At 40.3% G+C, this 144,179-nt stretch overlaps 8 protein-coding genes across 20 annotated transcripts; 5 read left to right on the forward strand and 3 right to left on the reverse strand.

Moving 5' to 3' along the window:
- Nucleotides 1-574: 574 nt before the first annotated feature.
- mtfr2 (mitochondrial fission regulator 2) lies at nucleotides 575-4,968 on the reverse strand. Its single transcript, XM_069158340.1, has 8 exons — nucleotides 4,831-4,968; nucleotides 3,502-3,684; nucleotides 3,305-3,409; nucleotides 2,535-2,659; nucleotides 2,017-2,210; nucleotides 1,606-1,888; nucleotides 1,285-1,468; nucleotides 575-1,160 (listed from the first exon to the last, which is right to left on the reverse strand). The coding sequence occupies exons 2-8, from the start codon at nucleotides 3,571-3,573 to the stop codon at nucleotides 1,116-1,118; spliced, it is 1,008 nt and encodes a 335-aa protein (XP_069014441.1). The 5' UTR covers nucleotides 3,574-3,684; nucleotides 4,831-4,968; the 3' UTR covers nucleotides 575-1,115.
- Nucleotides 4,707-7,607, forward strand: armc1l (armadillo repeat containing 1, like). Of its 3 annotated transcripts, none has more exons than XM_069158345.1 (7): nucleotides 4,707-4,805; nucleotides 5,543-5,710; nucleotides 5,939-6,030; nucleotides 6,262-6,445; nucleotides 6,540-6,656; nucleotides 6,799-6,873; nucleotides 6,976-7,607. In XM_069158345.1, the coding sequence occupies exons 2-7, from the start codon at nucleotides 5,558-5,560 to the stop codon at nucleotides 7,165-7,167; spliced, it is 813 nt and encodes a 270-aa protein (XP_069014446.1). In that variant the 5' UTR covers nucleotides 4,707-4,805; nucleotides 5,543-5,557; the 3' UTR covers nucleotides 7,168-7,607. The 3 variants fall into 3 exon arrangements, with proteins under 3 accessions (XP_069014446.1, XP_069014442.1, XP_069014445.1); XM_069158341.1 differs by lacking the exon at nucleotides 4,707-4,805 and adding an exon at nucleotides 5,141-5,190; XM_069158344.1 differs by lacking the exon at nucleotides 4,707-4,805 and adding an exon at nucleotides 5,242-5,402.
- map7b (microtubule-associated protein 7b) lies at nucleotides 7,601-33,516 on the reverse strand. 8 transcript variants are annotated; one of them, XM_069158338.1, is made up of 21 exons: nucleotides 29,158-29,224; nucleotides 26,158-26,353; nucleotides 20,907-21,077; nucleotides 20,726-20,803; nucleotides 19,905-20,068; nucleotides 18,881-18,998; nucleotides 18,356-18,457; nucleotides 17,819-17,929; nucleotides 17,050-17,145; nucleotides 15,679-15,798; nucleotides 13,941-14,113; nucleotides 12,892-13,028; nucleotides 12,443-12,687; nucleotides 12,192-12,342; nucleotides 11,944-12,103; nucleotides 11,692-11,796; nucleotides 11,559-11,609; nucleotides 11,437-11,461; nucleotides 11,203-11,305; nucleotides 10,346-10,575; nucleotides 7,601-9,529 (listed from the first exon to the last, which is right to left on the reverse strand). In XM_069158338.1, the coding sequence occupies exons 2-21, from the start codon at nucleotides 26,171-26,173 to the stop codon at nucleotides 9,519-9,521; spliced, it is 2,367 nt and encodes a 788-aa protein (XP_069014439.1). In that variant the 5' UTR covers nucleotides 26,174-26,353; nucleotides 29,158-29,224; the 3' UTR covers nucleotides 7,601-9,518. The 8 variants fall into 8 exon arrangements, 7 of the variants coding, with proteins under 7 accessions (XP_069014439.1, XP_069014438.1, XP_069014435.1 ...); XM_069158337.1 differs by lacking the exons at nucleotides 26,158-26,353; nucleotides 29,158-29,224 and adding an exon at nucleotides 33,456-33,516; XM_069158334.1 differs by lacking the exon at nucleotides 26,158-26,353 and having other exon boundaries at nucleotides 13,941-14,089; nucleotides 29,158-30,055.
- Nucleotides 33,517-41,874: 8,358 nt separating this feature from the next.
- On the reverse strand, nucleotides 41,875-65,869 carry ppp1r14c (protein phosphatase 1, regulatory (inhibitor) subunit 14C). The gene is made up of 4 exons (XM_069158347.1): nucleotides 65,536-65,869; nucleotides 47,381-47,464; nucleotides 46,352-46,384; nucleotides 41,875-44,405 (listed from the first exon to the last, which is right to left on the reverse strand). The coding sequence occupies exons 1-4, from the start codon at nucleotides 65,767-65,769 to the stop codon at nucleotides 44,331-44,333; spliced, it is 426 nt and encodes a 141-aa protein (XP_069014448.1). The 5' UTR covers nucleotides 65,770-65,869; the 3' UTR covers nucleotides 41,875-44,330.
- A 1,028-nt stretch (nucleotides 65,870-66,897) lies between these two features.
- On the forward strand, nucleotides 66,898-70,727 carry iyd (iodotyrosine deiodinase). The gene is made up of 6 exons (XM_069158346.1): nucleotides 66,898-67,014; nucleotides 67,779-67,970; nucleotides 68,975-69,172; nucleotides 69,289-69,448; nucleotides 69,594-69,750; nucleotides 69,926-70,727. The coding sequence occupies exons 2-6, from the start codon at nucleotides 67,781-67,783 to the stop codon at nucleotides 70,106-70,108; spliced, it is 888 nt and encodes a 295-aa protein (XP_069014447.1). The 5' UTR covers nucleotides 66,898-67,014; nucleotides 67,779-67,780; the 3' UTR covers nucleotides 70,109-70,727.
- Nucleotides 70,728-70,834: 107 nt separating this feature from the next.
- Nucleotides 70,835-85,653, forward strand: sec63 (SEC63 homolog, protein translocation regulator). 2 transcript variants are annotated; one of them, XM_069158348.1, is made up of 20 exons: nucleotides 70,835-71,190; nucleotides 72,743-72,842; nucleotides 74,071-74,185; nucleotides 74,401-74,513; nucleotides 74,632-74,693; nucleotides 75,171-75,229; nucleotides 75,422-75,472; nucleotides 75,614-75,722; nucleotides 76,012-76,106; nucleotides 76,640-76,772; nucleotides 77,336-77,428; nucleotides 77,624-77,769; nucleotides 77,894-78,041; nucleotides 78,282-78,364; nucleotides 78,559-78,633; nucleotides 78,818-78,973; nucleotides 79,084-79,314; nucleotides 79,492-79,692; nucleotides 81,190-81,294; nucleotides 83,070-85,653. In XM_069158348.1, the coding sequence occupies exons 1-20, from the start codon at nucleotides 71,067-71,069 to the stop codon at nucleotides 83,205-83,207; spliced, it is 2,337 nt and encodes a 778-aa protein (XP_069014449.1). In that variant the 5' UTR covers nucleotides 70,835-71,066; the 3' UTR covers nucleotides 83,208-85,653. The 2 variants fall into 2 exon arrangements, with proteins under 2 accessions (XP_069014449.1, XP_069014450.1); XM_069158349.1 differs by having other exon boundaries at nucleotides 78,559-78,627.
- A 97-nt stretch (nucleotides 85,654-85,750) lies between these two features.
- On the forward strand, nucleotides 85,751-104,992 carry scml4 (Scm polycomb group protein like 4). Of its 3 annotated transcripts, none has more exons than XM_069158350.1 (7): nucleotides 85,751-87,021; nucleotides 92,248-92,500; nucleotides 96,436-96,641; nucleotides 97,976-98,105; nucleotides 100,171-100,383; nucleotides 102,212-102,357; nucleotides 103,039-104,992. In XM_069158350.1, exons 2-7 carry the CDS (start codon nucleotides 92,263-92,265, stop codon nucleotides 103,162-103,164), a joined length of 1,059 nt encoding a protein of 352 aa, XP_069014451.1. In that variant the 5' UTR covers nucleotides 85,751-87,021; nucleotides 92,248-92,262; the 3' UTR covers nucleotides 103,165-104,992. The 3 variants fall into 3 exon arrangements, with proteins under 3 accessions (XP_069014451.1, XP_069014453.1, XP_069014452.1); XM_069158352.1 differs by having other exon boundaries at nucleotides 100,174-100,383; XM_069158351.1 differs by lacking the exon at nucleotides 85,751-87,021 and having other exon boundaries at nucleotides 91,189-92,500.
- Nucleotides 104,993-105,132: 140 nt separating this feature from the next.
- LOC138203470 (mitoregulin) lies at nucleotides 105,133-106,654 on the forward strand. Its single transcript, XM_069158353.1, has 2 exons — nucleotides 105,133-105,370; nucleotides 105,615-106,654. Exon 1 carries the CDS (start codon nucleotides 105,197-105,199, stop codon nucleotides 105,365-105,367), a length of 171 nt encoding a protein of 56 aa, XP_069014454.1. The 5' UTR covers nucleotides 105,133-105,196; the 3' UTR covers nucleotides 105,368-105,370; nucleotides 105,615-106,654.
- The last annotated feature ends 37,525 nt before the right edge of the window (nucleotides 106,655-144,179 follow it).

The following is a 144,179-nucleotide window of genomic DNA, read 5'->3' on the forward strand; positions in this document are numbered from 1 at the left end:
AGATCTTGAAAACGTACGACACCCAGCCTCAATTCACCCTGAAAAGAGCTTGCAGTGAAATGACCCCGAGATATGTGTGATGAAAAACTTCAAATAGAAGATTGGTGAAAGTGACATCATTGTTCCTGGGAAGAATGACATCGAGGATATCTGAAATGTTAATTTTGATTTAAAAGAATGAAATTACAGATATTTAAAATACATATCAAATGTAGCGATTAAATGTTTAAAGGTTTTGCCATATGAGGCAGCCATATACTGCCACATATGGCAATCTAGATTTAATTTTATTTACCAATCCTATGCCAAAACCAAAACCAACAATGTGGTAATCAAAATTGTGCTGCTTTCTGTACCTTCTCTGAGGTTAACAAGCGCATTGGTTCCTATTGAAGACTGAGAGGCAACTGCATAGCTTCACTTAAAAATGGCTTTGAAAGCAACACTGTGACATGACATTACTTATGCATGTTCTGCGCCGCCTTGCAGCAGTCTAAGCATCAGTTCTATTACTTTTCACTGTCATAAGGCAAAAACGTGCACATGTGCACATTTCAACTGGAACAGAACTATTACCAAAAACAAAACAAAAATTGGTCAGTGCACATTAACTCTTTAATCAAATAAAACCTAAAAAAAATAGTTGCATAGAAGAGAGCTGTGTGAATCTCAAATCCCGCTGGTCTGCACTTCATTTGGTTGAGGTAAGACTGAAGAGTGATTTTACAAACAAAAGGCAGATGGTGAAAAGCTACAGTGCATACCTGCTTAAATACATTATTACATTATTTCCTTTACAGGTGTTCTGCACACAAACATAGTAGCACAATAACAAACAATTGAAACAGTAAGACTGTGTACAAACACAAAATGTGTACCAAAACCTTTGTTTACAGCAACTGCGATAACAAAAATCATACATTCAAAATCCAAACAAAGACACTTTGTTCATTGTGAAACAAACACTCTTACAAGAACGAAAGGAAAGACAAGCAAAAATGAAACGTAATTCAAATTCAATAACTGAGTTTGTGAGGCACATCTGTGGGAGCTACGATTGGATGGCGACATGTGGCCTTTGACCTCTTAGTGCCAGAAGTTACCGTTTAACAGGATCAGAGGTGGCGGCGTCCCTGACGGCGTCTGGTGTGCTGAGGAACCTGAAACAGAGCAGCTCAGTTTTTGTACCAAGACATAGGGGTGAACACAATTTCAAAAAGCACATTGTAATGTAATAAATTAAAGAGAATGTGTGAGTGTGGTTTTTGTCTGTGGTAAACAAACCATGGGTGTTTCTGGACTGCTGAAAGGTGATAAATCGAAGGAATTCTCTTTGTCGGAGGAGTTGTTGTGATGATGCTGGGCGAACTTCCTCTTTAGTGCTTCAGTAATAAGAGCGGCTGGATCATTAAGCAATGCTGGACCTCCCTTACTGCATCTGTTCCTGATGGGGGTTCCCCCTGGAGATCTAGAGGAAAAAAATGAAAATGCTTTGTCAAAGGACAGCTGTTGTATACATCAACACAGAAAACCATGAAAAAAGGTAAAGGTAATGAAAATTAGGGGATAAAACGAGCAGAAAATAAAAGAGTGCTGAATGCCTACCTCTCCACTGAGCGCAGTTTAATGTGATTTAAGTCCTTCAGAACGTCCATCATGGACGGGATCCCTTTACTTCCTGAACCCTTACTGAGCCCTGAGTCCTGGGGCCTGCGCTGTCCCTTATCAAGGTTTTTGTCATTCTGCCTGCGCTGTCGGATCAGCTCTATCACAGATAAAGTCTCGGAGGACGAGCTTGGGCAGGGAAGAGGTGGCGGTGGCGGAGCAGCACAGCGAGGTGTGGATGTGAGAAGTGGGGATGTTAAGGCCTTTTGGGACTCAGTCAGACCTAAAAACATGTTGAAAGAAATAAAAAAATAATAATAAAGATCAAGATTATCTTGACGTACTCAGAACATGGGTGTGTCTTTTATGGAAAAAAAAAAAAAAAAAAAAAAAAAAAGTTGTTACAAATACCTGAGGCTGGTGCAGCAGTAACAATCATGGCTATCTGAGCTCGTAGTTTGAGAAGCTCATTCTCCAGCGCCGTGATCTTCTTCAGGGCGTCTGGATCAGATCTTCCTCCTCTCTGGGATGGATTCATGGTCGGTCTCGGGTATCTCATCACCTCTCGATTTACAGTACTTTGCTTCTTTGGAGGTAAATGGTTCCTATGGAGACCACACATTCGTCTTACATTCATTCTCCTATTTGTATTACCAACATCTGGATGTAATGGGAGAAGCTTGTCAGACATGCATAATTATCTCTGTCAGTACCATGTCATTTTGTATATAAAGAAATCCGTTTTTCTCTGTCGTTAAAAAAAAATGATGGTCAATTAAGTGCTTTTTTTCCCTTTTTTGCAGAGGTCAGCGGTCAAATAAGCAGCCTACAAGTTAAGATTTCAGTTTACCTTCTGTTTTCACACAACAGTAAGAAAAAGAGAAAAACTGTCTTCATGGTATTTGTCCTGTGCTCATTTGTGTTTTTACCTGGTTTTGGCAAAGCTGTCGCCCTCATCCTCAAACACCCACATGACGTCAGCGAATGAGGGGATGGCTGGCGTTTCCACGGTGATGTCAACATATCCATGGGGTCTAAAGGTGCCAAGAGGGATCTGAGGACGCAACATGGACAAGGAAAGAGTACACAGACGTTATAAATAATACTTATGAGATTAATTACTCAGTTTATGTACAGCAGTTAGTTGTGTAAATGTCTTGGGTGTAAAGGTGAAAATAACAGTTATTGTTACAATCAATTAATTTGCCTATGATTTTTTTAGATACATTGTTTTATATATTAAATAAAAGTAAACATCAGGTGATGACAGGTGTGTCAAATTTCTTGTTTGGTCTAATAAATAGTCCAAAGATATGTTTCGTTTACTATCACTTGTGACACAAAAAAGAGAAATGATTTGACGTTTTTGCTTATGAAATTACAAAAAAAGATTATTTAATTATAAAAAATAGTCCAGCCATAAATTGTATATTGATCCACTAATCGATTGTTGCATCTCTACATCCATATCTATGTCATACATAGGAAAATTTTATATAAAAAAATACAACTTAACACTTCCGCTGAAGTTAAGATACAGTAATAGATGTGTAACTCAAGTGTCATTTAAATCAGGTTAAATCCTTTCTTTGTCAGCTGTATACCACACACTTTCGGTTAATTTGCAGAGTTGCATTTGACCAGGTAAAGACAAATATGTCATTTAATGACGTGTTTGAAAACACATGTTGTACAATACCTGAAAGTGGACACGTGGGGTAGGCGTCAGTGGGAGATTTGTCCCTATCATCCGTACAAGGCTGCGATACTGACCGCACAGCTGACTGTCCCACACTGGAACCAGCTACAGGCAAGATGACACACACAGAACTCATAAAAACATCCAGTTTGAGAATCGGCATCACAACTATATCAGAGGTGCATCTGTACATTTACCATGTCTGCAGGCATCCCAAAATACTCCAGGACAATGTGCAACACATCCACTATATCCTCTACTAAAGACATTGCAAGGACTTTTTCCAGCACAAGCTGACGCCTGCAAAGCTCCTCTTTCTGCTGACTGACTTGGTGAGATGCTAAAAAAGAAAAGATGCCGCTAAGTCACATGCTTTACACCTGAAAAAAAAAAAAAAAATCATACAACACTTTTAGGTATTATCAAAATCTTTTATGTTAAACCACAAATCAAGCCAGAAATCTGGACAAATACGAAATCAACCAATATCTCCTTGAAACTATTGCAATAATTCAATAACCGCAGTCTGGACTAGGGTGGCAAATAATTATTATTTTCTTTATTACCAATGCTGTCGATTAGGATCTCGGTTATGCGATTAGGTGTTTGTCTTTAAAATGGTGGAAACATCAACCAGTGTTTCCCAAAGCTGAAGGTGCATCCTAAAATGTCTTGTTTTGTCCCAATCTAAGAGTCAACAATCAAAAGATATTTAGTTTATTATCATGGCGGACTAAAGGATCCAGTCAATATTCGATTTTAAGAGCTAGAATCTGGGAAGTTTAGTATTTTTGCATTAAAAAAAAAGAGCCCAAACTATTAATTAATAATCAACATAGTTTTTCTGTCTATCAACTAATCGTTACAAATCAAGCATGAACTACTGTTAGAGGGCCTTTACAAGTCTCTTAAATCATTTTTAATTCTTTTGTTTATTACATTTTTGTGTTATATTTTGTTTCGTCCTTTAACAATCACATTGCTTTTATTTGACCTTGAATTGTTTTATCCCTCATCTGAATGTCTTTTAGGTCTTGTATGGATTGCTTTGCATTGTTATTGATTGGGACTGCACAAAGAAACCTCCCTTGCCTATAAACCAACCGTGGGTACCCGCCGTATCCGGAAATGATCCATGTCAATCAAACTGATCGACAAGGATCGTGACCAACTCTGAACACGACACTCACTGTGGGTTCACCGGGACATTTTCTGAGCCAAAGGTGCTGAAATTATTGGATTTGATTTCAAGCCAAATTCAAAGAGTCCATTACTGACCAATTGCCATAGTGTCACCTGGTGCCATTACAAACTGCTGCTCGGGGAGGCAGTTGTCCCTCCACCGCTGGATGCTCGGTAGGCTGTGAAATCGCACTGTCAGCACAGCGGAGGTTCTTAGTGGACTTTAGTTTTCATTTGAAAAGAGTAACCTTCTTCTGTGAGCAGTGCAGGGATCGAGTCACATGCACCGCAGTGCCAAAAGCTGCACGGATCATCAAAAGTAACGTGAATATGTTTGCACTTACCGTTCAGTTGTTTCCTCGTCGAAATATGGATCTATGTTTATATTTTCCTAAATCGTCTTCACAGGCAATTGCATGAACTATAACTATATATATATACATATATATATAAATTTATATATATGTACACGAAGTACTTGCAGGTTTCCTCCTCGCACGCGTCCAGGCAGCAGATCTTTGAAGTCAAATAAAGCCGCAGCAGCAATACCTCCTCTGATTGGCTGAAAATGCAGAACTTGCACCAGCAGCCAATAGGAGCGGGCGAACTTGCAGCGTTGGCAACGGTTAGTTGACCAATTGCCGATGACGAAAACCAGTCGCCAAATTTGTATTTTCGTGCACGAGTGGTTGGTTTCCTCTTTGGTAAGAAAACGTCGCGAAACTCACGTAAACTACAAGTTCTGCATTTCCAGACCTTAGAAGTCACTTATGGCGACTTTACATTTCTTATTCCAACCGCGGAACTAAACAAACAACATGTATTTTTGTGAATTTGGCCCGCTTCAAACGTGACGAAAGTAGTTGGATAGCTTCTTGTTAGCCACAACCTCACCGCCAGCACAACGACTCGACAGGTCAACTTTATTTATCTTTAATGTGCCCGTTTCGCTCCAAGTTTGATATTATTTTCAGCTTTTTAAAAAAAAAATATCCAACAGAAACAGCAGCGTTACCTCAAACCGCAGATACTCACCTGTACGTTTTCATCTTCCAGTTTAAGTCAACAAAGATGATGGATGCACTGTCGGTGGTGAGTCAGCTGCGAGATCTGGCCTCCGAGCCGCAGAACCGGGATGTGATTGTCCAGGACCAGGGCTGCCTCCCCGGACTGGTTCTCTTCCTGGACCACCAGAACCCAGAAGTGCTGTTCGCGACTCTGCAGGTGAGGAAAGAGGCTGCATGCAGACGTACTGACGGGTCATTGTTTCCTCGTTGGAAGTACTGTTTTCTAAAACAGGATGACGTCACACATTGTTGTAATGCAGAATTGATTTCACTTTGAAATATATAGTAGGTTACACAGAGACGTTGTTGGGAACCTGGACTTTATGAGCAATATGTTGTAGTGACCAAAGTAAATTGCTCCGTCCCGTCTTCCTTTTGTCCTCAGACCCTTCGCTACTTGGCCGAGTTGCCTCCCAACGTCCCCACCATGAAGAATGAGCTGGGTATGATGGTGAGCTTGGAGAATCTTATGGGAAGGTGAGAAGGTCACGTTATTTTCACGTTGTTCATCCCCATGTTTTTCCTGAACTGTCGTATTTTTAAGCACTGTGATGCGGTTTGTTTGTGAAATTTACGACGACGCCGGCAGTTGTTTACGCGGTGAATTAATTACAAGGCCATGTTTTTGTTACGCTGCGTCTTATTATCCATAAAGAGCAGTACATACACCCCGAACCGCTCGGATGAATATAATATTTCTCTGTACAGAGAGGGTCTGTCTGGTGACATCACAGCTTTGGCCCAGGAGGTGTATAATATTCTGAGTGCACCTACTAATCCTCCCACCGGCACACCTGAGAGGGAGAGGGCGAAGAAGTCTCAGTTCTTTATCAACTTCTCCAACAAGAAGGCCAAGTCTATCACTCTGCACATCCAAGGGTTGGACACCATAGTGAGTGGGCTGACTGACGTGCACACGTTTAGACTCGCCAGCAAATGTTATCATTGACAGCAAGTGATCTAACATCATCATCTCTCGTGTCCAGGACCAGCGAGGCTTGTGTGAGGAGGCTCTTCTGAAGGTCAGAGGGGTGATCAGCTTCACTTTCCAAATGGCCTCCAAGAGATGCACCGTTCGCATCCGTTCAGACCTCCCCACTGAGGTAACCAACAAAAACATGTACTGTCAGTGTCTGCTCAGGAAACTAACTGTCCTGCTATTTGTTATAACGCTGTAATTCTGTCATACCTGCTGCACGAATCCTACATAATAAAACTGCATCTCATCTGTCTCTTCATTTGCAGAGTCTGGCGATGGCCATCGCCGCCACTAATGTCCTGTCAGCCCAACAAGTGGTGAAGAATGAGGCAGGAGAAGAGGTGAATCAACTTTTGACTACGCTTTTTAGGATCCGCCGGTGAAAAACAAAAAAAATACGAGGGTGCAAAGTTCACATTTAACTTGTCTCGTAATGTTTTCAGGTTTATATTCCTCTGAGCACGTCTGAGGTAAAAGTGCAGCAAAACTCAGCTCTACCAGATTACCTCCCAGAGGAGGAGAGCCCAGAGAGGGAGGTCGACCGGGCAATTTCTCGCACCACAGCTAAGGAAGACACCAGCGGGAGCTGGCTCAACGCTGCTGCCGGTTTCCTCACAAAAACCTTTTACTGGTGAAAGTGGAGTGCTGTGATTTCCTGGGACCCACAGAGATGGGTTTTTTTTTTTAAGTGGAATGAGACAACAGGACTTCAGTCTGGATCAGTCTGCATAGTCATGACTGGCATTTCTGTGAGTAACTCAATTATCAGCTCAATCTGTTCTGCTGAGAGTTGAATGCAAACCCACGCACTTGAAATGTGAATTTTCACTGGACTGGTTCTTTTCTATCCACTATTCACACAGTGTAAATATTTTTTTAAATTTGTCTTTCACTCTTTACATTTGCTCTTTTTCTTTCTTGCATGGAAACAAAGTTGAAAAGTAGTTTCTCTCCTGTTGTTTGTTGATAGTTGTATTGGTTTACGCTCAAATATGAAACATTACTACAAGCTGTTTTTCCGCTGTTTCCTCAATTATTGACAAGAAAATCATTGCAAGACAACATGAGTATGAGTGGAAGTCTTCAATTCAAAAAGTTTTATTTACTTGCCAAACAGTACAGCTGCAACAGTTGTACAGAGATTTCAGCTTTTCAGTGGTTCAAAGAAGTCATCCCAACGCCTCTGTAGAAAAGGGCCTGTTAGTTTCCAAAGCTCTGTGGTCTTAGTAAAATATCCACTTTTATACATAATTTATAGCATCAAGTTACCATGTTGATAACAGCATGCTACGTACTACTGGCAGCAACCTGCAAGTACATAACCTAGATATCTGAAGTTCATTCCACTTTGGTGGTACTGCAAATATATAAACATAAAGGAAACTCAAGTGCAAAAGTTTAATGCAAACAGAGCGACGTCACTGGGAGCTGAGAGATGAAGACGAAGAGAAGATCACAGAGGTGTAATGGTCAGGTTTCCAGTGTTTGACTTGATTCCTCCCTCTTTGCCTTTACACAAATGAAAAGCTGTATGAAGGACCAATAGTTTGACATAAAAAGCTGTTAAATGGTGACAAAGCATTTAATCATTTTTCAGAAGAAAGAGAAAAAGAAGCTCGTGGAAAGTTTGGAGACGCAGCCAGAACGTCAAAGCTCGCGAGGAATGCTTCCAGTATTTTCATTTTAGTGAGAATGATTGATTGAAAGTCACCTCATTCCTTTTACGATGCAGTAAGGCAAAGGAATGTCAAAATTAGCAGCATTTCTTCACAAATCCTTTATCAAAAAAAAAGATCGAATTATTCAAGTTATTTAACACCTCCAGTAAATTATTTTAGTCCATTTTGTACTCGCTTGGCCAAAACGAAAGTCAACACAAGGTGGCGAAGCCACAACCAAGTTCCTCTTAACGCTGCTCAGTGGAACAGGATGTAGGAAGCAGCTTCAATGTAAAGGGTAAACAAATGAAAAGGGGGCAGCCAGAACACATATTTTTCCTAAATTTGAACAGAAAATGAGGACAAAATTAAGAATCATGTTATATCTGTACAGCAATTAAATAAAACTAAACAAAGATCGGAAGTTTACACTCTAATTCTCAGTCGAGAACAGTATTTTCATTTTGTCATAATTCAACCTAGAGTCTGTAATACTCCGTCAACCCTGTCTCACCCCCGTTAACAAGCTCTAGTTTTAAACACTGTAGTCACAGCAGAATATATTACAGTACAAGACACCTTCCAGTCGTCTCAATATAACTTAATGCACTGATATCATTCCTATGTCCCATCTCTTCTCAAACATTTCAATAGAAATGTTGAATCGTCATAATCACGAGTTTCCAGTTCCAGAGGAGAAATGCATTTTAAGTTTAAGTCTGAGCCTCTTGTACTTGCTCCAGTTCTAAAGTCACACTGCTGATTCTGTCAGTCTGATTACAGTATGTCTGCAGGGGGGGAAAAAACAAAACAAAAAAAACAACAACAACAACATCTCCTAGTATCACGGCTGAAGACTTAACAGCTGATCTCAGTTTATGGTATTTTCAGTTTCTCATTCGCACTCACAATCACACAGTCGCAAGATGGCGTTCGATGTCCTCCTGTGATTTCAGGACATCCACTTCAGGGTCGGGGGGGGCAGCGTGGGCTGTATACGCAGAACAAACCAGGCGTAGTCGTGGTCCGAGACAGAGAGACGAGCTCTCACCCCGAGAGCTCGTCGAGGGAAAAGTAACTTGTCTCGCTGGGGATGCTTTAGGGAGATCTTTGGAGACCACCATCTTTGGGAAATGGCTGCGGTGCTGGAGGGTGAGAAAGAATCCGGCGCTGCGAGTCCTCCCTTTTGATTCAGTCCAACAGCTCCATGTTTCTCTGTCTCCCTCGCTCTCTCTCTCTGTCTGTCTGTCTGTCTGTCTGTCTGTCTGTCTCTCTCTGTCTGTCTCTGTCTCTCTCTGGGTGTGGAGTCATCATGTCGTAACGGGGCATCAGGCAACATCTGAATATCACAGGCACAAACAAGGGGGGAAAAAAATGCCGTTATTATGAAGGCTAATACAGAATCAACACCAGTTTCTTCATGTTTCTGGATACTATTTACTTTATGAATAAAATATGTTGATTAAATTGCTCTTGTAGAAGCTATCAGTTATTTTTTTTTACTGACTGTCTTAAAAGGAAGTGTGTTGCTAGGAAGCATCTGCAAAAGCTTTTCATCCACACCACCAGCGCCGTCATTTCACGACGTAGTTGGTGGGATGGAGAGGGAAGAAGAGACACTCGGAGACACCGGTGATGCTTCTTTTCACCATCACCAGACATAATAAAAGGCTAGATTTCTCTTGCTGCTATCACTTATTTCATTCCTTAGGATACAATCAATAAAGTTGGGGGTCTTGAGAGAGGCAGATTCTTTAAAAACAGTCGAAATCAGAGCCGGAGATTTCATGACTTTTAGTTATTCGTACGGATCACGCGGATCCCACATTTCCTACAATGCAACCGCAATAGCATGTCATTAAATGCCAATTTCTTTCAAATTCCGCGGCGCAACCCTTGTAACGCCGAATTTCAGGCAAAAATGGGACGTCTCGAGCTCGGTCCCAGATAACCCTGATGACATCACCCTGATGACATCACCGTGACAAAATCAGGGTTTCTTTGAAAAGCGCCCTACAGAGACGACCACACCAAGAGCTGTCCCAGAGTGAAGGATGCTCTCTGTTACCGTATCGAGAGAATTCAGTGAGGGTGAATGAAGACAAATGTAAGAACATGGGGTGGAAAAACAAAAAGTGTATTGACGCTTATTGACCTGGTCCCTGCTGCGCTGATATATCTTCTATTCCACTCAGAGGCTTTAGGAGACCGTTCTCCATGAAGGCTACGATAGGAACTCTCCCCCCCTCTTCCTGCTCCTCCTCCTCTTCCTCCTCCTCCTCCTCCTGCTGCTGCTCCTCCTCCTCCTCCTCCTCCTCGCCTTCAGCAGGAGACAACCTGGAATGTGGAGGCAGTACAATCACCTCTTCAAACTCCCCGTTCTCCCTGGAACCAGAAAAAAACAACAACAAAAAACAGAGAATGGGAATTAGAGAGTCCCTCCAGGAAATCAGGATTTTGCGTTCACCAGAATTGATACAAACTCAAACCGATCTTCACAACGTCTGTCGGAGCTTTCAATCTCGGAAAACTTCCCTCGATCTCTCCAGAACAAATGTACTCAATGGAAGCTTTGCAGCCGAAACAGCCTCTCCAAACAAGACGTACAAAAATGTTTCCTTATTTAGAGTCCGCACGGCTCTTCAAGCTCATCATCAAAGCCAACTACACGCTGGTTGAAAAAAACCCCTCATTATTAATGTAATTCATCATTACATAGCCTCATTACACTGACAGATAACATCAATGTGACAAATTCCAAATAAACTTGTGTAGGAGGGAGGATCACAATGTTCAGAGACTGTGAGCTTCTGCTGTGCAGCAGCATGATGTGCACAGTGCAGGGAGACGCTACAACCATTCTAAATAAGTATTCCACGTTGTGTCGCTTGATCAACGTCAGCACCCGAGTTGCACGTATTTTGTGAGCAGCGGTTCGGATGCACCAACGATCTTTCCGATCCGTCCCAATATGGTAAAACACATCTGCTGTAACGCTGCCTACGACTCTACCTCTGGTCAGGATGGCTCGGTGCTGTCGGGCTGGCGTCCGGCTGGCGACCGTTGCCGTTACTGTTGTGTGTCGCTGCAGACGCGGCAGGAGAGGAAGGGGTCACTGACGGCGAAAGAAAATCAACATGGCCGTCAGGAACAGCAGCACGGGAACAACTACAGAGAATACAGATATATTCCTGCAAAGGTAATTGTAAAAAAAAAAAAAAATAAATAAAAGGTGGAATTAATTACCTGCATCTTCTCCATTTCGGACTTTCTGGAGATGGGATGAGAAAAAAAAAAAGAGAATGAACACTTCACGAAGATTATTCTGTTGGATATTTGTTCGATTTTCATCCTATCCTGCTCTCCACCTTTTCTGGCGTGTCTGAACGTCTTGTTCTCTTCATGATCTCCTCAAGACGCTGGTGGTTAGAAAAAGGTAAAAGAGCTTTAAGATCTGCTGCACATCACAAGCAAGGTTTATTCTGTGTGAGTGTGTGTCACCTTTTTTCTCTCTAGGCGCTCAGCCTCCTCTTTCTGGAAGTGTTTCTCTCTCTCCTGCCTCAGTCGCTCCGCCTCCTCCCTCTGTCGGGACTCGTCCTCCTCTTTCTAACGCACACACACACACACACACACACACATACGCACACACACATTTTATAGTGAGATCTCTCACTTCTCTGTTAAATAAAGAATTTAGTTGAAATGTTTTTTTTCTTATTCGAACACAGGTGAAGCACGGAAGTATTCTCGGACCTGTTTCTGCAGTCTCTCCGCCTCCTCTCTCTCCTTCTCTTCCTCCACCTTCCTCTCCTCCTCCTCCTTCCTCCTCCTATCCTCAGCCTGGTGCTGAACCTCCTCCTCTCTCCTCGCCCGCTCCTCCGCCTTACGCCGAGCCATCTCCTCCTTCGCTAATCTGAAAAGACCCAAACAGATCAGTTAGAAGTCCTGAAACGCACACCCTTGAGTACGTTACAGTTTCTCACGCAGCACAGTCAGCGTACCTCCCCTGCTCCTCTTGCTGCCTGCGCTGCTCTTCCTCTCGCTCCCTCTGCTCGCGGGCCAGCCGTCGTTTCTCAGACAGGATACGACTCGCCTCCTCTGGATCTGTGGTGCCGGCTGAGGGCTTGTGGGCTGGAGGACTGCTTACTTTCTCTAGAAGGCATCATAAAAGACACTTATACCGGCGCAACTGCTAAACTGACCAAATGCTTTGTACTGTAGGTGTGAAAAGACTTTGAGAGTGATTACTGACCGCTGGCTCCTGTGGGCGTCGCAGGGTTCTGCTCAGTCGAGGATCTGTTCTGGCCCAGCGGCTGAGGTCGAGGCAGAGGAGGGCTGAGGACCTGCTCTTCCTCCTTGTCTTGAGCTCTGCTAGGCGTTGAGGGGTGGGAGCTGTCGGGCGTGACCCTGACAGGACGAAGGTTTCCGGGGTCTTCTGCCCCCGGAGACTTGAGCCGCTTGGGGGTCGGAGGGCGCCCTGCTGTCTTCTGTGGAGGTCTGTGTGCACAAGGGAAAGTATGCCCAAACATATACTCCTAAAAAGAGCAATTATGTCTAATCCCCGTTTTACATTTCACAAAATATTCTTCAGAAAAGCATGTCAGAAAAATAGCTGCAGAGTGACATTGGACACCCTATTTCTGATCCAAATAATCCATAATTCCAATCTGTACAGAGTAAATCTGGGTAATATTCTCCTACCTGCCAGGAGAGGGCGCTGTCACTTTACTGATCTTCTTGCCTGGAGAAGAGGAGCGCTTGCTGGGGGGCAGTGACAGGACGGGAGCCAGTGGCAATGTCAGGTTGCTCCATGACTTCCTGACGTTGTCACGGTCCTTCTGCGGTTCGAGCAGGAGATGCAGGGAAACAAAGAGAAGAAAAACATTATCCAAAACGAGCGGGATCCTTTCTCGTCACTGAATCAGGACCCGAGTGAGCCAGCGGCATAAAAAGGTCTTCACAAAACTGTCCGCTCTTTAGCGACACTCAAAGTAATCACATGGTACAAAAGGTGTCCAGACCCAGGTGTCCTACTGGCAGCAGAGGGAGATCAGTAACAGGATTAGACTCAGACAGTCATCCTGTCGCCGTGCATAACCTCTGGCACTGAGCCGTGACACACACACACACACACACATAAAAAAACAACCTTCTTTAATTCAGTCAAACTCAAGTGGCATACTTTATATCTCTTGTTAGTAGAAAAGGCAAAAATGTGTGTACTTTAACATGCAAAGTTCTGACTCAGCATAATAATGAACAAGAATATATGTGTGCTGTCTGCAGTCTGTGGGATGAACAGTGTCCACGATGTCATCCTTCTAAGACCTTAATGGCATAAGCTGTGACACAGCAGCAGACAGATGGACAACTGTGTGTGTGTGTGTGTGTGTGTGTGTGTGTGTGTGTGTGTGTGTGTGTGTGTGTGTGTGTGTGTCTGATGACTCAAATTCTGACTCACTGTTTCTGACTGATCTGGGACTTAAAATACTTTAAACATAAATGGCTGCACATAAACACAATCACTCATAATACAGCAAATCAAATTATTCATTTAACATCAGAAATTTAAAAAAAGAGGAGATCTGACGATGGTCATGTGATCGAGTACCTTATTTGAGCAACAGGATCGTCAGGACCATTTCACAGCTGACGTGTCAATACGATATTTCAGGGGTTTTGTGTGTGCAAACAGCATTTTCTAGATGTTCTGTCAAACTGTGCAGTTACACCTTGATGACATGTCCTACCCGTGTGGTTCCAGTTGTCCTCCTCCGTGGGATGGTGGAAGACGAGGAAGCCGTCTCCCTGCTGAGGCTCCTCTCCTGGCTGCGACAGTGAGGGAGGGGCTGCGCCTGCAGGGCCTTGAAGGACATGGAGCCCATGGGGTGGCAGGACACTGAGCGAGGACACACAGGCATGGCTACGGTGACGTACGAGGTGGGAGTTCAGCGTGGCGTGAAGAAGGTACGGACCCGGACGGTGTTAGGACACCGGAAAGAGGTTTGATAAGCAGGAGCATGGAGCCGAAGATCAGGCAGGTGAGGAAGGAATGAGAAGGATGTCAGATGAGTTAGTAGGGAGAAGCCATGGGTTCGGAAAGGCCAGCGCAGGATGGAAAAGAAGGTGTTTGGGTAGGAACAGAGAAGAAGAGAAAGAAAGTATTAGTGCTACCGATCGGAAGAACAGCTCCGAACATTCTGCAACCATCACTTGGGCACTGTTTGTCAAAGAACGTCAACGCATAGCTTTACAGAGAAGGATTTAGTTTGCCTTATTGATCAGGTTAGAGAATAAGAAAAACGTAAAGTTTAAAACCTCAGCACGATGTGGAAAATGTTGCTTTATGCTTAGAGGCATCTACATGCAGTAGGAGTGGTTTAGCAAACTGTTAACTGCAGGAAAAAAAAGAAATCCCAGTGTTGGAAGCATTTCTACTTAGTCATCCAGTCCACACCAACTACTCATACTCACACATTAGACCTAAGACCACATACAGGAAGTGAACATGCAGCAAAATGCACATTATATATATATAAAAAAAACAACAATACATAAACACAACCAAGAGCTGCATCTTCACTCACTCCAGACAACATTGTATCGTACGTATTAAAGTGTGCAGAGTAGAGGAAAGCAAAACAAGATGCAGTGCGAGTGTGTTTTGTGTGGGTGAGTTCATGTGTATTTGAGTGTGAGAAAGTACAGTTACTCCAAAAACACAACGAATAGACAAATACGCTTCCTTTGAGTCATGGAAACAGCATCACGCATTTCTGCGTGACAACAAGATGCTGCGAAAGGTCACAAAGAGCAGTTCACTTCACATTCTGCCACAAACGCATCATTTCAAGACCCACCCTGAATTAAAAGTTATTTAATCATCAAAATGTATTAATTTTGGGCACTCAAAAGTAGTCACGGTTTTCCCAACTATTAAAACACCAACATATTGGGGCTCTTGGTTGCCCATTATTCTCCAATATTTGAGATATCTAATTATTTATAATATTTAAGTCAAATTTCAATATTGAACTTAAAAAAAAAAAAGGATTAATGCAAAACTTACACAAATGATCTAAAGTCACTGTTGCCATGGTAACAACAGAGGGGACAGGGCATTGTATCAATAGACCAATGCTTCTTGAACAGCTTACTTGTTTCGACCTTTGTGTTTGTTTGTGTGTTTGTTTGTGTGTTTGTGTGTGTGTTTGTGCGTGTGTGTGCGTGCTTGCATGTGAGCTTTGGGTGCCTGATACAGGCTGTTAAAGGAAGTTTCAGACAGTATAATGCTTTAAGTCTGGACAAATCTGATTAACATCCGACTCTGCTCTGGTCAAGAGACCAAGATAAAAACAGTAAAAGTACTTCTAGCACAAGAAGCACGGGCCCCTGCTGACCAAATGGGACCAGGAGGGGCCCTTTTTTTTTTTTTTTTTTTTTTTTTTTTTTTTTAATATATATCAGGGATGTGTGTTGTTAGGTTACCAGCTTGCTCTCCAGACAGACTCATGGCACTGCGGCTGCGGGCCAGGTAGGAATGCGTTGGCTGCTGTAGGCGGTTCACCACATTACTCTCCCACGGCGTCAATGGAAGGCAGCGCAGCCCTGAAAAAACACACACACACACGCACACACACACACACACACACACACACACACACACGTAACAGTTGAGGTTTGACAACAGCTAAAACTATTAACCACTCACTGATTAGCCGAAGCAATCAGTCAAACCAGATTAATGACACATAATTACTGCATGCGTTACCCATTCCTTCCCCGACACTGAAACACAGTGCAGGCAAGAGCTAAAGTGAAGATGTGACCATGCACGGGCTGGACTGTTAATTACGAGAGGGAGGAAACAGCCTGGAGCGAAGTGCAGACCGAGGGCAAACATAGGGAGGAGAGAAATCAAATAAACAGTGCAAAACAAAGGATTTATTTTATTATTGCTTCAAGAAAACAACGACTTTACCATAGTTCAAGAAGTGCTAAAAGCTTCTCTGCATGGGACTTGGTCCCTTGTTCCCTCAGTAGGAATATGGCCATATTCCTATAATATTAATTAATTAACATTCGTGATAACCTGATTAGCCACTTAAAGCAAACTTAGGACAGCATATCAAGCAAATCATGCAGCTTTGCAGTACAAAGATTGCAGGTTTCAGGGTGCGGGGGGTAAAGATACGATCGGGCTGGAAACTGTAACGGCACATGGTATTCAAACAATTCCTGCTGTGAGAGTTTGAGTTACTCTTATCTGCGTGACGTTTCTCACAGAGTCCGTTTGAATATGCACGGTTTGTTTTCACAGTATGCCAGTGGCTCTATAATTATATTTATATGTCAAACTGTGTAAAATGTGGGTGTCAATTTTTCAGCCAGGATGAAAACAGCATACAAGTGTGTTCCCACAAAAACAAAAAGATTATCCTTCAGAGGATTAGAGAAAGGGGTCACGCTAGAGGGAGAAAAAAAAAATTCTTGATCCCTCTGATGAAACACGCACACAAGTGCAAACGCGTGCACGTATAGAGTACGCAGCGAGCTGTGCACATTCATTTGATAATTACACTATGAAAGTAAAGTGTAATGGCAGAATTGCTGAATACAAGTTTAAATGTACTTTAGTTTCAAAGCTATATTATAAATTAATGGACAACAAAAGAGATGAGATACAAGGTGAGAAAGCTACGACACATCTCAATGAATGAACCGTCTGTACTTTCTTAATTTTACTGAGACAGTATTCGTTTTTGAATTCGTGTACAGTTTCCAGCCCGTAATCTTTTTGCTTTGCAGCACAGTGAGTAGGGTACAATCTGTGACATCCAAAAATTCTCCAGGAGACACCTGTGTTTTTGTGCTGGGTGGTCTTTCCATGGTGTAGGCAGGGTTTGGACTGAGCTTTGCTTATGACAGGGGAGGAGGCTGTTCTCATCTTAAAGCCTGTCAGCAACATATGAACATCAAAGAATACATGACCTAATAGTTAAATTAGCAACAACAAAATAAAGACTCAAAAGAAAAGTTCAGATTTTGGGAAATGCACTTATTTGCTCTCCAGCCTGGAAGTAGAGGAGAGGATCAGTTTGCCTGATATTTGACTGATAATATTGAATGTTAGCAGATGCTAGCTTTGCATAAAGACTGAATAAAGCTTCCCAAGTCCTGTCCAGGAAAGACTTTATATTAAATGTTTTTATTCCCGACACAGACTTAACTATAGAAATGACTGGTTGTGGTGTTACTATAGGGCTGTGTGGAAAGCTCATGGTGACGCCAAGACTATCATTAAACCACAACTTTTGTTTGTACTTCTGTTTTTCTACGGACTAAACAAAAGAATGTGTTCACGAGAGCGCTTTAATGGCACTGGGCGGTTTATTCTCTTTCCTTTGGACGGAGCTATTTTCCTTTTTCCATTCTTTAGACTAAGCTAAGCTAACCGTAGGTGCATATATACTGTTATAGAGTGGTGCTGATCCTGTCATCTATTTCTCAGCAGGAAGGCAAATCTGTGGGGTTTTTTTTGTTCATATTAAGGGCGTCATGCATGACATAAAAGTGGATACTGTAATGAATCATGTTGGCGTTTGTGTGTAGTGGGTATTTGCATTACCTCGGTCTGGTGAGTGGAGGAGCGTGGCGGAGGAGGAGGAGAGGCGCTTCGTAATGACGGGGTCTGATTGTTTGGATAAGTTCATAGTGGACAGTGACCGTCTGTCAGCGTCTAGGATCAAAGAAACATGAGAAAAGCAAGTCAATGCCACAATGAAAAGGTGGACTTAAAGGAAGAGACCAGGGGGAGGACAGGGAGATCTGGAGCCAGCTATCTCTCTGGAAGGTTTCTCTAGTTTGGTTAATTCAGGTTAGATAAGAAAAACTACAAACACTTGGCTAAAAAAGGAAGAATATTGGACAATGAATTAGTGCTAAATGGGTCTAAAATGGTTTGAGTGAATGGTCTTGTGCCTGGGGATATAACTTCACGTCACACTCAGATGGCTACATGCAAATACAACAACAAACACTAACCATGCCACTCACATTGGCCTACGTTTACACTAAAGTGAGCTAAGATGGTGGCACACAGTTACAGTGCTAAGAGAGTGCTCTAACGCCAGCCGGCTAACTGACACAGTGCTATCATATTCACATTGGGACGTCATTCCGTATCTGCTGTAGAGACTGTAAGCACGCTGCATGTGCTCCAGTCCAGCAAGGTCGAGTGGATAGAGGAAAGCCGACTCGACAAAACCTGGACCAGGAGGGAAGAGGACAATGGCAGAGAAACAAAGAGCAGAGAGCAGGTGGAGGGTGATCCGAGAGGGAGAAAGTGAGTCACAGGGAGGGTGAGTTTGAGAATGAGGGAGAGAAAGAGAGGGAGAGGTAGAGAAGGGTGTGAATGAGCAGTAACAATAGAGGACAGCGGATCTGAAAAGTTCAAATAAAACATGGCAGAACAATACTGACACGCAGAGGCAGGCAGACATATTTATACTAGAGAGACACAATCAGAAACACATCAGGATCCTGTATGCATGAATGCAGGTGGTCCGATAATACTAAAACCACTTGGCAGGCTGCAGAGCAACACTGTGTGTCAGTATACTTTAAAGGCTATGTAAGGTTGCTGTGTGTTTGTGCAGGCGCTGTGTAGTTGTACGATGTGTTAAAGTACCTGCTGGTGTGCTGGGAATGTTTGTGTGGTGAACTCCTCCCCAAGACCAACGGTTGGGCTTCTGTCTGGTTTTATGGCTCCGATCCAGAGTCCGACGGATCACGGCCTCGTGACGAGCCTTCAGCCACAACGACAACAGTGACAAGACTGGACACAGTGCACTTTGATGTACCAGCGCAGGGCAGATAGCATCAAAACTGCCGTTATGAAACACTCAAAATGAAAGTAAAACCACCCCGTGTTATCTCAAGCGAGTCCACAGTGGTCGCCTCGTGCCATCTATAGTTTCAGTATAGTTGCGTCGCAACCATGACACAATACCCATGTTTCCCTGTATTCACTGGTACGGTATAGCTGAGTGCTTCACACCTGAAAGTCCAGATCATAATGCTGTTGTTATGTTGTTTATATTTGACCCGGTTATTTTTGGTTTCACATTTCACATTGCAAATTTGAGCGTGCCCTCAAGAACTATGCATGACACACAAACGTCCGTCGTCATCACCTGCGTGGGCTGTGTCTCTCTGTACTTGACATCTATTGGTTTGTAGACAGGTGTGTGCCTGATTTTAGCATGTTGTCAATTCAGCCGGTTGGATTTTCCAGTTGAACGAAGAAAAATGAATGAACAGATTCATTTGATATTTATCTCTGGTACTTATTTTCTGAATGAGAAGTAACGTTGAGTTTTCATTTCATCATCGGACCAAATAAGAAAAGATTTTGTATTTAGCTGTAATCTTAAACACAGCCTGCCTCAACTTCCTGTAATTGGTCAGAAAGCCCAAACAAAAACTTGTTTTAAAACCCGCAAACGAAGCACGATGGTTCAGTTGGATTTGGACCGAGACCATCTCTTTTTGGACCAATATTTGGTCCTTTGGTCTGGACCACGGTCCGGCATCTTTCGCAGCTGCTGCTTCAGTTCGGTCCAGTCTAAAAAGCTCCCTCAGTGTGTTTAAGTGAGGAGTAAAAAAAACAACTCTTGAAAGCGCAGGAGCGTACATGACTTCTGAGTCAGTACCTTGTCCTCGTCCAGTTTCTGCCGTCGTTTCTCCTCCACGGCAGTCCGTCGCTTCTCCTCCTTCATCCGCTGATCCTCCAGCCGTCTCTTCCTCTCCTCCAGGTGCTTCTCATAGTACTGCCTGGCTCGCTCCTCACGCGCCTGCCACTGGGCCTCCTTGACAGCTGAAAACATCGTGCGCGCGCAAAAACACACACCAGTTAACATTGATTTGATATTTGTGCATTGGTGTGTTCACGTGCGCGCACACGGTAAAAATTCACAAACCACATGAATACAGACGCACAAATACACACGCACACGCAGGCTTATAGCTGCAATGTGATGGGTCAGCTGCAGATCACGTGACCAAGCTTTAGCTCTCAACACAAAGCAAATCCCTCAGGCCCTCAGCTGGGGCCAGAGGTATGACCGCTGTCCAACACAGTGACCACAAACACACTTCATAAAGGGCATCCAGACAAACATAAACAGGCCCCGACTTCCTAAACCCACGTCAGCTGCAGAACGTCACTTACACACTCACTCACGCACACACACAAAAAAAACCATCCAAAACACCAGCCTTCCAAAAACCTGTCCCATGAACTGCCCTCATTATGCAACATGGGATCCATGGCGACGGGGTGTCTGGCTTCAGCCAAGACTTTATGTAACAGCCAGAAAAACAGGCAGTTCACCACAGCTACCAACCAAGTTCAGTCCCAATATGTTGCGGGAAAGACAAAAACAGAAAGTGAGGGATTTCATTTAAAGCCCATTTACACACCAACGTTCCCTTTACTCTCCGTTGAACACACACGAGGTTAGAGAACGCTCACCGTTCTGTTTCTCACGATCCTCCCGGCGTTCCCGGGCCAACCTCTGTCTCTCGTCGATCTTGTTGAAGAGCAACGAGTCTGCGGAACAAAAAACAACGGAATAAACACCTCAATAACCCCGTTAAAAGGCCGATAAAGACACTGCCAAGACGGAAGAGTAAGTTTTTTCAGTGTAACTCACCTGCTTTGGGGGCAGCATTATTGCTGGGGCTGTTGCTGGTGGTGGTGCGACTCGGGGTGGGGGTGGGCGTAGAGGTCAGGCTGGGAGTGTAGGTCTGTCCGGAGCCCGAGGAGCTGGGGCGGGTGGCTGAAGACGCTCTGCCATCCTCAGACTTATACTGGGAGTAAGATGCTGCAAAGAAAGACAAGATAAGTGTGCATAAGGAAGATCCTTCACTGACGAACTTTCCAGGACTCCTCCTGCAAAAATCGGAATAATCACCCAGAGCTGCAATAAAGGTTTTGCTACCAAATAAAAGTCATCCATTCAACAGAACTTCCATGGGATTTTTCCTCCATGGAGAAAAGAACTTAGTGTGTCCATAACAATCTACCTTGTAAAATAAAAAAATAAAAAGACTTGTTCTATCAAATCTTCAGCCAAGTGCAGTTTCCTATACAAAAGGTCTCAAATGCATAAATCCAACTTCAGTGAAACACTAGTAGACCTTCTGGAGGGGTTTATCTCACTGCTCTGCACCTATGCAGTATTTAGACAACTGGATTATTCACCAGTGCAGTACACAATGTACACAGAGATTCAATGATACAGAGCTGCATAGTAAAGGTCAATGGTGTACACCAACTAGCTTCTTAAATACATTGTGTAGTTTGTTATAGTTTCTAAATGTTGGGCAGAAAGAGAAAAGTATTTCTTTTTGAACTACTCCTCATTGTCTTACAATACAGCATAATCTGGTATGCCTCTCTTTCTTGCAATTGCTTTATTTATTATTATTTAATTAGCACAAATAAATCACTATGTCATTGAATATGACAGCACTTCCTAAATAGCGCATGCAAACCTGGTCTTATTCTTACTAGTGTCCTCTTATGTCGAGTGGTAATTTGATCCAAAATACAGTTTTATTAGCAGAATTTTAAAATGTTCCCCATAAATGTTCTGTTCAGTTTAAATATGAGGCCACACACAAAAATCCTTATTTACAGTGAGTTGTCATTAGGTCATAAACGGTTATAATACCAGTATTAGTAGCCGACGTGTGAGGTGTCAGGAGTTACTCATAATGAAGCGTCAATAGTGTGTGAAGGTCCAAACATAAAACCGCTGTGTGTGTGTGTGTGTGTGTAATATGTACTATATATATATATATATATATATATAGCTGCCCCCAATATGTACTTTATGAAAACATAAACAAAAGAGTAAAAAACTGGGATATAAGAAAAAAGAGAAGTAGAACAAGACAAGTTATCTGTTGAAAGATGTTTTAATGGAGGGAGGATAGAAGCACAACAAATGTGGAAAATCTACCTCTGATGCATTTTCATGCTCTGCAGTGTATTTTAACAAAAAAAACAAAATTGGGGTAAAACAATACACAGTGTACTGTGTTTCCTATATTGTCAAATGTTCCCCATTGAGTTGCAGTGTTTCCCCTCAGCTCAGAGCTAGGCTATTGATTAATGTCGCTGTCAGGCTCGGCCTGACTCGGCACTTTCAGGTCAGCCTCCTGGACGCAGAGCTTGGTGCTGATGCAGAAACAGATGAACCTGTTTCAATAAAGAAAAAAGAAAACATGCACATGACTTTGTGCTTTGAGGTTTACATAGGGCTGGGCATACTTTAAAGATTTACAATAACGGTACTGATACCTTTAATTATCAATTTTAAAAATGATATTGATAGACGTTACAGTTTACATATGTCCTCTAAATGCCTCGCATGCAAGCTATAGGTCGACACCACAATTTACAGAATCTTCTAAATGCCTCACTTTCAAGCCATTGGACATCGCTGCAGTTTACATGTTCCCTAATTGCCTCACATGCAAGTTAGAAGGTATCGAAGCAATTCGGTCGGTGCCATAAAAGTATTTCAGTTTGGTCCCCAGCCCCTGGTTTAAGGCCCGCTAAATTACCCAGGGACACAAGGACAAAACATAATGAGGGTCGCATATATGAAGACAGTACAAAGCTCCTCTAACTGCAACAGTTGTGGACTATATGCAAAACAAGCTGCTTCGGTGAGCGTGCTGAAGAACGAGAGAGCGCCGACTCCACAGAGACCAACTGTCCCAAAAAGTCAAAGACCTAATTAAATCAGTCCCCCTGACTCAGACTAAAAATGAACAACTGAAAAAGATGGACTCTACCTGAAATAGCACGAGCAGCAGACCCTATTCTACATGGCTCGCTCTCTCTCTCTCTCACTCTCTTATTTTCTTCAGTGACATGTCAGCTTGTCTGGTAATTGATAACGTCAGAGGAAGAGACGAGCCAGTTTCACATCTAATGCTATGAGTGGACTCTCTTGCACCTCGATGAAGCTCGAAAGTTTAGCTTTACGTTTCACTGTAACAATCTAAAACGTCATCTGCATTCTACACTTTCTGCATAATTTCAGGCAACCGTTGACTCAGCCGAGTCTTGCTCGTGTAATATTCATAACCATGTGAGTTATCAAGCGTTAAGCTTGAGCCCCTGTGTGTAACCTATATGCACGCTATGTGTGCGTTGAACAGATAAATGCCTCTGTAGTATTTATGCTCCTCCTCCTAAAAAGTCAAGGTGCACTTGATTACTTTTTCCTGCCTTTCAAATGCTTTTTTTTCCATCTGCTACAGGGATGAGCAGTTTTTTGAGTTTTGAGACATATTCGATTAAAAAACAAAACAATGAAAGGCGGAAAAAAAAGATTTTCTACACTTTGGTTGCAGACCATGTTATAAATGTAAACTGTGCTATCTCTACTCCAATAAATCGAGATGTTTACAGTGATTCACAAAGGAAGTACTGGACAAAGACATGAGGTCATAGCTGCAGAGGTATTGCATGTCACACAGTCTATGGGACATCTGCTGAGGTGTGTATACAAGTATTCACAGGTCTACTCTGCCTCCGGTGGACCGGCCTTGGAAGTGGTTTTTATAATGGCTATTGTTATAAGAGGCAAGGCTGGACTGGAACTGTATATTCCTTCTCCCTAAAATATTTTTTCTCAAACAAAAGATCAGCTCATTGAGAAAGGAGGATAATGTGCTGAAGGCAAATACAAAGACAAGTAAAAGAGAGTCAGGTCAAGAGAAAGAAAAATAATCTGTATGTGTCCCATTTGAAATGAAAGATAACTGACAATTCCTAACATGAGACACTTTTATTAGAGCAGTAGCATGCGAGCATCTAGTATTGAAAAGATTAATGATTGATCAATGTAATCTATGAACCCACTATCTTAGAAAAACACAAAGGAAAAGCAAAGGAACATATAAATATAACTAAAGAGAAAATTAAACAGGAAGTAGAAAATAGGAGTATCTTAAAGCGTAAAAGTACATGTATAAAATCCATTTAAATATGCTAGAAACAATGTGGCCCATATTTACATGCTGTAAATCACCAATAGGGTGTTATGAAGTATGAAATTTGAGCAACAGCTACAGTAGATGTCTCCTTATCAAAGTATTTACACATGACATTGTATCCTGTAATAAAGTGTCAGTTGCAGGGGAAGTTGTGAAACGATGCCAAGTCAGTTTAATATCCTGATGTGGCTAATGAGGGATGCCAAGAGAATAAGACACCTACAAACCTATAAATATATGCATGAACACATTGGAAAAAAACACATTTCAGTTGTCAGTGTCTGTCTGCTTATACATGACAGTCAAAATGCATGTTTAACCTGTGAACTGTAATGATGCTTTTCTACACATACCGTACAGTGTGGTACACAGTTAGACTGAAGAATACAAGACATGACGCAGCGTACTGAACTTAAGAGGTCGAATAGAATAGATCACCAGCGGTCAAAGGGCATCCTGTGACTTGGAGCTGCACGTGAAGCCAGGCCAGCAGAAACCTTTTATTTGACTATACTATCACACTACAGAATGGATGATTTGGAAGGAGAAATAAAGACTTTTTAAATGGGAAGAAAGTAGAAGAAGCATGAATGCTTTGAATAAAGGACTGACCTAAGACTTGTAGTTTTTCATTTTTTTTTAATTTAATGTAGTGGATTTCTGGCATGCCCAGGCCCTGAATGGTGAATTGAGTGTATGTGCTGATATTGTAGTTACGCAGTGAGAAACAAAAAGCTCTCCGAGTACATCTATATAAAATTCACAAGAGGCCTTTAACTTATCATGTCAGTGTTCAACTTGACAGCATTTCTCTTCATCATCCCTTCCTGTCACATATTTTTGCAAACATAAAAATCTTAATTCACGAGCAAAACAAACTGCCACATTTTTGCTTTGGTATCTGCACTGTATGAGGGATTTCCAACTTATCCAAAAACCCATTAAGGTAAATTGCTCACTGATCTGGTGGACTTGTGGTGCAGATGTTTCCCCTCACTGCATCTCACAGACTCATCCATCTGTTGTAGAGGTCATTAAACCAACAAACCTTCGATAGCAGTGAGTGTATTTGCTCTTGCGCACTTGACAGCAGTTTAACAGCCTTTGCAAACACACCAAAGTAAATTTTATATGAAGCATAATTTTAGCTGCCAACAATAAAGGTCCTCCTAGAGCCACGTCCACGATCTGACGACTAGACTATCGAGCGACAACTACAACAAAAAACGCCTTTACAGAAAACAAGGTGCAAGAGTGTTGAAGTACTACAAAGGACAGAGATGAGGACAGGAGTACTGAAGAGTTTTTCATATTTTGGTTTTATTCCAGCAAACTGGATTAAAACAAAAACGATGCCTTTAAGGGTTTTTGTAGTTATTCGAATTCATATCAACAATGTTGAACTCGTAGCTGTGTTCATGTTTGAAGCCCATGTACAAAATACATTGTTTATCTGAAATGTTCTATCAAATCTGGAAGCCAGTACATTAAACTGAGTGCAATCGCTTCATTTCAAATCCAATATTCTGGAGTAGAGAGCCAAAATAAAACTGCTGAGATGCCAGTACACTGCACTGAACTGGTGGTCATTCCCCATCCTGCACCCTGTTTAACGTGTGGATTTATCAGTAAAATCAGCAGAGGTTTCGGATGAAGGCCTAAAAGCCGTGTGGACCGGGCTCATACCACATGGCCTGAAATGACCTTCGTTCCCAGTTCAACTTCCAGTCGGTGGGACTTTTGCTGCATGTCCTTCTCCTGCTCTCTTTGTCTTTCTATCTCTGCTGCTCTTTCATGAGAATGACAAAGTGCCAAGAAAGTAATCTTTTTTTCTTTCTTTTTTTTTTTTTTTTTTATAAATCCTGGGGTCAAAGCATGAATCTTTACCTGAATTGTGGTTCATAATTCCAGGGGGTGTCAATGCCAGAATGGGACCTGTTGAGTCCCTGGCTAGTGTCCCACTCCAACTAGTCGAATGAGAGGGCCAGAATCAACGTTCCTACTTCTTGAAAACATCTTTCACAGCAGCAGATAAGCTCGAATTCAAAGTCCATGGTGCGGCGAATGGGCCAAAGCAGGAAGCCTAAAGACAAAAAATAATAATCCAACTGAAACTCAACTGTTTCCAGAGTAAAGGGGAAGCAGGAAGGGAGACGGAGCGGGAGGTCAGTTGCAGCCGGTGTCACTGCAGTTGAGAGGCAGTGAGAGACAGGTTCAGACTCTCCAACCCCCATCCGTTTGTCCACGTGTGCGCGTGAAGGGGTGTGTATGTGTGCAAGAAGAACATGTGTGTAACAGAGAGTGAGACATAGGGAGAGTGTGACTGTTTAATCTGCCCCTCCACCCCTCCCTCCCTCTGTGCCGTGTGTCTGTCTGCACACTCCCCACCCCCAATCTATCTGCATTCATTGCCAGTCAGATTAAATGGTCAGAGTTAGCGATTAATGCTCTGCTGTCCGGGGCAAGTGGGTAGCAGGCGGGCACGCTGCGCTGCTCCTTCCTCCCCTGCAGCCTGAGAGGATTAGCCCGCTGCTAATGCTAAGCTAAAGTGTAAGCTCCAACCACCAGAACGGCAAAGGGGGTCAGGGATGGGAGTCTTCCTTCGGCGCCCTAGGACAGGCTTTCAGGCCTGGATAACAGGTACAAGAATGCTGGCCTCGATTTTTTTTTTTTTTTTTTTCGTCTACTCAGCTGCATTCATTGCACGCTGCAGAAACAAGTTTCTGCTCAGATGATGGGAGGAATGTGTGCTGTCATCAAAAAGGGCCATGAATTATAGAAACGGCTGTCATCCAATGTTGAAAATGTACTCTCTCACCTTTGTCATGATGTGACCGTTTTAATCCTAATGGAAACTTTGTTTAGCAACTTGTCATTAATATTCGCGTGAGCATCCTCCGAGATGAGAAGCACTTTTCTTAATGTCCATCAGTTACTTCCTTTAACTACTACTAACACAATTTATCCACCATAACACTGAAGACTAAGCTGTTTTTTTTACCTCTAAAAACGCTTTAAAAGTCCGTCACTTCCTGACATGTACATGAGCGATGAATGACAATACTATTCCTGATAAATAAATCAAAAATAATCTATTTAATGCAGAGAGACATAAAGACAAGTGTCACACAAAACTAGTCACTTGGTACTTTGAGATAATTCTCACCGTTAGAGCTCTCAATCATCTCTACAGTCCCCGCCCTTTTCTCTCCATCTATTCTCCAGTAATATTAATGATTTAAGTGAGCTCTTACATGAATGTTTGCCCCACAAGGGAACTGCAAGCCTGAAGACTGTATGACACTAAAAGGAAACATCTCCATTTAGGAATCAGACCGACTGCTCTGTTGTCTCGTTCTTTCTGTATTATGCAGCGGGTGCAGACCAGACAACAAATAATTTAGCTAGATTGAGTCAGGTTAGCTTCGTACTGACTTTGGACTACGGTTAGTACTAGTGGATGTACAGCTTTGGTGAGGATAATTTAGGTACACTTCATGTAAGTAGGGAAATTAAAAGAACAACACATGAAGCAGGATAAAGATGCATTTAAAGAACTCTCAAAATTGCTCAAAACTTGTAGTCACTTTATTGCGCAAGTCAGCTTTCCAAACACTAAAACATTCCTGCCTTATAGTACAACTGTCAACTCAAACCTGTGGTGAGATGCAGATTCAGAAGGAATCTGAAAAGCTCCATTCACTCCCTGATTCCTTCGCTCACGTTAGCACAAACTATAAAGCCAGTGACTTCTAGAGTCAGTCTGCAATGTGATACAAACAATAAATCGCTTGTTTTTTTGGACTCCTCTTTGTCTCCAGATCCTGATACAAGTCAGACAGTGACTGCTTTATAAAGGCAGCTGTCTCATGACGACGAAATGGCATCTCTTGTCAATACTAAATAAGAAGGCATGAAATGATAACTTCCTCATGAACAATACGATTTTATATCGGCTGTCTGACTGCTTAAGTTCTGTCAGTTCAAGTGTTGCACATTTCCCTGCTGTTACTGCAATCACATGCTGTCCTGTTGACTTACGGCTCTGTTTACCGATGCATTACGACCACAGACGTGTGAAGTGGACTGCGCCTTCACGCCCAGCTGCTGTCCTTGTCTTGACCCAATCTTACCTTGTCAGCTCATTCACACACACACGCACGCACGCACGCACGCACGCACGCACGCACGCACGCACGCACGCACGCACACACACACACACACACACACACACACACACACACACACACACACACACACACACAGAGAGACAAACCATGCTTTCTCATCGGTCCTGTCAGCCACTTGTCTCTGGATGGCTGAGCTCGATGGGTTGAGAGGACTTTTCCTCCACAAGAGAAAACAGTACAAACACACACACACACACACACACACACACACACACACACACACACACACACACACACACACACACACACACACACACACACACAGACCAACAAGCAAACAAATACATCCACAATCACACACACCTTTGCTGCTAAATGTCAAACTGACACAAATTCACTTTTCAGTATCAGTAGCATCATATTAACACACACACACACACACACACACACACACACACACACACACACACACACACACACTTGTCTTTAATGCTCCACATTTTCAGTGGTGTTGGCAGACTGTCTGCTGCTGTGACTCTCTCAAGACTGGTTGACACATCTCTCTGCCCCAGTAGCCTCTCTGTCCCGGATACTAAATGACCTCACTCCTTCACTCTCTCTCTCACTTACACACACGCATCGACACACACAGACACACAATTTAACCGTTTAAATGAGCTCTAACAGTATACAGTACCCAAGCCTGAATATTCACTCTCCACTGCTGTCAGTTCCCTTTCCTCCTTTTCCTGCGTACCTCTTTTCTTCCTCTTGCAAGCATCTCTCCGTCTCTGTCCCTCCTCCTCCTCAGTGATGGTGAAGAGTGCCGGGATGGCTGAGCGGCTGCCTCCCTTCCTCAGCCTCCACTTGCCTTGTGAACACCCGCCTCCACCTCCTCCTTTTCCTCGTCCTTTACTATCTGGCATCGCCTGGCCCGTTGCTAACCCTTGAGCCCCTGGCTAACTCACCCAGCCCCGGCCCATCCCACCCTGCAGCGGTGGGTAGGGGGGAGGGGGGGGCAGGTCAGTCCTGGATGCCAGAGGACGGTGGTGCACAGCGTCACCCCTGAAACCTTCTTCTGGAGAGCTAACAGCTATAGCTAACAGCTATTTCCTTCCGGCTACACGTTGCTGGCTCTGTGTTTGAGACAGCAGGGAGAAGAGAGCGGAAGAGCGAGACGGGTGAGGAGGTGACAAAAACAAAAAAAAGAGCAGAGGAGAGGGAAGTAAATGTGAGACGAAGAAGAGAGAGAGAGGATGAGTGAAGAATAAAGTACAGCGAGGAGGGAAGAGTGTGAAAGAGGCAAACAGAGCAGCTCACTGTGCAATGTCCATACTGCCGGCGATGGCAGTGCCAGGCAAAGAGAGAGTAAACCAGAGAGAGAGAGAGAGACAGAGACAGAGACAGAGTCTGAGGATGAGCTCCTGTAGTCTGGCTTAGAAAAGAAGACTTAATCCACAAGACTGGCTCGGCCCGAGAGTTGAGGATTGCACTTCATTTGACTCCCGCACTCCTCACAGGGATGCCGCCTCTGCTGTCACTACTTTTACTGCATCCCCTCCCTCCTCGGCCCTCTCTTGCTAGTTCTCCAGTGCGAATGTAAACTTGTCAGAGGAATCACATCGCACACACACACACACACACACACGCACACACACACACGCACACACACACACACACACACAGGAACACAAGAACACGAGTAGCAGAGGCCAGCAAGAGTTGTTAAAATATTCAGTGCAAATCCAATGGTGGAAGGTGAGCTGGTACCGGTGCCGGGTTTCCCTGACAACAGCAGCACATGGACCAATGACACAGTGGGGAGGGTAGGAGTGAGAGAGAGCAGGGAGCAGGCACAATTTAATGTAATGTGTACAAACACACACACACACACACACACACACACACACACACACACACACACATACATAAATAGGGATGCACGCTGATGCACACACCAAACCAAACAATGCAGTACTGGAGCTGCCTCTGTGGAAGGGGTGTGTGCAGGAGAGCACATGGTATATAGCCTCCGCCCCCCCCCCTCCCTCCATCCTCCACTTAAAGAGCCATCAGCTATCTGACATCCCACGATAAATATGGAAATCTATCCATTTATGTCCTTCTGTCTCTTTAAAAGGACACAGAGGTAACACTATGTAGTACATCAATATTAATAGCTGTGCAGTAATATTTCGGCGCGGTAACACATCCTGTTCATTTCATACACTACATATGAAAAGGATGAGAAATAAGGAAGATAATGACAGAAGATGTGTTGAGTGGGCTCAGCTGCCGCGGAGGGGAGAATGAAATAATGGGGCAACAAAATCATTAGTTACTGAAGGCCACATTATTGGAGACCTGTCCAATATCAGCCTGAACAAGCATTACTGCTGGGGTGTGCTTGTACACGCATATCTCACATCTACAAACACTAATACACAGAGATTAAACCACCAGCATCTTCAAATCTTAATGTTTCTTGTTCTTGCACTTGGCCCTAAACTTTTGCAAAGTGAAAGCTCAATAAGTACTTCAACACACGGAGTATTTGCCAATAAAACACATCCTAATCACAGCTTTTTCATTGATCTTCAATATATAGAGGAATTCAGGACAAGACCTGCTGCTTCATCTCCTTAGAGAGCACATGCTGGACAAACACACATTCACGTAAGAGCAATCTGATCTTTGTCCCTGCAGGGTAGAGCAAGGCTGTAATCCTTCACTCAGACTTTAACCTGATAGGCTGGGCTACACACCCTTCTCACACCTATTGAATGTGTGTCTCAAGACACAGGCACAGGAAGAGATTAAATGTTTGATTAAAAATGTAGATAGATAAACTGTTATTCTTGTTAAGTTTCCCACTTGAGGTAAACAGCACGATTCTGTTGGAAATAATACAACTGTAGATGTTCAGAACACCACAGCATGACTGTATTTGATCTATTTAAAAGGAATACTAATGAATAATGCCATCCATACAACATAAAAAAAAAATTGCTCATGATCACTGATCTTCACAGATTCCTTTTCACACCACAAAAACCCTGCAACCCACATGATGTGGACAAGTTGACCAAGCAGAGGAGACAACCAACTCCTGCCACGTTGTCAGAGCAACTCAATACAGTCAAGGCAATCTATTACAGCATTGCCTTACAAGTTAGAAATAAAGACCATCATGACCCTGCCTCTTCTTCACACACTGTATGGCCCTAAAACAATATCGTGATATTTTTTTATGTATTTCTGTGGTAACAATATTGACCAAATACTGAAAAATATTGTATTACTAATTTCAAGAGCAAACCACGGCAGCAAAGTAGGTTTTATAGTTTCAGAATCAACATAAGTTTGCTTTTACATATGCAGTATAAACAAACATATTAATGTGCACATCTGATCTTTTGTAATGAACTCACTTCCATACAAGCAAAGTTACTCCTCAACACTCAGCCATACTTGCTTAACGTATGTCATACGCTTCATAACGGCAAGACATCCTTAAATAAATAAGTTGGAATATTGATGTTAATAAAATACGAATTTGAACCATATCAAGTCATATTAAAAATGATAAGGAACCATATGTAATGGTGAACCCTTATTCGCAACGTGTCTTCTAGACTGATCAGTAAACAGCTCTTAATGGTAACGATGTAGGGATAGCTTAAAAAGGCAGATAACTGTATAACGTTACTGGCAGTGTTATATATGTTTGCTAAGTCAGCTGTTTGTTGATAATTATTTGACACCATAGCTGTATGAGGCTAGTTAACGACGTGTGCATCAGGAGCAGTTTGGGAACTTTATGATTGCTCTGGTACACAATGGATAGAGTTCATCTTAAAAAGCTACTTAGGACTGCATTGCATAGAAAGTAAATGCACCACATCCCAACAATAATATCACAGCAGGCACTCTGCTATTAACAGTAGATAGAAAACACCTGTTGTATTATTGCTAAATTGGGATTTTGCTAAAGGTCAAACAAACAAATAAACTACATTTTGGCAAGGCCAACAAGGGTCAGCCAAATCAATTAAATATCTGTCAGTGAGTGAATTACTTTGATACACCGCCGGTTGCTGAACAACGCAACTTCCTGTATCCATTTCAAATTAAAAGCCTTGCTAAACCAGGTTTTGACAGAGTGTTGTTTTCCAAAAATTAAGAGAACAGTGCAACAGAACGTTTTTGTCCTCTGTGACTCAGTCCTGAATTACAAAAGAGGATTATAAGTGTTATTCTCTGTTCTTTGATTTTGGATATGCTGAAGAGCAAATTAGGCCCATTAGATTGACAGCAACCGTCACATTATATAATCTTAGGTTTTCATTAAACATCTATTTGACTATCTAAAGAAACATTTTATTTAAAAAGAAATTACATAGCGCCAGAATTAAGTGGAAAAAAAAAAACGTAATATAGAGAGGCGACGAGCCAATTTCCGCCCTAATGTTAAAAAAAAATTAAAAAAAAAATGACATCATAAATTAACAGTGAGAAGTGTAGTGGTCCAGTGTTTTAGAAATGTTTGGGATACTAACAAGACATCCCAAACTGTGGACGGATCTAAAAATGATTAACAATAAAAGCCGGTGGAACAAATAAGTAGCCTACAGACACATTATAAATTAAGCTCGTGTCCTCAATTCGTTTTCACCTGTCACGTCGACTGAAGGCGCATTTCAACGAGTTGACAAAATGTCAGCAACAGGTGTCTGCCTGCGCATGAGGAGCTTCGGAAAAACACGCCAGCACCTACAATAAAAAAGTAAACTTAAAATATATCCGAGTTAGAAAACAGGTCGGGTTTATAAAAATGTAAAGTAACCGGTTGGGTGAGTTGGTTGATAGTTAATCCCACTCCCGTGACCGACCGGCTCCGAGTACTGCAAGTCTCTCTAATTCAGAGTCAGCGTTCAAACACCGACGGAGCCGTCCCGCAGCTCCTCCGCTGAATCCTCCGTAACGCTTTAAATATCAGTCCGTCCGTTTCAAAAGTTTGTCAAAGGGGAAGTTTCCTGTTCGGGGAGAACTCACCTTGGGACTCCGGAGGAGATGTGTCGCTGCCATCCTGGTCCGCCATTTCTCCTGACGTCAGCTGAGAGGGATCAGCGGCAGCAACCCGAGGGACCTGCTGGAATGATCCTGAGACAGACCGGGACCGGGTCCCCTCCCCCGGACAGGTGGGGTGGGGGGGGACAACGCAGGCCACCAAACACACAGCAACATAGCCACTATTAATGTGTAAGAGTTCAAATACAACTATTCATGTGCAGGAATAACTTTTTACACATTTTATTTAATTTAGTTTGGGCTGCATAAACCTCATTTGGTCCAGGTCTGCACACCTGCAAGTGCTGTAGACTAACAATTTATTAAGACAACAATACAGAAAACTCAGTCAGAGTGAGGAAATTTGCTTTACAAAATGTTGCTATGTTAAATGACTTTGAAATGTAGCAGGTGCATAAATGAAAGTGCAGGGTTTCAGGTCTATATGGGCTAAATTCTGACATCTGGTGGCAATAAAGCAAAATGGAGACAACAAAAGTGTCACCCCTCACCTAATATTGATAATGAAAGGAGAATTTATCAAATTAATACAGAAAAATCCATTAATTTCATTTATGGTTAATACAATCTCGGAGAGAGCCATGTTTTATAATATTTTCTAACCAGACAGGATGAATACTTTGATCTCTTGAACTTGTCCCCGGAGCTCCAAAGCTGCAAATCCTGTTAATGGAGAACAAAAATATCCCACATCTTGATAAAATGAAGTTGGGTCTGGAGCCAGAGGACACCACACTCGGATCCCATTTACATTTTCATATTTTATTATAAGCAAAGACAATGAATAAAAACAGGGATTAAAAGGGAATTAATTTAGGACTGTAATTTGAATAGAAAAGGTCCTGCACACCCACACAGGCTAATTAGAACTCAGTCGGGTTGAAGATGCTGGGATGTGACCAAACTCTTAACTACTGTAATATGATAGGCATTTTTCCACAGCAAGCATTTAAACTTGTCATAGAAGTTTAGCTTTTTATAGAAAGGCTTTGTGACACAGCTGTTTTCCGGAAATCAAATCTTGTTTTCTTTTTTTTTTCTTGGATTATTTATAAGATCTTGGAGAATTTAGAAATACCAGTTTTGTAGATACATGGTTTTCACATGGTTTTTTTTTCTGCTTTACCAGCAGAGGGAGCCCTCTTCTTACATTCAAGTACATTCAATCCCTCTATAGAGGTCCCCAGGTTGATACATTAAAATCGAAATAAATAACATATTTGCAAAATTAATAAAGCATTGTTTGATATCTGGAATAATTAAATATGAATAACAGTCGATTTAATGTATAGATTTTTGTTGTTACCCCAAATGAATCAATCAAACCCCAAAATATGTTAATGAATGAAGAGAAATATAAGGGCAATTCAACTCTGTACAACAAAGAAACAGTTCAATTAGACAAAACCAGAGAAAAATAAAACGGGCTTCTGTTATTTCAGCTAACCCAGTGATATTTGAGCAAGGCTTTACTGTTCCTGGCTGAATATATGCTAATCTCCACTCATATCGCTGCTATTTACCAAACTGGGCCGTGGTAGCCCCCCTCTCTGGACCCTCAGTAAAGTGGCCAATGATTGGTGCACAGGAAACTGCAACCATGGCAACCAGCTGTTTGGCAATTCCTCTGATGGAGGAGGTGGAGGGTAGAGATTGGCCTGTAGGTGTACAGTGCACTCACACACTCGCACACAGACAGATAAACACACACTTCTGGCAGGCTTTGTGGTGTCTGACGGGGCGGGAGACGCCGAGAGAAAAGGGTGATTGCGAAGTGAAGGGAACTTCAGAGATTCAGCCCTCTTCGAGTCATATTTATCCAAAGGCTTTGGCCCCAAGACCCTCAACGCTTTGCTTGTTTTTTTTTTTCTGGCAAAACCCCTCCAGACAAACACCCCCGTCCCTCCCTGCTTCTCTTCTCGTCTGTGCTTGATGTCTTGTGAAATTTTCGTTTGTTGTTTTGTGTCAGAAGCAGAGAGAAGGTTAGCAACACGGCACGAGGTTGAGTCGGTAGCTGGTGGTTGAGCCAAGGGTGAGGTTCAGGGTCGTGTGTGTTTGACTGTGTTCACATGTTCCTGATGAAAGCCTCTCCAAACTGTCTGTAATTGGCTCCCCGGGGGAATAAGACCCTGGGATTCTCCCCACTCAGAAATATCTCTGTGTTTGCTCATCCTCACAATATATGACATGCCTGCTCTATTTACCCGTTTTCCGGAAGAGGGGAAGACATAAGAGCTCGTGTTTGCGCGTTTGATTGACATAAATGCGTACATGATTTGAAAGGGAATGGATGTAAGACTTTCCTCACTTTGAGATGCTGATCCTCTGTTGATTAATGCCCCGGGCTCTTCATGCAAGGCTGTAATCAACCCCATGTGGGGGACGGCTGCTGGGGAATAAGTAGATCGAGGAACTGATTGATTTTGGGGGGCAATCGGCCTCTTGCTCCTCGTTGGTTCATTTGGATTAATATGTGCTTGTGAGTGTGCGTGTCGGCCCACAAAGGTCAAGTGGAGGTCAGATCAGTTTCTCGGTTAAGCGGTCTGGTTAACAAGTCGGATCAATAATACAATTTTTTTTAAAGTACTTAAAGCCCTTTTAAAACTATTGGTTTCAAATCTTTCCATGTAATATTAAATGTTTGATGCCAAATAAGCAATATTTAAATTCTATCTTTGGAAAAACTATGTGAGTTAATGGTTTTATTCAAGTCTAACACCCAAAAACTCAGCCAACTTGCTTCATTAAAACTGTGTAGTTGTGGTTTGATCAGATTTGATCACCATTTGTCAATCAAATCAAGTATTTAATGAATTGAATGTGAAACTGTTCAAATTTTGGCTTGATGGTAAGGTTTGTGTTCATGTACAACCACATAGTTAACAGTGACAAGCTGATTGAGAAAAAAAAACAATGCCATTGATAAGTGCGATATCCTTTAATTCAAGCTACTTTGAATTAGAGAACATTATAAGAAATCCTTAAAATCATTATTGTCATTACCACCATCAGTTTTGTAAAAGTGAGAATGTCACATCATCATATCATGCAGTACTTACTATGCCGATTTTTCTGACTACATTTGTCGTCATCATACCAGCTAATTATGTGGCAGTAGAGGAGGTGTAGGAAATCTAGGTTGTAATGTGCTAAACAGTTCTGCACAAGTTAATTTGAAACAAATTTGCAGAGAAATGCTGTTGTATTGATGGTAACACATCACTGCCTACATAACACTCGGTGTCAGTATCCTGGTTATAACACTTCAACTGGCTATTCACAGCTTACCTGTGAATTTTCACACAACTCCCATAATCTTCCTCTCAATTATAGTGCCTGTGGTTATTTTTTATTATTATTATTGTTGTCATATCGAACCAGGAATGTTGCCATCACAGTACGTGGCATGTGCTGTAAACATTCAACAACTAAGGAGCTTTGTGTGATTTTGAGCTCATTCACTTTTGCAGATGTTCTCACTGATGGTGCACTCACACGCTTTACAGCTGATGCACATTATTTCACGAGTTTACCAGCATCCTGCTGTAAGAGTACTGCACTAATGATTAGCCGTTTATCACTATTACCATGATTACACTGTAACCTGGACTTGTTTCTCACTTCTGTCTCTCTCATCACTTTTACTTATAAGTCTCCTTATGGACCATCTCTGCATGGCAACTAATCCTTTGTGTCAATAATTCGACAACTGAGACCATTGTCTTCATTTCCCGAGCAAATCAGAGGATTTAACCTAACATGAGAATGTGGTTTATCGTTTCAGTTATTGGAAAATTGTTTTCCTTTGATAAAATATCTCTTGATGTATGGATGAAATCATGAACATGATTTGCAATTCCAACCTCTTTCCTTCCTGCTACATGTTTTGGTTGTTAATTGTATGCTTTTAATATGTAGTGTGTTGTTTTGTTTAATGAAAATAGCCTGTTTAATTATCTCTGTCTCTACATAATTCACGAGAAACAGATGGCATAAAGGAGAAGGATCTGATTCCCCCTCCTGCGGATAGACAGATCCCCCACCAGGATTCCCCCCAACATTGTCGAAATAGACTTGCCATGCCTGTGCACACACTCACAGTCACTCACACACACACACACACACACACACACACACACACACACACACACACACACACACACACACACACACACACACACACACACACACACAAACACACACTCACTCAGCTGCACAGTGCACGCAGTATCTATGTAAGAGTCCCTTCAGAGCTCCCCAATCTTCTTCACTCTGGGTATACACAAAAAGGGCCAATCACAACATGGAAAAACAAACCTAAAAAAAACAAGTAGTTCATGCACAAAACAGGCCAGCAGACATATGGCTATGTGACCCGAGTAAATAGTGCTATTAATTCCAAATCCCGCAATTAATCCCTCCGGCGGTCGCAGTAGTATTGTCTGCATTGTTTATCACAAGCAGTGTTTACTGTCTGATATCCGGGCATTTATTGTGTTGAGTAGGCTTAGAGTAAAGCTGAACTATAAAGCGTTAAATACACAACATTTAGGCTCTGCATACATCCTCGCTGAAAAGGTCTACTTCTTTTATCTGCCCTAAAGATTTGGGACCGCAGAGGATACGTTAATGAGCAATAATGTTGTCTAGAATTAAGTGGAGTCTATATGTCATTATTTATTTATAACTATTGTGTATAATCACCCCACAAAGCTTGTTGGCTCTTTCCTGCCAAAGCAATGATTCATAATAAAAAAAGATTTAAAATACATGTAACACATAATGCAGGGCTGAAATGTAAAAGTAGATTTACTCTGCACTTCAGTACAATGTTGAAGTACTTGAGCTTTACCTGAATTTGTTTATATTCATCACACAATTGTTCCACAAAATTAAAAGAAAAAAGTTATAAAAGTTTTAACTACAGTCATTTAACAGCAACAATGACATGTTATTTTTCAGATTTAAGATTTTACATTTAAAATATTAATCTTTTAAAATGCTACACCAATTTTTAAGTTAATACCAATGCATTCCCATCGTTTTTGGCTTATGACCCCTCATGAAATAGCCACCTACTTCAGGTCCTTTCACGTTTAGGAGTTCCACCAAAAAGAAATAGTAAAATGCTACTCATTGTGTATATATATATATATATGTATATATATATATATACAATAAAAAAATTCATAATTTTATATATATAAATTCATAATTATATATATATATACACATATAATTGTGCATTTTTTATATATTTATAATTTTATATATATAATTATGAATTTTTTTCCAATAACACCACCACCCCATACCCCTCCCCCCGTCCTTCCACCCTGAACCTTGAGGTACAATTCTATATCGTTGACTTCTAATTAGTGGAGTGTTTTTACATACTTTCATTGGTATTTTTACATTTTTACGGGTGAACGGGATGTAACGTTCTTCTGCCATTACACAGGACACAATAGATACAATCGTTTATTTTGTTTAATTCTTATTCTTCCACCAGTAAATATCAGTATAACTATGTACTTATTCTTACAGTTACTTCAGATAGCAATGCCTTCTTGTTGGGTTAAATCTGCACTGTGATTTGCCTCTAGCTCTACTAACAGTAGCTGTTGTAGTAATAGTAGAAACGGTCAATGTTGGCGACAAAGTCTGTGTGATTTGGACACGCCTACATCTTTTTATGCTTTAAGAGCATGAGTTGTAACATTTATGTTGGGAGTGCCAAACTCAATGGACTCAGTGTAGTGAAATTAAGGAGATTTCCCATGAGCTGCGCTGCAGGTTTTGCCACACACACACACACACTAGTGGAAGTGGAAGTGGAACACGTGCATGTATGTAATCTAGTATTTATAAAGTGAAGAAAAGAGGTTGTTCCCAGGGACTCGGTTGTACTTAAGGTTGAGGAAGAATAAAATATTCAGAAAGTATCCAAAATGAATAATCCTGCTGGAAGTTACTCAGTTTGGGTATAGCCTCTTCTAGTCCTCTTTATTTAATGGAGTTTTATTTGTTTTGAAATGTTACTGTCAGTTTCAGGTTATGAAGGTAATGGAAGGGAGAGTATCCTGCACGTCACGTCCTCTTCACATAGAAAGGACAGGGTTCCCATGGGTCTGGGAATTTCAGGGAATATCAGGTCATTTTTAAAAACTCTTTTCCAGACAGGGAAAGTCAGGGAATTTAATAATTTTTGGGCCAAGTCTTGGAATATCAGGGAATTGTGTTTGCATGTTTAGATTTTAGGGGCTATTTATCACAATGTAATATGTTCCATGTATGTAGCTATAATGTTAGTCAATGTGAATGTTTGGTAGCATTAGTGGTCACTGACAGAAATTGAAAATGTAGCTTAGGTTGCGAGCTAATTACTGTTCTTGTTGGATTAATTCTTTGTCTCTGCAACCAGTATTTAGAGATGTATTTAATGTCTTTCAATATCTGTACAAACAGAGGGGCATGTGCCAGCCCGTTGTTAATAGGAATGTCGCTTTTCCTCGTCTGCTCAACACAACGCCAGCCTGTTTTTCGGTTCATTATAGGTCATAAAATGTCAGTTTTTCAGTCAGTGAAAGTCAGGAAAAAAATCAGGGAGACTGCATTTGACATTTGACTTCAAGTGGGAACCTTGAAAGGAGGAGGTCTAGTGTGCAGGGTGAAGTCATGGAGGTAGAAGAGGAACACATCAACCCCCCTCCCTTTCTCCCTGTCTGTGTGATAAGTGTTGCTGTATAGCTGAATTGCTTGTCATGGGAATGAATGAGCAGACCACAACAGTGTGACACGTCGCCCCAGCATTTGTCTGATGTTGCAGTTGGGTTCCAGTGCAGTGAACGGGATCCATATTTTCCAGCTGTCATTTGTAGACAACGATGTGGAGATGCTGCTGGTGTCACCCTGTCTCTCATCTCTCGCTTTATACTGCCCCGGTCATGTCTGTCTTTTTATATTCTCAATTTGCCCCCCCCCCCCCCCTCCCTTTCTCTATTTTTGTCTCTTTTAAGTATCGCCATGATGGATCACCGCATCCACAGGGGAGAGGAGGGATGAGACATAGTGAGTGTATACGATCAAGAGAGAGACTGGCAATATGGGGAGGGGGATGGGAGGACATTAAATTTACAGCAGGGTCTGTCGGGCTATTTCACATACAGATATGCTGCATTGTATCCCATTATATTCCTTGATAGATTATGGCTTTGACAATGTGATCTAGTAGCCGCTCATCAAAATGTCACTTCCTCACTCATGCCAGTCTCATTTCATTTCATACATCCATACAGTTATCTTTCTTCTGTCAAACAACTGTCTTCCTTTCACACCAGTTTCATCATGACCACCATGACTGACAGCAACTTGAGGACTGTGCTGGTGTGAGATTTGCTGGTATGCAGCCAGCTGACTGAAGCATGCACGCCGGCTGGTGGGGGAAAGCTCCCGTCCTTCGCTATTCTCCTCACATTCACCTTGCAGTCCCAATTATTCAAGGCAGTGTGCACGAGCGCTCCCTGCCAGCCAGTCAGCCCCAGCTGTGAAAAGTGGGTCATAGAATTTAAAGGCACACACAGCCCTGTTTTGCTGCACAGTAGCGCTGGCACCGCTTTAGCTCCATGTTCTTCCCAACACGCAGCAACAGCAGCAGAAGCAGCAGCAGCAGCATTGTGTGTGTGTGTGCAATACTGTCTCCCGCAGTGAAATCCACAAGGCTGCTTGGGAATACGTGTCAGTGAATCAGAAGACCTTCATTATCACGTTCTCTGCGGGAATAAAAGCTGTGGCACGTTCACCAAACGTGTCTCTCTCTGTCTGTCTCCCTTGTAAACTGGCCTATATTCTTCCACATGACTTCCCTTTAGAAATACAAAATATTTCACATGCAGCAAGACTGACAGGATCCCTCACAGACCCAACCTCATATAGCTTGAATATAAGTTGAATTTATATTCTACTTTTACAGTGACTCCTTAAACAACAGTCTTAAATCTCTGTCTGAGATCAATGAACACTTCCTACCAAGCAACAATGTACAGTAGGCCGGTAGGCTAGTCCATATGGGGCTAGACACGCTGCAAAGAAAGGCTACTCATCCGCACGTTGAGCAATCATGTCATACCCTGATGAGCTCTTTACAGAATCAGACAGCGTGCAGGAGTGTCCTACTAAACTGCAGCCACACTACTGTATGTGGCACTGAGAAGGAGCATGTGTATGGGAACTCGGTCATTACAGGTGTGGCGTCTTCCCCAGCTCCGACTTCTGAGGTAAATGGAACACAAAACAATCCTCAAGAAAAAAAAAATCAATAAACATTTAAGTAAAGCATGCAGACACCATGGCTTATCCATGAAAAATTACACACGTAGCGATATCTCTTTAAACAGTATAGAGTCATTCTACATTTTTATTATCAGCAAAAACAAACCACACATCACATTACATTTTAAAAACGAGAACGCTTATTGTGGATGTACAGAAAAACAAAACTGCAGCTGAAAAAAAACAGAATATTTTAGTATTAATAATAATAATAATAATAATAAAGGTATAAAAAATGAAAGTGTTTTACTTTGTGAAATAAAAACCTTTAGGCCAAGAAAATGTCCCCCTCAACATGCTACTTTAAAAATACATGCAAACGTAAAGCTTTCTAGTATGGACATTTTCAAAATACTCTCCACATGAGATCCCATAAATTATAAAATATCAGCCTCTTGCGCCTGAACTGTTTCTTGACAGAAAATCCTATAGAGTACCTCGACATGGATCCTGGACACATCTCAGTTGCTCATAATGGCTTCCTTTTCGACTATTCCCTTCAATTCACTGAGCCGAAAACCACATGATCGTTTTCAACAAATTAACCAGTTCTAGCTTCCTCAGACAGAGGAAACAACTTTAGACTATATGCACTCCATCGATAAAGACAGATACATGTCTTGTTGACACATTTCTCGAGCATCAATCGACAGTGAAAACGCCTTTTATACAACCAAACTGTGGGAAGAACATCAAAAACAGCACCATTTAAAAAATGTCCTGGATTCTCTCCAACGTGACTGTCACGTTGTCTCAACAAAAACAAGTTCTACAAAGTCAGACATGGTAGCTGTGTCAAAAAGTATTTTTTTTTTTCTTGATTATAAGTTTATAATATACTCTTTATCTGTGTTTTGTCTCTTGTTAGCATGCAAGACGGGTGCTTCGCAAGTGTTATATTAAAATCAAACATTGCCCTGCTTTTGTCTTTGGCAGCTGAGGGTATATATCACTTTGAAGGTTTGGGTCGGCTCTGTTCTGGTCCGTTCTCGATTTACTGCTCGGAAAAAAAAAAAAACTGGGCCTAACCCAAAAACAGAGTCATGATTGTACCAGAGCTTACAGATTTTTTTAGTGTGTTGGTGCAGCGAAGGTTATTAACAACAATAAATAACTAAATCCACCCTTTTAAAACCTGGGATTCTGTAATTACATCTTATTTTTCTGCAACCTGGAAAGGTTTTAAACATCTTAAAATCCTGATCCTACTCAAAGATGTTACACAAACTTAACAAACACAATCTCTGTGGAAATGCTTTGTCACACTAATGCCTCCATGACATTCAACATTTAGGATGTAATACTCCCAGTTTTGGCACACCTTCCTTGACAGGACTTGACAGGTTGAGGTGTCAAAGTTTAAAGTTGTCCGCAAGTTCTGACTCAACCGTACTTGCCTTTAGGTTGTCAGTAGTTAAGGTTCAGTGCTGAGTAAAAAGTGAACTGATCCTGAATGTCCTTAAAGGCAACATCAACCACTATCAGAGAGACAAGTTAGCAGAGTTAAGGTGTACCAGGTGAGAAACAACTACAATGTTTGGGCTTTGTGCTTAAACCTAAATGACCAACTGATATGTATTCTGATGAGGGAGAGCAACAAGAACACCGTATAACATGATTAGTGAAAGGCTGCCAATCATACAGGTTTTTGTAGTCTCATACAGAGAACTGCAACACCCATCATGCCTTGCTGTGGTGAAAAGTAGACTAGAAGAGCGGGAAACGAGCACAAATCTTGACACTATTTTTGCCTAGTTTGCTGAAAAAGTCCCCACTTTTTCCAGAGTTTACACGTCACAAAAGGACAGAACTGATGTATGAGCGCTTTGTGCTGCTAAATAAACTTAAAACTACAGAGCACCCTTACATTTGCAAGCACTGATGGGGTAAGGATAAGGAGGTTGACAAAAAAAACAAAAAAAAACCAACTGTTGAAGACCACATTTCAATCACATGAACAATAAATGGCAACATACAGTACATTTTTTTTAAAAGACGAAACAGCAAAACACCTCAGTAAAAAATGACAGAATCATGAAGCACTGTGTTTACATAGTGCTACAGCTATTTTCACACCTACTGCAGCTTTGTTGTACCACCTGTATTAAGATCTGTTGCTGTGTTAGTCTGTATGGCTGTTTGGCTCACAGGGTAGGTTTAAAAACATGGCTCTGAAATGTGGAATTAGGTGGTATTCATGTTAAAGCACAGTTGCAGTTCTGGCACATTCCAGGGCTTGACATTTTATTGTGGCTATTCAAACATGTTGGCTCTGCTTTTCTTATGTACCGTTCAACAGTCAAATATTGTAATACACCTTATTATTCTATGTGATTGTGAAATGAATGGCTCGTGCTATATTTATGGATTTTATGGTGCATGTTTGCAGAATAGTTACAAACGTTTTGATAAATTATTATGTGTTATGACAGTCCATGTTGAGTGGGTTAAGTAGGTGGAGCTGAGATGACGTAGTTTATGGTGGATTGATGGTTGACGTTAAAGCCATTATAGGCCCTTCTTGGTTGGAGCGCTGAGTTTTCTCATTCCCCTTATCCTGCCCAGCAAATCACGGACAAAGTCCTGCGAGGAGAAGAGAGAAAAATAGTTAGGCGGTTGCACGCAGCATTCTCACACACAGCAAATCAGGCTGCAGAAAGTTATCAGATCAGATTATTAAATGCTTCCAGTAAAGTGGAGAACGGCAGTTTGAATCTCTCTTCAGTTTCTGTTGGATTTTGCAAACTAAAGCAGGCCTTGCATGCCTGATTGCTTGATTGGTATGTATTTGACAGAAGATAAGTCCTACATGAGCATGGAGAACATACAGTAATTGGCAAAAAAGTAATTTTTAAAGGAATAGTGGGTCTGTCCAAAGGTTGCAAAATCTGTCACTCCTAAAATAGAAAAGACATATGATGTAAAAACTCCACTGATTCCCTGAAAGGCAGGATTTGTTATCTTTGGGCTGAGACTGGCTGGCCATTTACGCCTGCTTTCTGTATTTATGCTAAGATAATCTTACAAATATTAGAACCATTTAATCTAATTCTCTGCAAAAAAAAAAAATCATAAAATGTCAAAGTGTTAAGTACAAAAATTAAGTACATTAAAACTCGTGGTAATTTGGCACTTAATACAGAATTGTATTAATTTCTAATGGCATGGCTAATTATAAGAGCACAGAAAAAAAAAAAGATGCTGAGCGAAGATGATTAAGAAATAAGGTAAGTGCTGAATGAAAATTAAAAATAGCAGATTTAGAAAAAAAACACTGATCAACGAATTCCATTGATGGCGGCATTGCTGTTTAAATCACAAGAGGGAGAAGGACAAAGAGATTTCTCATCTTGGGTTCAAGTAAGAGTTGCATGAAGGTCCATAATAGTGTGACTGGGGTGGAGAATATGCTGGAATATAAACCCCCTCATTATACCAGGGGTGACACTGCTCATGAGCTAATTACTGATCCTTCCTCCTCCTCTCTCCCTTTGTTCCTCTCCTCCTCATCCTCCTCTCTCCTGTGCCCATGTCTGTCTTTCTCCCGGTATCTGTCTTTTCTTATATCCCCCTACGTCTCTCTCGTCCCATCAGCTTCTCTTCCTGACTCTATGTCCTTCCTATCCTGTTTTTTTTTCCCAGTGTAACTTAACCGCGCTCTCATTCTTTCCTTCATCGTTCGCTTCCTCTGTCACATTCACCTTTTCTCTCCATTGCCTCTGTCTTTCACTGTTTACCCCCGGGTGATGACATCTCTGCGGGATTCTGTTCAAAATGGCATCTGTGCTACTCCATACTCAAAGGATTACAAATTGTCTGTGTCTCTCGCTTTCTCTCTCTCTCTCTCTGTGTGTGTGTGTGTGTGTGTGTGTGTGTGTGTGTGTGTGTGTGTGTGTGTGTGTGTGTGTGTGTGTGTGTGTGTGTGTGTGTGTGTGTGTGTGTGTGGAGGTGTAAGTGTGCGACATGCATCAGCGGCTGTCACCAGGCTGGACACTGCTGTGGATTTGGATACCAGTGACCTTGTAGTGGTTGTCACAGGCTGACCTCATGCCAAACACACGTACACCTACAGATGACAGATGGGGGAGTCCGAGCTGGGTGAGGTCACCGTATGTAGAGGTAATCTGATTGGTCTGTACCACCTTTAATCACCAAAATAGCTTAACCCCACCTCACCCAAACCCAGACGCTCAGCAACTCTAATAAAACACACACAATCAGGAACATGAACTCAAGTCCTGACAAGTAAACAATTAGTCTGTGTGTGTGTGTGTGTGTGTGTGTGTGTGTGTGTGTGTGTGTGCACTTATTTTTACAGCATCTGTTTGTGTGTGTACTATGTGGAGCTTCTGGTCCTTTCACCCCTCGTTGTATTCAGGTCAGTTTGACGGTGGAATAAGAGGATGACTTGTGTGCCTGCAAACCGAACTGTGCATGTGCGCATCAATGATGTCTATCTGCACAAACACTGCTGGGTCATTGAGTGTTTTATCGTGCGAGTTGATGACAGCCACAGCAAGTCAACTCACCTCTGTTGGTTTGTAGCAGTCTATTAATGATTCCTGTGTAAAGAGAAAGACAAACAAAGTTCGTTGTTAAGGGAATAGATATGTTCCAGCACATTCTTAACAAACCATGAATTTTAAATTTGTATGATTGTTTATATAAAAATGAAAAAAAATGTATGTCTGTTTTGGTAGTGGTGGCTGTAAAGCTTTTGTTTATCTGGACAACTACTGTATCTAGAAAACATACATAAAAGTCAATGGCAGAATATGCTGTGGCCATTTGCCCAATTCACCATTTTTACCAAATGATTGCTAAATATCAGGCATTGGCCTCAATCTGCTGGAATGTCTTTGAATGCACCAATCGTTAAAGATCACAGAGGGGCAAATCCCCCATACAGTGTGAAAGTTTGACATAGGACTGAGGCAAACAGTCACATGACAAGTTGGACTACAAAGCGAGATTCGTGCTGTCTCATCGAGAAAATATGTTGTTAAGCTCTTGAGGTGTGTTCAGACAGAACAAAAAGCAAACTTTAAGTTCAACACATTTACATTCAAAGTCAATAAAATGGTGAATGGTCTGCACTTGTATCGCGCTTTATCACCTTATCGGTCTCAAAGCGCTTAAAAAGATGTGAGTGGGCAGGATGAATGCTAATTTGTCGTTGGAGGTGATAATTGATGCTTTTTTGATTCACTTCATCATTTTACTTTTTTTAATAGAAGGAAATGGGGTTCCTGGTGAACTTTGAGATCTGTCAGAGGCTGAGCTCTTGCACAGACACACTCAAACTGTCTGCATGTTGTTAGCCAGTTGCAGCAACACGAGTGCTAAATTGGTATTAGCTGTTTGGGGCAAAAAAATTAAAAGAAAGTGGGTGCAAGCCTTGTGAGTATATGATCAATCATAAAAGCAGTCTTAGTAGCACAGGATATTAGAATTTTCAAAAACACACCTGATCTATGTCGACGGTATTACAATGCATTTTCTGAAGACTTGTAGGTTCAAATAGAGACACACACACACACACACAGTCACAGATATACCTGCAGTTTGCTGGCTCTCTCGTCATCATTGTTGACCTCCAGCAGGTCATCGATGTCTATCTCTACCTCGGGCATCTCCTCTTCCTGGAACACAAAGACACTCTCTGTTAGTGAGCAGCTGAAACAGCGGCAAGTCAAGAAGACAAGGACAGGCCAAGATGAGAAGAGGTACACAGGAAATTATAAAATGGAAACGTAAACAAGACTATTTGTATTGGAATGGTGTTCACCAAACACCATTATTAGTATTGTCCAATTACATGCAACCACTCGCTTTCTGCTCCGTCATGTCATCTTAGTTTGAATTCCGATTTGTATTTAAGACAATATTTCCGTGCATCTGCCCTCTGAGCTCCAAACAGCCTGAACATACATTTGCCTATTAGGAACGAGCATCATATGGAAATATCATTGTGCCGGGGCAGGGCCGTTTAGTGGCTCCGTGGTTAGAGGCTGCATTCAGCTCGGCACCACTTCAAGGGTCCTGTGTTTCATCGGTTCATTTAATTTCACCACAAGGCTTGTGCAGAGGAAACATGTAGGGAGGATCAACCCTTTTCCTCCCAGCTGCCGCATGATGTATCTTCTAAAATCTCCCTTCTGGGAATTAAAGCCAAAGTAACCATGTGCAAGTGCAACGTGGTGGCCTTTACCAACAGCCCAGCGAACTGCAGTGACGTAGACACTACTGCTGCTGTGCTACCACACCTTCCCTACAAAATATGTCCGTATTGGATTATCCCCATAGTTTAGGATAGTGTGCCCTTTATGTAGCGAGGTAGAGATTAAGGGTGTGGACAAACTGGGATGGAGCATAGCACCAAACTGCAGTCAGACTTTGCGTCACAGACCGGCAATTTGTGTTTTCCTTTTTATTAACCGTAACCATGATCATTCTCTAACATTAACCAACAACCTTGACACCGAATGTACTCCGGGGTTTTTGCAGAATAATCAGAAATCGATGATATGTTTGGCTGTTAGGCATCTTTATCTACTGCATCCCCAGTAATTTTCTGTAGACATCATCTTGCTTCAATAAGCAAACTTTTTATCATTTTTATTATCCAATGTAAAATGAACATCATATTCTCCATCTATTTCCAGCAAATAAAACGTTTTTTTTTATTTTACCAATTAGAATGGCAAAGAACCATGTAAACTGACAATAAATTAATCTTGGCTCTTTTTCTGTCAGTTTATTATAAAGGCCCTCTGAATGTTGTTCAAAGCAATGCACGGGTTTGTCCTAGGACATTTTTATGATGAACAGCGAAGCAAAAAACTGTTGCGTAAAAAAAGTAACGCAGAGGTAGGTCAGGTAGTTTAATCTTTAAGCTTCATGTTTTCAAACATGTGAGCTGTTCGCTAGCTTAAGAGCGTTATTTCAGCCCCAGTAGGGAAAATTAGGGAAGTGATGTCAGTTCTAGTGGATTGTCACCGTTAAACCCATGGTAATCAAAACTACTTCAACTCGGCTTTACATTTGTATATTCTGCATTCTTACATGCAACCAATGAAAAGACCTCTGTTTCCTATAAAACTGTAGTGTATCTCACTGGAAGGCTATAATGCTATGACCCTTACAAGTCTACACCAAAATAAAAGAAGTTCCACTCCAGAGGAGTCTCGGTAATGGTGAGCTATGATTTAACGCACATGCCTTAACATCTCCTTGCCTGGTGCTGACCAACATTCCTCAACCAGGCATTAAATAACCATAAAATTGTAGGATCATCTCTGGCCTCTCTTACACATGAAGCTAAAATAATAAAAGTGACTAATTCTCGGTTGTGTGTGTGTGTGTGTGTGTGTGTGTGTGTGTGTGTGTGTGTGTGTTTGAGCCTCTCTGAGGACTCGTGGACGGTTTAGCCGGGAGCGTGCGCTGGTACTCAGATGCAGGAACAGGGAGGATGGAAGGATGTTTTGATTTTTGCTCTCAGCATTAAAGCTCAGTCAGCGTGTTGAGTTTTGCGTGGGTGGGTTTATGTGCACAGAATGGAATTAGCTCAAAAATTCTACCTTTTGAAATGACAATACCAAATGTTGTACATGGATGGATTTCTAGAACTGCTGTTTCTGAACCATGAACTGTCAAGATGAATTTAAAACAACTGGAATTCATATGTTTCACTTGAGCAATACATGCAGAACTCTTGTTTAAATCCCAGCAACTCTCCTACAGGCTTGTACATCTGCATTTCCTCACACACACACCTGACACTCATACGCACATATGTACACACAAGGCTACCCCACCTTCATCCTAATTTCTGAGCCGTTAAGAGGCATTTACACAACCTGCATTTTAAGTATCTCAGTCTCTCTACAGATGAGCAACCCCTTCGACCTCCTCCTCTGAAGTCTCCCTGCGTCTTAGTGAGAGGGTCCCGCTCTGAAATGGCAAAGAAGAGCGTCGAAATGAGGGAATGTGGCAGAATATATCAAAGCCTGTCATCTATTAAGTGTATGAGCATGTGTGCCGTGGAGCCACAGAACTGAGGCTATATATGCAAATGACAAACATCAGAGGAGAAATGAGCTGTTACAAAGTGAGGAGAGGAGGGATACATGGATGTGGAGAAAGAGACAGAGAGGAAGAGCAACGAGGAGAGTTGTGTTAAAGAGAGGGGATGAAATCATGAATATAATGTCAGTATGGATGAGGAGGCTTACTGTATTTAAAAATTTTGCCAAATGTCTTTTATCCATAGAGGCCAAGTCTGTTCATTCTGCTGCTGACTGAATTTGAGGATGTTTTTTCAGGTGGAAATTTTCAAAAAGCCCAAGGATTAAGGGGATAAATTATGATTTTTTTTTTTTTTTTTTAAACTAGCTCTAAAAATTCTGTTAATTTTAGTTTTGAAACTAAAGAGAAACACAATGTTTTAGCTTTTATAGAATGAGTGTGACAATTCTCAATATGTCTAAAAAGGCAGAACAATTACAATTAAAACTGCAAGCAGTGATATGCGTGCCCTCGCACGCTGCACGTCGGGGATCCAGCGGGTCGGGGCAGCCGGCTCCCCGATGTGCAGCACGTGAGGGTCGGCATATTCCCGCTTGCAGTTTTAAAAAAAAATTCTCGATCTCGTTCCTTATTCTTCTTTAAAAGAAAAAAAACCTTATTTTGTCGGCTTTAACATCTTCAAAAACTCGTGAAAGTTGGTGCCTGACGCAAGTTTCATGAAATTTGGAGCATCGTTTGACCTTAAACATCAACTTCTTGTGTCACGGCGAAACATCAAACTTAGCCGCATCGCCCTGGCTATACTACATACTCTATACTCTATACTCTATACAAAAATTAATTTTGGGTCACTTTTTGGACGACATGCTATGATATGACTTTTTTTGAATATTTTGGACAACATTGACTTTTTTTTTTATCATATTTTGGACAACATACTTTGGATATTTTGGATGACTTTTTTTTTTATCACTTTTGGTATTTGGTATGACCTTTTTCTGAACTGACATCTGACCTCAAGTTACTTCTCACTGTGAGGCAACTGCTCTAAGTCTCTTTTGGACTTTTTTTTTTTTTTTGAGTTTTTTATTGCTATTGACCTTTGGTTTGGTATTAGTATTACTGCATGTACAAAACCGAACGTGTGCAGTTTACCCTGAGAGGGATTCGCCTTAGGAGGTCTCGCCCTCCATGAACCATATGGCTTACCCTTAGAGTGTAATGTGCATACACTACACATTACAGGAATATATTTAATATCACTACCTTGAAAACATGTATATCTACTATCCAAAGAATGTCTGCGGCAATTTTGGTCGCATTTGAATGAATATTTGTGGACGGAGGAGTTATAGGTCGCAGTGAGCCAAAGATTTGTCACAATGCAGACCATCACCTGGGAAGATTGGTGGCGCAGTGGTTAGCAGTGTTGCCTCTCAGTATCAAGGTTGGGGGTTCAATTTCTCCCTTTGTTATGACTTAAAAAAAAAAAATCATATTATAGCATGTTATCCAAATTATGATACAGCAAAAACTGACCTAAAAGTCATTTTTGGGTCACTTTTTGGACGACATGCTATAGCATGACTTTTGGGTCACTTTTTGGCTGCCATGCCACGGGCACACCCATCGATGAAAACAAATTCTTATGATAGCTTTGAATCCCAAACATGTTAAGAGTGCACAGACTAAATTTCAAGTCGGCCCGACAAAATCTGAAGGAGGAGTTTGTTAAAGTACAACGTGCGAATCGCCAAAAATCACGACTAAATTCAAAATGGCAGACTTCCTGTTGAGTTGACGTAATGGTGCGTTGGAACTTTTTTGTACGTCTAGGTGTGATACACATGTCCACTGAATTTCGTGCACGTAGGTAATTACAATCTCTTGTAAGGCAAAGGCTAAACAAATCCCCCACCCCTTTAAATGATCAGGCAACATTAACTAATATAGTTTCCTGAAGGTTTACAGATGGGATTGAACAAGTTTCATTCCTTTAGGATAGATGAAACCCATTAAAAATTCAAACCAGAATTTCAACAACGAATCTCCAAACATGGCTGCTCCCTCCTGAAATGTCAAACTGTTGACACCTGACAGCAGCTACTTGCAAATTCTGAAGTGAGCTGAGTGCAGAGATTGTGACCTTGACCAAGACTGCCATAAACAAGAGGTGACTCTATCTATCTATCTATCTATCTATCTATCTATCTATCTATCTATCTATCTATCTATCTATCTATCTATCTATCTATCTATCTATCTATCTATCTATCTATCTATCTATCTACCCATATACCACTCACTTTCACTGCTTTGATTATGTGTGTGTGTGTGTGTATGTGGTGTGTGTTTCCCTGACCGTCCCACTTGTCAGCAGGCGGTCCGTCACCCTCTGTCACAGTGATTGGTGATGACTCCAAACATGGGCTGCGCGTGGAGCATGACTGCAGGCAATCGCCAACAACGTGCAAGTCCTCACTGACATACACACACATACAAGTATTTGCAGCCATCAATCTTCTGCAGAGAAACGCTCACCACAGGGGCTTTGAGTCCGTGTCGAGCTTCTGCGAAAGGACCCAAGTGCGTTAGATGTACTGTACGCAATGACAAGAATGGAAAGACGCACGCTAATGCAAATAAACACTGAAGATGTTGTTGTCCTGCTGGTGACTGAGAGCCTAAAATAGCTGAGGTCACACCCACTACTCACAGGAAAATAATCTATCAGTGACTGGCAGTCAAGGGCAACAAAATGACAGCACACAATGCCAGAAGAAAGACGGGGAGAGGCAGCTATGCACAAAAATATAAAAGAAAGTGTAATAAAATGTGCAGGTTTGTAGTTATTTGAGAGGTAAAGAAGCAGCATCAGTTGCAGATGGCAATTTGTTGTGTTTGCATATGCAGAAGACAGATATAAAGATGAAGAGGGGAGAAGAGAGTTAGTGTGTATCTTATGTGAAAAGGATAGTGTGTGCAAAAGAGATAACAAGGAGCGAAGTGTTTGTTGTTATGAAAGCAACTTTGTAAAGAGCCAGCAAGCAAAAGAGAGGCAGATCAGAAAAACCGAAACTGGCAGCCTGCGTGCTTCCTGTGTGTGTGTGTGTGTGTGTGTGTGTGTGTGTGTGTGTGTGTGTGTGTGTGTGTGTGTGTGTGTGTGCGTGCGTGCGTGTGTGTCAGACTTGTATTCACCGACAGCTAAGCAGCCGACAGCGTTTTCAGTCTGGTTCATCTGTGATGAGGTGAATCAAAGCTACAGTAAGCGGCCCGACCCTGTGACTCAACACAAACTCTATTCAGACTCTAGTCTAACACTCCCCATGAACAAAGCGTCAAATTCCCCGTGACAGAGAATCACTTCACTCGGCCAAGTGATTCACGATCGTTCCTATTCATAGCTTTCTTCTATAAACTAGAACTACCAGTTGTATTGAAAAGCGACTAACACTTCCTGAAGAGATAATTGATGAAAGGCATGGCTAAAATAATCCCACAGTAGAATGATGTTTCACCCCAGGAATAATCTGTTTGAGAGGAGACACATGACGAAGTGTTAGCAAGCCAGCTGTGTCAGTAGAAACGGCACATAACACGCCTGTCCCTGAAAACTGGTACAGCTCTGCAACAAAGGAAAAACCGGGGTAATTAATGTAACCTGGTGCAATTCAATATTCTTTCACCTCAGTTTAGCTTTGACAGGGCATGTGATTCAAATCAAAGTAAATAGGTTAAAATGTAAAAAAATAAATAAAAAAAATAAAAAAGATTATGAGAAAGACAAGCTGAAGATTTTTAGCAAGCCAACCTTTGTCTAAAAAACAATATACTGCTCATGAATGAATCTGTTAATCTGATTTTTTTTTTTAAACATTCCCTGCATTGCAAGCATATCAGTTTTACCTCTTTACTTTTCTGTGCTTCTTTGGCGAATGAAAGACTTCCACCAATTTTGTTCATAATGTGGAACAGTAGCTAAGGATGAGGGCTGGAACCGTTCAATGCTAGTGCAGTATAATCAATTCCTAATTAGACATATTGTAACATAACGCAGTATAGTCAAACAAGCTTGAAGATGAGCTCAGGGGAGTAAGATTGTCTACCCGATTGTCTAACCTTGCAGGTTTGGAACTTTTTGCAATTTATATGCAAGGTCAGATTTAAAGACTGTCGTTATGAAGAAATTACACCACTTATCATTTTTGCACTATTTCATTACTGCAGCCGTCAGGCATCTGCAGAGAGGGATTATGTCTGCAGGATTATTGCATCTGTCAGGTACAGATTCTTAATATGGAGGGTTAGCAGTTGACACCACTGTCTATCAGTTGTCATTTTTCTCTGGTCATTGACAGAGTACGCGCTTTCAGTGTATGTGTGTGTGTTTAAGGGAGAGAGACTCTGTTCTAGTGGTGCAGAGAGCCCAGGGACATTCAGTCTCCACCTGCAGGTCTACTGAAACTTGAGTGTCTTGGTAATACACGCTGACATTGACAGATCACCCTCATAAGTTAGATAATATTGAGCACACACACACAGTCGCTTTCAAAGAGGAGTTATCCGGTAAATAAGATAATAACGCCCGCTCTTCTTTGATCACAGCCCTGTGCACATGTGATGAAGTACACAGAGAGAAAAGAAAGAAGCAGAGACACAGATAATAAGGAGAATGTTAATAGTATGGAGATGCTACAATGTTAAGATGGCATTTTAAAAAAGGAAATGTTATTAAAGAGTAGAGCACAACAGAAAAAAAGAATACACCGCAAAGGAATAGATAATGAAATAAAGGACATATGTTAAATAAGGAATCAGGCAGAGATGAGAAAAGAATGAATTAAGAGAGTAATACATGAGATCAGTAAATAGAATACATAAGAGGAAAAAGTAAGATACATGGAGATGGGGAGCGCACAGATAAGTGGGTCACTGTGGTGATGATGATGATGATGATGATGCAGAAAAGGAGGATTGTGCAACACCCTAAAAGCCCACAGCTCCACTTTCTTCCTCTCTCTACACGCTGTCGTGCTGTGTCACATCAAAGTGAGGAGGAGCTCAAGGTGGGATGATTTCATCTTCTAAGACCGAGTGAAACGATGGGTAGAGGAAGTGAAACTCTAGCGCGACAAAGAATGCACGGTGAGGATGGGTAAAGGAAAGAAAAGCCAGGAGGACCAAGGTGAGGAAGAGGACAAAGGAGAGGACTAAATATATATATAAAACAGAGGCAGAGACCTGTCCAGGGTTCCCATGAAGGTTACCATGTCTTCCAAAGTGTGAGAAAACAACAACAACAAAAAAAATACTTGGAACAGTAACAAATGAAGGCCTGTCTCCCCTCCATCCCTCCCCCTCCCTTCCAGCACCTCCCTATTTTTCCCTCCAGCGATGCAATTTGCTGAAACCATACAGCATGGATGATGTGACTTCACTGGGTAAAGTTAGCTGCTGCTGCAGCAAAAGCTCTTTCCCACGCTGATTCAGCTGTACTCTAGAGGACACCATATATCAGAGAGGAAAAGTGGTTGAAAAAAAGAGGCTTGCAGGGAGGAATTAATCCTCAAAGGAAATTTTCAGTTAAAAATAACAACGATTATGCATTCTGAATTTTTTTGGATGCTCATTGTGATGTAAATGTTTTAATCATTCAGCCCTGATTGCGGTAGTTGCTTCTCCACAATAATGTTGTAGAAGTCCTGATGTTATTTTCTTCCCAGGCCTCCAAGTTCGTCAAACCATATTCTTGTTGTGCTCTGCTTCAGGTCTCCTCTGATTTTTTTTTTTTTGTGCCTCAAGTGTACCTCCAAACTATTCACATATCAGTCTCCCAGTACATGAAAAGTTTTGCAGTTTGGCCCATCATTGTCACTGCAGCTGGATGATGTCATAGTTTCAGGCAGCTGCACACTTTGCTCCTAGGGTACCTTTTTTTGGGGGAAAGCCACAAAACCAGACATAAGCCAGAGTCAGTCCAACCAAATGGCATACTTTGGATTTAAAGTGTCAAATTTTACATATTGTACAGGCCGTATCATTCTTTTATTTACTTTTTGGTTGGCTATGCTCTTAAATACACCACTGGAGTTATATTCAGGTAACTTCTACTTTTCCTACACCAGTGCATTTGCCATGTTTATGTTGTTTCATTCCTTCTTCTAAAAAAACAGCAATTGACGTTCGCAAAAGGTTTATAGTGGTGATGTATCTGCTAGTGTGTGCTACTGAAAAGGAGACAATTATTGACTCATGTCACTATAAATTCTCCAGCGGACACTTGTAGGAGAGAAACTATCAGCAGCCAAACATGGCCAATCCCAGTTCTTGCCTTATTAATTAAGCCTATCACCACCAGATAAATCTCTTTTTTATTTAACAGACTTTCTACATTTGGTGTCTGGTGGGACATTCCCACGCTGGCTGGGTTAATGCAAACTGGACATGCTCTGTGGGCAGAGGATGTGCACCAGAGACTCACACCAGCCGAGCTGGCTAACTTCCAGTTTTGTTCGATGCTAACTTGAATTGGGGAAAAAATATATAGTTATGTGGCTCTTTCAGACTTTCCAAATGTTGTCAAACCAAATACAACAAATTCTGATAGGTAAATGAGTCATTTTGCAGCAGTTGTGACACTCAAAACAATTTATTCACGGTTTTAGTTACAATAGCTGTGATGGAGTAGGCTACAATGGAGCCTATGTAACAGCGGAGCCCAAACATAAGCATATGTTGACAAGGTTTTTGTAATTACTCTCACTGACAGAAGAGGGAGACACAAGTTCTGCATTGCAGGTTTAGCATACTATACGTATATCCCCTTTTAGAGATGTAGCCCCAGGGGGGCATTCAGCTGAAAACTGCAACAGAGTCCATAGATCATTTCCACAAGAGCTAAAAAGATCAGCATCATATGCAAACAGCAGAAAGTTCACCATGCTTTCATCCCTAAACTGAAGATTCTCATTAATATACATTTCAAATCTCCTGTTAGTGTATTGTCAAGAGTCTAGCGGTCCTCTACCTTGAACAAATTGCTTCTTAGAGCTTGCATCAGCATTTCCAACAGCTCAGACAGCTGCTGACATACATATGCTTTATTTGTTGTAACCTTGTTGCTATAAATAATCAAAATACCTCAAATAATCTCATCCCACTTTCATTAAAATCCTGATTCAAAGCCCAGAATAAGTACAGTATTACTGCGGATTGTCAACCATGAAAATGCCAGTATCTGTTTTCTGACTTTATTACAGTGTTCTGATTCGGGAGCACAGGATTTATTTGACTGTATTTACCAGGCAGACTGTTCCTCCCTGAGGCTAATGTATTGACAGCTGTGGCCCATTTGGACCTTTGCCCTCAGTGCAAAGCAACGCTTCCAGCCAAACTAGATTTAAAACATCAATAGCAGTGGGGTCAGAAGCAATCACCCAGACAGTTGATTAGCCAGTCAGCAAGTATAATAACAAGCTCGTCAGGTTGTGTTTAGATTTATGTATTCAGAGGCAATTAGAAAAGCTTTTATTAAGAAGACATAGGCTACATTATAAGCAGTGACAAAAGAAGGCCGACCAAGAAGAGGCTGATTTATTTGATATATTAAAGTGTTTGTTCACTGATTGCAGCCAAATGTGCCAAATGTCATCCGGTGCAACGCAAAAGTGGACATGCAAGTGACACACCCATATATGAACACACCCCTCTGACTTTGACAGTCAAAAGAAGAATCTTCCTTCCCTCCGTCTTCCCCTCATCTCCTTCCCTCTCAGTCTTCCTCTCGCAGACGTGTGAATGATGACAGTGTTTTGCATCTTTTCGCAGCACCAAACATAGAGAGTGAGTCAGTGTTTGAACACAGCCAGTTTATAAATTGTTTCGGCCTGCTGACAATGAAACCAGTGATTAACTGGATCTTCTTGGGATGGGAGGAGATGTCATAGGAAGACAACAAAGTTAGTGTGTGAGTGTGGAAAGTCAACATCTCTTCCTTTTACGGTCTCAGCGGCTTTCCATTTCAGGAACGCTGGTTGCACACTTTTTCTATCAATCTTTAATACATTTTTTTTACTAACACTCCACATTAAACAAGTCGTGCCTGGGTTAGAACATTATTAAAATGGAAAGCATGTAACTTGTACACTATTTTAATATAAATATTTGTTCTTGTACCATAGTGATTTGGGACTTCAGGACTGTACTTGCAAGGGTTATAATTCAGGTCAATAACCTGCAGGCATTTTGTTCTTTCCAGATCTCCTTATTTTTCAACATATCCATCTTTATTTTATCTCCCATGTAGCAAAAAGGACATGTCCTTCCATGTTTAGTCAAAAAATATCTAAAGATACTATTACAGTATCACAGTGAAGCCCCTAAACGCAATCTACAGGTTCCATATAGAGGGACACCACAATGGACAGGAAAGATAGGGAACAGGAAAGAATTTAAACACAGAGGCGAACAGCAAGAACCAAAACTGTGATGAAAACCAGTTTTAAATCTTTTAATTTCAATATTTTATCATCACAACTGTCCAAGGTGTACCCTACCTTCACTGAAAGCCAACCAGGAAAGGCTCCAGCCTTTTTCGGTTTGATTACTTGTCAGTACAGCTGGGTCTCGATACCGACAGCTTGACTTCGAAACCTGTTCCTAAATGATTTTTCAACACCAATTTTATATAATCTTTTTTTTAACAAAACAAAAATCATATTTCATGCCAAAATGTACACATTTTTTGGTTTCATGCAATTTAGAGGGGGGGAGCGTAACCCACGTTATTTTCTGCAGTTATAATTTACATTCTCCAAAACACCTCGCAGGCAAGCTATTTGTACATACTACAATTTCATGATGTTACCTAAACATCTCGCATGCGGGCTATTGGCACATGATATCCTCCGCAAGCACAAGCAAGTCAGACAGGTGCGTGTTCAAATAGTAGTTTGAAAAGGGTAAAATAAGGCGCTCTAATGTACAGTAAGATTTACCAAAGTTGGTTGGATGACCTAAGGAATGCCTACGTGAAGCGTTGTTTTGACTCAAGAGACAAACCAAAAGTTAGGCATTTTAAAATGAAAACGTGGTGGTGTGGATGAAGCCTAGGTATAAATTTGGAACCGCATGAAAAGGCATTTTTTTGATCGATAGTGTTGGTCAGCGACAGAAAAGTATCCAAGTTCATTACACTGCACTATTTGTCAGTCAAATGTTGATTGGATTTGGATCAATATTTTCTCCAGCTGTGGGGGCCTCTGGCATCATTCTTAGTAAGGTTATTACATTATCAGTGTAGCAGTTGAACCTTTTTGTACATTTGTAAAGCATATGTGCCGAGTGTCAACTGCAGGCTAATTTGCATCTATGTGAAAGCCACAGGGTTGCCAGTACAGAAAAGATGGTCGAGGAAAATCGCAGTGAGGAGGAGGCGGAGGAATATGAAAAGCTGGTAGGTGGATGTCCCAATAAATCAGAAGCTGAGACATGAGAGGAGGATACGTGTAGAGAATGACAGCAGGATGGAAAATGTAGAGATGGCAACAAAAAAAAGAAAAGAAAAAAAAAAGAGCAGTAAAAACCCTGTAACCTTTGTCACCAGCTTTGCTTTTTAAAAATAGACATTTGACACGTTTTTACTGCCAGTGGAATTCGAACTGTTTCAACAGCTGGTGGATATCTGCTTGCTAAGAAGCCTTCTTGTCAACACCTCTGATTTGTTTAGCAGCACATGCATGTCTCTGCAGGTGCTACATGAAATGTGTCAACACAGGCTCAGACACAGACACAAAGCAAGCGTCTATTTCTGTCTGCAATTTAAATGGCAGATTAATGAATGTCTGCCTTTCCAGGCACAGATAACAAACACAACAATGACCTTCCTCGCCAGATCCATAAACACATCAGGGTCACTCGTTACACAAACATTTGTCTGCGGCTGTAATAATTGAATTGATGATGTGGATCCATGTTTTTTATGTGTGTTTAATTTCCTCATTTATCACCACACTTTCTCTCTTCTTTGTTCACCTTTACAGTCTTTTTGGTATTTTTTTTTTTTTGCACAATTTCAACCTTCAGCAGATATTACAAAATATTACAGTGGTGAGAAATAGACCCAAGAGTTGTAATAAAGAGCAATCATTCTCAAAATAATGAGGTGATCAAGCTTACTCCCTGTCATCAGTCAAAGTAAGACGTGTTCAATTGATCACTGAGGGGATCACCAGTGATGGATGCACATTTAAACAAGCTAACAAAAGAGGAAAATAATAGACCCACAGTATAACAGTGATTCTTAAAATAAAGCCCGCTTGCACCTGTTTATCTGTATACATGCAGTATATCCAGTAACTATTACGGTAACATAATGCTTCTATCTTTGCGTGTCAATATGTGTGTTTACCGCCAGTATGCTCCTGCTAAACCTATTGAACGTTGCTAATGACTTGGCTTGAATTGCACGCTTTGCTCCTCCTCTGCTACCATATGAGGCTCACATGATACTTCCCAGAAAAACACGAACAGCAAACGAGGGGGAATTTGTTATTGACAAGGTCACAGTCGAAAAAGAGGGAGGAGGGGATAACGATGCAGAAAGGGAGGGATACAAATGTTCATTCTTATATACCCAAAAGTCAGTAAACCCAGATTCCTTTGTCCACTACACACACACTCAGCCCCTCCTACACAAAACTGTGGAAATAATCCAGGCCCTCCTTTTTGTGTTGATCATTATTCGAGGAGAAAAGAAGAAGAAGCAGCAGACAGAAGCATTAGCATTATTCACAAGAAGATGTTCCATCTCCGAGTTCCCTTTGCTCCATTTGGTCCAAATATGTACACTGACCTGTGAGTGTAGCCTTTATCTGCCAAAGAGCAGTAGGGATATCATCAACCCCCCCCCCCCCCCCCCCCCACACACACACACACACACACACACACACACACACAAAAAGAGCCTGTACAGCCTCATGCACACTCACAGACGTAAACACACACCAGGCCTGAGGGCAAAGTGCTGTGTTCTGCCGGCAGTGTCTGTGCTTGTGCACATGAATAAGCTTCATTGAGTGGGGCTCTGTTTGAGCTTAGCCACAGAAAAGTGGGGCATTATAGCATCTCTCTCGCTCTCTCCTTATTCTGCAGAGGGCACCCCAACAACACACACACACACACACACACACACACACACACAGTAAAACGGAGTATGCAAGCCTTCCACAGATTTACCAGTCTATCAATCGCTCTCTGTGTGTTAACACACACCACCAAGTCTTCTCCTCAACAACCTTCATTGATTGCTATGAGGTGCTCTCAGACACAGACTCATCACACTGCTGACACATTCTGCCTTTTAATCACCTCGACTTAAGCTCAGCATTAATCTGCACTCTGATACAGTCTACCTCAGTCTCTCACATTAGTGGTTTTCACTTACACAAACACTTACACAATTATTTTTTTTTAACTATATTGGATCAAAAACATGGCCAGTAATGGCAAATAATGTGTGTGAAGGACCTGCAGCAACTTCTGTGTAACATAAGTAATTCTACTTGGCAGAAAACAACAAGGAGAGAATTATATACTGTAGTCAAGGCTTCCAGTTTATTAAGAGCTGTAGTGGGAGCACTTTAGGGCCTTGGCTTCCTCTCCCCTTCTCTCCCTCTCTCCAAGTTACCCTTCCTCCCTGCTTTTTTTCTTCTCTCTTCTCTGTCCTTTGAACAGCAAAATTAACAGAAGCAGTATATCCCAGGAGAGCAGAGGGGAATCCATCTCTGACAGAACTCACCTTCTGTTATCCTATAGTCCAGAGAGCAGGAGAGAAGAGGAGGGAAGGAGAGACACAGAGGCTCAAGGCAAATGAGTAGCTATAGGTCGGACAAAGCCATTTTATTAAAAGAATGAAAAAGACGTAAAAAAGATCTTTAATAAAAACAAAAGAAAATGGGTGATTAGTTGAAGCTATATTCTAATGCCTTTATTGCTCCAAGGTTAAAGGAATATATATATATATATATATATATATATATATTTTTTTTTTAAAGTTACTACTTTACTTTTATGCAATCGTTGTCATCATGGTAACAGTAAATACAGCTTTAAAAAAGACTGTCAAGACATGTGGCAGAAAACAGGAAGCAACCACCAGTTTCGTGCACCCAAGTGCATTGTTGAATCGAACCATCCACCTGATCTGCCTCCTCCTAACGAGGAAAAACTCACATTATACAGACATCATCCCACTTCTCTTTGCTCACAATCGCGTGGCCACCATGACAAAGGATGGTAAATTACTTTCCATTTGCATTGTTTCCGTGGTACCAGCACGTAGTTTTAACACATCACGTGCTTGAGGTCGCTTAATTTCAAAACGTAAGCAGACGAGAGTCTCGGATGTAGCATCAATCTTCCCATCAAAAAGCATATTTTCAAAAATATGCTTGTTTCCCAAAATTAAACAGATCCTGTCATCTGCATAAAGACATTCATCAATTTAAGTTTTCATGTCGTACATGTGCTCGCATTTGTGTGAATAGACAAATTTGCTTTAAATTTATGATCTTCAAAGTACATTTTCTGATGAAGTAAACCAGTTTTTGCAGCACTTGGTCTCCTATGAACTTCTTCCATTACTGTGTGCAAATTTCTTTCCTGTTCCAGTTTTTATAAACAAAGACCCTCAGTAAAATTCTCACCTTTTTCAATAGAAAAACAAAATCCAGTTTTGTCTGAGTTAACCCTTTCTTCACTCCATTCCTCTTCAGCATCAGCACACAACCACCCCCTTACACAAGCACTCACACACATGCCTCTGTGATGCTCTCCACTCCAGTATCAGGTTTTCTTATGAAACTGATACAGAGGCTGACCTTTGAGCCAGAGCAGCATGGTCAAATCAGCAGACTCTCCCTCTCTGTATCACATACACACAAAAACTACATATCTGTGTCTATCTTGGGTATCGTTGTGTCACATACACACAAAAACTACATATCTGTGTCTATCTTGGGTATCCGTATGGAGGTATTAACAGGCATGAAGGGGGTATGACTTCTTGTTTACAGTCATGTGAGCAAACATGGTCATTAAAGCAATAAATTCCACCTGCTCAAACACTGCCATCTATTCCGAACAGGCAGATGCACGGATGAAAGAAAGCTTTCAACACACCAAAGTGACAATGTGTCAAAAATAACGATATACTGGTTTCATTACCTGCTGTCCCCTGAAATCCTGCCAGCCTCCATGTCTTTGTATCACCAGTCAATAACACTGTGCTCATTCCAGCATCCAGCATGATATCAGACTGGTAACAACGCCGGAGAGCCAGGGGATTATCATGTATTATTATCCCATTTGCTGTGTGAAAGACATGATATGATAGGTGTCATGCCGCTGGGAGTATCTATACTGAAATCTGGACCGCAGAGACTTGTGCAAAAGGGACATTTGCAAGACAAGAGTGTTTTACTCACCATTTATGCTACAAATTAAGTAGTTCCGTCTATTTCGAAGAGAGCTTGCATCTTCCTTTGTAGAAATTTCTATTATTTGCACATAAAGCCATTTGCATGAAACAAGTGAAAAGCCCAAATTCACAGAGCAGCTTCCAGTGGAAAAGTCAAATATTTGCATGTACTATTTGAGAGCAGCGCTGGACGGTGCACTCATCGAACATCAGATGTTTCATTCCCGCCGTGTAGGGAACCATCATACGACTAGTAGATCAAGCGCACCTGCTGACGACAAACCGACGTGTAGCCAAGAGCTCAGCTGCCTTTGAAATGTAAACCAGTCCACTCTCAGATAGGCTATACGGCTCTTTTCAACTTGAGTGAGAACCACAGCAGGCCGACAAAGAGAGGAGGAAGCTTGCAAATAAGACTGCATCCACAAAAACCAAAAAATCACCAGCGTGCCTTAGACGGCTCCAAAAAGATTCATTTTTGGTACATTTTTAGCAGTTACAAGCCATGTGGAGCTGCAGGGAATCGTAATGACTCCACACATGCAGATAGTCGAGAGGAAATATTTGCATAGCAATGCTCTGTCAGAAGAAGGACAAACTACTGAAATAGGCAGTAGTGCTTTGATGGTGACGTCAGTGTCCTGCTGTGATTTGTGCAGGTGTTTTCCTTCTGCACATGCACAATCCACTCAGTCTGATAGTCAGATTTATTGCATAAATGAATATCATGTATACCAATAAGTGCATACACACACCATCGTTCATATTTAAACACCCCCTCCCTCATTCATGTGTGCACCATGAATGCACACTCCCGCTGCCTGTGTCACCTCTTATTGGCGGAGTCTGAGGTGACATATACTGTGCGGCTGTGGTGTGTATTGCACTGCATGTGTGCATATGTGTGTGTGTTTGTGCAGACCAAGAGTGAGGAAAAGGGGTCAGACTCAGAGGAGGTGATTGGCTGGTGAGGAGAGTCACAGCATCAGCACATCCTTAACCCACTGCCCTTCTTTCCTCTCCTCCATCCACCTTCCCCCTACTTGGCTCTGTATGGCAGCATACTGTATGTGGCGCCGGGCGCGCGCGCGCGCGCGCACGCACGCACACACACACACACGCACACACACATTCACTTACACACCACCTATAGAATCGTTCTCTTTCTCAATCCGTGTCTCCCTCTCTCTCTCTCTCTCCACATTCACCCGCACAACCCCATGGCGCCCCCTCCCTCTTTAAATGTTAAAGAATGCGACTTGTGGACGTGAGAGCGCAAAATAATTGTGCCGTCAATACCGTCTGGCGACAGATCCCCCCTCGAAAGGTGAAGCGGGTTTAAAAGGTCAGAAATCTGCCTCAGAAACGTCACAGGAATTAATTCCAGCGCATGCTGTGACAGAGAAAATTGACAGAATATCACGAACAATTGAGGTTTTGCTCTCGAGGAAGGTGAGGTATTTGGAGATGAATGTCAGATACAGGTAATGAATCCATAAACTCAAAGCAGAATGCAATTTCTCGATCGAAACCAACTGAATCAGACCACGAGCATCATCGTCGTTGTGAGCTCGGAAAACGACCAAGGTGGCCGGTGCGTAAAAAGCGCAACCGTGCGGTTTCTCTCGCACTCCCCGTCTCCCCCTCGGCCTCGTGGAACCAGCCAACCCCCTTTTCCCTCAACGACAGAAAGAAGTAGCTACAAAAGGACATAATACATCGTGACAAAGCCCAGTAGTTCATCAAACAGACACATTGTTAAACCACAAGGCTTTATGTCGCTTTGAACCTCCTATTTCCACCTAAACTCAAGTCTGCAGGTACCAATGTTGCAGAGGACAAAGAGACACCAATGAAATACAGACACAAGCGTTTTGGTGTTAGATTTTAGGGTCCACAGTGAATACAGATGTATTTTTATCCTGATGCTTTTGCAATCAGTGGGTCATGGCAGACTGAGCTGAGCTGCATTTCTGCCTGATCCAAATAGGTCTGCCAAACAGAGGAGGAATCACCCATTGTATTTGATTCAGGGAGTCGAAACGTGATGAGGTTTTGTCTGAGCCATAAACCTGCAAAACTGTCAAAGCAGGTGTCCAGGGTCGATGTTTTCCTTCCACTGTGTCTCTTTGTCCACCTGTCTCCATATGGTTTTCAGGGGTGACCACAAAACCGTGTGTGACTTTGGAGTTTTTTTGCTCGACTCACCTCACAGTCATACAACTCGCTGAGCTGCTCGATGATCCACTCCTCCAGGACGAGTCTTTTCCGCAGCTCTTTCCTGTCGTACTTCACCGTCACTTTTCCCTGCTTCTTCTGGACCGGGTCGTCCCCGGTGATTGGGCCGGACCCCACGCAGCCCACTCCGGGCGCAGATTGGAAAAAGACACGGCTGCCGGCGGTGGGCAGAGGGGCACTTGTCTCGGTGCTGGCGGCCGACATAGCGCGATATGAGGGCTTCTTATTAAATAAATGTGTTAATGAAGGGGGGCTGCGGTGCTGAGTGGGACTTCGTGCTGCACAGCAGACAGGAGAATGGTGAGGAGCTTTTAAACAGCTGCTATTTAAAGCGCAGCGCCGGAGACAGCCGAGGAGGCGGAGCGAGCGCTGCAAGAAATGAGGATCGTAAGGGCTCGTTTCATGTTAAAATTAAATGAATTTTCCCTTAATAAAAGGAAAAAAAATGCTTTACTATAAGTGTGAAATAAATGGACTTTTTTAGAAGTTCTGACCTGACTTTAACACTTGAATGGTCTCTGAAATGTGCCAATTAGCAGGTTTTTGATATGTATAAATGATGTGCTTTTTTCTTTTTTTTTTGCAGTGTGTTAACCAAATTCCCTCAATGGTGCTTATCTGTGCACCAGCGCACAGTGGAGAGTGAGAAGTCTGGTGTGTTTCAGCAGAGGGACTTTTAATTACGCTCTCCTGCCATCTTGTGCTATTATTTCCCTATTCAACTCATACGTATTGTGTCATAAAAGGTCTTAAACAATGGATATATACACCTGTTATTAGATAAGCAACACCTGGCATGTGTGTGACGGGCACCTTTTGGATAGAATACAATAGAATATAGTAATGCAGTGTTATGTAATGTAAGAGAATAGAGCATAGTAATGTAATTTGCTGTAATAGAATAGATAGGTCAGTTAGAAACAACTGAACAAAATGCTGGTGTGAGCTATTTTACAGTAGAGGCAGCAGGACACTATGTAATAATTGACCACTGTAAACCTCCTCCTCCATAGCTAATGTTTAATTCTTCAAGTTTCACTGCTCTGGATGTTCAAAAGTCCTCCATTTGCACACCATTTAGCTGAAATGTCACCATAATGACTTCTGAAAAAATGTGTTGACTTTGTATTTCAGTTGATACTTTTTGAATGTGAATCTGTTGGAGACAGAGGTTTTTAGGAGCCAGCCTTCCGTGGTGTCAACCGTCTATGGTCTCGGTGTACATGGTGCTCAATGCTGATTGGTTAAAGGCTGCTCCAATTGTTTAAAAATTAACCTGAAGTCTGAAGGTGAGAGAACGACCAGAAACTATTCCTTATGTAGGGTGTGGAGGCTGGTCGGTAGCATAAAAATGACAAGTCTCTGCAGTGTATTCCGATATAAGACCATATATTTGGGGTTTTGTAGGCTATATTAATGGTCGTTGGGACTTCACAGAGCTCTGAAGAGGTAAACTTTTCTTTCCTACAATTTCATTTAAATTGTTGCTTTATCCAAATCAGAAGGTAGGCTACAAAAAGTACATCTAATATAAAACTAAAATTAAATCAAAACATACTGCTACCTGGCTATTTAGATTTAATTTGAGAAATCTAGCTCTGAAATTGTTCTACAATAGAGGTGAACAGAATTTAGTTTTTATTTAAAAAAAAAAAAAAGAAAAGATATTTAAAAACTTCAACATCACTTCAGAAGCAGTGTCTTCTGGTTATCTACACCCACAGAAGAAACCCTCTGTATTTAACCCCTGTATGTAACATATCAACAGTAGGTTCAACACATGCAGGAAGAAGTGGAATATTAACTTTAGTCTACAGCAGGACTTTGTAACATGGATAGCTGTTCTATGTTGGTGTGATTTCCTTATTACCCGGTGAACGGGCTATGCTAAACATGAATTATAATGCTGGTTTACAGCATTATTACCACCTTATGTAGAGATCAGAGCTGCTCTGTGGATCCAAAACACCAACTTTAGTCACTTTAGTCATTAGAGCAGCAGTGGGTCCTCGTGGTCCGAGCCCTTTTTTTTTTTTTTCTTCTTTCTTTTTTTTTCAGCAAAACTGAAAGCTAATAGGCAGTTCCTTCCAAAGTCAGCACACAGGCCCAACCCAGATAACAGTATAGTGTTTCATAACACCAGGTCTCCACTCAGCCAAGGTACACAAATGCTCAAGAGCCTGTGTCCTCTCCTCTCCTCTGCATTCCTGCAGTCATGGCTCTCCTGTCCGTCCTCACGCCTGTCCTGGCCGTGGTCCTGTGCCTGATGGTGGGCTTCATGCTGCTTAAATCACGGGACACCTCGACATCCCCAGGCAAAACTAAAGGGGGTTCAGAAGTGGACTCCAGGCCGTGGGTGGACCAGGACTTACAGGACGATACAGAAATCAGAGCAAAAGAAGGCGGTGAGAGCTGAACACAAACTTTTTATTTGGCAGGGCTGAACTCTATTTTTTTTACATCCCTATAACCCAAGCAAATGTTGGCTACAACTATTTCAACACAATATAATTTGTAGGAATGTTTTAACTTATTATAAAGTTGCTTAAATAGTTTCTGAGTTTTTGTTTTCAGTTTTAAAATCACAACAGAAATCAAAGCTGTCACCCAGTTGCGTTCCCAAAAAAAAGTTAATGTGCAGGAAAACTAGGCCATTGATCTCTCCTTGTTTTGGACGTGATTTACATTATGTTATTCAAAAGTGTGCTAATCAATAATGATAGAAGAACTGTCGTCTATATGGAAGTGGTGAAGAGGGACAGCCAGTAGCCTGTTGTTTTCGTTTGTCTTATTCCATCAGTAATCATAATGAAATTATATGTTTAGAAAATGTTAGCGAGATTATTTATGTGTTTTTTAACATGCTATCAAAAGAGTTAACAGTATTGCCATATTTTGTGTCATAATCACTCTTTTATGAGATTACAATGAGTAAAGATTAAGCTATAACCAGAAATACCAACTTGGCAAAGTGGGCAACTATTGTTATGACTAAAACCTTCAAGGGGCCTCTTACATTAAGGTTATATCTCAAAATATATTTTTGTTTAGTCAAATATCAATAAATGGTTTCTGGTGGAATATACACTTAAAATAATGACATCGACACTGTAATCTACCATGAACTTGATGGGTAAAGGCAGGAGTGACATAAACAATGTACATAAACACAAAGAGGAGCACAGTTCAATGGCTGCAGCAGACAGACATTTACTCTGAAGCCCATAATAATTTGCACATATAGCCAAATATTTATGGAGAGAAGTAACTGTGGTGTTTCATTTTTCTGGCTCATTGCAGTCCAGTCTTTTATACTGTGGTGTACATGTCTTTATGCCGGGCTGTTATTGAATTCAGAAAATCAGAATCATCTCACTGCTCCCTCTTTTTTTGTCTGTCACTCTGGAAGGGGATGATGATTGGGTGGACAGTAATGAAGAGGAGGAACATGCACATGTGCCCTATTCACCACTGCGTTACCCCGAAGAGACGATGCTGGAGAGATCCCAGGCTCTTTACACTTTAATGAACCAGCGGAGGTCTGTCCGATTCATCAGCCCAGAGCCAGTCCCACGAGAAGTCATCGATCGTGTCATCCACACTGCAGGCATGAAACAAATATTAAACAAATATTACAAAAACATCAATTTAGATTTTGTAATGCAGATATTACAAAGACCATAAAATGTGAGTTTGAGCTCCACCTGTCCTCCCTCTGTACAGGTACTGCGCCCAGTGGAGCACACACAGAGCCCTGGATGTTTGTTGTGGTGTCAGACCCTGAGATAAAGCACAAGATCAGACTGATAGTGGAGGAGGAGGAGGAGGTGAACTACCGCCAGAGGATGGGGGATAAGTGGGTCCACGATTTGACCAAATTTAGGTGAACATCCAGACTTACTCCATGCACACACTCACATTTGTATAGTTATACTCGTGTTAAAAGAAGTGACTGTAAAGATAACATTTGATTCCACACTCACTTTTTAGTTCTTATTTTCTTTCTCACCACTTCATTCTTCATGCAGGACAAACTGGTTTAAGGAGTACTTGGATGTTGCTCCATACTTGATCCTCATTTTTAAACAGACATATGGCATCCTACCAAACAACAAGAAAAAGACACACTACTACAATGAAATCAGTGTCGCCATATCTTGCGGGATCCTACTGGCTGCATTACAGGTAAACAAAAACCTGATCCATTGAAATGAAGACTAATGTTTTCTTGGAGTGAAAAGCACCCTCTCAAAAAGGCATGCAGCCAAAGACATGTCATATTTTTGTGTCTTATTAAATGCAGGGACACGTCTGATAAAAGCAGCTGAATTTCTGTGTCTTCTGTCCATTTGCTTATCAGAACGTGGGCCTTGTCACCGTCACATCGACGCCCCTCAACTGTGGCCCCCAGCTCAGGCTCCTCCTTAAACGCCCCGTCAATGAGAAGCTGCTGATGCTGCTCCCTGTAGGTTATCCCGCTTCTGACGCCACCGTCCCCGACTTGAAACGCAAGCATCTGGATGATATTATAGTGCACGTATGAGGAAATAAGTTTGCAGGGATAATGAAATGGAAAAAGCACCATATGTCACAACTTACTCCTTCCATAAAATTAATTAAAGGTTTAGAAGAAACAGAGAGCATACTCTTCAAACCTTTCAAAATAAATTAATCACGACAAGCATAGTTTAGTATGTCCTAAATTTAATTTTGGAGGCAAAACAAGTTTCTCGAATTCCTCTCGATGGCAGGCAAGCACTTTGCATGGCAGCTCTGTTGCAACTGGTGTGTGTGTGTGTGTGTGTGTGTGTGTGTGTGTGTGTGTGTGTGTGAGAATAGGTGAATGGGAGGAAAAAAAACGGTAAAGTGCTTTTTAAATCTCTAAGGTTATAAGGTGCGACAAGTAATTGCCATTTACCTTAGGACAGAACCATAGAAAACATTGCTTTTGTGCTTTCCTTTTATAAATGAAATAATCACGGTGGAATATTTTTTTTTTGGAACCTTTCACCGAGAATTGAATTGACATCCCAAAACTGACGTATGCCTTATTGATGCGATGCAACTGTAAAATCTAAACCGTGTAATTCTTCAGCTGAAGCAATCAAGTCGCGTTTTCCTACGTCACATCCATTTGACAACTATAAACACCCTACCGCAAACACTGTCGCTCGTCTGTCCTGTTTCCGTCGTCACCGCCAGGGGTCAGTAAACACCCGGGGGGGGGGGGGCGGGGGGGAAGAGAGAGCGCGCGCTTGTAACACCAACAGAAGAAGAAGAAGAAGAAGAAGAAGAAGAAGAAGAAGAAGAGGCCACATTGCGCAGGCGTACACCACGTACACCAATGCATCGAGCTTTTCTCGGCTGGGTGCTAGCTGGCTAGCTAACGGTCTACCAAGTCTCACACATTGGGCCAGAGAGAGGGAGAAGAGGGGGGAGACAAAAAAAAAAAAAAAAAGCGCAGCGGTGGAGAAGAAGGGCGACCCGAGCGCCGCTACGAAATGGCCGGCCAACAGTTCCAGTACGACGACAGCGGCAATACCTTTTTCTATTTTCTCACGTCCTTCGTGGGGCTGATAGTGATCCCGGCCACATACTACCTCTGGCCCCGGGATCAGAATGCTGGTAAGGCCCGATTGTCTGGCTCCGCGTTAACTTAACTACAAACCTCAGCTGGTGTCAACGTTATTATTATTAATAATAATAATAATTGCACACAAAAAAAGTGTCCAGGCAGCATTGTTGGCTCGAAATGATCCGCTTCTCGGTCGGTCTCGGGCACGCATGCAAAAAAAAAAAAAAAACCCCGACGATACACCAGCAAAAAACGTGACACGGATGATGCCCCCGCGTCTCCTCCGCTGTTAACCTGCTGGAGGTTTTTATTAATTTTTTTTTAAACTTAATTGATAATCTCCCTCCCCCTCCCTCTTTGAGCTTTACGGTTAAAGTTGATTTAAACCCTTGGCGTCTGTGGGTAAACACGGAGCTGAGTGAGTGCCGGCTGGTTCAACGGTGTGAGGAAACGTTCAGGTACTTTCAGAAAGAAGTGCTCAAATACTCCCACTGCATCCAAGTCGGAGTCATTCATAACTTTTCACTTCAGTAAAAGTAAGTGTTTTAGCAGCTAAATGTAAAAACGGTATCCAAAGCCAAAGTTGCGCAACACCCCCCCCCCCCCGACCCCCCTTTCCAGCTGTTATATTGAATGTTTTAAATTCATAGTACTGCTGCATTAATGTGAAATGTACTGCGGTGCATGTTGAAGGTTGAGTAAATCGTAGCTGCCTTGTACTGTTGGTTAGTTGGTGCTACAAACACGTGTTTATCTTTATAAAAAAAACAAAACACGATTGCACCGCTGCCGTGGAAGAATCACGAGCGTCTCAAAGGTCGAGCTTTTTTTAGTGAGCTCACAATAAAACACGTGTTTTCAGACGTTTCTCCAGCGAATCCGAGTAGATTTGTAAATAGTTTATGTGGCTTCAGAAGTAGGATCGTTGTCTTCGGTTTGTTAGAAACGTGCAAAAAAAAAAAAAAATCAACAGGAGATATTTGGATTCCACCGGATGGGAAGGGTATGAAAAACTGTCATCTTAAAATGAACTGAAGCTGTTGGATAAATGTAGTGGAGGGAGAAGTACAATAACATACCTCTGAGATGTAGGGGAGTAGAAGTGTGTGGTTGCGTGAAATGGAAATACTCAAGTCAAGTACAAGTACCTTGAATTTGTACTTCAGTGTATCACTTCAGTACTTTAGTTATGTTCCACCACAGGGCACGTTGACTTGAGCTAAAACCGACGTCACTCTCGCCTTTATTATCCTGATATGTTCTTATTTCTGTACCGCTATCTGTTTGTAAACAGAGCTTACCGAGCCCCTGCTCTTACAGCAGTTATTATATTAATAGAAAATATTGTATCGCTGTTAGATTATCCCGTTTAACATCAAGCACTTAACTAAATCCTCTATTGTCCAAGCTGCATTGTGATCAAATAACACACACATTGTGCAAATCTTTTCCTGCTCGGATAACACATCGTCAATGTTTCCCCCGATTTGGAGTCTTTGTGTTGAGCAGCAGTTTTCCTCCAAATCACTGTGGCATGATCAGTATTGACTGTGAGAGTTTTGTTGACGTGTCGGTAACCTTTCTCGGTCATTTTTCTTTCAGAACAACTCCGTCTGAAGAGCCTGCGGAGGGTCCATGGCAGGTGTCTGTGGCATCAGCTCAGGCTGATGAAGTCACAGCAGAGCATTGTCCCAACACTAAAGTGAGTCCAGTTCATTGGATTTGGGTTCGCACGAATTCAGGGAGAGTGAATGCTCGTCGACACACCGTTTAGAAATTGTTTCAAGGCTTTTCCTTTCCAAGAAAACCTTCCAAAGCACGTGAGAACATCTCTGAGAGTTGATCACACTCTGCTTATTTATAGTTGGCCATCACTTCCATGGCAGTATAATAACAGGCTTGTTTCTTTAGTTGTTCGCTTGCTTGCTTCTTTGTTCCTGAACCCCACACCATTGCTGCTGTTTGGGTGTGACTTGCCCGAGCTGTTTGCACTGAGAAAGCTCAGTCATCCTCCCGTCTCTGGAGCTGTTAAGGGATCAGTCAGTGTGTGTTTTCCAGCTGGAAAGAGGTGACGTGTGAAGATGTGGCACAGGCTTCCTTGCACTCTAGGCAGACGACTCGAGCTTACGTGTGTCCGAAGTACTTCAATTCATTTTTTGGCACAAGGCTGGGTTATGTTGCTTACTTGTGTAAACCTCTGCGTAACGTGTGCTGTTGCTGTAAACATTTAGTGACACCTCTTAACATTTGTCTTAACATCACCCTGTTTCCTCAGTTGTTTATTCGCTCTGTGGGGTTGAAGCTGTTTGCCTTCATACTCCCACTCTCGCTCCATCACCAGACCCGCATCCTGTGTTTATCCTCAAAATGTAACAACCAACATTTACAAATTCTTCCCTTGCATGGCTGCATTTGTGATTTAAGCTGGTGGAAGCTCACAGCAGGTTTTATTAGGTGGAATGAATCCGGATGATTGGCTCAGCCTTTCTCTCACTATCTGTTTCCTCCTCTTAACTGTATCGTTGTGATGGCGTTTATTATAGGAGTCCATCATGCATTGTTCTGGTTGAGCTACTCAGACAACTTAGGCTAGTGTGTTGTCATGGCAACAGATGCTGCAGAGCAGACCTTAGGTTTTTGCCATTGTCATGGAAACAAGTTCAACTTTCCGTGCATATGTACCAAACAACAACAATGTGAGAACCGGGTCGGCCCTTTTCCCTGCATTCAGTGGATTCAGAAGAGCTGGTTTAAGTGGTTCAAATTGAAGTGTAATTTTTGCGTCTTAAAACTATGACAGCTATTTTGCATTGCAGGATATTGGCTTTCCAAACAGTCATAACGATTGCAAGTCCAAGTAAAAAAATTCTGCTTTCGCCTCCGATGTTTATGTGTGACGTTTTTTCCTGTTTGTGTGTTAACATTTGCAGGAAAGCGGCCTTGTTGTTTGGGTGGGCTGTGTTCCTGCTGCTAGCCTACAAGGTGTCCAAGCTGGACAGGGAGTACCAGGAGTACAATCCATATGAAGTCCTCAACTTGGACCCGGTAAACACACACGAGACAAACTGTTTGTGCATCCTACAGAGCCACTGAAGTCCGGAAAGGTTATATCCAGATCAAGATATTAGATCCATGTCTAGAAATCTACTGTCCCCCTGGACTTCTGGGACTCTGCAGTGGTTTTTTTTGTTTTTTTTAGGTTGATCCTGATTGTGGCTGAGACTTCCAGTAAGAGTCTGTGATTGTATTTCTGTCTCCAGGGTGCATCACTGTCAGAAATCAAGAAGCAATACCGTGTACTGTCACTCAAGTACCACCCTGACAAAGGTGGCGATGAGGCTACATTCATGAGAATTGCCAAAGCTTATGCTGCGTAAGTGTCATATTGGTTTTTGACTCTAATCCAGCCAATAAGTGTGCATCTGGAAGTAATAAGGAAAGTGTTTTTAGATTGATTGATTGATTAATTCACTTTCTGTGTTTTTCTGCAGTCTGACTAATGAACAGTCGCGGCAGAACTGGGAAACATACGGAAACCCAGACGGTCCAGGAGGTAAGAAAAGATGCCTCTCATGCACTCAGTAGAGTTTTGGCATTTTTAGGTATTGACACACCTTTTGTATTAATGCTGGTGAGTCAGCCTATTGTAGACATTGAACGTGCCAAGCAACAGAAGATGAATTGAAACACGGCAGCTCATTCGGTCCAGAGAGAGCAAACATGAAACCACGAGAAAAATCTTTTCTGTTTTCGCACACACTTTTACTTCGTCTCCGTCGTGCCTGTTTTACTTGGAACCAAAAATAACATGTTCATTCACATTTTACTGGCTTTAAAAAAAAAATCTCTCATAATTACATTTGTTAGTTTTTAAATGAATACAACTTGAAAGAAATCTTTCCCATGGTGTCAAGTGATATGCATTTCCCACACTGCACAGCTCTGTGCTTTTGCCGGAGGATTGTCTGCATTTTGTTAACGGGGTGATTTTGCTATTTTGGTCCATTCCCTGTTATGTCGTTCTTTCCAGCTACCAGCTTTGGTATAGCCCTGCCTGCCTGGATTGTTGACCAGAAGAACTCGATGCTGGTAAACGCTTCTTGAATATGTTTTTTGTAGCTTTAACTGATAACATGCATTTGTGTTTTGTATTTGAATAGCAGAGAGCCACGTTTGATTGATAACCCAAAAACTCAAACTGTATCCAGGAGCACTACACGTACCGTTTTAGGTCACATTTAAAACTTGATTTCATCTGACCGTTTTGTTTCCCCTCTGTAGGTGTTGTTGGTTTATGGTCTTGCCTTTATGGTCATCCTTCCTGTTGTTGTGGTAAGTTGTCGCCATTGTTTCAAAGCAGGTTCTTCACAAAGCTTCGTGGCAAATAGATGGTATCTCGTTTTATACCCTGGCTTTCTCAGCAGTATCTCTATTTATTCTCCCATTGTTTGTTTTTCTCTCTTTGTTCTTTAGGGCACGTGGTGGTACCGCTCAATCCGATACAGTGGAGATCAGATCCTCATCAACACCACCCAACTCTTCATGCATTTCATGTACAAGACGCCCAACATGAACATGAAGCGTGAGTTTCTCCTTCACTCATGACAGTGTCCTTTATTATTACTGAGCCTACTAACAGAATACATATAGAATAGTGACTATTTACATGGTTGATGTGATTTTTAGCAGGTACAATATGATGGTTAGCAGGTACAATAAAGTTTGTTGTTCTGTTATGCTTTACTGTTTGCAGTTTTCTGCAATGATTAATCCAACAGTGTTGTTTTTTTTGTATTTAGATTGAATTGGTGGGATGTTTAAGAATTAAAGTTTCTCATTGTGTGTTTTATTTTTGTTTTTCTGTCCTCCAGGGTTAGCCATGGTGTTGACGGCAGCATTCGAGTTTGACCCTCGCAGCAATAAAGATGCCACCATAAGACCCACAGACAACATTGAAGTGCCACAGGTGAAAATTAGGCGTGGGAATCACCAGAGATCCTGCAATACGATATTATCATGATGGCCAAGTCATAATATAAAATATTATGGCGACTAAACGTTTTATAGTAGGCTGAGTATTGAGATAACATGATAACATTTTTGTTGTGTGTGTGTGTGTGTGTGTGTGTGTGTGTGTGTGTGTGTGTGTGTGTGTGTGTGTGTGTGTGTGTGTGTGTTTCTATTTTTAAGAAACAGACTTCAGGAAAAATATTTCCTAAACAATGATTAATTCAAGGAGCTGATGGTTTATATAGCCTTCAGAAGGTCTGAGGACTTATTAAAACTCTTGAAAGAAACACTATAAATGGACTTCAATACTCGCCAGCTTTGCATCATTAAAGCTAAAACAACCCACAATTTGAAGCTCTTCTGTAGAAGACCATGTTTCACTGCTGCACTCTCTGGTGGACACATAACTATTGAGGCTTTCAGTATAGGAAGTGTAATATTCTGGGTGGTACGCTGTTCCATAAAGACTCTCTTCTGTGTCTCTTGCAGTTGATCCGTGAATTAGGAAATATCAACGTGAAGAAGAAGGAGCCTCCGTTCTGCTATCCGTACAGTTTGAAGGCCAGAGTCTTAGTGCTGGCTCACCTGGCCCGCATGGATGTGTCAGAGGAGTTAGAGGAAGGTAGGACAAAAATGTTCTTCCATTTTTATTTGTCTCTATTTTCGTAGATAAGAACTACAGCAATACAATAATGATTTTACACGCAGACATTGTTCTAAAAGATGAGGGCAGGTAAATGAAGTTTCTAGTTTACCCAAAATCCAGTCTTCTCCAAACAGAAACCAAAAACTGGTGTGTTTTGACTATATAAGAGTGAGAAAATAATTAAAAAACCTGGGATTTATATATGAATTAACCCCAACATAAAAATCATGTCCAAATATTATCTTTCATCATATTTGGAGAGCATTATACATAGTGGCGAAAAATGTATTGCAAATCCAAGTCATGGACAAACAAGCCTTTTCTCTTTCATATTAGTCATAAAATATAAAACACTACAGCGTTATCGAGAGGTGTGGAAAAGTGTAACTGATTGCAAATAGATTTTGAAGTTCAGTCAGATCAAAAGTGATCTTTATAATAATGCAATTGTTGTCTATCTAACTCGAAAAAGAGTTTCTCTTAAGAGAAGAGTCATCTATGTGTTTATCACAACATGTGTATGCATGTTTCTGTTCCAGATCAGAGGTTTGTGGTGAGGAAGAGTCCAGCTCTCCTCCAGGAGATGATCAACGTGGGCTGTCAGCTCACTATGATGGCCAACAGCAGAGGAGGTACACGTGTGTGCATACATGCATACATATATATATATATATATATATATATATATATATATATATATATATATATATATACATATAAATGTTTTTGCCGCAAACTACAACTTTTATGTCTATATTTTTTTAAATTCACTTCAGTCACATTGTTACATTCAGCATCATAATGCATACTGGCATGCCTCTCCTCAGGTTTCCATGCTCCTCGATTGGTAACGATAGAGAACTGCATGAAGCTGACCCAGATGATAGTTCAGGGTCTGCAGGAGTCAAAGTCCCCACTGCTGCAGCTGCCTCACTTCGAGGAGGAGCACCTCCGCTACTGCATCTCCAAGAAGGTACCTGCCACGTGTCTGTATGTGCACACGCGTGTGATATAGCGTGAGAGACAGAGATAAATATGTTTGCATGCCAACGGGTCATATGTTGTCTCACTGTCATCCTCTTCCTCCTCCTCCTCAGTACAAGGTGAGAAGCCTCCAGGACCTGGTGAGTCTGAAGGACTCGGACAGACGCAGCATGCTGCGTGTCCTGGGGGAGGAGAAGTACGATGAGGTCATGGCTGTGCTGGGAAGCTTCCCTCACATCACCATGGATACTAAACTGCAGGGTCAGTCCGAAAAGACACACAGTCAAACACACTTTTGTTTGGCCACCACCGGACCTGTGACAGCTTAGTCTGCAGCTTTTAACACCTCAGGATGTGATACAAACGCAGTGTGAGAGCAGCAAGCTTTTGCTTCGCTTGGATAAAGTGTGAATGATTGTCAGAAATGCATTTATATTTGTCTGCTTCCGACATTTCAACTTTATAATTAGCTTTTCTATTGTCTCTCTTGTGTCTTTGCAGTCCTTGATGATGAAGACAGCAATAACATCACAGCAGGCTCAATCGTCACAGTAACTGTCACCTTAACCAGAAAACGGATGGTGGTAAGAAATGATAACAAATTGGCTTCACTCTGACATCATAGTAAGTTACTGGAAAGCAGCTTCTGGGATTCTAATTGATTTATTATGGAGCTGCCTTGTACATGCACTTCTATGGATGACCACTAGAGTGTACTGTTGGCTGCATGCATGGTTGAAGAGCATCAAGTAACTGAACCATTACTGTGTGTGTTTAGGATATGTTTGAAAAAGAGCAGGAGTCAACGCCATGTCCAGGAGAGGAGGCTGCCACCACAGAGGAAGCAGTAAGGGTAACACACGCACACACACACACACACACACACACACACACACCACACACACACACACACACACAGAGAGAACATGACAACTTAGAGCAGTTAAAAAACATATTCACTTTGTCGGTGTCAAATGATTAAAAGTGTAATGGTTCAAGGAATCATATTCACCTGATCTGTTCTTTCTGGTTTGAAGCAAGGAGACACGATTAAATCCAAAACCAAAGTCTGGCAGAACAAGAGTAAAGGGGCGAAGAAGACAGCCAAGTCCAAGAAGAAAAAATTAACCAAGAAGAAGGCCACTCCTGCTCCTGCCAAAACCAAGCAGGCCAATGGCAACGTGGCAGGAAATGTAAGCGTCCAGCTCACCCAATCACAGCTGAATTAAAGCTTTTAACTGTAGTAATTGTAAACTATTCTGCCTCCATGATGAAATTATTGTTGATGATGTTGGTGTCTCAGGAAGTTGTAGCGGCAACGTCGGCAGCAGCAGCAGCAGCAACAACAGCAGCAACAACAGCAGCAGCAGCGGCAGCAGCAGCAACAACGAAGGAGGACGATGACGAAGCCTCAGACAAAGGCAGCGAGTCGGACGAGGGCGAAGCAAACAAGGACTCTCCCAGCGAGAGAGACGAAGACAGCGACAAACAAAGCGACACAGAGGTGGATGAAATGGCGGGCGATGATGAGGAGGTCAGACAACTTTGTATGGCTGCATTAGACAGAATCAGGCGTTAGACATGCGATTGTAATATTCAGTAACCGTCGTAGCCTTCTGACTTCAAAGACCACAGAGTCCAGTTGAATGGAAAGGAAACGCCGTCTTGTATCCAAACCCTAAATCCTCCTCTCTCCACACCTGCCCGTCAGGAGTGGGAGGCGCTGCAGCAGAGCATCCAGCGGCGAGAACGGGCCTTGCTAGAAACCAAGTCGAAGGTGACGCACCCGGTCTACAGCCTCTACTTCCCCGAAGAGAAGCACGAGTGGTGGTGGCTCTACATCGCCGACCGCCGAGATCAGACCCTCGTCTCCATGCCCTACCACGTCTGCACACTAAAAGACACAGAAGAGGTGAGGCAGTGGTCGGGAGTGTACCTGTGTTGTATGACTCTTTTGACCTTTTTTGGTTCATTTTTAATATATATACATAAATATAAAATGGTGTAAGTTTGACAAAAATCTCTATCATCACAAGGTGGACGCGTATTACGCTACTTTATTGCTGTACAACCAGCAGACCTGAACCAAAATATATTCGGACTTGCTTATTTTACTCATAACTAATATTTTAGATAGTTATTATTATTTTAAGTTGATTAAAGAAAAAAGCAGATAATTGTCACATTTGAGTTGCTGGAGCCAAACGTTTCTAAATAGATCACTCTCGCCATTAACTGATGATCAAAATTATTGTCAATTTGTGTTTCAACTCTGATCCAATTTTTTTTTTTTTATATATAATTCACTGTCTTACACAGGAAATTCTGTGTTAAATTAAGATACTTAGAGGGTGTATTGTGGATTATTCAGTAATCCGTCTGGGGCACAAAGGTCTCGGTAAGTTACTGTGTGTGTTCACGTTTCTTGTTTCCTGTGCACTGTGGGCCCCCTCGCACATCCTGTTGCTAGGCAACCCTTGTGTCATTATTCCCTCGGAAGAGTGTGTGTGTGTGTGTGTGTGTGTGTGTGTGTGTGTGTACACGTGTGTGTGTGTGTGTGTGTGTGTGTGTGTGTGTGTGTGTTTATATTGCACAATTTGCACCTCTGATCCTGGTGTTCTCCGGCAACAGCACGGATTGACAGCAAGATAAAAGCTTAATGAGGCCCGTGTGAGACTGAATGAGCAGCTGTCCGCTGCTCTGAAGGAATGTAGCGGCGTGAGGTGACCCTCCCATGCATGGCGGATCGCTGTCTCGCATTCAATTAACCTGTCACTTCAGCAGTTCCTTCTGGTGTTTTGTGTTAGGTGACTGCTGAGACACTGTGTGTGTGTGTGTGTCACGTGTTTTTTTTGGTGGGGAGGGCGGGAGGGCTGCGTTCATCAACGACCCATTCCAGTAAATTGCGTCTGTGTTCACGGCCTCGTACGCTGATAATTAGCCTCATTGTGCTCATAATTAGATGTTTGCCATATGTAATTGCACATCATAGTAATCACAGCTTGAGGTAATGTTGGTGTAATATTTACAGTTGGACTCCATCATCATCATCATGTGGTGGTTTATTACCTACTGCGCTGTCCCCTCTGCTGCTAAACGATGGGATGCCATCAGTGGCTGCAGATTGTTTGTCCTTTGCCTCCTTCTGGTGCTTCATTAGGTTTTTTTTTTTTTTTTACGAGAAGGTGAAACATGCCATCTTAATGGCAGCAATACTATTTCTATTCTAATGTGTCATTTCCAAGGTGCTTTAGTGTAACGCTATAGTTGAATTTGTGAAATAGATGCACATTGAATGCTTTAATTATTTATTTATTTTTTTTGGAAAGAGATTTTATAAAAATGTTTGCATAATTAAATGAAGGTAAATGAAATGAACCACCGTGTGCGTGTTTGTGTTGTTTTCCAGGTGGAGCTGAAGTTTCCCGCCCCCTCCAAAACAGGCAACTACCAATACTCCGTTATCCTCCGCTCTGATTCCTACCTGGGACTGGACCAGATCAAACCACTCAAGGTGAAAGACAGCTGTGTGTTTGATTTTGTGTGTGTCAGTGTGTGTGTGTGTGTGTGTGTGTGAGTGTGAGTGTGTGCGAGAGATTTCACAGGGAATGTCTTCAACTGGCTAGCATGGTTTCCTGAGTAGTTTCAGCCAAATGAATATAATGGTTGTTTATCTGCCAAAGTGTCTGGGACAATAGGCCCGGCAGTTACGGCCAAAATGTAGCAGCCGCCTGCTGAACAATGGTGTTAACGCCGGCCAGGGTGTTTGGAAAGATCTGTTACGAGTCATCCAGAACATGATTTGTATTGTTTTGGGTTTTCCTTTTTTTTTTTTTCTTCTTTTTTTTTTTTTTTTATCTCTAGCGCCTGACAGACATTAGAGTGCGCTAAAGGTTTGATGCTGCTGCTATTCGTCAAGAATTGATTAATTTCATAATTCATCACATTTATCTTAAAATACAGAATCTTTCATTCTAATTTCAGAATTAGACATGAATATGAAGTTTATGAGTCTTACATTTTAAGTTTGATTGTTGTGGAAGTGTGCTGTCATTCAATGTTTCGTTAACAGTGACAAAAGAAGCCGTGTCAGGCAGACATCGATTTTATATGTTAATAACTGTCAAGCTGGAAATAGTGAGACCTTTTTGCAGTAGCAGCAGCTTGTAACCGTTTTTGAATTGAGCTTTGTCCTGATTGGAGGAGGGGGGGGGGGGCACCTTCTGGGCAGGTTTTTATTTTTTTTTATTTTCAGATATAAATGTAACCAGTTAACTAAATTCAGTTGACACAAGGTGGCTCAACAGGACAGTGTCTGTTGCCCTCTCACTTTACAGCTCGGGACTGAATTTTTCTAGCCTGGTGTTTCCAGACCCAAATTCAGCGTTTGGATATCTGGGTCTGGGTATGCTCCATAGGGGATCGTTTCCTACTCGTTGCATCCTAATGGGGGTTCATTTTGAAACTATCGGAGCACCCCTTAATCGATCCGTATGGGCCGAAACACTCTGAAACTCTACTCCTGCGGCAACAACGTTTAGATAAAGTGCTTGACTTCAACATAGGCTAAGTTAAGAAAACCGAATCTTTGAGCAACAGTCTGGCAGAGCGATGCTAGAAATATTATTCAGTACGATTTTAACTGAAAAGAAAGCTACAAAACGGTTAAAGTCATCTTGTTTGGCAGATCCCCTGACCCTCTGGTGCACTGCTTCTTCAAGCCGACACAGATTTCCCGTTCCATTATAAAACCAGGGCTACGTTACCTCGGGGGGGTTGTCGAGTTTAGCTCCCACATTCCAGGAAACGTACAACTTTCAGCCTCTTATTTCATCACTTTAAAGAGGAAACTTTTTTTTTAAATACGACCGGACAAAACAGAAATTTTCATGCAGTGATTGAGGTTGTGATATTTAACAATCAAAATGTATTCATCAGTCATTGTAGTGCTCCGTCCACGGCTCTACACATACAAACACGTTATCGTTATTACATCTAGGATTTTTGAGTTAGACAGAAGGAAGTCTCGACCTGTCATTGCGCCTTTGAAAAAATACTATGCAAGCTGTGGGTCAGTTTTTGCAAAGGTCGTATTATTTACCGACGCATCTCAATTCGAGACGGATTCATGCGGACATTTGTTATCCTCCACAAATCTCATAAAATTGGTGCGCACCGATTCTTTTTGAAGCTCTGGTGTTAAACAGTTGCTGAGGCACGATACAACTGCAGTGATAAAACATGCCAGCTCCCCGTGCTGAAGCATACGTCCCTTTGGTGTTTTCCCAGCTTGAGGTCCATGAGGCCAAGGCCATGCTGGACAACCACCCACAGTGGGACATCCCCGACACAGAGGAGGAGGACGAGGAGCAGGAGGACAGCGACGGCATCGAGGAGAGCGAAGACGATGACGAGGACAACGACTGAATGCGTCTACACACGCGTGCGAGCGTGCTCAGACCCCCCCCCCCTGCCCCTCCCCACCACCACCACCTCCCTCCCCTCCCCCATGGACTGGCCACCCATCCACCCCCGACCCCAGGAACAGCACTCGGCTCGAGAGCAGCCAGCGGAGGAGCAGCAAAAAGCCGTGCCTGCCACAAAAACACACAAGGAATCACCGTGAACAGTTTGTACACACACACAGCCCTTCCTCCATGTTACCTTTTACAATGTCATGGACTTCAAGCCCTCCCCCCTCCCCTTTCCCCTGCTCCACCTACACCTCCACCCTCATTTCTCTTTTCTACAGAGACTTGTTCATTCACTTTCCGTCACTGGCGGAAGAGAATTCTGTGAATACTAACAGGCCCGCTGTGTGTGGGTTGGTGTGCACGTGTGTGTGCATGTGAGTGCGTTTGTGTGCGTGCGTGTGTGCGTGCGTGACCTTGTATGTCTTTGTACAGGTATGAAAGATGGACACACTGTGGACTGGAGGACCTACTATTATTGTTATTATATGGGCTCTTTTTGTCTTTTCTCGAGGGGGAGAGGGGAAGTACAACAGCTAATTCCATTTGCAAATTTAACGGCAACACATGACGTCCCTGCGGAGACTATGACGACACTCTCGCTCCTATTTTTTAAGATCACTCGGCACCGATGTTTTCCACACCAATGATACTTTCTATTGTACACTTAAACTGCAGAAGTGCGAGCTTTATCCCTCTTTGTTGGGAATCTCATCCGAATCAACCTTTGGGACATTTACTCCTTTCAACGCACGGGGGGGCACAGTTCTTGTCAGGTTCCCCCCCTCCCCCCCCATTAATTTTCCCCTTTGTCACACCAGCCATCCACTTGTACGTACGTTCTCACTGTATGTTGAAGGAGGTGTCTAAAGATAGATACTGATCTCCAGTCAGGTCAGATAAGATGCCTGTTCTGCTCCTGTGATCCACACGTGTTAAATGAAAGCAGGTGGATCTTGAAATGAGTTGTGACCTCAAGTATAACTGGAGGGAAACGACCCGAACTTGCAGTGTTAAGATTTATTAGAAATCGGAGTGCTCTACTTCTTCATATACGACATAAAAGTTGTGAGTTTTCAGTCTGTTTAAGGGGCTAAGATATATATATATATATATATAGATATATAGATATACATGTGGCTTTTCAGAAAAGTGACTTCCTGTATCTTCACCTTTTTTCTTTTTTAAACAATTTTAGCACATTCCACTGGAAACTCATTGTCCGAAAAAGGCCTTACGATACAACTGAAATACCACAACACACAAGTCCACGGGTGCTATGCACCGGTGGTTTTGCATATAAATCTACAGTGTCGTCATTTGTTTCAGGTTAGAGTTTGTCTCTTCAATGTATAAGCTCTTCAGTCTTGGGATACATATCACTGAACTGACATGTCAAAGCTTAAGTCCAATTATTTTGCAGTTATATGTGAAGTGACTGTGTTAAAGGGATGCGAGTATGAGATCCCTGACGCACACGTGCACACACACGCACACGGCACAGAACTGGACTGACAAAAAAAAAAAATCTGTTAAAAGTACCTTGTAGTGGAAAGCGAAGTGTATTCTGTCCAGCTCTTTTTCTCTCGAGTCATTGAAGCAGAACAGGCAGAGTTGAGTGATTACTGCCATTTCAGATGGAAACTGTTTTGTGCACCAAATCTTCTGGAAGATTTTTTTTTTTTTGTATTTCCCCATCTGAAGAAAACAAAGTGGTTCTGGCTAAGCAAAAGGATTTTTTTCCTTTTCTCTCGTTTGTTAAGCTGAAGCTATAACAAATGTAACGCATAAGTCTTTGTCTTGTTTTGTTGCATTCTAACCTTCATTTTATTTTTTGGACACGTGTTAGACTGTGGAAACAAAAGAAAAAACAGAGCTTCCTTGTGTCGCTCTGTGGTCTATCACTGTGTCGATGACAGTTTCAGTTTTTAACAAGAAGTCCGTCATTAATATCCACACAACGGTTCATTATTTTTCTTTACAGTATATACACAAGTGTGTCATCTTAGTGTGGGAGAGATCAAAGTTTGAATATCTGTGGGCATGCTCTCCTCACACCACACACACACACTCACATGCGCCAACTATACCCCCCCTATAATTGTGTTGAAAGCAGGTGTACACTAACAGGTAAATATGTATTCTGAGTATTTGATCGCTCTGCAATAGAATGTAGCATCAGTGATTAATGCTGTGTGGAAAAAAACTGCAGAGGTTAAATACGACTCCATCTCTCCCACGTCCAGCCCAACCCAGGTCACTGGCCGGCAGGCCACCTCAGTTTGGACAAACTACCCAATGACTATCTATCTGCCACTTTTGTTTACAAAGGAACTGTCATTGTAAATGGAAAAATATATTATTTGTATTTAAAATCATTTCAAATAAAATCTTTTAAATGAGCTGGCTTAATTTCCCCCCCTCTCCCCCCCCCCTCCCCCGATAGAAGAATGATAAATCGAATTGACAGCCCTTTAATATTCCTCTAAATGTAAGAACAAAATATATAGATTGCGCACAGCAAGTGTTACATTGTATTTTCAGTAAATTATTAACATATGTTAAAACCAGTTGTTAACAGGCCTTGTATTGTGAGCTTTACCTTGGAGGCCTGGCCTGGCCTGTTTTTTTACAATAATATCAATTTGACTTCTTCAATTGTGCTTTCTATTGAGAACTGATTGCTGTAGGTGATGCACACCAGTAATGGCAGCTTCAGTTTGTGCCACTTGTTTTGGGAAATGTGATCAATTGCAATTTAATCTATAAACTCGCACCACTAAAGCACAATATCATCTAAGGCGAGTCCTACAAATGTTATCCAATCTTGTACCCCTGTCTATTACAGGGTCTTGGTGTCACACGTGTTGGGGCCCTAATTTTATCTAGTGTTATTGCACTCACATACTGGTTGGAGGTAAATGGGGTCACAGTACTCTTCATTTCCTCTTCATTTAATCAGGCATGCGAATTCCCTGTTGGTTTGTTCTGCAAATTTGGGGTCAGTTTCCCATGATAACAAGATGATTAGGCTAAAATCCTTCCTAGAAATGACCTTAATGCCTTTACAAGATGGTCAATATGTAACTAAGTGTAACAAAACACGAAATAAAATTGTAGAACTCATAATAAAACAACATTAAAGCATCTCTGTTACTATGCAGACAGTAGATTTAAAAAAATGAGACACACAATGGGCTAAATTTGAATGAGAATATGGTCTATAAATTATTACATGTCTGCCCATGTCTGTTAGGAGTGTTTTTATCAAAGGGGGCTGAACCTCTTCAGTTTGAGTGCTCCTGTTTTATTCCCCGTGCTGTCTCTCTCTGTCGACTGATCCAGTGCAGGTGAACGAGGTGCAGCTTTAAAGCCAGATAAGAGAATTATCTACACTGACTGTCGCCTTTTTGAGAGCCGGTTTCACTTCTTTTTTTTCTGAACTTGTGCCCCTCAGGACGTGTCAACTCGTGTCAAAGCCTCTGGAGTGCGTTGTCGGGGAAGCTGAGACTGCGGCTTTGCTTCCCCCACCCCCTGCCCTCCTCCTCCCTCCCCGCTCCTTCTTTCCGCAGACTCCAGACCAGCCCGCGGTGCTCGCTCGCTTCCTCCGCCGCATCAGCAGGGGTGGCAGCCCGGACTCGTCCTCGCCGAGAGTCCCCCGGTGTTTTGTGCCGCTCCTGCTGCTCCATGCACCGGCTGACGGTGTGCAGCTCAGCCAGCCTGCGGTGGAGAAATGGATTCCCAACGACCAAACAACCACATGGAGACAGGTGAATATAACTCACTCACGAAAGTCATCCTTTGTCTTAACATTATTGGACAAGGTGCTCATGAATTTATCAATGTAGCACTCTAACAGACAAGGTCAAAACACACTCAGGTCAGTCCTACTGAGATAATTATATAAATGCCGTATGCTCCCTGTTGATGATGTCAAGACTTATCAAAATCGCGACATTCAATTCTGATCTTATGTGCACATAAAGTCTTTATGTGATATTGTAAAGTGACTTTGTTGTTATGGTTGAGCTTAACTGTTGCCGTTATTTGTCTGTGACACCAAAAAAAGTTGTTTGCAGGGCCCTGACTTATTCTGATTTAAACAAAACGTATACTCGCAACCAAAACAAATACTTTTAAGATAATAGCTGGCCACAAAATGCAAGATTTAGCCCTTCTCTTCTGTTTTGTGAGCCCAATTATGAGATACATTTGACAGTTAATTGTTGGCCCTCCAACTTCCAGTAAGTGCTTGATTTCACACTGCGTGTGAATGTGTATGTCGAGACGTTACTGATACCGTACTGATAAAACAGAACACAAACAGTGAAGAAGACTATGAGCTCTCCCTGTGCTGTCACATCCACAGGATTATCTTGGTGTTTGATTCTGTGCTTGAAGCCAGGTCAATGTTCAAAATATGGCCACTGAAAATAAAAGTGTAATAAATGATTGCCTCAATGTGGCTTCACCTCTTAGAGTAACTGCATCTCCACATGAGGAAAGAGTTGAGAGTAAGTTAATGTTTCTTTTTTTTGTTTTTTAATGTTCTCTGGTATAAGTAGCCTACATTGACCCAAAATGCTGAATGGCAGTTGAAAGTAAAGCTGAAACCAACGCCTGAGATCACAAATATCAGTAAAAGGTCAGATAAATAATTAAAAGATATTATAGCAGCAAATCTCCACTGTGCAGGCCCACTAAATTTTCTGATTTAATTTATTATTTTTCACAAGTTGTGCCATTATAGAAACAGAATAATTACAGAGAAGCCGACCAGAATGACTTTCCACATTTGGCTTTGAGGCTCTTTTCCTTTATCAGGCAATGTTTGAGAAAGCTTTTTCATAAAGAAAAGATGGTCACAACCCAGTTGCATTGGGAAGTGGTTAAAGGGTGACACATTATTTGTCCTTTCGAATATAAGTGAAGAGGCTTTCTCACCAAACTCCCAAGCAAGGCATTCTGCAGGCGAAGGTCGGCTTTCAAAATGAGAAGGCAATATTTGATGATTTTCTGACAAGTTTTGTGCCAATGGCCTCCAAATATTTTATTTAAGTTGAATTCAAAGGCAGTCAAGCAAACAAGAGGCGCAATTTCATTTATGCCAAATTTGAGTGGAAGCAAGAAATTAACTGAGACAGTCGATTTACAGAGAAATGTTCCCACAAGTTCAGGTTTGACAGTCATTGAAGGTGTGTTTTTAAGCAAAAATAAAGCCATCTTTGTGGTTGTCAAATGTTAATTGTACTGCCCTTTTATGAGTGTAAACTCGTTAGCTCTGGAAAATTGCATTGGGCATCAACTTGGACTTTTCACGCATTTATCGACCAAACCTACTGATTATTTTCTATTTATGAAAATAATAATTCGTCATCACTGAATCCAATTATTGTGTTCTTACCAGAACTCATTGGCAAAAGAGTCAAATGCAAAAACAATGTGGATACCATCTTTTAAAATGAACTCTATTATTTTCCCTTCTGATTTAAACAATTATGGTTGTGCTTTATATTAACACTTGAAAGAAATTAATCACCACATTATTTATGTCTCCATCTATTAAGATTAAATACAAATTTGTGCTCTGCCTTCACCACAATGTACACCTTGCTGTTTCTTGTATGAAAGCCCAGCAGCCCCCTGATCTTTAACTTATTAATGTATATTTTAGTATGTAAATCTTTGTCTGATGTATTTGAAGAACAAAGGTAACATAGCAACAGAGACGTCACACCTGTAACGAACATACAGAAAGTGGAGTGATTAGGTGCATGAGCGAAGTCACACCCTTTCAATGGGAATGCACAAAGACTTTCTTCAAGCCTCTTTGGTGCTTTGTCAATCGCCACTTGTGCATTTGTATGGGAGTGAACAGCGGTGGGCGAACAGTGTGTCTGGATGTGTATCCGTGCATGTTTGATTTTGTAAAAAAAAAAAAAAAAAAAAAAATCTCTCCAGTAGCTCCTGGCGGGGCTCCAAGTTACAAGTGTTTTGGTCGAGTGGCAGGTAAAGCACTTTTCTGCTCTTGAGGGACCCCGAGCCTTTAGACAGAAACAGAAACATTCCCGTGTGCTTGTGTGAGCGCCCGGTTGCACTGGGTTTCATCAAATCGAACTTTTATTTTTTTTTTTTCACTCCAGTTGTTTCACGGTCTGTTTGTGTGTGTGTGTGCGTGCGCGTGCTTGTGTGTGTGCAGGAGAACTGTTTGATGTTCCTGATTTTTTTTTTTGTACATGTGAATGTTTGAGGCTGAGGGCAGATTTTTTTTCTTTATCCTCCGACCTGATTAGCATTGAAGAGTGTTTTATCAGATTTTTACTTTTTTCCTTCATTTCTCATTTTTTTTTCCTGTGTTGTTCCCCCCCCCCCCCCTTTGATTTAAAAAAAAAAAATAATTTATGCTTTCGGCCAGTAAAACACATGGGAATTCTTTTGTGCATCTTTACTTTTAGAGATAGCTCCTGAAACATTCAGATGTATTAAAATTGGATATTGTTCAAACAGCAAATCCTTCCAATCTGCTTCTGTTGTCATTTTGTCCTCCTTTTTCACCAATTCCTTCTAAATATGTAAGAGGGGGCAGTTCAGAGACACTTAACTGTCCCCTCTTACGTATTTGCATTTTCTAGTCTGAACTATGTCATCCACCCCGGCATGGCTTGCCACGTAATTTTGTGCAGCCATTGTTGGTGTCCAAAAGAGGAATCCTGCTAAATTTGATAATCCCTGGACTCTTCATCCAGCGTCACCAGCAGGTTCAAATTTGTATTCATCTACATCATATCCCTCACTGAAGATATCATTTTTAGTTTTTGTTGAAATATTTTGAACAAATGCTGGATGAATTGGCTCAAGCATTTGTACAAACATTCATGTTTCCCAGCTGAGTCATCCTAATTGGATGAATTTCCATGAAGGTTGGTGCAGACATTCATGTCTCCCTCAGGATGAATTATAATAACCATGATATTGGTAGCTTGCAAGATATACAGTATACTTTATTATCCCCATGGGGAAATTTGACCTGGAGTCTGTGTAGCTAGACACATCATCACATATGGGCACACAGCACCAGTAAACAGAGAAAATGACGGATTATTATTAAAAAAAAAAAAAAAAAAAAAAAAAAAAGAAGAAGAAAATAATGAATCATCAATTGAAAAATAATGTTTTTTTTGTCTTGCAGCACAACCGCCGTAACCGCCGCTTATTTGAGGCTATTTGTATTGACTGACGCAAAGGAACTCTTAAACTTATTTAATGTCCACCCTTGAACTTTGTACCATCTACCTGACAGTAACAGCTCTTACTGATCGTTCAGAAAATGGGATCGATCACGGAGGATGGTTTTACTTGTGTAAGTTTGCGCTGGTAAAAAAAAAAAAAGAGACTGAGGATTCTAGTGATCTCTGGATGACCCTCTGACTTTCAAACTAGTTTGTCCACTATGTCCACTAATGACCGAATATCTGCACAAATAATGACAACCCCGTCAGTATCAGCTGCAATTAGTTCGAATTAGCAAATGGAAACATAAGATGCAGTAAATCTTGTACTTCAACAGGACTCAGACTCACTGTACAGCTGTTGACTCTTTGTTGTCTTTGAACAATAGGGAAAATAATGATTTGTTGAATTATTGATTAATCTGTTGATTATTTTCTCAAACAATTGGTTAGTTGTTTGATCTTTAAAATGTCAGGACCAGTCTTTTGTCCAGACCAACAGTCCACAAACAAAAGATCCTCTTTTTTTTTCTCACGAATGACAAGAATCAGAAAATATTCACTTTTAAGAGGCTGGAATCGGAGAATAATAATAATAATAATAATAATAAAAAACAATTTAGGTGATTAATTTTCTGTAAATAGAATAGTTAATTAATCGTCTAATCATTGCAGCTCTTTTTAACATATTCTATAAATGTCTGGAGCAACAGACATAAATAGTCTAATCTTGTTATTTATGCACTTCATCTCATCCTTCTCTACTCCTTGTTGCATTGCTTGAGGACTGAGAGTAATTATGATGTGTTTATTTAGTAAACACTGTCACTTTGTAGTATCTCATTACAATTTAAATTAATACATTTTTTTCACAAGAGTAATGACATTTATGATACTATGGCACTCCTTCCTTCCTTGACAAATAATGTTTCCTGATAATCCATAAACCTTTGCGTGAACATATAATTTATGTAAAATAAATTTGTTATGAGACAAAATGCTTTAGAACTCTTCGTAAATTTCTATTGGTGGAAATTCAGCCTTCAAGATGCAAGAAGTTAAGATGAAGCATTATCTGCCCTGAGCCTGAAGGTGATAAATAAATCCAAGCTTTGGCAAACTGAATAGAAATGAACAATCAGAAAACAGAAAATAAGATCTGTTCCCAGCATGGGGTGGGTGGTAGTGAGAATATTTCCATTAAATCAGTTTCTCAGCTTCCCTCTTTACCCTCTTCACTTGCTTTTGTTCCCTTCAGACGAAAGCTTCTAGTTAGTTAACATTAATCAGTAAATCCAGCACCCTGGAGGCCAAGTTGCATTCACATTGCAGCACAAAAGACACATTGTCACCACTAGTTTTATCATTAGCAAAGCCATATTCTCCCATTAGCCTCCAGTTTATGTCTTTGACCTCTGAAGGCACTCTGATATAATTACTCATCCACCTTCCCCAATTTATTTTTTCTCTTTTAATGCTCCTTCTACTCTCCCGTCTATTTCTTTCTTACTCCATCTGTCCATCAGCGGGCCTAGTTTCTGTCATCTTCACACTAATTTCCGCCTAAAGGGGTTGAAAGGTCTGAAATTAATTTGCAGAAGACTTGATTAATGCTGAGAAATGGAATTAATGGAGCCCTGAGAGAGTACCAGCCACTCTTATGCGTATGTTTTGTTACAGATTAAAAAAAATTAATAAAAAAAAAAAAAATTGATTGTTTTCTTTCTGTTCATCCAGTGTGATGTATCTCTCCCCCCCCCTCCCCAGGCGGGCGGTGAGGGCATGAGACTGCGAGGGGGGCGGGATTTCAACCCTGACTCCCACCTGGAACTGGGCCCTCCTCCTCCGCCTCCTGTTGCCTGGCTGCCCGGCGTCCTCGGCAAGGGTGTGCGCCTGCGTCTGCGTCTGGATCGCCGTGACGACCGGGGGCGGAGCTGCTGGCACCTGGTTGACCTGGACGCAGAGTCAGAGCCGGCTGGGCGGAGACTGAGGAGCCGGGACCCCGACGCTTGCACACAAAGTATGAGTTCATTTTAATGGTAATTGAGTGAAAAGTACGATACATCCTCAAAAATATACTCGAGTACAAAACTGTACTTCAGTTCAGTTCAGCATTTGACTTCACTGGGAGTAAACGGAGCTAATTAAGGAGCCTAATTATAAACAGTCTGTGCAGATGTGTGTTGGAGTGGAGCTTTAAGTATTTTTTTTCCTGAAAGTGACTTGTCTCAATATTTTCCCTTGACCCATAGCTGGTGAAAAGAGCAATACTCTTCACCCTCCCTTGCTTCTGAAGTGCGTTGTGTCATTTTGGGGCTCAGTGGAGATAAGTAGGGGCAGCGTGCGTGAGAGTGTGTGTGTGTGTGTGTGTGTGTGCGTGCATGCATGTGCGCGTGTGAGAGAGAGAGAGCGAGAGAGCGTGCCTATTTAATACACCACATTGTTGTTTATGTGTTTATTTATTCCCACTTTATCACGTGACTCTGGCACAGGATCCGATTTCGCTGTCTGTTACCATGGCAACGCCCTGCCTGAGCTGTAAATAAATTCAGGGGGGGGGGGGGGTTGTTACACTGTTACATTGATTAGAGAACCCAAAGCACAAACACACACACACACACACACACACACACACACACACTTCTATTCTGCAGCCAAGCAATGTAATCTCTATAAAAGGCAATTATTAAATGCAATGAAGTCTGTGTGTGTGTGTGTGTGTGTGTGTGCGTGCGTGGCAGTGATTACTTTTTTGTTTATATGTGTGTAGGTGTGCAGTTTAGTGACGCATTAGCATAACTCACTTCATTGCTGTTTCCTCTTTGCATAAGTAGAAACAGATACAAATCTCCACTCCCCTGAAGCCCGTGATTAAGTTATGCTAATCACTGCTGATCACTGCTTTGCATTACTGCGGTTGGTAACGCTGGGCTCCAACAGCCTTTAAGATGCCTTCCTCTAACATTCGGCTTCCAAAAGGAGGCAACATCCCTTAAATGGAAAATAAAAAAAATCGGGGGGCGTAGGGGTTCGCTGATTGCTTAATTGCTTAATTAGCCATAAACAAATTAGGCCGAGGTCCCAACTGTATTGTGTTCGGGTGTGGAGCAATGGTGCACATCCTTCCCCCTCCGCCAGCAAAAGCTGGTGTTGTCTTTATTGTTAGTCAGTGTTAATGGGCTTTCCCCTTTCCCCCCCTCCCCCCCCCTCCCCTCCACACCCCCCAATATCCAATTCTTTTTAAGTAAGAGATGATTATCTGTTCTCTCTCAGTCTGTCTCTGTCTGTAACGTGATGCGCTGTAATGGGACGGGACTGATTGAGGAGGGACATCAGGATTAATCACACTGTGTAATTACTTTTATGATTTATGAGGGTCTTTTTACACACACACACACACACACACACACACACACAGGGGCCTCCTACCACCACGCTCAGCGCCGATTAAGCGTGAAAGGGTGCTGGCACTCATCATTATAGCCTTATTGACCCGACCTTACTGTTTATTGTCGCTTTTTCTTTTTTTCTTTTCTTTTTTCTTTTTTTATTATCATGTATGAGCTTCAAGTAATGAAACAGAGCAATTTGTCTGGCCTGTCACAGTCAGTGTTAAAACAGCCTGTGAGCGACCGCTTTACAGCCGCCTCCTGACAAATCTCTGTACACGCCGGTAGAGGCCGCGCGACGCGGGCGAAGGCCACGCCGGTGTTTGATCCTCCCTTTGGAAGGTTAACCTGATTTTGATTGAGTGTTAAAACCCCGCAAATACGGCTTTGAATGGGAATCGGCATGGCAACCTGAGCGTAACTAATCGATATGCGGTGAGGAAGATGGGGATAGCCTGAGTTGTTCTCCAGTCTTGTAACCTGTAAGAGCAAATAAGCACTCTGAAGCCGGCTTTTTCTTTTAATATCTGAAACTCTGTGGGGAGAATACACACATCTTTGCCTTTGGCTGGTCTTTTTTTTCTTTCCATGTGTGTTTTTTTTTATTCTTTTTCTTTTCCATTATAGATAAAAACAATAGCTGCATACATTGGCTGACACAAGGGCAGAAGACGTCTATAAATAATAGGAAGAGAGTGAGCTTTGACAGCGCAGTAATCTTTTATCACAAACAAAAGAGGAAGAGTAAACCTGAAGGGCTTCTGCTGTAACGTTTTGATGTTTACAGGAAAATTGATCTCTTTATCTGACAACCAGTCTCTACAAGAGAATTTAAGAGTATTTGGAAGATCTCACAAATTTTTTTTTTGTAAAGATTTTGCTGCAATTTTTTTTTTTTTTTTCTGGACTGGACTCTTTAAGTAAAAAATACCTCCTGTGCAGAAATTGGAAGTTGCTCAGATTACAGGTTGTAACCCACACGCTTTGTAGCACAAAACACTGCGCAGCTTGAATCCCTAGTCTTGTGCTCTGAGCTTTTTTTTTTTTTTTTTTTTTTTTTCTAAAAAGACAGACAAGAAAAACCCTGAGCTGCAGCAACTGTAATTACATTACACACACACACACACACACACACACACACACACACACACACACACACATGCACGCATGCACACACACACACACACACACACACAGGCAAACGCTTTGAGCTCAGCACGTCTGCCGGCTGCCGCGGGATGTTAGAGGCGTGTTGCTATGACGACTGAAAGGGGACACACACACACAGGAAGGGGGTTTAGGGGGAGAAGGGGAGGGTGAGGAGGGGAGGTGAGGAGGGGGGTGGGGGGGGTTGGTGTTGGAGGAAGGTGGTCGGAGATTGAGGAAGAGAGAGAGAGAGAGAAGCAGGCAGAGTTGCCGGTGTCTTGACAGTGTGTAGCAGCAGAGAGCACTACGGTGGGGCAGACTGTTGGAGCAGAGCAGATCCACCCGGGGAATATCCAGAGACCTGCTGCTTGGAGTGAACCGTCACACAGGCAGCGATATTGCCAGACAGCTGTGTGCATGGTAGGCAGCGCTCAGAATAATTCATGATCATTTGGAAGATTTTTTCTCTGTGTGATTCGGTGCGAGGAGGAGGTGGAAAGAGGAGGGAAGGCATCATGCATATTCACGTGGTCTCCCCGTCTCTGTTCCTGTTTTTTTTTTTTTTTTTTACCCTATTCTGCAATGACAAAACACTTTGTCATTTATTTATTTATTTATTTTTTTTGTGTCAAGATTTTATTCTTAAACCGTTGTGTCTCTCTGTTCTGGAGTCAAGTTAGATCAATGTGTTCTTTAGCTTTGCAGCATTGACAGAATAATATGCAATGTGACAGGCTAATGACACGAGCCTCTGGAGAAGCACAGTGAAGCAGCGCAGCACGCAGCTTCATATTCAGAGGCCGTGTCAGGTTAGGGGGGGATTGCGTTGCATGTCACGGCCATGTGGATGAATGGGACCGAGACAAACACTTGAAACTACTGCTGTGTGTGAGAGACAGCGCGCTTCATTGATTATTTGATAGTGTGGGTGTTGTGGGTATATGTGCTGCTCCTTCATTTCCTCTGTGCTGTGTGTGTGTGTGTGTGTGTGTGTGTGTGTGTGTGTGTGTGTGTGTGTGTGTGCATGTGTGAGAGAGAGAGAGTGTGTGTGAATGTGTGTGTGCGCGTGTGGGGCTTTGTCTCTCAGTGCAGTAATGATATTTATTGCAATCTTTGCAGCTGGGGAGGGGGAGGGGTGTGGTGGAGTACAAAGCTTTATGTGGCTTTGTTTCTATTATTTTCTATATTTTCTGTGTGTGTGTGTGTGTGTGTGTGTGTGCGCGAGTGCATGCATGTGTGTGTATGTATATGTGAGTATGTGTGTGTGTGTGTGTGTGTGTGTGTGTGTGTGTGTGTGTGTGTGTGTGTGTTGGAGGGAGTCGTTTCACATGCATATCTAAGTTTCCACCTGAAGCAGCGTTGCATGCTTTTTAAAGCTGCCACTTCCTCCTTTCGGTTGACGTTTAATGGTCTCTCTCAGGTCTGATGAGTACCTTATCCGCCGGCTCGGAGATGCAGACTTCCACTCTCGGCCCCCAGTTCTTAGCGGGGCCCCCGGGTAAGGTACCTGGCAGGAAGAGAGGACGGCCTCCTATTCGTAAACTGGAGTTCCAGAGTCGCTATGTCGAGCCTCTTCTGTCACCCCTCAAGGTCCCAAAGAAGAGAGGCAGGAAGCCAGGCTTTAAGGTCAGACAGGTGTTGTTGTTGTTTTTTATGCTTAAAATGTTTTTCTTTCAAAGTTAAACCGTGTCTGCACAGGTTGTGTAGTGAAAGTAGCACAGCCGTCTTCTATCTGTGTGCACGCAGGATAAGGTCATTGTATTGTAGGTCATCTGTGTACTCTAGAGGCCTTAGACTTTTCATCTGTTCTGTCAGATGCATACGAGACCAACAACTACAAAATGCAGTGTAAAAGTAAACTATGCAGACGAGCTTGTTTACTAGGTGTGCTACTTTAACAGTACCCTGTGGAGTTTTCTTATAAACATAGTTAGGCTAATATTTTGATCCAGTTTTCCATACCAAAGTGGATTGTGTTTCCTTATTACCAAAGAAAGCATGTCTAAAGAATATGCAAAACCAATTTATGAATATTTAAAAACCTGAAATATGCACATCAGCTAGCCGTTGTCTTACTTTCTTTTCGTGGTGGTGCGTTACAAGGTTTGATGGCTCGCTACCGCCACCACCTGTCGATCAATGGAATACCGGGAAGCTGTTGGTATAAATGTGTAGAGTATGTCACATACAGTACACGCGTATCATTTTATAGGTTAGCAAAGCAGGAGATTGTAACTAATCAGGCACTAACTCATCAAAACATTGCTGCACCATTGATGGCAGAAAAATTCAACTATGTATATTTTCTGTTCATCTGCTTGACTATTACTTGTACTGAAACTGGTATCAATTAGAATTTTAGTACTAGTATTTCTTTAGCTGGGGTAATTGTATAGATAGTGGCACCAGCATTATGATTGGTACTATTTTTTAGATTTTTCTTTGATATTTTACTTTATTGGACAAGAAATATGGGGTGAGAGAGGGGGGCATGTCATGCAACAAAGGTCCCCAATCAGGGTCAGTGCATGTCTCACAATTACAAGACTACTTGACGTCCCATTAGTTTGCAGTATTAGTATTAATATAATTATTGGTATTGATGTTATAATTGTTGGCATCGGTAGAATTAATAGTAGGTTAGGTTAGGTAGTTACTTTATTAATCCCCAAGGGGAAATTTTTTCGCAGCACTCTATATTTGCTTTTCCATCCCCTGACTCTTGTTCTAGTGCCACTAACAACTTAAAATTTAACCCAAAGAAATATATTTATATATTTTTAATTCACAACCAAATTATGTTATTCATAGTGTGCTCAACACACTCATTAGCCAAAATTTTTTTGCTCCAGTAGAGGAAATGATCTTAAGAATTTTAATCCACCCAATGTGTTGGTTTATGATGTGTGTGTGTGTGTGTGTGTGTGTGTGTGTGTGTGTGTGTGTGCGTGTGTGTGTAGCTGAAGCCCAGGACAGTGATGTCCCCACTAGCCAACTCTCCTCCTGGCAGCACACCAGAACCAGAGATGGGCTCCATCCCACAGGATGCTGCTATCGTTCCCCATTCTGCCACACCACAGGTCCCCACAGGTAACAAGACACACCTCAACCTTTATGAGCTTTTCTATCCTGTAACATGGTGATAAATAATAACTTGAAAATAAAAACAATGGTTTAGTGTGGTGAGGCGAAGGAAACAGGGATAGGGATACGATATTAGAGAAGCAGGGGGTACTTTCAAGATTTTTTTTTTGCCTTGAGCCCTGGTACCCTTCAGTATGGAGAAGGTGGTCCTAATATTTTTACACTAATTATACACTCACAGCGTGGGGTGGTGGTGTGACTTTGTGCTATGAATTTTACCCTCCCTTCCTCTCTTTTGTTTTTGTATCTTATCTTTTCTATCCCCCTGCTGCTGCCTTGCTCTGAGTGTGACTTTAATTCAGGACCACAATTCACACTTCTGTCTTTACAAGTTGTCACTGTGATGTCTTTCTTCTTTGTTCTCTGAATACACCAATGACTGGCTGTCTGGTTTTAGATGTAAAACACTGACTTGAAGCGTCTGTGGGTTTAATGTGGATGCTTACATGCTTTAAAATTAAGAATACACACCTTCAAACATTCATCCCATATGTTTTTCCTATCAAATCTGTGATTCCTCTCCTGGTTAGGCTCTGGAGAAAATCTGATATTTCTAATCCATTGATGAAAAAAAAATAAAAATCATACAACTATTCTTTCTTTCATTTTATCCCCTCCATGGTTTGTCCTGCTCTGAATTGGCAAATATTTAAAGATGGCCTTAAGTGTATTTGAAGTTGGAGCGCGAATCTCACGTGTCAAGGACCAGCAGTTTGCTCTTTGTTCTTGCAAATCATGAAAAGTGTTTGATGTCAGACTGTAGACATTCAGACGAAAAGTGCACATGCGCATACAGTATAAACACACACACACACACACACACACACACACACACACACACACACACACGCATACAAACCAGTGTTCTCCCTGCAGTGCAACCCTGACAGATATGTAAATCATTTCTCTCGTGAAATGGAGAAGCATTTTGAAGTAGTCTTGGTATTTCGGCAATACATTTTGGGATACAGTGGAAACAGTGTTTATTTGCATACAAATTCTACTTTTATTTGATTATTATTTAATTTATCTAAATATATTGAATTGATCTTTTCAGCATTTATGCTATTACATGGTTATTTAAGAAATTTTAATGTTAAGATGTAAGAAAACTGTTAAGCTTTTGCAACTGACTCAAATGTAAAAAATTCTATTGTGTGTGTGTGTGTGTGTGTGTGTGTACTGTGTGTGTGTGTGTGTGTGTGCGTACTGTGTGTGTACTGTGTGCGTCAACACACAAGCTTCCAAATTCACATGAAGATCTTATCACATAATTGATTTTTCAGAATACAATAAAAAAACAAAAAACATTTGACCTTTGCCTGAGCACAATGTCGAGGTAATTCAGAATCGTCCCAATAGACAATTTCCATCTTATAAATCTGTCATCAGGTAAATCCTTAACCACCTGGTTCTGGCATAACCAGCAGGCATCTACATTATTGACAAACTGAAAAGCGCAGTTGGCACAAAGGGAACACTTTCAGAGTAATTACTGACTACCTCTCGTCCGTTTCAGATCCATGCAGTTACAGGCTGAAGGGATTTCACCGCAGCTTACCTAAAGATTAGCTGTGTATTTATTAAATTTTAAAAATGGAACTGCTGTCTAATATGCTATAAGCCTGCAAGCGTTATATTGGTCTGAGAGCAAAGATAAATATTTATATTTAAACTGATAGTAGGTTCCCTGCAAATTTATTATGGTCATCCATCAAGGTATAAAGCTGTTTATTGTAAAAAAAGAGTCGCTTTACATCATGGTTTTCCATCTATGCTGCTGGATTGGATCAGCTGGAGGAATGCATGCCCTGAACTTCACAGTGCTGTGGTTAGTTGTTTCCATGTCAGTCAAGTGCTTCCTAACTTTAATCCTAACCCTCACCTTTACCGGCCTATAACATAACAACCGATCACAAGCAGATCATCCCTTCCGCTGATTCAATCTAGCACCAGCCTTTACAGATGCTCTCAGCTTTAATGATGCCACTTCCTGTCTCACCTCCTCCAGCAGAGACGCCAATGCCAGATGATTTTTTATGTGACCCACCGGTGGACTCCAAGCGCTACGCCGTTGATCCCAGCGACTCCGCCTTCAACGTCATGACATCACAGTACCAAACTAAGCACTCTTATGGTTACCGTGGCAGCAGCTGCTCTACTCCAATAGGCGTGTGCAGACAAGCGTCGAGCTTGGGAAGTTTCCAGGAAGGAAACAGAAATGGTGAGGCTGTGTATTTATTATTGTCAAGTGCACTTCCATGCAGCTTACACATATTATCACAGTAAATAAACACATTACATCTATTTTGTCTAACATTGCAATGTTGCCATATAATTTGCTGTTATTTAAATTTTTTAAAAGGTCAAACAGAAACTTCTCTCACTTTATACAGATAGTTTGAGATTGTTGACCCCACGTTATTCTCTTCGTAGCTCAACCATGGAAGCCTTGAAGACATTATACAACATACTGCTTGGATATTCTACCAACACACTTTTTCAAAAATATTTCTAACTGCATGACCACTGATCTTTTACAAATTGTAAACACATCCCTTCTCTCAGGTGTCTTCCCACGGGCCCTACAAACTGCAGTTATTAAACTACTCCTGAAGAAGGCCAATTTAGACACCGCAATACTGAAAGATTATAGACCAATATCAAAACTCCCATTTCTAAGTAAAATAATTGAAAAAGCTGTTTTTCGACAGCTGAACAACTTCCTGGCTGTGAATAACTGTTTTGATGTCTTCTAGTCAGGTGTTTTCGACAGCACCACAGTACTGAAACTGTTCTTGTTAAGGTTTTCAACGACATCCACTTAAACACAGACAGTAGCAGAGTTTCAGTCTTAGTATTACTGGATCTCAGTGTTGCATTCGACACGGTCGACCATGACATACTGCTGGACAGACTAGAAAACTGGGTGGGACTTTCTGGCACAGCACTTAACTGGTTTAAATCCTACTTGAAGGACCGAGAATACTTTGTGTCTGCAGCTAATTACACATCAGAGCAGACTAAAATGACATGTGGTGTTCCACAAGGTTCAATTCTGGGGCCTCTTCTGTTCAACATCTACATGCTTCCACTGGCTCAGATTATGGAAAACAACAAAGTGTGTTATTACAATTATGCAAACAACTCACATTTACATAACTATATTGCCAGGGGACTGTAATTCCATACAAGTGCTGGGTAAATGCATTGAACAAATTAACAACTGGATGTGCCAGAATTTTCTTCAATTAAACGAGGATAAAACAGAAGTAATTGTTTTTGGTGCCAAGGAAGAATGATTGAAAGCCAGCCATGTTAAAACCCACAGAAATTGGATCACATCACTCCTCTTCTGAGGTCTTTACACTGGCTTCGTGTTGAACAAAGAATCAGTTTTAAAATCCTGCTGTTGGTCTATAAAGCACTGCATGGTTTAGGGCCAAAATGCATTTCTGATCTGCTGCTATCTTATGAACCATCCCGACCCCTCAGCTCATCTGGGACGGGTCTGCTTTCTGAGTCAAAACTAAACGTGGAGAGCAGCGTTCAGTTTTTATGCTCCACATATCTGGAACAAAGTCCCAGAAACCTGCAGGTCTGCTGCAACCCTCAGCTCCTTTAAATCAAGACTGAAGACTATTTTGTTTGCTGCTGCCTTTCACTGAACCAGATTTGAGAGGGTCTTAAACTGCACTGTAATTTTGTATCCTATTTTTTTTTAAGCTTGCTTAATGTTTTAATCACTGTTTTTAATGTTTTAATCACTTTTCTTAATTGTTTTTAAATGTCCCTTTCTTTTACCTGATGTTTTGATGCTTTTAATGGCTTTATTTGAAGCACTTTGAATTGCCTTGTTGTTGAAATGTGCTATACAAAGCTTGCCTTGCCTACAATTAAGTGTCCTAACAGATGTACATGGTATTGAGAAACAGTCCCGAAACAGTCACTATTTGTGGAACTAAGATCTTGTCAGCTAACATATGAAGTTAGTGTTTATTAGCATTTTGAGCATTAACTCTTCACTCTATCTGTCCTCCTGTGTCACCTAGCCTACAGCCCAATGCCAGACACTGGAGACTGCAAGCGTCGTGCTGGTAAGGACCCTTCCAGCTGGGGTGTTGAGGACGTAGTTTGGTTCATCAAAGAAGCTGACCCCCAAGCTCTGGCACCCCACGCTGATGCATTCAGGAAGCATGTGAGTTCAGACTGCCTAATACTGCGGCTCCTGCCATAGGCTGAGCTTCATGTCCCAGCATGCACTGGGGCGTTAGGCAGGGAACCTCTTGCAAAAGATAGGGTACGCTTTCGCTCTTAAATTTGTTCTGTGGCAGCTGTAGCTGCATTTATACATCGCCCCACTGGTGCCCTCTGGTCCTGAATATAAATCCGCAAATATGGAAAGTAAATGAATATTATTACAGAAATTCTAAAGCATAGTGAGGTCAGCCCTGAAGCTACATTATACAAACCTTTTAACTCATCATAAGCCACTGTGCTACCTCCAATCCTCAGGCAGCACTGGAACTGAATATTTAAAGCAACCAGACTTCTCCCATCTCAGCCACAAGGCTCGAAACAACCTGATGAGGAGATGACATTAGCTTTATTTTATATCTTTTAAAAAATGGATATCTTAAAAAAAATATTGCTTATAATTTCTTCATGTTATCGTTTCTATTAATTTTCTTTTACTGTTTTCAGGTTTTATAATGTATTTTTTGTTTCTAAAAACTGAAATGTATAATATTTTAATGTATTGTTGACAATATGAGACAGATTCTAAATCCATAGGACTATGGTAAAGATTCTCTTCATATACACACTCAGAGATAAAATATGTGTTGTGTTAGTCACGCAGCTCTGTTATATGTTCCAGGAAATAGACGGAGACGCCCTTCTCCTGCTGAAAAGTGAGATGATGATGAAGTATCTAGGACTGAAGCTAGGACCTGCTCTCAAACTCTGTTACCACATCGACAGGCTCAAACAGAATCGATCGTGATTTGCTGCAGTGGAGCAACGTCCCTGATCACCTCATCAACATTTAGTAAAACTGAACCTGTGCTGATCCCCTCAAGCAGTCTAAACCATCAGCGATACATCATGAACATCTTCTGATCCAGATTGCACACGTGGTGGCTTTAACTGGATCTACACCACATTTTGTTGACAAATTGGACATTTTGGGTGTACATATTGGGATTATTTACAGCTGAAGCAATTATTTTGTCTTTGTTTACTGGATACCTGAGTGGCTTTAGATTGTAAATAGCTTGGCTTTACACACATGGCAGCTACTGTATAGTTAAATATGACGTGTAACAACTGGATCTGACTGTCAGCAGCATTAATTTATGTAGATCATTATCACCTCTGAGGACCTGCATAGACAGGTATCTTTACAGACTTGTATGGTGCTTTACCTCAGAATCATAGTTAAACTAAAAAAGTCCTGCTGCTGCACTTTTAAGATAATCAGTTTTGTTCTAAGCTGATCATTTTTTATCCAGTTTTCCCTCCTGACAAACAAACAGTTACAACAACAGTCTTCACTAAATTGATGTTGAAACCGTTTGCGCGATCAGCAGCCAGGATATTTTGATTTGTCAAATTTGTTTCACAATTTTCCCCAAAAATATAAACAAAACCGCACTATTATGTGCCATTTTAGGACTCAACTATCAAGTCTCTCTGATTCTAAAACATGCATACGTTTGCAAAGCAGAGGTTCTATGCTACAGAAAATTCAATCCTTTCTTGCAGCTCAAAAAGTATTAATGTTAAAAGCTCTTAATATTGAAACATATTGAGCAACAAGTGATATATCTCATATTCAAGGAAAACAAAAGAAAGTGATTTATTAACAAGAACATTTCATTTTTTACCACAAGCCACAGCACAGTACAATAGTGAAGTGATTAGAGCAACAAGCAGAGGTGCCTGCAATCACATGGTGCTCATAATAACAGGAAGGAAAGGAGACACTGATTACCACGGCACTTTGCAAAAGTGTTTACGTCACTTGAGGTTAAAAAAATGCTGAGAAAAAATAAACTATCAAACTCATGAAACTTGGTGCTCAGTGAAACCGCCACTGCAACCGCAACACTCTTCTCATACACGTCATCACAATCTCTGCGCAACTTCCGTTTACATCTTTCTCATGCAAAACCTCCAGTCGTATGAGTACAAATGCACTTGAGTCACGATGAAGCATTATTTCATCTCCACATTGGAAAAATTTTGAAACTATTGTGACTGAAATCTTGAGCATTAATAATAATAAAAAAAAAATTAACATGGCATTATCCCCTCTCAAAATCAGGGTTATGCAGCCGCCAAATACAGTTTTGTCATATAACTCTGTACAAACAACTTTCAAACATTAACTGGTCAATCACTTGCAGTATATATGTTAAACTTGTGCTTAAACACGAAGCTTTTAATTCATTTTGTTGTACTGTACTTGTTACTCACTTATATTGAGTTAAGTATACTTACTTAAATTTCTCTGTTTATACCACAAACTTAAATGTGAAATAGCCAAAAGCATGTATGTCTGTGTATAAATTCTTTCTGTATTTCAAGTGTCCTCAGCCTTACTTTCACATTTAATTTACCAATTCAACTTTTCCACTCTGATGACATAATTCTAAAGATGTGCAAAAATGAACACAAATTTGTTGCAAAGGAGCTGCTTTAACAAATTTCCAGATGATCTCCATTTTCCAACTGGTGACCTATATTAACTCATTTTGGATTCCCTGTTGATATTTCACCACTTTAATGCCTATTTCCCACGTAAAATAAAATTGCTGTTTTGTAATCGACTCCGACCACAATGAATGATTTGTCAATGTAAAGGGGAAATTCATTCATCCTTCGATGTTTTTTTTCAAACCTTTATTTTGAAGGCCGCGAGATGTGTCGTCCTAGTATCGCGTGATTTGAAAGGATCCACTTCCTGTACGAGCTTTCCAGTCGATTGTCGCGTGGTTTACACAAATGTGCGCGTCTGCGAGCCAGAGGTGAACATGGCAGAAGTCTCGGAGAGGACGCTGCTAGTCGCCGTCGTGGTTTCTTTCGCTGTGGGCTTCTTGTCGGGCTGGCAGGCGAACAGAATGAGGAGAAAGTTTCTGGACTGGAGGAAGAAGCGGCTGCAAGATAAACTGTCGGAGACGCAGAAAAAGCTGGACTTGGCTTGAATGGTAACCTCAGATGTGATAAGATTGGGGGGTGGGGGGGGGGGGGGGGTGTAGTTTGGGGGCCTGTGATGTTTTTGGGCACGCGTAAATCTTACGTTCTGGTCCACAACTGGACACCTGTAAGGTTTATATTCTGGAACGGGTCTCTTCGGTGTTGGGACAGTTCGTCTTTCAATTCATTCGTTTTGATCATTTAATTCGCTCCTGTCTTCATTTGCACGTGTCTGATCATTGGTTCCTTCTATAGAGACCTACAGGTTTGGAGTGGTCCGCTGGATCCTGGATGTCCTACGTGTCTTGTCACCGTGGGGAAGAACGGATGTCCCACTTTGTGTGCGTCACGTACTGCCACACCTTGCATACCAAGACTGGAACTCCCTATTTTAATGAGCTCTGTTAAAAAAACAAAACAAAACAAAACAAAAAAAAAAACTTGATCAACACCAAATGAAGAGCAGCTTCTCTTCCACCTACAGAAACTAATATGGACGAATTTGGAGGATCACTCTTCTGTCTTCAGTGTGTGTCTCTGGTTAATAAATAAGTTCTTGGGTTTTTCCACGTTTCTTTTCTCAATACTGAGAAAACACCAATCTGCTCACCCCTCCCTCCCCAATACAGTCAAAAATATGTGTAAATATATTCTCCTTTTATGGACACCATCGAAAGTCCTGTCGTTATTTGCTGTTCATCTTTCATTTATTTGCCATTAAGTAAAACCTAATTGTGTGACTGCCCCCTCCAAGTTATACACTTGATTGTGCACATGCTCTGTCCTTAATTAGGTATCTAACACCCAGAGCCATAAAGACTAGTGGTTGTAGTGTGACATTTTGGACGACATACTATATATATCCTAAACTCCTGAATTTTCTTTGTAATATTGCAATACACGCAAGCTGTTACTTTTACACATTAAAGGGCACTCGCATAATGATACTGCCAGTGTTTAAAATGGGATCCTCAGAGTCAATGATTCACTAAAATAAAATATCTAATATTTTTGTTAAATTTGAGTGAGCTGGTGTGTGTTTATTTCAGTATTAGAAACTCAATTTAATTGCTCCAGACTTTTAATGTTTTGTTTTGAGTGATTCTGCCATCTGCTGGATGAAAAGGGGAATCACACCTCAAGACACCAGACGTGTGTAGACTGCAGTTATTGCTGTTATGGGGAGTGCACTAACAGGATTAGTAGCCTATCGTGTTTTTGAATTTGTTTTAGTAAAATGAAAACCTGTCATATCTGTCAATGGAAGATGATTAAAGAGAGGGAACATTTTTAAATAGGCATGTTTTGTGTTATTTATTTGATATTTGGAAAAGGGGACATTTAATTACACGCAACAAAATTATCAAGGGCGATTATAAAAAGTAACATCATGGTCCTTTATGTAACAATAGCAAAGATGCAGGGGTCCATGTGATTTGGCAAGAGCATACTACTAACACCTTAATATAATAAATAGCCTACCTGAATCATCAGCAATAAAAAACACCTCAAAGCACTTGTCCAAACAAAAAAATACATATTATTTGGATGATGAGGTTTCCATAAATTTAATGTAAGGCATAATGGGATGTTTTTCTTTCATATCGTGAAGACTTATTGCGCACACAAAGCATGTCTCATTCCAGTCATGGTAACACAAGCTCCAGTCTGGTGAACGTTAGTGCCCCCGGAAGTGCATCATCATCCCAATAAAAGAAAATGTTATGCAGATTTAATGTTTTGTGTTGTTTTTGTTTACAGTTGTAAATGCACAGTAATACCACTGATGTTCAATCATGTTAACTTTTATTTGCCCTAAATGTGTTCCAGGCTTGTCTATAGGTGGTGCTGGTGCTCTTTAATACTTTATGCACACAAAACAAGTTTTTGCCTACAGCATTCAAGTCACTGGCTTTGAAATTAGATCTTGTGGGCAGAAGTCTCTTTTTCCATCATCACCAGTCTAGCAGGCCAATTACGATGTCTCAACAAGCTTGTGACAAGACCTTAAAAAGTCCTTTTTTTTCTTTTTTTTTTCCTGTGGCGCTCCATAAATGGTTTGATGAGAAAGAAGATTTAGAAGGTTTTCAAGGGGGAGCGGGAGAGGTTAAGCTGACAGATGCATATATTTGTAAAGTCTTAACTGCACTTCAACTCACCCAAAACCAGAGAATCTGAATGTGGTGATTTAGTCACATGTTATAGCTAGAATTTTCAGAAAACAGAAACACCCCAATCCTTCATTATCTTTTTGAGCTCAAAAACTACATAAATATGTTCATTTCTCAGGAAATAAAAACACCAAAAAAACATCAATGGTAACTTCTAAGGGTGTTTGTAATTACCTTAATTACTTTAACTAACACTCTGCACTCACAGTTGCATTTGGGTCATATTCTATTAAGTTAATGGGAAGGCGTTGCATTAAGTTAGGAAAATGTCTCATTAGAGCGCTGTATGACTGCTGGTGTATTGAACACACAGATGCCATGTGAACTTTCTTTTGACTTCTATTAGGCCTGAACGCAGAAAACGTTTCTGCTATCTTCTGACGCGAGGTTCAGGACACGCTACAAAAACATAAATAAATTGAGCAAATAAGAAATGTGTCATCAAAAAAACAACCTCATAATATAAACAGATGAAATACTCATTTGATTACTGCTACATTATGTAATCTAGTCGTATAATTCTCGGATTATCATTACAAAAAAAAACCATTCTTAAGCATTTTTCAGTCTCATTGACTTTCTCTTTAAATTCACTTGAATGGCATAGCCTAGTTTTTAAGAATAGAAAAAAAAAAAAAAAAAAGATTGGATGACAGCTTAACAGGAATTAAAAAAATGTGAGAGTGTGTTGACAAATGGAGGATAAAATGAATGTCATGGGAGGAGAAGTGTGTAGCTGTTTGTGCTTTGGATGGTATTCTACAGAGGGTGTTATTGTCCCTCAATGCTGTGGCTAAATTGTGATGAATAGCTTTTTGGAGAGCAGCGTGCGCGCATGCATGTGTGTAGACGTCGACTGTCTAGCCCTTGTTTATTTTGTAACAAGCTGAAGCGGGATTGTGTGCAACAGCAGTGCTGGTGCGTATAGCTGTGAAGTATTTTCAAAGGCGACGAGAGTGTTTAGTGACAAGAGGAGATAAATTGCAAGAGTGGCAAAAAAAAGACGGAGAAGGAACGAGAGAGAGTGAGAAAGAGTTCACATTGACTCCTATGATTGATCTGGTTTTCCTAATTGGCACGTAGACCTTAGAGCCTATGTCCTTCCTCTATATTGAGTGTGCTCAGTGAGTGTCATGTTTAATAAGCTTCTTGATAGGTTTTCTGGTTGTGTGATTGTGCCCTCTGGCTATTGGGTGACTGCAAAACAAGGAGAGGAGAGGAGGGGAGGGGAGGGAAGGGGAGAGGAGAGGAGAGGAGGGGAGAGGAGAGGAGAGGAGAGGAGAGGAGAGGAGAGGAGAGGAGAGGAGAGGAGAGGAGAGGAAAGGAGCTTTTTTAAAAAAAAAAAAAAAAATAGAAAAAAACCAAAAGTCTACAGCAATGCAAGTGGCTTTGTGTGTTGTACTTGTGCCACGTTTGTCTTGTGAGGGAAGGAAGGTATTGATTAAAGGCCCTGTTCACAACTAGAATTAGCATGTGTCTTGAGTGGTTTAATGACAACTTACAGACAAAATGTGATAATTAACAGTTTTGAGCCTCAAGAGTTGGCCGTGAGTCACTGTAGCATCCGGTCTGCCCTCCCTCCAACCAGAGAGGAAGAACAATGAACATATTTGAACCTCTTGTTAGAAATTACTAGAAAAGACTAAACTCATTCAAAACTCCAAGAGCCATACTGAAGGTAGACTGGACGCCACAGTGACTCACTATTGTCTCTTAATGCACAAAGTGGCATTGTAAGACGAGACTTACATCTTACATATTGCACCTTTTTAATGCCTAATGTATTCATGCCAACATGCTCACAGTTTTAGCATTTAGCTCTTTCATTTGGCTTGATTGCTAAGATTTGCTAATTCACACTAAACACAAAGTACAGCTGAAGATGTATACAAATTAAAATAGTAGGGATGATACACTTTGGGCCTGATTTACTAAGATCTCAAATGAAGGGTACTAAATTGTGTGTTTTTGTGTGAAATTAAGAAATATAAAAATGACAAGAACAAAACGTTATATAGGAGATTATCAGCAAGGAAATCTATGCCTCGGGGGAAATAACAAAAAGGTGGAAAAAAACCGGCTTAATAATAAAACGTCGGCAATAAAACAGGAGGGACGGTAAGATGCCTCCAACAAACACTGAGCAGCAGGTCCAGCTCTTTCTGTGACGGGCAGGTGAATTAGTCTCACTCAGTTCCTCCCGAGTGCTCGGCGACCTTTTGTACCTGTGACTTCTGCCGGACACATTCAGGACCTGAGACAGCACACCTGAATAATGGCACTCGGTGGGATATCCAGCAGCGATACGCTGGAATGACCCAGAGGCAGGAAATTGCTGGTATTACGTGGCTCCTCCTGATTGTTGGCTGTAAATCACCATTCAGTTCATTTCATAACTCCAAAATGTTTAACCGGCTGGATATTTGGATATTGGATTTTTTTTTTGATGTGAAGTTTGCACGTGATTTTACACACGCGAACCTTTAGTAAATCAGGCCCTTTTTTTTTTTTTTTTGACTGACATTACACGGACAGATGCTCCATAATCTATAGACATACATAGAGCTTGTTAGGAAATCACCAAATTTGTGTTACAATTAAACTCCGAGGGAGTTATAAATGCCTGGACCAAATTTCATGGCAATCCATCTGATATAGGCCTACTTAAGTCAGGACCTAAGTGGTGCACCAAAAACTGGCTGATCAACATTGCCATCCATACCACAAGCATGGCCAAAAATATTGTGACTACTCCATGCACTAACAACATGAACTAAGAAACAACAGACATTTAGACTTTGTCATAATAATAATAGGAAAAGCACTGGTGTCGAGAAAAACATAAAGAGCGTTGAAAGTAAAGCAGCTAATTAGAATTCAGACATTATTAATTTGACTATTTAAATCACATACAGCTTTCCTACTGTCGCATGCTAAAATGTCTTCTATAGAAAAATAGCAATATAAAACATTCAGCGAAAGATATCGATCCTTGCTCAGAAGAAATGCTTTAAATTATTTGTGTGAAATGTTCCTTTCTGTGAATCATTATGGACCTACACAGGAAAAGGTTGAGCGTTGCATTTAGGTGTAAATACGCGGAAAAACAGACCTCTTTCTAATACTTTTCAAGCTCATAAAAACATCAATGTTGCATGAGTACACACAAACATGGACTAACACCTGAGCTTCCAGGCTTTCCAGAGCTTCAATCCAATACACCTCACACACCAGTGCGTGTTTACGTGTTTATGGATGACTAGGACCATGTCTCAGATAAATAAAGGCTATGGATTGGAGTAACATGCTCCAAAGATTTCCATTTAAATTGTGATGCGATTATGTCTCACTTTATTTGATCAAGGCTTATTTTGTAACATCATTTTCCGGAAGCCTTTTATGTAAAGGGAGAGAGCAGCAACGCCTCCATCCTGTCAGAATTTACTGTTCGCAGGGACATTTCATGAACAGCATATCCACAAATGTTTGACAAACAAGCGTTTTAGCCTTAAAAAGTGATCATCGCTAATATAGTTAATCATGGCAGACCACAAATAGAAACGTGTTTTTGTCTTTTTTGTTCACGTTTTAAGTTTTTCTAGCCATTCTTCGTAGAGCTCAAAGCTCAAAGTAATATCTTTATAACTACAAAGATACATTTATAAATAATACATAACATTCATTTGTTCTATTTGTCCAAATACCCTTACATTTTACCGTACATATAATCGGAAGCAATTTGTAGTTCAGTGTCCTGCTAAATGAATGATACGGAGGCATGACAGGAGGAATCAACTTGTCCCATGCCCCAACAGTAATGTATTGCTGTATAAAACTGCCAAGTCTTTTGGGTTGCACGTTTAAAAAAAAAATCCAAATGATGTTTGTCCTTCGAGCACTTGTTTTGTCTTTTTAACTTGGCAACCCAAAAGTTGCTCTTAAAACTGTTATTGCTAATTTACATAACCAAAGGTCAATAAAAACAAAAGAAATACATGTCTAGTTAACAACAGGGCCATTAGTTGCACCTCAAATACAATTTATAAAGGTGTGTTCAGACCAAACAAGAATCAAAATTTTTGCATTGCAACATTTGCACGACTGCTTTGACTGCTTAACTGTTTGTGTTTATTTTCCACTGTACTGTAACAACTGTACTGACAATAAGTAACAAACTATCACCAACCCTGTGTGGAAGTGTGTCTGACTTGCTCGTGTGGCAGCTCAGCATCTGACCGAACTCAGAAATAACCATGAACGGTTTTTTTTCTCTTGTATCTGTATATAAACACATCTTTATGTCTTATCAGCGTTGTGAGTAAACTTGTGTCCGCTCACGTCTTTCAATTGACTTACTTGTGATCATGGCTAAGAAAGATTAACATTATTTAGAGTTGTGTTTCTGGCCACCGGATGACCAATATTTACTTTACTTTCCTTTTAGCTTTGTTTTGGTCTCTACCAGCTGATGAGGAAAATCTATGTTCTAAACTTTCAACTTTGTCTACCATTTGGTGCTGAAGAGATAGTATACAGTAAGTTTATCAGCTGCCTGCTATTTCTGATAATAAAGCTGGTGAGAGCAGAAGAAACAATTGAAGTTACGGGCTGTAAAACCAAAACAATTTGCTGAAAGACACACAGAAAATATATAATGTAAATGAGGGGATATGCAGAGTCTGGTGATGATTCTATGGATTTGTCACTACTGGTGTCACATACATGATGTAGTTTCCATAGTTAAACTAAAAACATTGATATGTGCAGCTTTAAATCACAAGATTTAAATCACAAGATTTAAAGCTGGTGTAAAGCTGGTGTATCCAACAGTTTGGTTATTATGATCAACAAATGATTCAGTTTGGTATCCTGCTGAGAGGATGATTCACACCTATCTGATTTTGCTCAGATGGGCTGAATATTTTGCTTTCCTCTCAACCTGCTGTTTTTAGTGTGTTCAGTGGTGCATAATGAAAAGAGTGCGGTGGTGGTGGCGGCCCTGCAGGGTTAGACCTTCATTTCCCACTACGAGTGCCCATACTAAATGGATGCACTCAAGATGCTCTGGATAAAAGCACCAAATGAATGACAGATGCGGCATTAAGCTATTGGTACAGGCTGTCCATCCCGCTAACATCCTCCCATCACTCTCTTTTATTTTAGTTTTAGTTCTAAGTACACTTGAACAATCTGGACACACTCCAGGGAGTGTTTGTTGTTTATGCTCTTCAGTTAAGGAAAAAACACCTTAAGAGCCACATGCTTTTACTGATCTTTGAAGACTTTAAAAGAAGATCTTCCACCACCCAAGAAGTATTTTACACGGTATATTTTTTTTAATTTCAATGTTTATAAACCATAAACCCACAGATATTGATTTTTTTATGAATATGTCTCCAAAAATGTGTGTTATGACTTGACAGTTGTTCTAGATGAAAAAGCACTGTTCTAAAAATGTTACTGTCTCCACAATGAACCAAAGTCAGCAGATGTCATTGACTTTGAATACCCAAAAAGACTAGTTCACAAAATTTCAATACAAGCTTAATCATTTTTCTGTCTGATAGCTTGGACCTAGTGCTATATTTCACTCACAAACAAGTTCATCTGTGAAAGCCATTCAACATTGCATCTTTACACTGGCAAAGCAGAGTAGATAGTAGAAAAACACATTGTTATTATTTGCTTTATTGCATAAGATATATGAACAAATGAAGAACACAAGGTTTCAAGGTTCACTTCATAAAGACCATGGTACGTAATATGAGCTGACAAGATGACCATTTTTTGAATCCATTTGCGGCCTATTTTTGAAAGCACAAAAACGGAACTGTACTCACAACAACAACTGCAAATGTGGTAAAAATGGTTGAAACAACAAATTGTAGTTTTACAGGACATCTTTTCCTGAAATATTTCCTGGCTGGTTGTAATAGTTCCCTTGAGCCTTCTTGTCACCTCCGGGGTGAAAAAACAACTTTAGAGACTGTCCTGTTTTCTTTAAGGAGTAACAAAACACTGAGCTTGGAGGCCGTATTTCACAGCACTCTCTGTTTCAAAAGCGTGTTGCACCACACACAAGGCAATGTCGGTACATTTCTACATCACTAAAACAGTTGGAGATCCATTTTTTAGTTGTTTTAAAAAAATAAATAAGATCAAGATAAAAGAAACCCTTGGTGAAAATGGACCCTCACAGCAGAACATGCATCAGTAAGATGAATGGAGTCTATCCCCATCCCAAGAACCTGAACTGAAAACAGGAGCAGCTCGGCAGCAAAACAGGACGCACGGCTTTTGCTGCTGAGCCGCTCCCTGTTTGAGCATTGTCAGGCCACCTTCTGTTTCCAATAAATTAATGGAACAGCCTGTAAAATTATGCCACAGTCCTTTTTGTAACTGCACATGCAGAGCTGATGTAAGGACAGGTTGACAACAGCAGGTACTGTCCTTATCTAAGCACAGCTGGCCAAAGACAGGAAAAAAAAAAAACAAAATCGAAGTGCGTCGTCCAGCTATGGTTTCTTTCACATTAATATAGTGTAATCTAAACCAACTGTCAGTCCCTATGGAGAATCCGTCACATTTTCTGTATTCAGTTTTCATCGTGTATCACATTACACATGTTTTCACATTGGGCAATTACTCATTTTTAAGAAAGTTGTATTTTGACACATGCAGTGACCTTGATGTTGTTACTGTTGGCCTGAAAAATTAACCTTGTAAAATGAGAAAGCGCATATCCAAGTTTGAAAGCTTGTGTTTGTGTGTTTCCCCGTCATGAACATGCCACAGTCACCCATACACAGTTTCAACAAGGGTAATATGCACCCATAAAGTCAGCTTTTCGGTGGAAACTGCTTATTCCATCTGATGGAGTGTATAATTCCTACACTGGAATAATAATGATAGCATTGTAATTCAGATGGATAGAGGAGAAATTAGATTCTGGGGCTTTTTGCATATTGTCATTATTGAGTTCTGCACCGTCCTCTTCGCGAAAGTGAAATGAATTGAGAGATGGGATGGGTTTACATGTCTAACTTGCTGAAGTCTCACCTTGCAGCAATTTGTGAGTCGAAAATGAATCTAAAGTGCATCTTAATTGTGTTCTGAAATGAAACAGTAACACACACACAAATCTATGTACACACACACACACACACACACAGACACAGACTCACCCTGTTGGTAGGCATCCTGAAAGTAAATGGTTGCAATCATATTAAACACCCCAGGAATTACAGTGAGAGCAAACAGCATTTCTATACAGCGTTTCTCATAATGCCACTTCACAGAGTTCCTTTCTTGTGCTCCGTTTTCTACAGAAAATAATTTATGTCTCTTGTTTTGCTTCGCACCCAAACAGCTAATCAAAGATCCAAATTCCCCTTTCCCTCCACCACTCACAACTGTCAAGTGTCTTTGAATGAACATCTTAGTGTCATCAAAGGCCCAAAAAGAGAAGGATTATTCTCTTTTTTACTTTTCTGCTTCCTTTCACTCGAGGCTGTGGGATAGCCTGTGGCGTAGGGTTAGCTAAAAGAGAATTTCCCAGTAATGGATCAATAAAGTATTGTGTTATGATTATTGCGACTTAAGGAAGCCTGCTGCCCTTTTTTATTATTTTTATTGGGGAAGAGGGACTGAGACCGAGCAGAAAATGTTCCTGTCGATATGTGATCTCAGCCTTATAGGGACAAAAAGGATTCTTGTAACACCATTCTTAAGCCACATAATTTAGAAGCTGTGGGCTACATATCACTGCAGCCCAAAACTTTATAACCTCAGAGTTGGGGATTTTTATTTATTAACTTCACATGAAGAATTCAGGTAAAGTTCCCTTGTATCAGAATTCACCAATGGCTTGAGATGAAAGTCTCTCAGACCCACTGGATAAACCCTGATGTGGATATACATATATATATTGACTTATGCAGTTAACTATTTATAACATTGGGTGTTGCTTGACAACATATTAACAATGTATTTCAGACAGAACCATATTTTGAGTCATAATTCTTAATGTAGCAACCCCCTTTTTGGCTAGATATTTTTTTCTTGCAGCTCTGTGATGCATTGGTAAACTTGCCAAGACGAATTAAGTGTTTTATACTCATGACAAAAGGTTTCTTGTGTTATATTTGAAGAGCGGTGCACAATGAACAAAATATATATATTTTTATAACAGAAGAATCCCTTTTTAGCTCATGAAAAGATGCAAGTTTAAATAGACAGTGATAAAAATAATATTATGTGGATAAAAATGATGGATTCAAGACTTTAAGGCTCTGCAAAGTTAGACCAGTGAGGTCAAAGGTCAGACACAGTTTTACTACTTGCACGTTTTTAATGGGGCATACATTTCCTTTCTAGTGGTCAGTAATACAGGAACAGCCGGTCATTTATTTTGACAAAAAATGGCAGTTAATGATAGCCAGCAACGACTCCCTGTCAATACGTACAATTGTAAGCATGCACACTTTATGTTTTGAGCTCACAGGTTCACTTCAGGCCTTTTATTTTCAGTCGCATCTCAGAGTGAAGAAAATCCAGAAGGTGGACCATTGAGTTAGATTATTTTCTCACAGATGCCTAATGTAATTCGCACCACCGCTTAAGTCCATCATCATGATGGTCCTGCTGCAAGTGAGATGTATTAGACCAGGCCGTTGTAAGCATTTTTACCACTGACAGGTGAAACACACTGTTTGACTTACTGCTGGTTTTCTCTGTGCCATGTCACACGGCTGTTCATTGTGCCCATAATTGAACTGCAACCTTCACTTTTTGTACTGCGGTCCAATTTTGGCCTGAACAAACAGATGTCTCCAATGTTCCTCCACTAAGGTCTGCCTCCCACATAACAAATGTCTCGGTGAGACGTTTCGTGTCTACTTCCATTCACTGTACACCTTTGGGATTACCGTTTTGTAAAAGATATAGCAAGTCTACAGAGCTAGCAATGCGTATGGCACCCCCACCACGTCTTTTTAAAAGTCTGTTAGATCATGCTACCATTCTGTATAATTGATTTACAGAATAAAAAAAGGATTCGCTATAGAGTATGTATCAACATATGAGTAAAAGGAACGATTGGTGCCAGTTTGCTGTAGGCAATCACAGATCAAAACATTGTTCACGTTGATTTATTCCAACAAAGAACAAAATTAGTTCCAGCACTTGTAAAAGTTGGAACAAAAAAGTCAATTAGGCATTTTCTTACAAGATTTTGTTTAGTTCATAACTATTCACTTAAGATATAGTCACCTCTGTTTGAAACTTAAGCCATTATGCTTAATTGACAGGTATTAAGTGTTCACTATTGTGATAGGTATCTGCAAACTCTTAACAATAAATGAATAAACAACTTCATTATAATTAGAAATCAAGCGTAAAAAAGCATGTGAACACACAAATCAATCAAAGAACATATGATGAGCTTGGGAGGTACAATATTACCTCCGCTCGCTGCTCATTTAATTCACTTATATTTACCCTCCAGATCTCATTGCCTTGTTTTGTTGCCACTTATTTTAGCCACTGTTTAGTTGGATCAGTGGTGCATAAAAAGGGAGAAAATAGAATTAATGAGCCTCTGGGTAAATAAATGGATTTTGGCAGCCCCCCTCAAACACCCCCCCCCCCTTTTTTTTTTTTTTTTTAACTTATTTAATGATTGAATCAACCTTTTAAAAAAAAAAAGGTATTTTTCCCTTCCCAAAGCACTTCACTCAGTGAGCCTTTTGATGGTCTTGATTGTAATAAAATAAAGCACTCTCACTTCTGCTCAGGAAATAAGCAAGGATACATTTGAGAGAGTGATGAATAATGCCACCATAATGAAACTCTTACAAAAAAAAACCTCTGTATTACGTGGCCTAGCATTCAGACATTTTGCAGGGAACACCTCTCTAGCCTGTTTTCTGCATTCAGGTAACTTGTAAAGCTAAAATCGTCTGAACTTGGACCTTAAGGGCAACCCATTTTGAAGAGATAAAAGGTTGATCATAATCAGCCCCGTGCATTTATCTTCCGATTTGACAGAGTTGCAGTTAAATCAGATGTGTAATCACACTTAGACATTATTGTGTTTGCCAGGGGGATGAACACACTTTGCACCCCACTCTGGCTTTTCTAATAGATGCACAAGGCGCAACTCTTCATGGTGTTTTTCAAATTGTTGCCTTCACACCTTTGCTGCTGGATGAGGGGGACACTGAAGCCAGAAGTTGTAGTGGCACAGAGCAATGCAGAAACTCCATCATTTCAACTGTATCCTGCCTTATTGCCCTCTTTCATCTTCTCTCCCTCTTTCTCTTACCTTTGATCATACATTTCTAACTTCTTGATCCTGCTCGGCTGCTGCACTTACACCTGTAGACAAAGAAAATGACAGAAAGTGTTGGGCTTTTAGTGAAAAATTGTAGAGGCATGCACAGAGAAGCATAAACTTGAGTGCTGTGCACACACAGAGCAGAGCACTATCATCTGCAGAACATCTGCTTGCCATCAAATTTGGCATCAAAGGCTGCTTGTTACTTGGATTGCATTAGCTTCCCGATGTTTCAGCTTTGATATGGCATAGTATTACTTCAGCAAACAACAAATCCTCCCACTGCACTGCCTGAAAGTGTGCAAGCCTCAGTTCTTCGTTACCCAACAATACGTGTCTCTTTCTGGCTGTCTGGATAATCAAATGAAGACAGATGATACGCCAGAACTCCCTGCAAACGTCGCCTCTCAAAAAACTCCCCAAAGTTGAGGCTGTATCACCATGCTTAATATTGTAGGCTATTACAGTTAGTCCTGATTTTCATAAGAGAGAAGGTGAGCTTAGGCATGCTTATCAATACTGTCACATGAGCAACAGACATTTTGTTTGTCTCCTCACTCAAGGAGCTTAAAGGTGTTGGTGTGAGATAAGTGGAGCTGGATTTTTCTTTTCTTCAGGGAATATCCTGACTCTTCTCTTCATGTTGAGCACATCTGTTGCCGCTTTCTTCCAGTCAACTTTATCTGAAGTAATTTGTCGGATACATATTTTATATGAAATTAGCAACTGATACCACTTTCATCATTTCAATGACAACACCGGCCCATTAGGTTATGATTAATTTTTCACAATTTATATGCACATGAATAGTATACAGATGAGTATAATATCACCTATATTTGCATATGTATGGGGTGTTTTTTCATCTAACTTTGTCTTAAGTGTCTGGAAAGAGAAGGGCTCTTGAGGTTCAATGAAAAGTGTCACATATCTGGGAAAGTTTTCTCCAAATATGACCATAAAGAAGAAGATTGGTTAAAAGTATCAATTCACACAGAGGCTGAATCTATTTAAATGCATCCTAAAGCTGACTTGATATCAAATATCTGGGAATATTTCCATGATTCAAATCTGTTTTAACGTCCTTAATTTCACTAAGTGTGCTATAACTTTAATGGGAATAACTTGAGAGCCTTTAATTCACACACTTCTGATCTCAATCATGTATTTCCATACACATATAGTCGTGCACATTAATTTATGTGATGCAATCAATTTGAAAGCCAGTTGACTGATTGCTGAGGTTTAAGGGCTCCCATAAAAAATTATTGAAAATATACAGAGTTAAATTCCCAGCCATGGCAACACTTCACTCCTGACTAGATCATTTCAAAGCCACAAACGTCTGGACTGTGAGTTTAGCCTTCATTATGAAGTGTGGACATTTATAAAGGTGAGGGAATTTAAGGTTAAAAACCAGGACATGAGATCACACTAAATTAAAGCAAAAGTTAATCATTTTGGGAGCTACACTCATTCACGTGGGCACTGGAGGCCGGTGTTTGCTTATGGCATCCCACCATGAGTCAGGACAGTTCTTTAAAACTGCTGTTACTGTTACCGTGACGACATAGGTTGCACAACTTTAAGGAAGTTGTCATTTTAACAAACAACACAGTTCAAGTCGTCGTTTTAACCCTACATATTATCTTTCCCTAAACCAAGTGGTTTTTGTACCTCTAAAATTAACCAGTAATTTAGGAGACACTCCTGTGGGTCGTATGTGAGAGTGATGTCTCAAACTGGGTCAATGCATATCTCAAAGAGAGGGAACACAAGACAGGTTGGAGTGTCAGAAATGAACAACCATCTACAATAAAAAAAAAAAAAAAAGCATGGATAGTAAAAGAAGAATCGCGTCAGTGGCAATGATAGCAGGCTGGTATTTATACCCTCGGTAGAGGCCTACACAGGTTCCAGCACATTACCTTAACGACCCTCCCTGACTGCAGGAGGAGTCTAGTTGAGCCACAGCAGGTAGAGGGAGAAGAGTTGTAAAAGAAGAAACAGTACATTCGTAGAGTTTGGACGACTTGCTGCAAATGAACAAATTTCGTTGGTCTTGACAAAAACATGAATGAAATGTTTATGTGCTGTAATTCTTCACTGACACAGGCACAGTGACTTCCTGGGCTGTGTTCATAATTATTATTATTATTATTATTTTTTTTTTTTTATCATACATTGATTGTGTGATTATGAGCAAGTCAGGCAAGCTAGTGTTAGTTTCATGTTTACCTCACTAGTGAATCATCCCCTAAAAAAAGACAGAATAAACATGACTAAAGTTGGAGTTAAATGGGGAGGAAAAAAACCCATTTAGTTTTCATGGAAAGAAGATTTTACACTCACTTCACGTTATCTCAGCTTTTTATGATTTATCAGGTTGCATGTCTGTGGCTTTTGCAACTTGTGTTGCGATCCATTTACCTCAGAAGTTGGAGCTGGGAATGATGTCGCACCCGAATTGACTACGTTCAGGTACAAGTCGGAAAAGCCAAGTTAGCCATTGTTAGCAATACTTGATAGCGCTTTAAGCTGTATTTTGTGCATGAACTGTGTGGTAACGTGTGTGTGGTGTATATGTGGTAACGTGTCCACATACAAGCTAGAAAGAGACACAAATAAGATAAGAACTGCTAATGAACAGTATTACTTCAGCTTTCACAACTTTTGATGAGTGGAGCAGCCATGTAGGATTTTGAGGTCGGGTGTAATGAGGTTCTTCTAACTTTCAGAGTCCAAAATCTGACTTCAAGGCCTTTGAATTAAAATTTCAGATTAGGAATTTGAACAACATTCATCTATTTAACTCGGGGTGGCTCTTGTGTCTCTTTTTGTGGTGTTTGTTTATATGGATTTGTGCTCTGAGTTAGTGAATGACTCACTGTGAAGGCTAATCACAAATAGCATAATTCACCGAGCAGGTAAGAAGAGGAGCTGTCATGGTATGGATATTATATCATCACACACATACACAGTGACGCACACACACAGAGCCGATATGTGAGCACATCAAACACCGGTGCCCGCTGGGGAATTCATGTAGAGTTATGCATGGTAATTACACGGCTCAGTATGTCCTTTATCATATGTTCATTTTTACATTTCTATTTCAATATTGACATGACTGCATATACTGGCCCTGCTAGAGCCAGATTGCTTTGCTCCAAAGCTGCCAAACAAGGATTACCAGCATGTCTTCACTCTAATATTTGAACCATCTATTAGCTGTCAACATTCAGGATGTTTGCTCTGTCACACCACCGCCATCAGTGCACAGCGTGTGTAGATGTGTGTGTGCATAGAGGCAAAAGCATGAAGAGTGATGATGTGGCATATAGGGACAAAATGAGCTTTTCCTACATATTTGTTTATACTGAGACTCATCACAACATAAACTGAATATCTAGAAGACCAAGGACGAAGTCAGACTGAGATGACCATGGGATCAGTTCATTTCAATAGAACCACTGCACTGGCAGACTCAAAGTACCATCTCAAAGGGTTTCCACTTAAAAGGAAAATAGTATTATCCTGTAAAAATGCAACTCGAGGCAAAGTAATCTGTCAACACCACAAATCAAAAACACGCAGGCACATACTTTTACATTACATTTCATTTAGCTGACACTTTTGTCCAAAGCGACTTACAACACACTGATGGTACACTATCTGGAGCAATTTTTTTTTAGGATTCAGTGTCTTGCTCAAGGACAATTAGGCATGTGGACGAGGAGCTGCAATTGAACCACCAACCTTCCAATTAGTGTGCAACCAACTCTACCAGCTGAGCTACAGCCTTCTTGACAGATTTCTTTTGGAGGCTATAATTTTAGTATCTATGATTGAGGTTGTTGAGAAAGAGGATATAACAATTGCTGCCATGGTAACTTTTCACAGTTTTTAAATCCTGTCTTACTGTATTATAAACAGATCTGTTCAGGCTGTTGGGGCCTGATCAACCCTAATACTCAAGGGAATAGTTGCTCTCTTGACAAGATCTAGATAACATATAATGGACACACACACAGGAGGCCTAAGGACTAAGCATTACATAGCTGCGGGTGATCTACTATGTGTAGTGTGGTTAATGGAAACTTATGACAGTTTATATAATGTACACAAGGCACAAAGCATTCTGGATGGGGGTCAATACATTTAGTTAGCCAAGCCAGTACACATACTGTACTGTATGATCACACTAGCATAGTCATGTTTTGGCCATTTGAGGTCGCTAACCCTTGTTGATTGAGGATAGAGAAAAAATGATGGAGGTCATCAGTGTGCAGAGAACATTCACGAAGCTCAATATTTCAAAATATGAAAAGTTATTTATCTTTTTAGTTGCCTTAAATGTTCCAGTACACAGTTTCAGATGGACAAAATATATAAATCTATTGAACAAAGAAAGTTGTTTTAAATGATCAAATTGTGAAACTTCCCTTTCCCCCAATGTCATTGTTCCAAACAATAGTTTTTACTGTTTGGCTATTGGAAGTATCTTATTCCTAAAAATATCTAATATTTCAATAGGCGCTTTTCAACTTTCCACAAACAAATTGTACTGATGAGGCAGAACAAAATATTCACCAACACAGAGCAGACTATTCTTTTCTTCAGAGGTGGGGGCTGTCGCCTGCAACATCAAGCACCGGAGCAGCACCCAAAACAGACAGGCAAAAGCAAAAATGATGAATGCACCGCAGAAATGGAGGTCTAATTTTCTCCCTGCATGCACTTTGTTTGCCTAATTAATTTGCCGTGGTTCAGGCACTTTGCCCAAAAGCAGCTAGATAGACAGTAGAGAGAATGAGAGAGAGGAAGAGGAGATGATGGGGATGGAGGGGGTGGGGGTAGGCTACTGTATTGGCTTTCCTGTCTGTGTTTCTGAATGTTTGAGCATGTGTGTCTGTGTGTGACTGTGTTTGTAGTTTGGCGACTTCATGTTTATTTTTCTTTTCTGATCCAATAGTCCACTGCCAACAAAGTACACGGATTTACTGACAACAATTTTGCTTTAATTTGGTCGGCTTTAATTTGTTTTAATAATGAGACACAGGCTCAGCGGGTGCATCCGTCTACATTTCAGCTGTTTGATTCTTTGTGTGAAATAGAGGATTCTTTCCAATTGATTAAAACAAGTTCAGTTCCAGTGTCCTGTTAAAGAAATCTGTTAAAGTAACTGAGAAAAAAACAAAGAGCCCGTCCAAAACTATATTTAAAACACATGTACATACCGAAAACAAATGTAAACATTCACAATTGCTGCTCATAAAAGATACAGTGTGAATCGCCTCTTAACTTTCATTTAATTAGGCTTTAAAATGAAGATTTTTTTTTTCACAGTCAAAACAAAAATTGGCAGTTTTAAACATCATTAATTGCAGCCTTCTTGGATATAACTGAGGGTTGAATACTATACCGAATCAAAGCTATGGACCAACTTTACGCTTGTGGTTGTCACAGTACAGCCAAGAAGATTAAACCTTTGGGACATGTATTATTTCATATGTAATGGAGTGTGTTTCAGTTCATAACTGTAATTCCTCTTGTGCATATTTTCTGCAATTACAGTACAGAATCTGTTGTAAAAAATGAGTAGCAGAAAGAAAACTCAGACAACACCGAGACACCAAATGCCACCTAATAATATAACATTCTTACTGGCCTGCCATTTGCAGGGCCAGTATATCCAGGCTTTTGTGAGATAAAACTTGAATGTACTTGTTTCTAGTGGCTCAATAAATCATTTAACAACTGCACTTACTAAATTAGCAGAGTGTTATCAGTAAAATACACCTGAGTGATTAAAACTAGTTTTTTTTTACACAATTGAAAATCCTCTCAATTAACATTCGTACAAGCAGAACTGCCATCATCTATATTCTGTAGGGATAACTATGAGGCAGTACCATGGTGACGTCTGTTGACATATTGGGATGTATGTAGTTAGAGAGTACCATGTTGGTGCTGACATCACACATGGGCTGATGTGATGCAATCGCTGATGCAACAGACCCGTGTCGGAAGGGAAGACTTTCCTTGTTAAATTTTTGTCCAAACAAACACTGTAAAACTTTGGTGAAAATGTTGTTTTACTTTTAATATCAGCAAAAAAAAAAAAAGTGAATTATGCCAGTACTGGTTATCATTACACTAAAAACACACCTTTTGAGCGTTATAACAGCGTTCCCAGATTCATTTCCTAGTGTCTACACTACACCAGGATCTGTGAGGCTCTTAAGTGACTATCTGCAGGTGACAGAGGAAAAAATATATACCTAATTTATGTGAAGCAGTTTCATTTAATTTGTTGCTTTCACACATCCACTGCAGAAACAGGGAAAAAAAGTATTCTGTTAAAAGACATACTTTCAGGTCTTTGTCACAGCAGACATTATAAGAAGCACTAACAATGGCTTCATTCTATTCAAATATCCCAGTAAGGCATGATAATGTACTACTGAGTCCGCATCACAAACCCAGAAATGAAAGCAGCTAAATGGAGTTCAACTATCGGTGATTCTATTATTTACAGCTTTTTCTACCCATCACAGTGTCTTCTGTGTTTCTGAAAGAAGTATTTGTAAGTAAACCCAGTATGAAAAGCTCAAACCTTAAGTGACACAAAACAAAACCTGTAAGAGTGTAATGTTGTGTATTCATCTTTCAGCATCTTAGGTGCAAAACATTCTTTGAATGCACCCACATAGATAGTTTCAAAACTATCTCTGTTTGTAACTGCATCACCTCTCATGTCAATAACAATGAAACATTTGGACAAGTTTCTCTGCAAGTTCATGTTTTTACTTTATAAAACTAAAATGCAAATAGCTGTCTAGAAATGGAGAGATCAATATAAAAGCGTGTTTTGGAAAAATGTCCGTAGTAATAAACAGTGTTTTTAATGAATCTAAAACATAAAAAAAAAACGGCCAGCATGCTTCAACAGTGCCTTGTGGTAAATCCATTTTATCCACCTCTCCTCTATTTGCTTTCTTGTCTCCCTACTGCTCCTTCCCAGTGAATTGCGCTGGCTATTGATTCTCCCGCAGGAGATGATTAGCCCTAACCTGTGTCAGAGCGCCAAGTCAGGGCAGTGATAATGCCTTCACTCAATGCGCAATAACAACTCAGGTGCCCCAGGAGCAAGTGCTAGCAGCTCGGTGTGCGCTAGCATGCTAATTTGCAGAGACTTGTGATAAATGCATGCTGTCATTCCCCCTGAACTCTCAGCAGTGCTGCAGCCGCACCGATCCGATAAGTTACATCAAACAAATGGGAGGGAATGGGGCTGTTTGTGTAATACTTGTATGTGTGGCATTAATATGTGTGAATATAACTGCGTTCACACGCATGCACACACAAACACACACACACACACACACGCACCAACCCAATGCAACACAAATATCACATTTCTACTTAACCAATCCCAAACAGCCAGATTGCAAACATACATTTTCAGTCTTCATGTACCCACATCAGAGTGCTACGAAGGGCCAACATTTTAGCTCTCGGCCAACCCTCCCTAATTAGTATGTGCCCAAATGCAGGCGAGACCTAACCTTAACCTGAGCTGAGTGTTTGAATGCGAAATGTCTTTCTTTCTGTCCTCTTCTCTTCCTGCTTTCGTTGTCATTTTTAACATAGTACAGAAAAGCTGGGGGAATGACAAGTCACACTGTGCAAATGTTTTCCTCATAACAGAGCAATAAACACACGTTGGGATATATTTTAAATGCACAATCATAGGCGTATGGCCCAAGGGCATGAAGGGTGTGTCCAAATCCATTTTTGCTAGTTAAATGGTGGATCTGAGTAATCTGAGCGTAATGTAAAATGCATGGTTCAAAAGGGGTTGTACTTAGTCTCTTAACTAATCATATAGGTGGGTGTATTTTGGGTGTAAAATGAAATAAACCATTGACATCTCCCACTCCCTTTATGGTGCACTTGCACCTTAACAGATTACCAGGAATTATTAAGAAGAAAGTTTCTATACAGAGGAAACAAATCTGCTCGTGAAAAGAATGACGTACACAATGATCATCTTTTACACTGCAATCTTTTGTTTTTAATCTTTTGGAAGTTTGTGCCGGGCTGCATGCCTGCATGAGTGTAACAAGTGTATGTGTGCGGTGCACCCACCTATTTAGAGGTATATAACTATTTTAATAGTCACTCAAAATGACAGTAAAATACTGCAGGATTGATTCAAAACCAGGTTTTTGTTGGTCAATCCCTTTCCGCTGCTTCAAGATAGCAGTGCACCAGCATTTGGCTTGGCCGCACCTTCTTTTCAGACCAACATGTCCATAGGTACTCGGATGGGCACAAGTACATATTCAATTTAAACAACATGGGCGCTGGACATTAAAAAAATAACTGTGATGGTTTGAAACTCGCAAAGACACTTCTTCTGTGTTGCGTTTGTTGCTGCTTGGAGGATAGAGCCTTTCTATCATAATAAAAAAAAGACTAGTCAATCCAGTTAAGGATACAGTGGAGCATGTAAGTATCTCCATCAGGTTGTAATTATTTATCAAAATCTGAATAGAGTAAAAATATATTTACATGTACCTACCACCAGACATACCCGAGTTTTATTTTAGGAAATACTTAGATGTAAAAACTGTGTCTATCCTTGTAGGATGCTCTCAAGAAAGGGACCGTACTGAGCATGAATAGGTCCATTTTCTTAAATCCTGTCTTAAGCTTTGCTTGGGCTAAAGAGTTTCACCTCACTCTGCAGTTTATCACAGTATTTTTTTTTCTTCTGCTGCCACCTCTTTATGTGCCCACAGACAGCCAGAGACAACTTTGTGCTGCCTCACTGCCATGGAACACAGTCTCTTTGATTACCTGTGAGTCAACCTGTCTACAGAAGGGTGACAAATTAAAAGCACTAATCAGAATAGCTTTCTCACAGAGCTTTTAATAAAGGGGTCAATTGCTGGTTTGATAACTGTGAAATAGATTTTGAAAAAGTGTTCGACAACTCTCTTTAAAATGAGGGAATGTCTTTGAGAAGAATGTTGTTGATCTCCTCAATTCACTACTTTGAGAGGATCTGTGACACAGGCCATTGAAGCTGTTCTTGCAGCCTCTGGTGACCTAATAGTCTTGTATCTTTTTAAATGAACCTCACCATCAACAAGGTGATCATTGCAAGCAGCAGCAAAACACAGGGTTTCCTTGGACAAATGTGTTACATGCGCTGCACTGAAATTGCAGCGTAGCGGGCGAAAGCAGGTTGTGGGTTTCTACACAAAGACATGCAGTACAAAGAGGATCTGTTGGCAGTGCTGGCACGCGGCGTCAAAATGAGACCGCAAAAGAAGAGAGGGAGGGAAGCTTTTGAGAGGAATTTGTGATCCTCTTGCTCTTACAAAAACACCACAAATACCCACGCAAACTCACACAGACAACAGCATGCATGAGGGCTTGTTTTGATCAACGCTGAATGCCACACATACAAGATGTTGACACGCAGGCAGAAATACACCTATTTCTTAACCTTTTCCACTCTTCCTGTCTCGCGCACATAAACATTTGTATACAAAGTACGGATTCACACCCTCCCTCATCAGTGATCCTCTCTTGGAACGGCTCACAAGTCTAAAATGAGACAAAGGGGGGAGGAAGGGGATGTGGGGGGGTGGGGGGCAGAGGAGGGGCATAAAAGCAGATTTACAAGGCCTGTTCCAGCACCAGTCAGCAACTTCATTCTCTCCAGCCGTAGTGACACACGCACACACACACACACACACACACACACACACACACACACACACACACACACACACACACACACACACACACACACACACACACACACACTTACTTATGTATTTTTCCTCAGATGTAAAGAAATTATCTACGAGTCCTGCCTCCATGTTTCTGTTGCAGCCTCTCTATGATACAGCGAGGATGTGTGTCTCGAGGCATCTGCAGAGTACAGAGAAATGGTATCAAGTGATTTTCTTAATGCTTAGTCATTATTCAAATGTGAGAGTGAATACACAATGTGGGCACAGCTTGGTCGAAGCATCCACCGCAACAATTACGTCTTGATCCATGACAAACAAGTTTGTTGATTTCATCGGCTTGTTGACCTTTACCACTTTGCTTGCAGTACAAAAACAAAAATGTATTTTTGAGTCACTGCAGAGGAGATCGTCCCCTCGCTGCACTGAACTGATTTTTAATAAAGAACCTCTGTAACGCGGTTCATTAATTAAAAAAGTTGTATGACATGAGAAGCCGGGCGTTTTTCTCCAAGAGAAAAGTCAAATGGTGCTCGTTTAGCTTACAGATCCTCTGAACCAATAAATAAAAAAATGCTTTTATTTCTCACCCTCTATTTTCATCTCTGAGACTGAGCGTGTGCTTCTGCCTGATCATTGTGGTTCACAGTGATACAGGGATCAGATGTGTGTGTGTGTGTGTGTGTGTGTGTGTGTGTGTGTGTGAGAGAGCTTCACTTTAGTTTCTAGTGTTGGGGTTACCAGTCCCTTTTGAAATGAATGATTGAACCTTTTTCTTTTTTTTAAATTAGTTTGTATGGTACTTTCTTTAAAAGGTTCATGGCATGTTTCAGGAGACACTCATGAATTAATAATAGATGTTTATAGTAGCATCACTGTTATGCAATATTTATGCAGCATGTTCCTGTTGTCAAAATGAAAGTCTTTGGGACACATGTAATTCGTGATTCAAGCTGCAATATTTAGCAGTGGGCAGTGGATATAATTATTTGCTCAGGGAGTGGTGAACACAGAATATAAATCAAACAGACATTTATCCCAGGATCAGACAGGTTAAAACAGAGCTGCGTATGAATAACCAAGTTATTCAAGTATTCCCAACCGTCATGTTGTATCTAAAGTGTAAGAAAAGAAGAAGAAGTGTAAATGCGTAGATATTACAAGGTACTGTAATGCTTGTTCAGAGACACAATTCTTAAATGTAATTCAGCAGTGGGTGGGCAATGTTAGCTGTTCTTTTATTTCTTTTTGGAGATCATTTTAACCAGCATCTCATGGAGATTTAATCTTGTCATGGTAGCTGAGGCCGGCTGTCAAGAATTATCCATAGATATGATAATCACTGCAGGCTCACGCTGAAAGTTTACAAAGAAAGCTTTAATCCTTAGGAGAAATGATCCAAGCTCAGGAGTGATCTCAGGGGATTTCATCAGGAAAATAAAGACGTCAAAGAAATGAAAAGAAAACGGTGACAGTCACTCACGGTGAAACATCTCAATACCTGAGTGAGGTGTGAAGTGTGAAACCATCTTGAAATCATCAACGAGCAGGGTGTGGACGTATACTTAGAAAGTGGGGATTTGAGTCAAACGTCAGATGCTACACTACCAGCTCACTATGACTAGCGTCATATATAACATGCAAGTAATATACAGGTATAATGTTTCCCATGATCACCCAAGCTCCAGGAGCAGCAGTGGCTCCACGAGCTCCGACAGGTGGAAGCCTGTGAACATACTGAGTGAGCAGCTTTCACAGGGACAAACGAGTGGTAAACACAAAGTATAGCTGTGGCTAATGGACATTTTAGAATTTTTTTTTTGCACCTATTTGTTCAGAAACCAGGTTAACATTTTGTAATGAGTTCAAATTGTGACCTGATGATGGCACTATAAGAATGAAAGGTTGAAGCAAATTAAAAAATGTCAACCCAAAGTGGTGCACCAACCAACCAAGTGACAGACGTTGCAAACCCTAGAGCATTGATTCTCGTTTAGTTGTAAACTGATTTTTTATTTTTCTGCATCAGTCTCATAAGTGCAGATCCACTTGGTATACAACATCCAAACAGAAGCCTTTTTCTGTGTTTTGGCTGGGAAGTGCTTTGGTTTGAAACTCTGCCAAGTTGACTATTATTTGGTCCAGAGTTTTATTTAGTTGGACGTAAATATAGCTTAGATCCTCCAGTGGCTTTCCATCTCTGGCTTGTTCCGTGTCTTTTCTGCCCTCTCTCCAACTGATTTGGCTTGTAGTTGTTGCAGGCCTGCGTGAGTGAATAGACCCCCGCCTTGTCAATAAAGCAATCATTAGAAGCAGATTGAGTTTGTGTTTGTGTACCGACAGCATATTGGATGGGTTGAATACAGGAGAGAAGAGAGAGAAGGACACCGATGGTGAGATTTGATATCTTGATGCATGTTGGCTGGATCTGTCGCAGCCAGTTTATATGATGGGAAACACTCAAATTGTTTTGTTGTTTTTTTCTTTTGCTGTTGTTTTTAAAACCACACATAAGTTGATGTATCTTACTTCAAAGCACATACATGCTCATATTTAATCACAGATTGCAGTACACATTTTTCAACGAGTCAGCTGTCTCTAATTTGCCGCTAACATGAGTGTATCTCTAAAAGCAATCAGTTTCAACTTAAACAAAAAAGGGACAAAGAATGATCAGATTTTGCTTCACAAGCTTATTTCCCTCCATTAGTAGCCTCATCAACCTGCCCGTTCTTCTTTCTGAAGAAAGAATCTCCGAATCTGAATGATCAGCTCCAGTCTCCCTCTTTTAAGCTGAAGAGGCTGGACAAGGATCAGGGTGTCGAATTTCACCTTATCAATACCCTGTCTCAGGGGGAGGGGAGGGGGCGTCATGAGGAGGAGGTGTCATGAGGGCCCACGTTTAGGACGATTTGATTCAAACTATGTATAAAGGAAGTCTCTCACCCTTACACTTCACCAACGTATTGTGAGATATATTATTACAACACAGATCACATTTGAACGTTAAGGTCATTTTACTTAATTACTCAGATAGAGAGGTGAAGGAGGTGGAGAAGAGTGAGAGAGAGGAGTGAGAGACAGGGGAGTAGAGACAGAGTGTCCGCATATTCACGTAAGGTCAGTTTGCGATGCAGAACACTTTCTACCAATGTCACAGTTAGCAGAATCATCGGAAAGTACATTATAGCAGGGTATATAGTGAGGAATCACAAAGTCCATATTTGGTTCTTATAGTTCGTGAGTTTTTGGTGGAGTATGACCACATGAGGGAGACGTGGATCTTCCGGGACGGTCAATACTCTGGTCATCTGGCGTCTGGAGAGTGTCAACTTTGGAGTTGGTGTATTGACCCAAAGGGATGAAAAGGGATGTCCTGTGGTTTTCGGCTGGCCGGACACGGTATCCAAAGTGACATGTTTTATACCCTAAATGGGTGTGGATACCGTCACTTGTGGCAGAAGTTTGGGTTTTATGAGGTAAAAGAAGGGCCAGAGCAGTTTACCAAAAGTTCACATCCTCCAGGCATGCTGGGGTGAAGTCAGCTTGATGGGCCCTTCTCAGGCCACAGAGATAACGGCTGGGGAGATGTGGTTCTGGCACTTTGTGCAGGATACTTCAAAGCAGGTTCACTATAAAATGCTAGAGGTCCTTTTACAGCGCTGCTCCTTAAACAGAGCGACAGCATCACAACATCCACTGAAGCCTTTAGTTTAAGGTCAGCAGAGCAGACAGAGACAGAACAAAACATAAGAGGGTGCATAGGTGAGACAACAAGAGTGGTCCTCCTGTATACAGAACTATCATGCTTGTAACAAATGCATACAAAGACAAAACATACTGCCTTAGTGAATAATTCTTTAAATCCTAACAGTGAGTTAACAGGTAAAGTACTGGAACTTAAACAGTAAACGGTCAAGTTTTTCTGTTTCTGACTTCTTGTCTTCTACAGTTTTAACACACTTTGAAGGGCCACAGCGGAGGATATTTGTTAATTAGGGCCCGAGCGAAAGCCCTATTGTTCTTCAAAGAATTATTCTTCCCTATTATTCTCGTTCCTTCAGCTTAATCGCCTTTTTGGTGGCTTTAACATAATCAAAAACTCATTATACTTTGAACTTTCATCAGTCGTGGCAAAAATGTAGGTATTGTAGCGATTGGGCGTGGCCAAATGTCTCACTAAAGCCCCATAAACTGCAGCCCCCGGCATCTAGTTTCACCTACATGCGCGAAATTCGTGGGAACATGTAGATCCTAACTACATCTTAATAAAAGTCTCCTGGGACGAAGACTTAAACTTAACATAAAGTCCACCATTTTGAATTCATTTGCCATGACTGATTTTCTGATTTCGGACAAAATGCTATATTTTGCAAAATATGCTATTGTATGAATTTTTTTTCAAAATTTGGAATTTGGAAGATATTTCAGAGGACATGCTATAGTGAGTTTTGTTTTCATATTTTGGACGACATGTATGACTTTCTTTTCAAAATTTGGAGGACGTGCTATAGTGAGTTTTTGTCATATTTTGGGCGACATACTATAGTATGACTTTTTTTGTCATATTTCGGACATATTTTGGGCGACATGCTATAGTTTGACTTTTCTTCGTATTTTGGACGACATGCTATAGTCTGACTTTTTTTTTCATATTTGGGAACACATGCTATAGTATGACTTTTTTATCATATTTTGGACGACATGCTATAGTATGACTTTTTTTCATATTTGGGAACACATGCTATAGTATGACTTTTTTGTCATATTTTGGACGACATGCTATAGTATGACTTTTTTATCATATTTTGGACGACATGCTATAGTATGACTTTTTTTCATATTTGGGAACACATACTATAGTATGACTTTTTTTGTCATATTTTGGACGACCTGCTATGGTATGACTTTTTTTGTCATATTTCGGACATATTTTGGGCGACATGCTATAGTTTGACTTTTCTTCGTATTTTGGACGACATGCTATAGTCTGACTTTTTTTTCATATTTGGGAACACATGCTATAGTATGACTTTTTTATCATATTTTGGACGACATGCTATAGTATGACTTTTTTTCATATTTGGGAACACATGCTATAGTATGACGTTTTTATCATATTTTGGACGACATGCTATAGTGTGACTTTTTTGTCATATTTTGGACGACATGCTATAGTATGACTTTTTTGTCATATTTGGGAACACATGCTATAGTATGACTTTTTTATCATATTTTGGACGACATGCTATAGTATGACTTTTTTTCATATTTGGGAACACATGCTATAGTATGACTTTTTTGTCACAATTTGGACGACATGCTATAGTATGAATTTTTGATCATATTTTGGACGACATGCTATAGTATGACTTTTTTGTCATATTTTGGACGACATGCTATAGTATGACTTTTTTAACATATTTTGGACGACATGCTATAGTATGAATTTTTGATCATATTTTGGACGACATGCTATAGTATGACTTTTTTGTCATATTTTGGACGACATGCTATAGTATGACTTTTTGATCATATTTTGGACGACATGCTATAGTATGACTTTTTTGTCATATTTTGGACGACATGCTATAGTATGACTTTTTTGTCATATTTTGGACGACATGCTATAGTATGACTTTTTTGTCATATTTTGGACGACATGCTATAGTATGACTTTTTTAACATATTTTGGACGACATGCTATAGTATGAATTTTTGATCATATTTTGGACGACATGCTATAGTATGACTTTTTTGTCATATTTTGGACGACATGCTATAGTATGACTTTTTGATCATATTTTGGACGACATGCTATAGTATGACTTTTTTGTCATATTTTGGACGACATGCTATAGTATGACTTTTTTGTCATATTTTGGACGACATGCTATAGTATGACTTTTTTTTCATATTTGGGAACACATGCTATAGTATGACTTTTTTGTCATATTTCAGACGACATGCTATAGTATGACTTTTTTGTCATATTTTGGACGACATGCTACAGTATGACTTTTTTGTCATATTTGGGAACACATGCTATAGTATGACTTTTTTTCATATTTGGGAACACATGCTATAGTATGACTTTTTTCATATTTGGGAACACATGCTATAGTATCACCTTTTTTTCGTATTTTAGACGACATGCTATAGTATGACTTTTTTGTCATATTTTGGACGACATGCTATAGTATGACTTTTTTTTCATATTTGGGAACACATGCTATAGTATGACTTTTTTCATATTTGGGAACACATGTTATAGTATGAATTTTTTGTTATATTTTGGACGACATGCTATAGTATGAGTTTTTTGTCATATTGTGGACGACATGCTACAGTATGACTTTTTTGTCATATTTTGGACGACATGCTATAGTATGACTTTTTTGTCATATTTTGGACGACATGCTATAGTATGACTTTTTTGTCATATTTTGGACGACATGCTATAGTATGACTTTTTTGTCATATTTTGGACGACATGCTATAGTATGACTTTTTTTTTTATCATATTTTGGACGACATGCTATAGTATGACTTTTTTGTCATATTTTGGACGACATGCTATAGTATGACTTTTTTTTATCATATTTTGGACGACATGCTATAGTATGACTTTTTTTTATCATATTTTGGACGACATGCTATAGTATGACTTTTTTGTCATATTTTGGACGACATGCTATAGTATGACTTTTTTGTCATATTTTGGACGACATGCTATAGTATGACTTTTTTGTCATATTTTGGACGACATGCTATAGTATGACTTTTTTTTTATCATATTTTGGACGACATGCTATAGTATGACTTTTTTGTCATATTTTGGACGACATGCTATAGTATGACTTTTTTGTCATATTTTGGACGACATGCTATAGTATGACTTTTTTTTTATCATATTTTGGACGACATGCTATAGTATGACTTTTTTGTTATATTTTGGACGACATGCTATAGTATGAGTTTTTTGTCATATTGTGGACGACATGCTACAGTATGACTTTTTTGTCATATTTTGGACGACATGCTATAGTATGACTTTTTTGTAATAATTTGGACGACATGCTATAGTATGACTTTTTTGTCATAATTTGGACGACATGCTATAGTATGACTTTTTTGTAATAATTTGGACGACATGCTATAGTATGACTTTTTTGTCATATTTTGGACGACATGCTATAGTATGACTTTTTTTTATCATATTTTGGACGACATGCTATAGTATGACTTTTTTTTTATCATATTTTGGACGACATGCTATAGTATGACTTTTTTTTATCATATTTTGGACGACATGCTATAGTATGACTTTTTTGTCATATTTTGGACGACATGCTATAGTATGACTTTTTTTTATCATATTTTGGACGACATGCTATAGTATGACTTTTTTGTCATGTTTTGGACGACATGCTATAGTATGACTTTTTTGTCATATTTTGGACGACATGCTATAGTATGACTTTTTTGTCATATTTTGGACGACATGCTATAGTATGACTTTTTTGTCAAAATTTGGACGAAATGCTATAGTATGACTTTTTTGTCATATTTTGGACGACATGCTACAGTATGACTTTTTTGTCATATTTGGGAACACATGCTATAGTATGACTTTTTTTCATATTTGGGAACACATGCTATAGTATCACCTTTTTTTCGTATTTTAGACGACATGCTATAGTATGACTTTTTTGTCATATTTTGGACGACATGCTATAGTATGACTTTTTTTTCATATTTGGGAACACATGCTATGGTATGACTTTTTTTCATATTTGGGAACACATGCTATGGTATGACTTTTTTTCATATTTGGGAACACATGCTACAGTATGACTTTTTTTTCATATTTGGGAACACATGCTATGGTATGACTTTTTTTCATATTTGGGAACACATGCTATAGTATGACTTTTTTTTCATATTTGGGAACACATGCTATAGTATGACTTTTTTCATATTTGGGAACACATGCTATAGTATGACTTTTTTCATATTTGGGAACACATGTTATAGTATGACTTTTTTGTTATATTTTGGACGACATGCTATAGTATGAGTTTTTTGTCATATTGTGGACGACATGCTACAGTATGACTTTTTTGTCATATTGTGGACGACATGCTATAGTATGACTTTTTTGTAATAATTTGGACGACATGCTATAGTATGACTTTTTTGTAATAATTTGGACGACATGCTATAGTATGACTTTTTTGTCATATTTTGGACGACATGCTATAGTATGACTTTTTTGTCATATTTTGGACGACATGCTATAGTATGACTTTTTTTTTTGTCATATTTTGGACGACATGCTATAGTATGACTTTTTTGTCATGTTTTGGACGACATGCTATAGTATGACTTTTTTGTCATATTTTGGACGACATGCTATAGTATGACTTTTTTGTCATATTTTGGACGACATGCTATAGTATGACTTTTTTTTATCATATTTTGGACGAAATGCTATAGTATGACTTTTTTGTCATATTTTGGACGACATGCTATAGTATGACTTTTTTGTCATATTTTGGACGACATGCTATAGTATGACTTTTTTGTCATGTTTTGGACGACATGCTATAGTATGACTTTTTTGTCATATTTTGGACGACATGCTATAGTATGACTTTTTTGTCATATTTTGGACGACATGCTATAGTATGACTTTTTTTATCATATTTTTGACGAAATGCTATAGTATGACTTTTTTGTCATATTTTGGACGACATGCTATAGTATGACTTTTTTATCATATTTTGGACGAAATGCTATAGTATGACTTTTTTGTCATAATTTGGACGACATGCTATAGTATGACTTTTTTTGTCATATTTTGGACGACATGTATAGTATGACTTTTTTGTCATATTTTGGACGACATGCTATAGTATGACTTTTTTGTCATAATTTCGACGACATGCAATAGTGTGACTTTTTTGTCATATTTTGGACGACATGCTATAGTATGACTTTTTTATCATATTTTGGACGAAATGCTATAGTATGACTTTTTTGTCATAATTTGGACGACATGCTATAGTATGACTTTTTTTGTCATATTTTGGACGACATGTATAGTATGACTTTTTTGTCATATTTTGGACGACATGCTATAGTATGACGTTTTTGTCATATTTTGGACGACATGCTATAGTATGAATTTTTTGTCATAATTTGGATGACATGCTATAGTATGACTTTTTTGTCATATTTTGGACGACATGCTATAGTATGACTTTTTTGTCATATTTTGGACGACATGCTATAGTATGACTTTTTTGTCATATTTTGGACGACATGCTATAATATGACTTTTTTGTCATATTTTGGACGACATGCTATAGTATGACTTTTTTGTCATATTTTGGACGACATGCTATAGTGTGACTTTTTTTTATCATGTTTTGGACGACATGCTATAGTATGACTTTTTTGTCATATTGTGGACGACATGCTATAGTATGACTTTTTTTTATCATATTTTGGACGACATGCTATAGTATGAATTTTTTGTCAGAATTTGGACGACATGCTATAGTATGACTTTTTTGTCATATTTTGGACGACATGCTATAGTATGACTTTTTTGTCATATTTTGGACGACATGCTATAGTATGACTTTTTTGTCATATTTTGGACGACATGCTATAGTATGACTTTTTTGTCATATTTTGGACGACATGCTATGGTATGACTTTTTTTTTTATCATATTTTGGACGACATGCTACAGTATGACTTTTTTGTCATGTTTTGGACGACATGCTATAGTATGACTTTTTTGTCATATTTTGGACGACATGCTATAGTATGACTTTTTTGTCATATTTTGGACGACATGCTATAGTATGACTTTTTTGTCAAAATTTGGACGAAATGTATAGTATGACTTTTTTGTCATATTTTGGATGACATGCTATAGTATGACTTTTTTATCATATTTTGGACGAAATGCTATAGTATGACTTTTTTGTCATAATTTGGACGACATGCTATAGTATGACTTTTTTATCATATTTTGGACGACATGCTATAGTATGACTTTTTTGTCATAATTTGGACGACATGCTATAGTATGACTTTTTTGTCATAATTTCGACGACATGCAATAATATGACTTTTTTGTCATAATTTGGACGACATGCTATAGTATGACTTTTTTTGTCATATTTTGGACGACATGTATAGTATAACTTTTTTGTCATATTTTGGACGACATGCTATAGTATGACTTTTTTGTCATAATTTGGACGACATGCTATAGTATGAATGTTTTGTCATAATTTGGATGACATGCTATAGTATGACTTTTTTGTCATATTTTGGACGACATGCTATAGTGTGACTTTTTTTATCATGTTTTGGACGACATGCTATAGTATGACTTTTTTGTCATATTTTGGACGACATGCTATAGTATGACTTTTTTTATCATATTTTGGACGACATGCTATAGTATGACTTTTTTATCATATTTTGGACGAAATGCTATAGTATGACTTTTTTGTCATAATTTGGACGACATGCTATAGTATGACTTTTTTATCATATTTTGGACGACATGCTATAGTATGACTTTTTTGTCATAATTTGGACGACATGCTATAGTATGACTTTTTTGTCATAATTTCGACGACATGCAATAGTATGACTTTTTTGTCATAATTTGGACGACATGCTATAGTATGACTTTTTTTTGTCATATTTTGGACGACATGTATAGTATAACTTTTTTGTCATATTTTGGACGACATGCTATAGTATGACTTTTTTGTCATAATTTGGACGACATGCTATAGTATGAATTTTTTGTCATAATTTGGATGACATGCTATAGTATGACTTTTTTGTCATATTTTGGACGACATGCTATAGTGTGACTTTTTTTATCATGTTTTGGACGACATGCTATAGTATGACTTTTTTGTCATATTTTGGACGACATGCTATAGTATGAATTTTTTTTATCATATTTTGGACGACATGCTATAGTATGAATTTTTTGTCAGAATTTGGACGACATGCTATAGTATGACTTTTTTGTCATATTTTGGACGACATGCTATAGTATGACTTTTTTGTCATATTTTGGACGACATGCTATAGTATGACTTTTTTATCATATTTTGGACGACATGCTATAGTATGACTTTTTTGTCATATTTTGGACGACATGCTATAGTATGACTTTTTTGTCATATTTTGGACGACATGCTATAGTATGAATTTTTTGTCAGAATTTGGACGACATGCTATAGTATGACTTTTTTGTCATATTTTGGACGACATGCTATAGTATGACTTTTTTGTCAAAATTTGGACGACATGCTATAGTATGACTTTTTTGTCATATTTTGGACGACATGCTATAGTTTGACTTTTTTGTCATATTTTGGACGACATGCTATAGTATGACTTTTTTTTATCATATTTTGGACGACATGCTATAGTATGACTTTTTTGTCATATTTTGGACGACATGCTATAGTATGACTTTTTTGTCATATTTTGGACGACATGCTATAGTGTGACTTTTTTATCATGTTTTGGACGACATGCTATAGTATGACTTTTTTGTCACATTTTGGACGACATGCTATAGAATGACTTTTTTGTCATATTTTGGACGACATGCTATAGTATGACTTTTTTGTAATAATTTGGACGACATGCTATAGTGTGACTTTTTTGTCATATTTTGGACGACATGCTAAAGTATTACTTTTTTTTTTATCATATTTTGGACGACATGCTATAGTATGACGTTTTTGTCATAATTGGGACGACATGCTATAGTATGACTTTTTTGTCATAATTTGGACGACATGCTATAGTATGACTTTTTTTTTATCATAATTTGGACGACATGCTATAGTATGACTTTTTTTTATCATATTTTGGACGACATGCTATAGTATGACTTTTTTGTCATATTTTGGACGACATGCTATAGTATGACTTTTTTATCATGTTTTGGACGACATGCTATAGTATGACTTTTTTTTATCATATTTTGGACGACATGCTATAGTATGATTTTTTGTCATATTTTGGACGACATGCTATAGTATGACTTTTTTATCATGTTTTGGACGACATGCTATAGTATGACTTTTTTGTCATATTTTGGACGACATGCTATAGTATGACTTTTTTGTCATATTTTGGACGACATGCTATAGTGTGACTTTTTTATCATGTTTTGGACGACATGCTATAGTATGACTTTTTTGTCACATTTTGGACGACATGCTATAGTATGACTTTTTTGTCATATTTTGGACGACATGCTATAGTATGACTTTTTTGTCATATTTTGGACGACATGCTATAGTGTGACTTTTTTTTATCATGTTTTGGACGACATGCTATAGTATGACTTTTTTGTCATATTTTGGACGACATGCTATAGTGTGACTTTTTTTTTATCATGTTTTGGACGACATGCTATAGTATGACTTTTTTGTCATATTTTGGACGACATGCTATAGTATGAATTTTTTGTCAGAATTTGGACGACATGCTATAGTATGACTTTTTTGTCATATTTTGGACGACATGCTATAGTATGACTTTTTTGTCATATTTTGGACGACATGCTATAGTATGACTTTTTTGTCATATTTTGGACGACATGCTATAGTATGACTTTTTTATCATATTTTGGACGAAATGCTATAGTATGACTTTTTTGTCATAATTTGGACGACATGCTATAGTATGACTTTTTTGTCATAATTTCGACGACATGCAATAGTATGACTTTTTTGTCATAATGTGGACGACATGCTATAGTATGACTTTTTTTGTCATATTTTGGACGACATGTATAGTATGACTTTTTTGTCATATTTTGGACGACATGCTATAGTATGACGTTTTTGTCATATTTTGGACGACATGCTATAGTATGACTTTTTTGTCATAATTTGGACGACATGCTATAGTATGACTTTTTTTGTCATAATTTGGACGACATGCTATAGTATGAATTTTTTGTCATAATTTGGATGACATGCTATAGTATGACTTTTTTGTCATATTTTGGACGACATGCTATAGTATGACTTTTTTTTTATCATATTTTGGACGACATGCTATTGTATGAATTTTTTATCATATTTTGGACGACATGCTATAGTATGACTTTTTTGTCATATTTTGGACGACATGCTATAGTATGACTTTTTTGTCATATTTTGGACGACATGCTATAGTATGACTTTTTTTGTCATATTTTGGACGACATGCTATAGTGTGACTTTTTTATCATGTTTTGGACGACATGCTATAGTATGACTTTTTTGTCATATTTTGGACGACATGCTATAGTATGACTTTTTTGTCATATTTTGGACGACATGCTATAGTATGAATTTTTTGTCAGAATTTGGACGACATGCTATAGTATGACTTTTTTGTCATATTTTGGACGACATGCTATAGTATGACTTTTTTGTCATATTTTGGACGACATGCTATAGTATGACTTTTTTGTCATATTTTGGACGACATGCTATAGTATGACTTTTTTGTCAAAATTTGGACGACATGCTATAGTATGACTTTTTTATCATATTTTGGACGACATGCTATAGTATGACGTTTTTGTCATAATTGGGACGACATGCTATAGTATGACTTTTTTGTCATAATTTGGACGACATGCTATAGTATGACTTTTTTTTTATCATAATTTGGACGACATGCTATAGTATGACTTTTTTTTATCATATTTTGGACGACATGCTATAGTATGACTTTTTTGTCATATTTTGGACGACATGCTATAGTATGACTTTTTTATCATGTTTTGGACGACATGCTATAGTATGACTTTTTTGTCATATTTTGGACGACATGCTATAGTATGACTTTTTTGTCATATTTTGGACGACATGCTATAGTGTGACTTTTTTTTATCATGTTTTGGACGACATGCTATAGTATGACTTTTTTGTCATATTTTGGACGACATGCTATAGTGTGACTTTTTTTTATCATGTTTTGGACGACATGCTATAGTATGACTTTTTTGTCATATTTTGGACGACATGCTATAGTATGAATTTTTTGTCAGAATTTGGACGACATGCTATAGTATGACTTTTTTGTCATATTTTGGACGACATGCTATAGTATGACTTTTTTGTCATATTTTGGACGACATGCTATAGTATGACTTTTTTGTCATATTTTGGACGACATGCTATAGTATGACTTTTTTATCATATTTTGGACGAAATGCTATAGTATGACTTTTTTGTCATAATTTGGACGACATGCTATAGTATGACTTTTTTGTCATAATTTCGACGACATGCAATAGTATGACTTTTTTGTCATAATTTGGACGACATGCTATAGTATGACTTTTTTTGTCATATTTTGGACGACATGTATAGTATGACTTTTTTGTCATATTTTGGACGACATGCTATAGTATGACGTTTTTGTCATATTTTGGACGACATGCTATAGTATGACTTTTTTGTCATAATTTGGACGACATGCTATAGTATGACTTTTTTGTCATAATTTGGACGACATGCTATAGTATGAATTTTTTGTCATAATTTGGATGACATGCTATAGTATGACTTTTTTGTCATATTTTGGACGACATGCTATAGTATGACTTTTTTTTTATCATATTTTGGACGACATGCTATTGTATGAATTTTTTATCATATTTTGGACGACATGCTATAGTATGACTTTTTTGTCATATTTTGGACGACATGCTATAGTATGACTTTTTTGTCATATTTTGGACGACATGCTATAGTATGACTTTTTTGTCATATTTTGGACGACATGCTATAGTGTGACTTTTTTATCATGTTTTGGACGACATGCTATAGTATGACTTTTTTGTCATATTTTGGACGACATGCTATAGTATGACTTTTTTGTCATATTTTGGACGACATGCTATAGTATGAATTTTTTGTCAGAATTTGGACGACATGCTATAGTATGACTTTTTTGTCATATTTTGGACGACATGCTATAGTATGACTTTTTTGTCATATTTTGGACGACATGCTATAGTGTGACTTTTTTATCATGTTTTGGACGACATGCTATAGTATGACTTTTTTGTCATATTTTGGACGACATGCTATAGTATGAATTTTTTGTCAGAATTTGGACGACATGCTTTAGTATGACTTTTTTGTCATATTTTGGACGACATGCTATAGTATGACTTTTTTGTCATATTTTAGACGACATGCTATAGTATGACTTTTTTGTCATATTTTGGACGACATGCTATAGTGTGACTTTTTTTATCATGTTTTGGACGACATGCTATAGTATGACTTTTTTGTCATATTTTGGACGACATGCTATAGTATGACTTTTTTGTCATATTTTGGACGACATGCTATAGTATGACTTTTTTTTATCATATTTTGGACGACATGCTATAGTATGAATTTTTGTCAGAATTTGGACGACATGCTATAGTATGACTTTTTTGTCATATTTTGGACGACATGCTATAGTATGACTTTTTTGTCATATTTTGGACGACATGCTATAGTATGACTTTTTTGTTATATTTTGGACGACATGCTATAGTATGACTTTTTTGTCATATTTTGGACGACATGCTATAGTGTGACTTTTTTATCATGTTTTGGACGACACGCTATAGTATGACTTTTTTGTCATATTTTGGACGACATGCTATAGAATGACTTTTTTGTCATATTTTGGACGACATGCTATAGTATGACTTTTTTGTCATAATTGGGACGACATGCTATAGTATGACTTTTTTGTCATAATTTGGACGACATGCTATAGTATGACTTTTTTGTCATATTTTGGACGACATGCTATAGTATGACTTTTTTATCATGTTTTGGACGACATGCTATAGTATGACTTTTTTGTCATATTTTGGACGACATGCTATAGTATGACTTTTTTGTCATATTTTGGACGACATGCTATAGTGTGACTTTTTTATCATGTTTTGGACGACATGCTATAGTATGACTTTTTTGTCATATTTTGGACGACATGCTATAGTATGACTTTTTTATCATATTTTGGACGACATGCTATAGTATGACTTTTTTTTTATCATATTTTGGACGACATGCTATAGTATGACTTTTTTATCATGTTTTGGACGACATGCTATAGTATGACTTTTTTGTCATATTTTGGACGACATGCTATAGTATGACTTTTTTGTCATATTTTGGACGACATGCTATAGTGTGACTTTTTTATCATGTTTTGGACGACATGCTATAGTATGACTTTTTTGTCATATTTTGGACGACATGCTATAGTATGACTTTTTTATCATATTTTGGACGACATGCTATAGTATGACTTTTTTGTCATATTTTGGACGACATGCTATAGTATGACTTTTTTATCATGTTTTGGACGACATGCTATAGTATGACTTTTTTGTCATATTTTGGACGACATGCTATAGTATGACTTTTTTGTCATATTTTGGACGACATGCTATAGTGTGACTT

This window comes from Embiotoca jacksoni, unplaced genomic scaffold (assembly GCF_022577435.1).
Source record: "Embiotoca jacksoni isolate LCO1_2020_lvr unplaced genomic scaffold, fEmbJac1.0.p SCAF_23, whole genome shotgun sequence".
NCBI lineage: Eukaryota > Metazoa > Chordata > Actinopteri > Embiotocidae > Embiotoca > Embiotoca jacksoni.

Coding starts and splice junctions, on each gene's coding strand:
- mtfr2 (XM_069158340.1), bottom strand. CDS start 3,573: ATGTCTTTAGTAGAGGATATAGTGGATGTGTTGCACATTGTCCTGGAG. Junction 1,889..2,016: donor TACTGCTGCACCAGCCTCAG/GTATTTGTAACA, acceptor ACATGTTTTTAG/GTCTGACTGAGTCCCAAAAG. Junction 1,469..1,605: donor AAACTGCGCTCAGTGGAGAG/GTAGGCATTCAG, acceptor TTTTTCCTCTAG/ATCTCCAGGGGGAACCCCCA.
- armc1l (XM_069158345.1), top strand. CDS start 5,558: ATGATGGATGCACTGTCGGTGGTGAGTCAGCTGCGAGATCTGGCCTCC. Junction 5,711..5,938: donor TGCTGTTCGCGACTCTGCAG/GTGAGGAAAGAG, acceptor TTTTGTCCTCAG/ACCCTTCGCTACTTGGCCGA. Junction 6,446..6,539: donor TCCAAGGGTTGGACACCATA/GTGAGTGGGCTG, acceptor TCTCGTGTCCAG/GACCAGCGAGGCTTGTGTGA.
- map7b (XM_069158333.1), bottom strand. CDS start 29,326: ATGCCAGATAGTAAAGGACGAGGAAAAGGAGGAGGTGGAGGCGGGTGT. Junction 14,114..15,678: donor TCTGTCTGGAGAGCAAGCTG/GTAACCTAACAA, acceptor ACGTCACCGTAG/CCATGCCTGTGTGTCCTCGC. Junction 12,104..12,191: donor CAGCAAGAGGAGCAGGGGAG/GTACGCTGACTG, acceptor GGGTCTTTTCAG/ATTAGCGAAGGAGGAGATGG.
- ppp1r14c (XM_069158347.1), bottom strand. CDS start 65,769: ATGTCGGCCGCCAGCACCGAGACAAGTGCCCCTCTGCCCACCGCCGGC. Junction 47,465..65,535: donor GCGAGTTGTATGACTGTGAG/GTGAGTCGAGCA, acceptor TTTGTGTTCCAG/GAAGAGGAGATGCCCGAGGT. Junction 46,385..47,380: donor AGAGAGCCAGCAAACTGCAG/GTATATCTGTGA, acceptor CTCTTTACACAG/GAATCATTAATAGACTGCTA.
- iyd (XM_069158346.1), top strand. CDS start 67,781: ATGGCTCTCCTGTCCGTCCTCACGCCTGTCCTGGCCGTGGTCCTGTGC. Junction 67,971..68,974: donor AATCAGAGCAAAAGAAGGCG/GTGAGAGCTGAA, acceptor TCACTCTGGAAG/GGGATGATGATTGGGTGGAC. Junction 69,751..69,925: donor TCCTACTGGCTGCATTACAG/GTAAACAAAAAC, acceptor TTTGCTTATCAG/AACGTGGGCCTTGTCACCGT.
- sec63 (XM_069158348.1), top strand. CDS start 71,067: ATGGCCGGCCAACAGTTCCAGTACGACGACAGCGGCAATACCTTTTTC. Junction 74,186..74,400: donor AAGTCCTCAACTTGGACCCG/GTAAACACACAC, acceptor TTCTGTCTCCAG/GGTGCATCACTGTCAGAAAT. Junction 81,295..83,069: donor ACCAGATCAAACCACTCAAG/GTGAAAGACAGC, acceptor GTGTTTTCCCAG/CTTGAGGTCCATGAGGCCAA.
- scml4 (XM_069158350.1), top strand. CDS start 92,263: ATGAGACTGCGAGGGGGGCGGGATTTCAACCCTGACTCCCACCTGGAA. Junction 100,384..102,211: donor CCAGGAAGGAAACAGAAATG/GTGAGGCTGTGT, acceptor TGTGTCACCTAG/CCTACAGCCCAATGCCAGAC. Junction 102,358..103,038: donor CTGATGCATTCAGGAAGCAT/GTGAGTTCAGAC, acceptor TATATGTTCCAG/GAAATAGACGGAGACGCCCT.
- LOC138203470 (XM_069158353.1), top strand. CDS start 105,197: ATGGCAGAAGTCTCGGAGAGGACGCTGCTAGTCGCCGTCGTGGTTTCT.